Source organism: Scleropages formosus, chromosome 1 (assembly GCF_900964775.1).
Source record: "Scleropages formosus chromosome 1, fSclFor1.1, whole genome shotgun sequence".
NCBI classification, from domain to species: Eukaryota; Metazoa; Chordata; class Actinopteri; order Osteoglossiformes; family Osteoglossidae; genus Scleropages; species Scleropages formosus.
In genome coordinates, this window is record NC_041806.1 from 52,509,644 (window position 1) to 52,630,399 (window position 120,756).

Here is a 120,756-nt window from a genome sequence, read left to right on the forward strand (position 1 = left end):
CGGTAAGTAGCTTAATGCTCTCAGTCACTTGGGACAACAGTGTGAAATAAAAAAAATTGAAATGAGTTGAAATAAATGTAAAGGATATACGAATGAAATATTTAAGCAAAGGGGGTGTGGTGGTGCAGTGGGTTGGACCACAGTCCTGCTCTCTGGTGGGTCTGGGGTTCGAGTCCTGCTTGGGGTGCCTTGTGACAAACTGGTGTCCCGTCCTGGGTGTGTCCCCTCCACCTCTGGCCTTATGCCCTGTGTTACTGGGTTGGCTCTGGTTCCTTGTGACCCTGTATAGGACAAGTGGTTCTGAAAATGTGTGTGTGTGTGTGTGTGTGTGTGTGTGTGTGTGTGTGTGTGTGTGTGTGTGTGTGTGTGTGTGTTTCACACAGAGAAAAAGGACCAGTGCATCTGCTGAAGTGTCTCCCACCCCTCAAATAAGGACTTTGCTCCTTGAGAGGTAAACATTACCGGACCAGCCGGTTATTATAACTGCCTTCTTAACCTTGGTGTGGGAAGAGTGTGTCTGCGCCGCACACGTGGAGCTCTAGGCACCAGCACAATGTACCGGCACGTGCGCCACTGGATTCTCTACTGCACCGGGGACATGGCAGAGTTCCGCAAACTCGTGGATGGTAAACGCGTCTGTGGCAAATTGCACATATACATCATATGCATGCATGTGTGTGTGTGTGTGTGTGTGTGTGTGTGAGATCCATGCTGGTGAGCTGATGAACAAAGAACATGTTGGGGAGTGAGTTTTGCAAACCAAACCAAACCCATGTGCTGCAGATTGCATTTTATTTTAAAGGGTGTTGCTTTATTCTTAAGAAGTGCTGCTTTTTTACTAGAATAAAACCAGATTTATGTGGAGGCCTTTGTCAGCCATGCATCTGATGACAATTTCACATAACATAGTGTATTTAAATAGTGCAATGCAAAAATATTGTTCAGATTCTGAAAATCCTAAATTCATTCCGACCACTAAAACCCAGCAGTGCGGAAAAAAAAAAAAAAAAAAAAAAGATTGAATTCCTGAGTGTAAACGATAAAAGGGATCATTAATTTTTTCTCCACCTGCAACCTCACAAACACTAAATATGACATTGTCACTTTTAATTATTTTCCCTACTTATTGTTACTGCTATTATTTATTTTTATTTTTTGTAGCGATATCTATTGTATCTTGTGTTCTCTACAGTCTGCGGAGAAGCATTCAAGCAAGAATTTCGTAGCACTGTGTACACGGTACTGCACTTATGACAATAAAGCTTGAACTTGAACATTTTAAAAATATGGAAAAAATACACTTAAAACTTATCTTAAAGAAGCAACTGAAGCAAAGTTTCCTATATTGTTGACTTAGTGTTTGCAGAGACAGATTCCCTGTAAATATTTGAACACATCATGGGTTATAATTCCACTGGTTCTCCTGGTAACAAACTGCCTTTTCACTATGCGAGGTAAATCATTTTAAGACATTCATTTAAAACATTAACCATGGAAGCGCAAAATATATTTGAGCACAGTTTTAAGAAGGGACACTCTTAGGCTTCTCCTTACAGTGAAAATACGGTAAATACGTACATATGCTGTAAAAGTGGAATTCCTAAAGTGTTTGAGCTGCTCAACAGCTTTGAAATACAGTGTGAAAGAGAGCAGCTACAGACCCAGTGGGTGGTGTAGTGGTGCGAGTTACTGCCTAGGGGCCCCCAGGCTGCAGGTTCGATCTCTGGCTTCAGTACCTGTAAGCAAGGTACTTCCTGTAAAAGTACTCGGCTGTATAAATGGATAAATAATTGTAAGCTGCCTTGGAGAAAAGTGTCGGCTAAAGGTACAAAAGAGGCCTGGTAAGATCTGAGCTGTTACTCTGGGTTTTAATTGAGCATTTCTGCATGGAGACCGTTTATAGAGAGTTTAAAGAGGAGGCAGCTATTCAAGAAGGTAATTTAGTTAAGTCCACAGTGACATTTAGTAGCACAGAAATGTCATTCTGTAATTCTTAGTAAAATAAAATGACTAAAGAGGACTTTCCTGGAAATAAAATTAAAGCACTCTCTATTTTCCTGTTAGTATTTCCAACGAGCACAACAAAGCATTTCCTGAATTCAATTTTCTCAAATGAACATTCATTGAAATGTTTGTCATTGCCAGACAGGGACTCAGACGGGGGAGTTATGGCAGCTGGGTGTTTTTTTTTTAAGCTTCCTAGGTGTGTCTTGGGATGGCATGGTTACCAGCATGGTAAGCAGGTGCAGGGTTTGGGAGGGGGGTGTGTGTGTGTGTGTGTGTGTGTGTGTGTGTGTGTGTGTGTGTGTGTGTGTGTGTGTGTGTGTGAGGTTCTACGTATGGCAATGGCGATACGTCATGTTCCCTTGTGTTATGTGTCCTGTGTGTGTGTGCGCGCACGCGCACACCCTGTCGTTCCATGTGCCACAATGAAATTCATGGCTGTGTTTCATAATTGTACAAATAGAATTTTAAATCACTTCCAACTGGATATATAATTTGCACCTTGTTTATCAAGGGTTGCAGAAAACATATCGGGTGGTTGTCACTGACAGAACACACACACACACACACACACACACACACACACTGAAACCACTTGTCCCAGGTGGGGTTGTAGCAAGCCAGAGCTTAACCCAGCAACACAGGGCACCAGGACACCAGTCCGTCACAAGCGGGACTCAAACCCCCGACCCACCAGAAAGCAGGACTCAGCCAAACCCGCTGTGCCACCACACCCCCCATCGGCAAAACGAGGTTCTACAAACAGGCCCAGTAATGATTTGAGCGCGCAGCTCTCCGGTAGGTGATGGTGGTACGACTTTGTTTGCCATCTCCGTGTTTGTGTGCGCACCCCTCAGGTCAGCCCTTCTTGGTCCAGTTTGCCGACTGGAGCCTCCGCGGCATGGCCCAGGTCATCATGGTTAACAACCCCATCAGCGGAGCACTGATCCTGGCTGCCCTCATTGTGGAGAGCCCCTGGCAGGCCTTCTTGGGAACCCTGGGCCTACTGGTGTCCACCTTCACCGCCGTCATCATTGGCATGGACAGGTTACCCTCGTGGGCTCGACTCTCATAGCACGACACCGCACCAGCGTACATGAGCAACTGGGAGAAAATGGGTAAATCACTGTAAGTAGCTTAGAATTGCAAGTTGCTTTGGAGAAAAGTGTCGGCTAAATGAATAAATGTGAATCGGCTCTACTGACAGCCTGCAGGGTTCAGGCTGCTCTTCAGCTCAGTCTTGTGACACAGTGAACATTTGAAAAGCATCGAGTTAAACTGAACTCTTCCGAGAGACAGAACGCTGCCTCGCCTATGGCATGTTGTTACTGCATCTTTTTCAATATTAATAGTGGTGTCAGCAGGTGGCGTAGTGGTTAGAGCTGTGACCTTTAGAATTTACAAAGGCCAGGTTTAAATCACACCTCCTGCTGAAGTACTTTTCATCATGGTTCTGACCACCAATTGCTTCAGTAAAAGTTTCCCAGCTCTATCCATCCATCCATCCATCTTCCTCCGCTATATCCGGGGCCGGGTCGCGGGGGCAGCAGTCCGAGCAGAGTCCTCCAGACTTCCCTCTCCCCGCACACCTCCTCCAGTTCCTCTGGGGGAACCCCAAGGCGTTCCCAGGCCAGCCGGGAGACGTAGTCTCTCCAACGTGTCCTGGGTCTGCCCCGAGGCCTCCTCCCAGTGGGACAAGCCCGGAACACCTCCCCTGGGAGGCGTCCAGGAGGCATCCGGAACAGATGCCCGAGCCACCTCAACTGGCTCCTCTCGATGCGGACGAGCAGCCGCTCTACTCCGAGCTCCTCCCGGGTGACCGAGCTCCTCACCCTATCCCTAAGGGTGCGCCCAGCCACTCTGCGGAGGAAACTCATTTCTGCCACTTGTATCTGCGATCTCATTCTTTCGGTCACGATCCAGAGTTCATGACCATAGGTGAGGGTAGGAACGTAGATCGACCGGTAAATTGAGAGCTTCGCCTTACGACTCAGCTCCCTCTTCACCACAACAGACCGGTACAATGACCGCATTACTGCGGACGCCGCACCGATCCATCCGTCAACCTGCCGCTCCATTTTTCCCTCACTCGTGAACAAGACCCCGAGATACTTAAACTCCTCCACTTGAGGGAGCAACTCCCCCCTAACCCGGAGGGAGCAATCCACCTTTTTCCGACTGAGAACCATGGCCTCGGATTTGGAGGTGCTGATTCTCATCCCCGCCGCTTCGCACTCAGCTGCAAACCTCCCCAGTGCACGCTGCAAGTCTTGACTTGATGAAGCCAACAGGACCACATCGTCCGCAAAAAGCAGAGACGAGATCCTGCGGCCACCAAAACAGACACCCTCCGTTCCCTGACTGCGCCTAGAAATTCTGTCCATAAAGATAATGAACAGAATCGGTGACAAAGGGCAGCCCTGGCGGAGTCCAACATGCACCGAGAACAGGTCTGACTTACTGCCGGCAATGCGAACCAAGCTCCTGCTCCGGTCATACAGGGAACGAACAGCCCGTAGCAGCGAGCCACGAACCCCATAATCCCGAAGTACCTCTCACAGGATGCCACAAGGGACACGGTCGAATGCCCTCTCCAGGTCCACAAAACACAGATGGACTGGTTGGGCAAACTCCCACGAACCCTCCAGCACCCTAGTGAGGGTATAGAGCTGGTCCAGTGTTCCACGGCCAGGGCGAAAACCGCATTGCTCCTCCTGAATCCGAGGTTCGACTATCGGTCGGATTCTCCTTTCCAGTACCCTGGCATAGACTTTCCCAGGGAGGCTAAGGAGTGTGATCCCCCTGTAGTTGGAACACAATCTCCGGTCCCCCTTCTTAAAAAGAGGGACCACCACCCCGGTCTGCCAGTCCAGAGGCACCATTCCCGAACTCCACGTGATGCTGCAGAGGCGTGTCAGCCAAGACAGCCCCACAACATCCAGAGACTTGAGAAACTCGGGGCGGATCTCATCCACCCCCGGAGCCTTGCCACCGAGGAGTTTTTTGACTACCTCAGCAACTTCAGCCAGGGTAATGGACGAGTCCCCCTCCAAGTCCCCAGCCTCAGCTTCCTCTACGGAAGGTGTGTCGGAGGGATTGAGGAGATCCTCAAAGTACTCCTTCCACCGCCCGAGAACATCCTCAGCTGAGGTCAGCAGCGCACCACTTCCACTGTAAACAGTGTTCGTGGAACACCGCTTCCCCCCTCTGAGTCGCCGGACGGTTTGCCAGAATCTCTTTGAGGCCGACCGAAAGTCTTCCTCCATGGCCTCACCGAACTCCTCCCAAGCCCGAGTTTTTGCCGCGGCGACTGCCAGAGCCGCGCTCCGTTTGGCCCGTCGGTACCTGTCAGCTGCTTCAGGAGTCCCATGAGCCAGCCAAGCCCGATAGAACTCCTTCTTCAGCTTGACGGCATCCCTTACTTCCGGTGTCCACTACCGTGTTCGGGGATTGCCGCCGCGACAGGCGCCGGAGACCTTATGGCCGCAGCTCCGAACCGCCGCCCCGACAATGGAGGTGTGGAACATAGTCCATTCGGACTCAATGTCCCCCACCTCCCTCGGGACCTGGTTGAAGCTCTGTCGGAGGTGGGAGTTGAAGACCTCTCTGACAGGGGCCTCCGCCAAATGTTCCCAACAGACCCTCACTATGCGTTTGGGCCTGCCAGGTCTGTCCAGCTTTTTCCCCTGCCATCGAATCCAACTCACCACCAGGTGGTGATCAGTTGACAGCTCAGCCCCTCTCTTCACCCGAGTGTCCTAGACATATGGCCGAAGGTCAGAAGAAACGACTACAAAGTCGATCATCGACCTCCGACCTAGGGTGTCCTGGTGCCAAGTGCACTGATGGGCACCCTTATGCATGAACATGGTGTTCGTTATGGATAAACCGTGACTAGCACAGAAATCCAATAACAACTCACCGCTCGGGTTCAGATCAGGGAGGCCGTTCCTCCCAATCACGCCCCTCCAGGTATCACTGTCGCTGCCCACGTGGGCGTTAAAGTCCCCCAGTAGAACGACAGAGTCCCCAGTGGGAGCGCTTTCCAGCACACCCCCCAGGGACTCTAAAAAGGCCGGGTACTCTACACTGCCGCTAGGCGCATAAGTACAAACGACAGTGAGAGACCGTTCCCTGACCCGAAGGCGTAGGGAGACGACCCTCTCATTCACCGGGGTAGACTCCAACACATGGCGGCTGAACTGGGGGGCTATTAATAAGCCCACACCAGCCCGCCGCCTCTCACCTTGGGCAACGCCAGAATAGTGGAGAGTCCACCCTCGATCGAGGAGAGTGGTTCCAGAACCCAAGCTGTGAGTGGAAGTGAGCCCGACTATATCTAGACGGTATCTCTCAACTTCCCGCACCAGCTCAGGCTCCTTCCCCGCCAGTGAGGTGACATTCCAAGTCCCAAAAACCAGAGTTGGCGCCCGAGGTTTGGGTCGGCCGGGCACTCGGCCCCGACCACCGCCCAAATCACAATGCACCGGCCCCTTACGGTTTCTCCGGCAGGTGGTGAGCCCACCGAAGAGCGGCTCCACGTCATGGCTTCGGGCTGAGCCCGGCCAGGCCCTGTGGGCATAGACCTGGCCACCAGGCGCTCGCATGCGAGCCCCCCCCCCAGGCCTGGCTCCAGGGTGGGGCCCCGGTAACCCCATACCGGGCGGGGTAAACGAAAGCCTTGATTTTTCCTTCATAAGGGGTTTTTGAACCGCGCTTTGTCTCGTCTGTCATCCAGGACCTGTCTGCCATGGGAGACCCTACCAGGGGCATATAGCCCCAGACAACATAGCTCCTGGACTCATTCAGGCACTCAAACCCCTCCACCACGGTAAGGTGGCGGTTCACGGAGGAGTTTCCCAGCTCTATAAATGGGTAAATCAGTGTAAGTAGCTTAGCACTGTAAGTCACTTCAGAGAAAAGTGTCAGATAAATAAATAAATGTAATTTAGATGAAAATAGCTGGCATTTTTACTTTAATAAAGTTCTGTACCCAGGGTTATTTGCTGTAAAACCTACTGGCTCAAACCCGTTAAATGACCATGTTTTGAAACAAATACATGCTGTCTCAGCCTCTGCTAAAAGCGCGTATGCTTTGGCTCTCGTCCACTCGGGCAGTGGTTCACGCATCACGTTTGCTCATCAACAGGCCTGGAGGCTGCCGGGAAATTTTAATAACATTAAATTAAGGTGAACTAAATTATAAAGAAAAAATACATAGCAAAGGAGACACAGACAGCATTCATTTTTTTATAATTTAAAAAAAAAAATCACTTGAATACCCACACACAGGGAAACAACACTCTCCATGCAACAACTCCCACAATTTCTCCTTCCCACAGCCAAACACGGTCACTCCATCATTTTGCCTGTAAGCTCCCCCAGTGGTTGCACACCTACTTCACTCATTTTTCCCCATAATGCAACTATTTACATTAAACACATTTCCCGCTAAAACACAGTAACAATACGTATGATTAAAGAGAAGCTAAAATACTGCTTATTAAATCCAAAAATTGCAGAACAGAATTAAAATGCATATTTATATGATGCTTTTCTCCAAGGTGATTTACAGTGTTGGGCTACTTACACTGATTTACCTATGTATATATCTAGGTCATTTTTACTCTCACTGTGTGGTTTTAATGGAGGACACTAGAGCAGGAGGCAGGATTTGGTCCTGGGTCCCTTAAGTCCACAGGTGGTAACGTTAACCACTGCACCACCTGCTGCCTGATATTTCTCTGAATTGTGGTCAAATGTAAACTGAAAAAAGGTCCTAAAGCAGAAGGTCAGATTCACAGTGAAAATGCGTGTGTCCAGTAAGTGAACCCTTTGTCCGTCTTCGATGTGCGGCAGTGCCGAGGTGTCCAACGGCGTCCACGGCTTCAACGGAGTGCTGGTTTCGCTCCTCATCGGCGTCTTCAGCTCCGCAGGGGACTGGTACTGGTGGCTACTGTTCCCCGTGTGCATGGCTGCAGCCACATGGTGAGGAAGGTGCAGGCGGAGACCCACACACACACACACACACACACACACACACACACACACACACACACACACAAAGCCATCGTAGACATCAGCACTGCACACGGTGCCCTCATTGCGTGTTCTCTGCATTCTACCCCCAGTACGTTCGTCTCCAGTGGATTGGCCTCTCTGCTCCACGGCTGGGACCTGCCAGTCAGCGCGTTCCCCTTCAACACGGTCATCATACTGTACCTTTCCTGCACGGGCAGTGCCAACCCCTACTTCCCGCACCGCGTGCCCGTCGCGCCCGAGGCATCCGAGCCCGGCAACAGCACACAGCTGAACACCGGTGAGGTAAAGGCAGGAAGGAAGGGTTGTCTTGGAATTGTTTCTGGTTCCTTAGGGAGTCAATGATGAGGCGCAAGAAAGAAAAGTTTAATTTTTGCACAAAGTTTCTCTCCCGCTTATTCCCATCAGCCGCTGCTCTGTTCTTCTCTGCAAACAAAGACAGCGTCCGCTTCTCTCTCTCGCTCTAAAGCGGGGCTGTCCAACGTGTGGCCTGGCGAACCACGAAATGAGGCCCTCGACATTCGTGGAATTATTCACATATACTATGCCTACTATGAATAGCATGATTTCTATCGAATCACAAGGTAGTACAGATGTAGTTAGACACACACACACACACACACACACACGCACACACACACACACACACACACACACACACACACACACAACTGAATTCACAGCACTGAAATAAAAAACTGTCAAAGAAATAATCACTTCTCAGTTTAGACATGTAAGATAATTCGATATGATACTTAAGGAGAACTGGCTGCTTTTGAAGAGATTTTAATGCAAGGGTTGGAAGCAGGAGATGAATTTCCATCTCATTTTGGCTCTTTGCGTTGCACCGCCATCTCCGGAGAAACGACATTTCGTTCCACCGTATCCAAGCTGTATAGAGGAACGACAATAAAAACAACTTGAACTTGAACTTACACACTCAGCGGCTTCTATGCCGGGTCTCGTGGGGGATGCCGAAGCCAAGCTGAGCGCTCTCGCAGGGCTCAGCTTACATTCACCTAAGAGAAGTAATCCACTCCTTTCAGCTGCGGTGTTGGGGGACACCTTGAAAGACCCCAAGAGCAGACAGGAAAACCAACAGATTGGTGGTGGATCAAATCAAGCCAGAACTATAACTGGAAGCACCAGTGATGTGACAGAGGAGATGATGGACACGTCATGAGAAGGTTGGATTCTCTCAAAAAGATGGTGATGGTTAGAGAAGCGGAAGAAAGACAAAGAGGACAAGCAGCCACCAGACAGATGGACGCGATCACAGTGGCAATGGACCAAACAACCCTTTCACGCTAAGGACACCGGTGGAGGGCAGAGCTTTCTGGAAGCACTCTGCTTAGAGTACGTGATCAACACGAGTCTCCGTTAAGACAATACAAGTAAAGGCGTGTAAGACGCCGAGGAGGGCAGGAAGGGGGGCGGAGTTCGGGGTGAGCCAGCCGCAACTGGGACTAATTGCACCCTCTCTTTCTTCCCCCGGACCCCCCAGTGAGGGGGAGAGAGAGACACGAGCACAACCCCGAAACACCGCCCCGCTCTACCAGTTCCCGGTTCCCCCTTTTCCCCCACTCTTGTCTTCCCCCGCACCGCCCTAAATAAAAGGCGTCGATAGGCGAGCGTCTCAACTGTCCCGCCTCCTCTGTTACAGGACGCATCCGAGCCCAGGACACTGACGCGTTCCACTCTCAGCAGCATCATTCGCAGATCATAAACATCAATCGGCATCCCTTTCATTTGCTCCCGTTCGGCTGCACCGAGATGCAAAAAACGAGCCGTGTGGCGCCTGGATCTCAGAGACCGCAAGCCGTCCGTCCATCCAAACATCGCGCTCTCCCTCAACTTCAGCTCTAGTTCCTAAGCCCAACCCCAGCCCTAACCCTAACCCTAACCCTAACCCACCACTTCATTCCTCCACCCCTTCTCCTCTCGGTACCTGCAACTCGTCTGATGTATTTCCTCTCCTCACTCTCCTTCCATGACAGCCCTCCTCCAGCAAAACGACATGTCAGGACTAGGGTCTTATTTTTATCGTGCGATTCTAACGTAGCGTGTTCTGTGCGTTAACCCTGGTTTGACCCTCTGCACATGTTCAGATTCTGCATGTCATAGGCTGTTATTTGCTGAGAATACGCACCACAGCAGCAGGTGGAAGCCCATCCTTCGGGCACTCAGCATAGAGTCTGCATTTAACCCTTGGAGGAGTCCTGCAGGGGTAGCAGCTGCACTGAAAGCTCACTCCACTAGGTACTTCTGATTTATTTCACTTATTTTCATTATAGGCAACTTTTCTTAGGGCTAAATGTGTTTAATCGAAGTGATGTTCATTGGCGATCGAGTTGTGACAAAGCTATGTAAGACCACGTGGCCTAACGGAGAAGGCGTCTGACTTCGGATCAGAAGATTGAGGGTTCGAGTCCCTTCGTGGTTGTTGTTCTTTGCCCACAGTATTAATTAAGTGTAATTCATTCAGGGGTAGCTGGTAGTGTAGTGGTTGAAACTACTGCCTTGGATCCAAAGGTTGTTGTTCAAATCTCACCTCTAACTATATTGAACTGTACTTGAACAAGGCACAGCCCCTAAATTACCAAGTGCTGTAAATAGTGAAGTAGACTAACATTGTAAGTTGGAGGAAAAAAGCCAGATAAATAAATTAATGTCATGAACAGAAGAATGCACATATTAAGCTTGAAACTTTCATGCATGAATATATGTGTGTTCTACTTTGATGAATGACACTTTTTAAGTCATGTATCTAGTGTGTCACCTTGATGAATTACATTTATTCATTTAGCAGATGCTTTTCTCCAAAGCAACTCACAATCTTAGAAATATTTACCCATTTATACAGCTGGGTAATTTTTTACTGGAACAATTTAGGGTAAGTACCTTACTCAAGGGTACTACAACCAGAGGTAGGAGTCAAATCCAAAACCCTTCAGTCCAAAGTTCTAAACATTGCACAGTCAGCTGCTCCTGAAGGAATCAAACTTACTAAGGAATCAGGGTGAAGAGCACCAACCACAAAGGGACTTGAACCCATACTCTTCTAGGCTGAAGTCAGATACCTTAGCCATTAGGCCAGGGGTCTCACAAGGCTTTGCTGCTGCTCGACTTCCAAAGAATATCACTTTGATTACATACATTTCACACTAAGAAAAGTTGCCTATAATTAAAATAAGTGAAATAAATCTGAACTACCTAGTGGAGTGAGCTTTTACTGCAGTTGCTACCCCTGCAGGACTCCTCCAAGGGTTGAACACAGACTCTGTGCTGAGTTCCTGAAGGATGCCTCCATGGAGACAGAATAAGGTGAATAAAGTATGTGGGCTGATAACACTACGCAAAGTTCATTGGAAGTCGCTTTGGAGAAAAGCATTTGCTAAGTGAATGGATATAAAATGTAACTGTAAGTCAGGCTCATTTGCATTCTCTCATTCTTGCTGGATGTGTCAGCTCCTGCAGGGGGTGCTGCTGGGTATCGGGCAGATCTATGCTTGTGCTGAGCTGTGGCCTTCGGCGATGATTCTGGTGGCTGTGTTCATCTTCTCCCCTCTGCTGTGCACTCATGCCCTGCTGGGCTCGGGGGCAGGTACACTGGCAGGTGAGTGATTTGCCTGTGTAATTCTGGGTTTGGGTTTGCTGGAGAAAGGAAGCAACATCCATCTGCTGAAAGTGGGGGATGAGAAGGTTGGCTGGTGGTAGAGGTGATGTACATGGTTGTCTGGTGGTCCCACACACAACAGGTTCAAAAACCCAGAGATTCTCAGGTTTTCTTCAGATGTGGCTGACTCTGAGCTCCCTCTGCTCTTCGGAGCTGCTGAATCCCTCTCAACATCGGCAAAGGGTCTCAAACACATCTCTTTCAGAGCCACTTCTCTCCTGACTTCCTAACTGCTCCATAAACTCGCCTCACACCATCTGTCACCATCACCTCTGTGTTCGCTATCAGTTCTATATTCAGGTACTGGTGTGAAACAGTGGTGTTGGACACACTGACTGTGCTTCGACAATCTGGCTTCTGTATGTACACCCCTTTGGAGAAAAGTTTCTGCAAAATGAATAAATGTAGATGAGTAAATATTAATAGAGTCATTGTTCCATATCTGGTGGAATGTGGATCATACAATGAACTGAATGCGAAGTATTTTCAATATCTCATATTGAGGAATGAGAGAAACACATAGATCGTATAAAGTTAAATCTAATCTAGCGACTGGAGAGTAATTCAATGTCAAAATCCAGTTCGGTAGAAACAAGTTGGAGAACAAAACACAGTGTTGATGTAAGATCCTGAGGTGCTGGTTGATTGCCATGTGGAGGCAAGTTTTAGACTTGCTAAGTATACTATAGTAAGAAAAAATTCACAGTATACAGTGTCACTGCTAGGAGCAGAACACCTAACTATCATAACAGAGTACTGTATGTGGTAAAGAATATTAAAGTGGGTATTGTGGGACAGGGGGCATGGTGGTGCAGTGGGTGGGACCAGGTCCTGCTCTCTGGTGGGTCTGGGGTTCGAGTCCCGCTGGGGTTGCCTTCCTGGATGTGTCGCCTTCCACCCTGTGTTGCCAGGCTAGGCTCCGGCTCCCCGTATGGGACAAGCGGTTCAGATGGTGTGTGTGTGTGTGTGTGTGTGTGTGTGTGTGTGTGTGTGTGTTGTGGGACACTGACAGTATGAAGCAATAACAGGTGAAACTCCAGGAATTACAGTAGATTCATCTCTTGGAGGCTGAGCCGCCAGAGACGTTCATGGCTGGACTCCTGGCCATCTAAGAGAACGCCAGTCCACATCCTTGTAATTTTTTTCTATGTGTTCACATTTTGGCCAGCCAGATATATCTTTCATAAACTTTCATTTAAGGTCAGAGTTGACTCTCTAATTTACAGGACACGTGGTACAGTTTACAGTATGTGTGTAGAGCATTGCAGGATCTGTTGAATGTGATGAAATTTAAAGCACAGAAACAGATTTGCAGTAAATCTTACCTAACGGTAACACAAAGGGAAATTTTACATTTCGCAAGTGTTTCAGAATAATCTGTATTGCTGCTTTGGAAAGGAACACGTGTAACAGCTTAGAGCGAGTGTGGAGAAAGAGGAAGCGAGGAGGTCCGGTCCCAGCGTCGGCGGCCGACAGGAGCTGTCAGTCTAATGAGGGCACGTCACGTCTGCGGCCCCCCAGCTTCTCTGGGCCGTTTCCCCCGAGGGTCTACGCAGGCGAACGGGGGCTCATCTCCCAGCAGGGTGGGAGGCTGGACTCTAATCCGGAGCCGAATCCAAGGCCATCCTTCCCATCCCGAGCGCCAGCAGCAAGGTGTTTAAAAGGCCTTGGCACAGGCGTGTACTTCTGCCTTTAACCACGGCGATTATCGAGGCTGCATAGTTTCATGACGGAGAGAACGATAACATAACATTCAGAGGTAATTTAACTGCACAAAATAAAGGGTTGTTGTAAAATGTGCAGCTGCGAACGCCTGTAATTTCATTTGGCATTAATTGGGATTAATCAAGTTTCTATCCATCTGTCCTCTACACATAAAGGAAGTCTTTTTCTCGTGGCTATCTAGTTTCTCTTTACAGAGCGTTTCCATTGTGAAGGAAGCTTTTTGGTCGGCGCTGGAAGCCGAAGGGACATTACGGGTAATGAGATAAAAGCTTGTGTAAAAGCTGAGTCATTCCATTTGCATGGTAAATGACGCGTGGCTGCGTGAGTCACTGGGCTCTCGCCGTACTGGAGCAGCATAGTGGAAGAAGCTGCATTGACTAGAACTTCTAATAAAAAGCAGCTTTTATGCAAAGGTGGTGCAATGGGGGGGGGGGGTAGAGTTCAGAATGAGGGGTATTTTACATTCCTATTTTATTCGTCTGGAGGAAAAGCATTTCATTCATTCATGCTAATTAATTGGAGAAAAATTACTATCTGAAAGCCACAACTAGTGTGTTTAAACCCAACTCGTCACAATTATCTTTGGATGATTCTTCACGATGAGCATCCCACTGGAACCAGCAAACGTGAACTGTATGGTTCAGTTCAGAAAACAGGTCTGCTTTGACTTGGAACAGATTTGAGGTGAACTGCTCGTTAGATGCAAACTATTTTTCTACAAACAGTCGTAGAAAACTGCTCATGACATGCAAAGCAGTTTTCCATTAAACTCAAATAAAACAAAAACACGAGCATGTTTTAATGCTTTTAGCATTTCGTTGTAAGCACAGCGCTGACGCAGCTTTTGTTAACATGTTCATGTAAGGTGTCCCACAGGGTTCCGTACTGGGCACCGTAACATTCTTACTCATTTGTCCATCCCTGCTGAAATCTCCTGGCACGTTTTGCAGTTCGTACCAATGAAAGGGGTGAAATCAGTAGGAGATGAACAATTAATGCTGAAAATGTGAAAGAGCACCACAGTTTTCAGAGTATATCAAAGGACGAGAAAAGCAGCTGCAATCTGCTGATACTTTATAAGAATGAGCAATAAAATGCAGTTGTAATAACATAGCTGGAGTAACGTACCGATTAACTGGAGCCCGAGGAGGGCAGGAAAATGTGAATATCCATAAAGCCGACAGCATGAAAGCATACACGTGAGAGAGGTGCGGGACAGTAGTTAACATTCTGAAATCATTAGTGCTGCTAATCACGGGGGGGCGGGTTGGACCAAGTCCTGCTCTCCGGTGGGTCTGGGGTTCGAGTCCCACTTGGGGTGTTTTGTGATGGACTGGCGTCCCGTCCTCGGTGTGTCCCCTCCCCCTCCAGCCTTGCACCCTGTGTTGCTGGGTTAGGCTCCGGCTCCCCGCGACCCCGTATGGGACAAGCGGTTCAGACGATGTGTGCTAACCACAGTTCACCTTCTCAAAGCAGGAGCCCACTGGTCTCCAACTTACCAGCTGTGTCAAGAGCCACATGAAGGTAACTGTAAGCCTACAGCAGGTGTTTAGGTGTCACAATGTGTGTGTGGGCTGGAAAGGGGAAGAGTGTACAATGATTGCTACCCTCTGGGAACCCTGCACTTCAGGAACCGCGGGGCACGGCCGCGAGTGCGTGAGGCACGGCCAGCACGCTGTGTGAGAGTGCAGGATGAGAAGGTGTGATGATGATGATGACATTTTGTGAAAACATCTTCACGGTGCTGCAGGTCTGTCGGTGGCCTCACCGCACACCTTGCTGTACACCGGCTTGTCCGGGTTCAACGGCGCCCTAGGCTGCATGGCTATCGGGGGTCTCTTCTTCACCCTCAACTGGAAGACCCATCTTTTATCCATCGCTAGTGGTGAGACGCCCCCAAAACGAGCCCAGCAATTATGGGCATGTTTTTCCACTTTAAATCTCCAGCGCATGTGATCCCACCCCCAGTCTTTCTCGCGCCTTCTAAGTTCCCCTCTCTCACCTTTTCTCTTTTCCATCATCCCATCACCTTTCCTATTGTTGTTTATTATGTTTATTGTCATTTCACTAAACACAGGTGTGCAGCAGAAACTAAGTAATACGCAGTGTGAGCTCCTTAGCATGAGATACAGATGTAGTGGTTTATGAATAAGAATAAGCAGAAAGTGTCAAATGTAAGCAAAATAATTTTATGAGAGCAGTATTGCTGTCTATCTGATGATGGGGAAGGGGGGGGGGGGGCTTTACTGTCCACTACTCTGCTTTTTCCATTTACCCTCTTACGCGGCACCTTCAGAACTTCTTGTTGCTCAGCGTTTCCTGCAGAGCTCCTGATTCCGAAAACCGGCACATGGCACAAATTTCTTCAGCCCCGCCAGCACTTCCCGCATCTGGGATGTTTAATTACACATCAATTAACCGCATTTTTCTTCACTGATTGCACTGGCTGTCTGTTATCATAACTGAAGCTCATTAGCAGCTCCTAATGTACTCCCGCTATGTAAATGACCCCAGTTACCTTGTCGGTGTGGTGCAGATGTAATAAAAAGACGAATTGGCACCAGCGCCCTGCACTCGCATCAGCAGCGTCATCAGAGCACAGTAAGGGTGTTAAGGAGGGGCAGCGAACCAAACGCGGGTATCGAACAATGCCCCGCGCTCTGCGATTTCTGCACTCATGCAGCAGTTCTGGACTTCTGACAGCAAAGCACGGGGCGCTTGGAGGACGTTGAGCTGGATGTGATCTCAAACAGTCCCCTTTTTGTCACACAGGTTTCCTCTCCTCCTACAGCAACATCGCCCTGAGCAACCTGCTGGGACAAGTAAGTGCGGCAAACGCGCTCGGAGTCAGTGCTGCGATTCCTTCGTGTCATTTTAATGTGCTCTTGCTGTTGAGTCTCGACCAATAATCCGGACTGTGAGATGGACTTGCGTCTTTCCTTCACCGCGACAGCTGTTGCCTTGGCCCTGTGCCCCCCCCCCCCCCACCTATTCAACAGCACCACAAACACAATTCACTGAGCTGTCTGAAGGCTGAGAGATTAGGAGATGAGAAAGTAGAACGAATATATGGAACGGCCGAGTGCCCAAGGGGACGCTTTTACTTGGTTCACAGGCTCTCTCTCAGTCAGTGTACAGCAGAAACAACTGACATGATTATCTGTCCATGCATTTCAACGGCCGCTTCTCCAAAGGAGGGGTCGCGGTGAACTGGAGCCTCTCCGGGAAGCACCGGGCGCAAGGCTGAGGGAAGAGTCCGTCGCAGGCTGGGCGGACGCAGACACACACACACACACACACACACACACACTCGGCCATTCCGACACAACAACGTTTTCGCTCACGTACGTCCTCTGTGTCTTTCTGTAACAGGTGGGTCTCCCAGCATGCAGCTGGGCCGCCACCCTCACGGCATCCCTGGCGCTGCTGCTGTCGGGTCACAATCTGTCCGCCTACCGAATCCCCACCAGCCGGGTCGCGACCCCAGAGAGGAACCGGCGCACGCAAACGCACCGGCCCGGGCCGGGCACGGAAAGCACGGTCTAGAGGATTTTACATAGTGGGACATTAATAAATGTGAGCAATACAAGTGGAACGCAGTTATTCCCGCTGTAATTAGTTACAACTCATTCATTGGAGGCTGAAAAAGATGTGAGGGAGCAGCGAAAATCGTGGCCTTTCCTTTGGCCTCAACTTCACGCAGCTTCTTTTATTATATTATATTTGCGCCGCTCACATTTCCAGACCAGTGCAGTTTGTGAAAGAAAACACGACACCCTGCGGACACGAGCGAGGTAAACGGGGTCCTCGCTCTTTTTACACTGGTAAAAGTGAAAGCCGGACAGCGCAAACTTTACATGTTTATTTTGCCAAGGAGGAAGTCTAAGTGTTTGTCCGCTCCACACACACTGTGACCGTGTCGTCGGTACACGCTCGAGCGCACAGAAAGAGTGTGTGTGTGTGTGTGTGTGTGTGTGTGTGTGTGTGTGTGTGTGTGTGTGCGCGCGCGCGCGTCCCACGTGCTCGTAGAGGAGCGCGTTCCTTTCGGCTCCTCCTTGTCATCGTGGGTGTTCTTTCCTCTTCAGAGGGAACCGCCGCACGCGCCGACTCTGCGCGGATTAATGCGGATCACGGGGAAACAGCCGCGCGCCTCGGCACGAGCACCTGCACCTGCACCCTGGAAACTCAGCCACCAGAGCGCGAATTTTCAAGAAAATGGAGGAAGCGCGTCACGAGCCAATCACTAACCGTGTCCGAGGGAGGGGCGGTGGCGGCAAGAAGCTCTCATTGTGGCAGTGTTGGAGATATCTCTCTCTCTCTCTCTCTCACCCACACACACACACACACACAGAGAGAGAGAGAGAGAAATGCGCACACGCTGTCGTTGAGCGCCTGTCCTGCCGGGCAGGGTCGTCGGGGTCCGGAGCCCATCCCGGAGTCACGGGACGCCACTCCGCCGAGATTCATGAAAGAAAAACGGGAGCACGAGACGCCGGGCCGTGCTCGCTGGACCGGCGGCGGAGATGCGTGTGCGCGCCGACGAAATGGGTAAGTAAGTAAGCGGCTGGGCGCGCGAGCCCGCCCACGATCCCCGCGCGCTTCGGCCGATTCTCGCGCTCCCGGAACGCGACGCTATTTCCGTGTGGCTGGGGGGGGGTCAAACCGGCCGAGAAGCCGTGCCGCGGAAAGGGCGTTTCCTGCTCGCCGGGCGACGAGCGCGTTCACAGCGGGGGCGCCCCTTTGGAAGGACTTTCAGTGACCAGTAGGACTCGGGTAACTTAAGGCCGGGCTCCGGTTCGAGTCGTTTCCCGCCCCGGTGGGCGGAACGAACGTAGAATCTCGAACCGAACAGATACATGTAACTATTATATATAGAGAAATATTAAATATGAAAGTAACGAGCAGCTCCGCTTTTGCCACTTAAAGTTTCAGTGCAGCTACGGAAACGTGGTAAAGCGAAGTATAACACTCACTCAGAGTCGACTCGGCTGCTAGTGTCAGTCAATGAGCGCGCGCTTCCCTTCCGACACTTCAGTTTTTCCACTTTTTCTCACTCCTTGATACTTTGGACGCCTTTTCTCTGCTTAACACGGCTTATTCATTTGCGACTTACAGTGTTAAGGTTACAATTAATTACCCATTTTATGCAGCTGGGTAATTTTACTGGAGCAACTTAGGGAAGTACCTTGCTCATGCATGGGTACTACAGCAGGAGGTGGGGCTTGAACCCGTGACCGTGGGGTCCAAAGGCAGGAGCTCTAACCGCTACCCTACCAGCTTTCCCCGGACCTTATAATTTGCGTCCGACAGAGTGAACAACATACTTCCCTACCAAAATGAAACAATTGAATCATTGTGGCACTGCGGAGATTGGTCCCCATGTGCACTAAGAACATGAACTCGTTTTACATTTATTCATTTATCGCACGCTTTTCTCCAAAGCGACTTCCGACGAACTATGTAGCGTTATCAGCGTGACCATATTAAGAATTGAAACCCTATAGCTTTAAGAAAAACTGTAAAAATGTGACTAAGAAAGAGCCAGAAGTACCCAGGTCTTGTCCTGGAACTCATTTAACACTCCAGTGTTACTCAGTTCTTAAGTATATTGAAACACATAAGTATTCACCCAACACCATAAACACACACAGATTTGTTTATTAAAAAAAGATCATTAAAGACATTAAGCAATTTGAAATCAGCAGTCAATTTTTCCCAGCAAGAAAAAGCAGCTTTTTCCTAAGGGTCATAGAGAGCAGGCAGCCGAGCAGCGAGTGAAACTGGATTGGCCTCAAAATACATATGTGAAGCTCGCCTCATATTTTTAATCCGTGCTCCACGAAGCCGAGCTTGTCGAAGCGGATCGCGTCCCTTTCGGCCCCTCTCGTACATTTTAACTCAGCCGGACTCCGTGGATGTAATTGCGTGATGCGTACAATTTAAATAATAAAATTCCATATTTGAATGCGCGCCAAAAAGCCAAATAATGCCGCACTGTATATTTGAATTGGCCGGTACGATGCCAAGGGCGTCCTGGGCGTGGAAAAAGTCAAACCCTAAGCCTCATTGCACCTCTTTCAGGTGATGTGTCATAATTTCTGTTTTTCCTCAGACGCGCTTGGTGAGGCCAGGATGTGGAATCTCACAGTCGAGTCACCGGAACTGATTTTTCAATCAGCGCAGCTCGGTCTGTTCCCCTTCTCTCTTGAATGTGGGTGGTTTCGGGAGCGATGCCGACACCCGTTTTATTCCATCGGCTGTTCTTCTTTAATATTTTCATTTGCACGTGTTCATTTAGCAGACACTTTTCCTCCAAAGCCACGTGCAGAGCGACTCTTAAGGAAGTCTGTGTGTTGGGAAGAACCTTGAGCAGCAGCTCCCTGTGTGTGTGTGTGTGTGTGTGTGTGTGTGTGTGTGAGGACATGTAGGATAAACATTTGCATTAACTGAGAGTTTTATGGAAGCCCAGGAAGCCGTTTGTCTGTTCTTCGTGATTATGACACGTCTCTTATGGCTCTTCGACTCTCAAGATGAGGGTGGCGCGGTTTATTGTCCCAACTGGTAGCTCGTTCACTCCGTTTACCGAGTGGCCCTGTTGCTCTTTGTCTGATTAATTTAAAAGTGCCCCGTCGAACTCGACAGATGCTGAGTGTTCCTTTGTTACGTTACGTTAACCTCTTGAAAGAGAAATTTGCATTGTTTTCTTTACATGCGCGTGGCGTGACGTGACGTGACGTGCGTTCGACTGTCGGCACAACCCCCCCCCTTTGTGCTGCTTGCCTCCCGGCGTGAGCAGGGTGTCCTCTCCCCTCCTCCTCTCCTCTCCTTTACTCTCCTTTTCTTCTTTCCTTTTCTCTTTTTTTCTCTCCTCTCCTCTCTTTTCTCCTCCTCTCCTCCTTCTCTTCTATGTGGAATATTACTGACACACATCCACCTGCACCTGCACCCGTCCGCTTCCTTTCTAAACTTATACCTTCTGGTGTCACAGCACAGATATCAAAACAAGGACTTACATTTTGAAACATGTCATAATACAAGTGTTATGAGAGAGAGCTAGTGAGAGCTGCTGCCTTTGCTCCCAAAGGTTGTCGGGTCGAATCCCACCTTCAGCCGTTGTTAGTGTTTCCGAATCGTACGTTAAATAGCCGCGCTGTCCTGACCGTCTGATGGTAAAAATACCCGTTGATTCCACTTGAAGGCGAGTTACGCGCGCAGGAGAACGAAGCTTTGCGTCTCTTGGACCGCCGCGCCACGCGGAACGTTCAGTGCAGGACGGCTGCAGAACGCAGACCAGAGTCCGCTCACTGTATTCACACGCAGTAGACAGTAAACACGGTACTAACAAGGTGTACGTCTAACGTACGGTGCAGAAAACAGGGGACTCCTATAGAGGACGTGTCATTTCCACCACTGCAGCAGCAGAGACGATGAAACGCTGGCTGTCGGAGCGGCGATAAATAAAATGGGGCGTCGGCGTGCGCCGTAACAGTCTGAGTAGATTTGGGGGGGGGGGAGGGGTGATGCCCCCAAGGCGCAGAGGATTTGCTTGTTTGCATAGAGTGACTTGTGCAGAAGATGAATGCGCAGGTGCTCCGGGCTTCGTGCTCCCGAGGATTCTCGCGGCCCGGACGAGCTGGGACGGATACTCTGCCGTCTTCTGCCGAACGGCAGGATGACAAAGAAACTGCGGGGCGGGGTCAGGCCCGATGCTGGCGCGCTGCACGCGGCGCGCGTCCCGTACGGAGGGGAGAGGGGCACCCGCCCTGCGGTTCCCAAACCGGGCAGCGATGCAGCCGCTCGCTTCGCTCTCTACGGTTCCTCCGGAGACTGTGCTGAGGAGATCGTCGTTGATTTCAGGAAGGCTCACGGCGCTCGCTCCGCACGGCGGTGCGGTTCGTGGCGAGCGGGGGCGGCGTGAGCCTTTGTGAAATGACACAATGATCTCCTTTGTCACAGCCGCGTTTTGGGAAAGGTCGTTGTCTTTGCATAAATTTCACTTGTTTCGCTTCCTCTCCGTTTGCCGTTTCGCCGCTGCGGCCGTTTAGACCCGGCGCTGTCGTGTCGTGAAGCTCGACCAGGGACGCGTCGCAATGCGGTCGCAGGTCAGCAAGGCGAGCGGGCCGAGCACGCGGCCCCGCGGGGCCCCCGCGTCCGGTACGGCGCCGCCCGAGCTGCGTCCGCCCATCTGGACCGACCGCGGCCTTCCGGACGGGAAGGCTTTCATCGGGTGCCGCGGGATGATGCCGTTAAACGTTGAGCTGAAATCGATGAGCGGCATCTTCGCACGGGAGCCTTTTTCCGCTGGGCGGAGGGAGGGCCGACGTTATTGCGTCCTCGGCGGAGCGAGCGACGCGCTCCGCAAGCCGAAGGGGGTCGGGGGCGGCAGGGCGGTTGGACTCCGTGCGCTGCGCGACTAACCTTGGGCCCTCCTCGCACCGACCGCTCTCACGTGCGCGACCTGGTCGTTCGGGGGCGGAGGGGACTCGCGCGCCCCCGCGTTGTTCTCCTTTCGAAATGCGAGTCAAGAGCCGCCGTCGTGGGTCTCCGTTGGCATCCCGTAGTCTGCGGTGTCCCGGACGCACGTCCCCGTTACCCGCGAAAAGGCCGTTGCCCGCGCGCGCCGCCCGTGGGAGGCTGCTTCTCTCGACGCGCCCGGGCGCCTGTGCTCAAAGCGGTCCCGTAGAGCCGAGGGAAGCCCTTGGGGCCAGAGCCTGCTGTGCGGTCGGTCCGTTTTTCTGACGCTTTTCTCCAAAGCGACTTATTGACACGTTTATACCGCTGGGTAATTTTACTGGAGCAATTCAGGGAAAGTACCCCGTTCGCGGTACTAGAGCCGGAAGTGGGATTCAAACCTGCGACCTTTGGGAAACGGCAGCTCTGGCTGCTTCGCTACCGGTTTAACCGGTTTGGTGAGATTTACTTGTTCCGCCTCGGTGTAAAAGCAGCTCTCGTGCCTTTTGCCCCCTTTTTGCGAAGTTTACGTGCCGGTGGAATTTGGCTAGATCGAAATCCCCGGCGACGTCCACGGATCCGTCAGCGTGACGTTTGCCGCGCGGTTCGCCGAGGGCCCGCGACGCATCGGCGCTCAGAGCTACGGTTGCGACCGACCGCGGAGAGAAGCCCCTCCTGCGGAAGCTGACTCTCGCTTTGCATCGTGCTCTTCGTAGAAATGCACTTTTTTTTTTTTTTTTTAAAACTCCGCAAGCGTTCTGCCGCTTCGGAGGAATGCGTCGAGCACGTGAACTGAAGGAAGTGTAGAAATGCCAGTTGACGTACCGCGATAAATACGTGGGGCCCGCTCACGCTTGAGAAATAGCATCATGCTAGATATGTAGATACTGTGAGCTCTGGCCGCGTACTTCGAAAAGGCTCCATGACGACGAAAACCACATTTTCAGGGCGGGTATCGGTTTTGAGGGACGTTGCTGTGAAAGAGCCTTATTTCTGGTCTTTGACGGATTTTTCGAGAAGACCACGTTCCTCCGACGCAGGCGCGTCCAGAGTGCGGCACGTGGCTCCCCTTAATGTGGCCTTAAGAACATTGTAAGATAAACATTTACTGCCCTGGTGCATAGTACTCGGTGACATGGTAAGAGGCAAACGCTTGAACGCGCTGTTCGGAAATAAAATAGTGATAATTCGAGTGTTGAAGATTCAGATTTTCACCTTGTTTTTTACATGGGCTTTAACGCATCGCAGTCATTCTTGAAGTGATAAGAATTGGGGGGGGGGGGGTGAAATATTTTCTCGAGATTTCTTATCGAAATAAAGTTGTCGCACTGAAGAATGAGGCCGAGTGAGGACGGGCAGGCCGTGCGAGTTTGAGGGCGGAAAGAGGTGACGGCGACGCGGTGCTCGCGCGTCCTCGTCGACGAACGGCGTCCAAAGGCTGCGGTTCGATCGCAAAGCCCCGCTGCCATGCGCTCCGCGCGGGAGTCCGGACGTCCCCGAACTCGGGTGAAACGTTACGTTTTTCTAGCGGCAGACGCGTAGACGCTTTGCTCGTCCGCGCGCGTCGCGCAGAACTTGCGCCGTGAGCCATAACCGTAAAACGCACTTGGCTCCGTCGAGGGTTCCCCCGCGTCGGGCCCGTTGCCGACGTCTCTCCGGGCGTCTCCCGACGCTCGCTGACGAGCTCCTTGTGTCTCCCTGCTGCAGACCAGCTGAGGAAGGCTCTCCCCAGACCGCGGCCCAAGCTGCTGGCTCTCGCCGTGGCCGTGACGACGCTGCTCGTCGTCTTCTACAACCAGCTGCTAACCTTGGAATGGACCTCGGAGCTCCACCGGGCCTTCTTGACCTCGCGCCACATCCACAACTACTCCGTGGTGCTGCGGCCGCGTAGCTGCGAGACCCGCGGCCCCATCACCCTCCTGCTCGCCATCAAGTCCCACAGCTTGCACCTCGACCGGCGGGAAGCCATTCGCAACACGTGGGCGAAGGAGCAGCTTCTGGAGGGGCGGGCGGTGCGCCGGGTGTTCCTGCTCGGCCTTCCCGAGGGCGGCCCGGGCCCCCTGGACGCCCTGGTGAGGGACGAGAGCCGGCGGCACGGCGACATCCTGCAGTGGGCTTTCCAGGAGTCCTTCTTCAACGTGACGCTGAAGGAGCTGCTCTTCTGGCGCTGGTTCCAGGCGGAATGTTCCGGCTCGGCGCTCTACGTGCTGAAGGGGGACGACGACGTGTTCGTGGACGTGAGGCGCGTGCTCGGCTTCCTCGGAAGGCGGCGGGACCCCGGCGAGCCGCTGTACGTGGGCCGCGTTTTCATCCACACGTATCCCGTGCGCACCTGGTGGAACAAGTACTACATCCCGCCGTCCTTGTTCTCCGGGGCCTACCCCCCGTACATGGGGGGCGGCGGGTACCTCATGTCCAGGGAGACCGTCCATCTGCTGCTCGGGGCCTCCGCTGCGGTCCCCCTCTTCCCCATCGACGACGCCTACGTGGGCATGTGCGCCAAGCTGGCCAACGTCAGCGCCAGGCACCATCCGGGCTTCATGCCCTTCGAGTTCGCGTCCTCGCGCCACCCCTGCGCCTACTGGGGCGCGCTGGTGCTGCACCGCCTCAAGCCCGACGAGCAGTACCTGCTCTGGGCTTTCTACAGGACTCGAGGACGCACCTGTCCGGAGGCCCTTCCCGGCCCCTCCTCCGCGGACGCTTGAACCGCCGAAGCGGGATCTTGGGCCAAAGCGGACCGGTGAAGACGCGCGTTTGCCGCGTGTGGCGTGCGGTGTGCCGTGTTCCGTGCGCCTGAAGGCTGCGCTGTGCGCGCGCGTATGTTAGGCAGCACAGCTGAGTAGAGCTTCAGTCGGGCGTTTTGGGTGCCACGCAAGTTACTTGGCCACACGACCGTGTTTACTCCGTGTACCGCGGTGCTGGACGAGCGTTTCGCGGGAGCGAAGATCTGGAGCCGTTCCTCGCAAGTTCAGGGGAACGAAGAGCATCGCGCCGCCCGAACCCGAACCCGAGCTCGAGGTCCACGGTACAGAAAATCAGTGTTACAAAGAGTTTGGTGTTTCTATTTAAATGTTTTAAATTCGTCTACTTTGTTTCAAGCTTTATTTGCCTGCGGTTCCAGGGTAGAAGAAGTGACACGTGATCAATTTTCCTGTCTTTCTTGGGACAGAATGCGAGGCTCTGGTGACGGAAGCGAGCCAACGACGCGTCCGAGGGGTTTCCGCTCGGGCCTCTCGCTTTGCGCTTTTCCCCGCCTGTAATACGTCCGGCTGTTAAACGTGCCCTTTATGTCAATGTATGTGTAATTTTTTTTTTTTTTTATGTACGATTCAAAATACAATTAAAGCAATTGCAAAACATGTAAAACTTCTTTACTTTGATGCATGCAGAGGGACGCCGAGTCTGGACCCAACCCCCACGTGTACCGCTGGCGAAATAAAGAGGAGGAAACCTGCACGAGATGAGGAGCGCCAAAAAAAAAAAAAAAAAAAAAAAAGAAAAACTTGCCGCAACATCTCGGGGACCGAGGCAAAGGGTTTATGCAAGCAATTCGAGGACAAAATACTGCAACCCGTTTCCTTTACACATTAAATGTCCTTCCAGGCACACGTGACCATCGCTGAGCGTGAGGGACCGTTTGGAAATATCCTTATCGCACGTTACCAGAACTGCGTCGTAAAAGAGGGAGAAAAACATTTTAACAGATAAAAAATGTTTAATGGCATTCTAACATAGTGTCATAGGATGGCAAGAGGGGAAGAAACTGCATAAAAGAGATTCCGGAACAATTTCAGCCCTGTTTTTTTTTTATTTCTCGGCTCCTAAAATCGAGATCTCGATGCAATGCGCACCAGACGAGCACAGAAGGAAAACGCATAAAAAGGCACGACAGCTGTTTCGTGAAAGAATTGAGAAATGGGGAGAATAAAGGCCGAGGTACGAGTGGGGTGAAAAACGCCGCATGCGCGAGAGCGGAGCACCGCACACAAAGGTGAAGGAAAACATGCATCGAGTGTTGTGCGGAACCTCGTGAAGAGTCCCGGCGGCGGGTCGTCCCCCCCCAAAAGGGACCCTGGACGGCGTCTCGCTTACGGACTGGCCGAGTAAAGGCCGAGTCACGGGGGCCTCGGGTACCCGCGCGCTACCGTCCTGGCTCGAAGTACTGCTTCTGCACCCGCGGGTCGCAAGTTCAGACCCCACCTCCGGCTGCTGTAGCCTTGAACGAGGTGCTTACCCTAAATTACTCTAGTAAAGTTCCCCCAGCTAAGTAGGTGTAAGTAGCTTGACATTGGAAGTTGCTTTGAGCAAAAGTGTCAGATAAACGTAAATGGGTGTTTGATTTGTGGCTCCTCGTCTCTCTCTCTCTCTATCTTCATCTCTCGTGTCTCTATCTCCCCTCATGTCTCTTGATCGCTCGCCTGCTCTCTCGAGCCTCATTTTGTGTGCTGATCTGTGTGCCACACAGCTCTACAGGAAAGCACATTGAAAGGATGCTGGGCGTACAGGAAGTGTGCGTGGAGGGGGAGGGGGAGGGGAGACGTGCCGTGAGCCGTCGGTGCGCTAGAGCAGGCGGCCGAGCACCAGCGCCTCTCGCAGCCGCGTCTCGCCGCGCGGGATCTCCAGGAAGCCTAGCTTGGCGAGGAACTCGAGGCGCGGGTGGTCGGTGGGAAGAACTTCGCAGAAGACCCCCTGGGAGCCTGTGGAGAGGGCGGCAGAGACGACGGGGTGCAGGGCCGTGAGAGAGAGATAGAGAGAGACGCGCACACACACACGTCATCTCTCCTGCACGGAAACCTCTAGAAGGGAAACCGTATCAAGTACAGGCTCCGCGGCGAGGCCTTCGAACAGCCCTCCGTACAACGTGTTCGTGGGGGTGAACCGCGTGAGCGTTTTCACGCACGTCCCCTGCGACCGGGTCACCGCTACACGACCGAACGCCGAAATGTATCATTTGTCCAGCAAGTCCTTCAAAAGAGAGAGGTGCGAGGAGGTGAAGCGTCGTCGCCCTTGTCAACAACCATACAGGCTACTTGAGCTGAACGGATCATCTTAGCACCTGCTTTCGTTAAACGTTACGCTCCCTTTCATCTCATTCATCTCGTTCGGACTCTTCGCGCCACGGTAAATCCAAAGGTCGGCTGCAATTCCCGTGGTCTGCGGCGAGCTTCGGTTCCGCCGGGGGCCTCGTGTGGGGTTGACCTCGCGTGAACTCGCTGAGCCGGGAAACCTCTACGTGGGGAACGGCCGACCGCGAGCCGGCGGCGGAAAAACCGGTTCGGCGGGAACGCGACACATTCCCATTGCGTGAGCGCGTCAGGGTGTGCGTCCTGCCGACGGCACCGAGAGCCGCCTAACCGGTTTCTCCCAGGGACGAGGGCGCTTTCTGAGCTCGACCGGAGGCGAACGCCGACCTCGCGGTCACTAGGAAGGCCCCGGCGTCGCCGTCTCGGCACCGACGAACGAGGGACGGAGACGCTCCGCCCGCACGGTGCCCGTGAGAAAGGGGCAACTGACCGTTGGCCTTGAGTGCGGTGAGCAGGGCGGTGAGCAGGCTGCGCGTCACGCTGCAGTCCACCAGCTCGGGCAGGGCGTCCAGACACAGCCGGGAAGGGAAGTGGTAGAGCAGGGAATCGGGGTAGTCGGAGAGCTCGTCCTGGAACAGCTGCGCCGCCTCCTGCAGGAGTGGAGGGGAATTACAGCAGGAGCGAGCAAACGAAGCGGGCGGACTGAGACGTGCTACGGAACGCCGGGCCCCACCTGTGACGCGGCGCCACCGTGAGCCCGAGGCCGGTACTTGTCCCTCATGGCGGGCAGCCAGCTGGCCTGGTAGCGCTTGGCGAAGGAGCGCGCGTCCAGGACGCCCAGGGCGCAGCCGCACACGCCCAGCTCGTCCTCGAGCACAAAGCTGTACTCCGGGCACAGGGCCAGGGACGCCCCCACATACCTGCACGGAACGGGGGGCTGCTATTCGGGCTCACGCGTAAGCTCGGGTCGTAACGTCAGACGTACCGCGGCGGAGACCGGCCGTCAGAAGTAGGAAGCGTAGACGGGTCGTAGGCGATGAGTAGAACGAAGTAAAAAGACCTCGTAACCAGGCAGAAGTGTGTGACACTGAATAGCTGGCTCATTGCATGGAAACGTGTAGGGTGTGTGTGTGTGCGTGCGGTAAACAAGTACACGCGTGGGGTTCACCTGTCTCCGATGAGATCGGGGTGGGACACGGCACTGTCGCACTTGCCCTGGGTCTTCAGATGGAGCTGTCTGACCATGCGGTACAGCTCTGCCTGGTGGAGCGACACGGAGCCCGTCAACGTGTGTGTGCGCGCGTGTGTGCGTGTGTGCGCGGGGACCAGGCACCCACCTTGTCTCTGTTTTGGAACGGTCGGATGTTGTAGAGCCGCGATGTGGGGAACAGGGGCGGCGGGTGACTGAAAAGCTCGCCGTTGGCGCCGATCGGCAGCAGCATCTGGTCGACACGATCGTGCGGACGTTACGGTCTTCGCGAGCCTCGGAATCACGAAAGCGCTCCTCGAAAAGCCGCTTCCGCGAGGCGTAACGGTGACGCCATTAAAATATTTCCGCGTTCGCGTCTGCGACTCGGCCACCCGCAGGAGCACCGACCGCCGCGCCCCCCACCGGGGCCGAAGAACGACCGGAAAGGGACTCGTCATACCTGCACTTCTCCTGACAGCCCCCCCTTGAAGACCCAGGGCTCGGACTCGACCCCCAGCACGTCGGCGCCCGCGGTCGTCCCGCACCCTGGAAAGAGAAGGAGCCCGAGGGACGGAGGGTCACGTCGGCGCGTCGCCGGAGCTCCGCGCGCGTTCGCCGGCGGTCCTTCACTCACACTGGAAGCAGTTCCTCCAGGAGCCCGCGGGACAGCTGTCGTTCAGCACCCGTCCGTCTGAGGAGGAGAGAACACGTGCCGCTCAGGGTCAGGGGTCGAGGGTCAGTCGCCTCGACGCACGCCTCTCCCCGCGCGGTAAAACACGGTGCTTCCGCCGACGGTCCGGACGCTTTCTGTCCGTTAACTACTCGCTCTCCAGTTTGCTTCGGGTCAAGTTCAGGTCCTCGAGAAGCCGACCGTGAACTAACCCAGAGAGAGGTTCCTGAGACGAGGCTGAAGGTACAACGTTACTCCAGCAAAAGGACTGCGTTGTAACCGTCCGTGAACGTTTCCTGCGAACCGCGGTGTAACGGAGTGAGTGTTTCTTAAGTGCAGACACGCTGACCCCCCCTCGCCCCCGCTCACCTAGCCAGGTGACGAAGGCCTTGGCCACCAGGGCCGTGTTCCGCAGGTCCCACACGTAAGGGTACAGGTCGTAGAGAAAGGCCCGGTTGACGCTGTTGACCACGCTGCCGTGCAATCGAGCGATTTCCTCACACGCCGCCTGGAAGCTGGAGGCGCGCAGCCGCCACTCCTCCACCTGGGTTGGGGGGGGAAAGGAGCGTCAGGCGAGCCGTGTGTTTCTCAAGGGCAGCCAAAGGCACGAGTTCGGACTCGGGTCGCAGGTTCAAACCGCAGCTGGTGCCGTTGTGCCGTGGGACGCGGGACTTCTCCTAAATTGCCGCGGTAAATATTACCCCGCAGTGTAAGTGGGTACACGACTGTAAGGAGCGTTAACTATTTAAGGCCACTTGAGAATCACTTTAAATGGCTAATGATCATGAAGATGGTGAAGCATTGACCAAGCTTTCCAAATCAAATATGGAAACGTTACTGTTAAAGAGATTTTCTGGAAGGTTGGCCTTCCACTGCAGTTATGCGCTTGAAATAATTTTGAGATGTATATTTACAAAACAACAGTCACACGGGGGGGCGGTCCATGTGTCGATGAACTGCAGTCACGAGACGAATGGAGCCGAGTGAGGTCACCGGTTCAGGAAGTGTGGGTTTGCGGGGACCCGTGCGCGCTCACACACACACACACACACACACACACACACACACACGCTCACACACACACACGGGACACTGACAGCACCCCCTGACATCTGACCTTGTGCGGTTGGCTCTTCTTCCCATTGACGCTGACGTAGTGGCTGTTGGACTTGAGCCAGGTGAGGTCCTTCAGGAGGCGCCGTGCCGCCGGGCCGTGTTCGTGCGGCAGGAAGTAGAGCCCCACGAGCAGGCGCACTTCCTGTTCGCTCAGTGGACCCTTGCCGCCGCACGGCGCCCTGCCCTGACCCTTGACTCGCGCCGAGCCGCTCGGACCGTTCCGCTCGCGGTCGCCCTCCTTTCCTTCCCTTCCTCTCCCTCCGTCGTCCTCCACGGAGGGGGTCTTGCCCTGCCGTCCCACCTTCGGGCCGCCCTCCTTCCCGCGCGACGCAGCGTCGGTCGCCTGCTCCCGCTCCTCCTTCTGCAGGTTCAGGTTGGGACCGAGGGACGCCCCCGAGGGCGAGCGCCGGCCCGGAGGAACCTCCGCGGGCGCTTTGCGGGCGCAGTGGTTGTCGGCGCCCTCCGAATTCCTCGATTTCGACCTGGCCCCCGATGAACCGAGCTCCGCGGGTCTGTTCCGGCGTCCTGCGGGGGAGACGGGAGCCGAGTCGGACGGGGACGCGCCTCGCGGTACGAGGGCGTCTCCGGCCCGCGGCGACGAGGGAGCGGATCCCGCCGCAGGACGTGCGACGGACGGACGCCGAGGCAGGGCACGGCGGGCCTTGCGTCCCAAGGACGTAAGCCAGCGTGGTACTTTACCGCGCTCCCGCAGCTGGATGACCGCACGTGCGCCGACACTTTGCTGGGTAACAGCAGTCCCACCCGCACCCTTGGAGCAGGAGCCACTGCCGCACCTGGTTGCAACGGTTGATTCAGCTCCTCCAGCCAGTCCTGCAGAGCAGCAGACAGCATCTTCTCCGGACAGTACGCCCCTCGGCCGTCTGCGGGGATGGCACCGAGAGTCAGGCCTCGGGACGCCTCATCCGGGCGAAACGGACCGTCCGAGACGAGGTCGTTTCGTAGAAATGCGCGCTATTTTAAGGGGCGCAAACGAACTTAAAATAGCGCACATTTCTATCAGTAATCGGTCACTCAGAATATTAAATTAAATGTCTGTGAGCTCTATACTGAAATACATACATTTCATCGTGTGTATTCTAAGTATTTCAGTTGCCAATTAAATATTTTTCCTCCCAGCACAAATAGGAACGGGGGGGATCAGAGCAGAAGACAATTCCGAAATATCAAGACGCCTCCCGTCGCAGCGGGATCCGACAGCTCGTCGGCCAGTGAAGCGAGACCTTGAGGAAGCGCTGTGAACACGGAGGATGGAGCGGCGTACTTCTGCTGAGATGTACGTCGCTTTGGACAGAAGCGTCTGCTGAATGAACAAATGTAAATGTAAAAACACCCCGCTAGGAAACACTTTGGTCGCCTACATTCAGGTCAGATGTTCCCACCCGCACAATTCGCACTTGGTATCTGTGACGGGGCAATGCATGCTGGGAGTTTCCCTCTCTCACGCAGTCAAACACGGGTGTTCAGGAGCGTGCGAACGGGCCCGCGGCGCCTCGCCCCCCCTCACCCGTCTTCTCCTCGCTCCCGGCTCGGAACCACGCGCCGAGGGTGTGAAGAGGGATGTAGTTGGCTTCGAACTCGCAGTTGGGGTTGAGCAGCAGCCCTCTGATGTGCGCGCGCAGCCCGGGGGGGCGGCCCTTGAAGGGGCCCAGGAAGACCCGCCTCGAGTCGTAGTCGTTGGCGTGGAGATTGTCCCAGACCAGAGGGGGACGCTGCAGCGCAGCCCGGACGTCGGCCAGCGACTCCGCACTCAGCTCCCGGGAGATCACCTTGCTCCCTGCACGGGAAAGACGTCGACTCGTCGCCTGCGGACTCAAAGACGGACGGACGGACGGCGTGGGGCATCTGGCAGCGTACGGACACGGTCTCGTCCGGGGACACGGGGTTACCGCACGGTCCGACGGACGAATCCGATGAGCCGTCCCCCCGACGCCAAGTGTCACGTGCATGGACACAACGCGTTCAAAGGGAACAAACTCCTGCTCTATTGAACTCATTACTGTTTCGCTGCAAAGTTTTCAAGTTCATTATACTTATGTATTTTTGTGAGGTTTCTGTAATATTTGACTCGCATGGCCTTAACTATTTTTTTTTTTTTACCGGAGAAGAGATCCACCTACATGATCTGCCATGTGGTGAATTGGCACCGTAACCAGAAGCGCACGCACACACACACACACACACACACGCACCATCTGAACCGCTTGTCCCATACGGGGTTGCGGGGAACCGGAGCCTAACCCGGTAACACAGGGCGTAAGGCTGGAGGAGGAGGGGACACACCCAGGACGGGACGCCAGTCCGTCACAAGGCACCCCAAGCAGGACTCGAACCCCAGACCCACCGGAGAGCCAGACTGTGGTCCAACCCACTGCACCACCGTGCCCTCTAACCAGAAGCAAGGGATGATGATGATGATGATAATAACAATAACAATAATAATAATAAGAAGAAGAAGAAGAAGAAGAAGAATGGCATCACCAACATAAAAGACAGAAAGTAAACATTGCGGACATACTTGAAGTTTCACAGCACCACTAATGGTAATGGTGAGAATGTAATGTATGTAAATATATGTAAATGTATGCAAATATGTGTAAATATATGCAATGCACTCGTGCTTTTCTGTGAGATGCACTGTACGTTGCTCTGAAGAAAAGCTCCTGCTAAATGACTAAATGTAAATGCGAGAAGGTAGTTTTTCACACGTCTGCTACCTGGAGGGACACCAGGGACGGTCACGTTTCTTGCGGAAAATAATGTCGGCTCGCAAACGACCGTGAGCTCGACGGCTCCGGCGCTTGACGAAGCCTCACCTGCCCCTGAACCTCCCTGGCATCCTCTTTCGCTGCCCTCGTCTCGTGGTTTTACGCGTCACCCCTTTCCGGGTCCGTTTGGCCGCTGGATGGAGCGCGAGATCCCGACCGGGGTGGGTGGGGTTAATAACACTGACTCCGGTCGAATTCAGCGGTGGCTGAGGTGAGCGACCCACGTGTGGGTCAGCGTCCTCACCTGTCCAGATGACGGAGATTCCCGGCAGCAGGTCTTCGCCCACGGTCAGCAGGTAGGGGGACTTGGCCACGCTGGGGGAACACAGGGACCCGCAGTACTCTGCAGGGCCAGGAACTGAGCGTTAAGGCGTCGAAATTCCCGACGCCCAGCAGACCGACTGCGGAACGGAGCTTCGGTCCTGGAAACGGTGTTCATCTGTTCCCTCGGCCCCACCTTTAACACATTATATGCCCAGAAGGGTCGGGCCGCAACTGGTGCTCGCACCCCAGAGGTTTATTTCCCTCCCCTTCCTTCAGACAAGGAGTTATTTTGTTTTCCTCTCCTTAACTGCCAGTCACCTCAATTAGCTGTTTGTTCTCTTCCACCACCTCTCCTTGTTTCACGTTATGGCTCGTGCGTCACTAGCGCCGTTCAGCTCTCGGGGCCGTTCTGTTTGCTTCGTACAAATTAAGCGAATTAACTGCTTGTCGTGTCTCTCTATCTGGCGTCGGCCACCGGACACGGGGACCCCCCAGAGCTGCCGGCGGCTCTTCGGAAGCACCTACCTGTGGGACAGAAAAGGAAGACTGAGGGTTCCCCCAGGAAACGGAAGATTTCGTTGACCACGGAGACCTGGGCGTGGGCGAACGAGGAGAAGGCGTCGCGGTCGGCCTGGCAAAGGGAGTGGTCGATGTCGTCGAAGAGGACGGCAAAGGCCTTGCAGCCCAGATCTGCCACCTGGTGGGAGTTGGAGAGAAGAGGGCTGGGCAGAGCAGAAACGCGTCGCTGAAAACGTCGGGCGTGCGAGAAAGACGGGGCACAACGGGGGCGAAAAGGCCAGAATGTGTAAGGGGGCCCGGGTGAGCGGGGTGAGCGCAAGTGGGCGGGGCTAACTCTACCTGCCTGAGTTTGCGTTTCAGAAGAGTGACATCGCAAGAACTGGAGAAGACGATGTCCTGGCCGGGGGAAAGGGCGTAAACGAATCGCAGCCCCCGCGACTCCGCCTCCGACACCAGCGCCTTCAGCTGGGCTGCGGGGCGACGGCGCAGTGGGGACCGAGCGAGGAGGGTGCGGAGAGCAGGAGGGGCACGAGCGTCGACACGCGGGTGAGGAACACAAGGCAACGATGTTCAAAATTACATAGTGTTCATATTGAAAAATAATACTGGAAAGTCCACCCCCTTGCAGAGCCCCACCCGCCCCAAAGGGGAACCTCCGTGCCGCCACTTTCCAGTTTGCCCATGTTCCCTATTCCTAAACGCAGGGAATATTCTGGAAACACCCCAACGGCCCGGACTTCCCCAGGGGCCTCTTTACTTACAGTGACGTGAAAGAGCGAGCTCATCTTTTCTGGAGCGGAACCCCAAGACCTTTGACCCTTTTTACCTTCCTCCTCGTGGGAATACACCTCTCTCCACAGCAGCCGGTGTTTGAGGTCATCCTTGGGACCGTACAGGTATGTGTTCAGACCCCACTTTTCCATCCTGTTGGGGTAGGAGGAGGTCATGTGCTTCGTATCGGGGACTAGAGCCCATCCCGAGATCGAGTGCAGGAGCAGCACCTTCGCTCCAGGGCCACATATTTACCACAGTTCTTTACTCTCGGTACGGGGCACCAAGGGGCGTAGTGGTTGGAGCTGCTGCCTCTGCACTCAGAGTTTCCGGGTTCAAATCCCGTTTTCTTGCTATAGAACCCTTGATCAAGGTACTTACCCTAAACTGATGCAGTAAAATTATGCTCCTGTGTGAATCATAGTAAGTTGCTTTGAAGAAAAGTGTGAGGTTTAAAAAAAAAAAGTTTGTCCTTCTTGCCCTCTTTTCTACCTCCTGACTTCCTGCTAATCTTTTGTCTCATAAATTATTAACATGTGCGACCTTTGACCGCTCCATATTGCCCTGTCCGTAGATAACCGTCAGAGGGTACCGTACAGGAACCTACCAGGGCGAACTCCTCCGAGCTCCTCTAACAGCTGTGCTCAGAGGGGAGCAAGAAGCGCAGAGGTCAGAGTTACTGTCCTGCCGGTCACCGGTTTGAAGCCCACTTCCTGCTATGGCACACTTGATCGCGGTAATCAATGGAGATCAATATACATACAATAAGAGTTGAGCTGCACCTCAAGCCCTCTGTCTCTGTGGTTTTCGTTTTTGCAACAACGGCAACGCTGGGGCACAGGGACATACAGAGACGAACAGTATAAATTATGGAAATTACAATATTGCAGCAAATTACTGCATTTCTCACAAGTGACTCACTGCCACTGGCCAGAAGTTTGTACCTGTGAGCTGTCAAAATTATAATTTTATCCGACTGGATAAAATTCATCGCTAACAACGTATATAGTAAAATTTGGGTATGGACCACAAACACACACATATACACACACACACACACACACACACACACACACAAAAGTGCTGGTCCCATTCGGGGTCGTGGGGAACTGGAGCCTAACCCAGCAACACAGGGCAAAACACTGGAGGGGGAGGGGACACACCCAGGACGGGACGCCAGTCCATCGCAAGGCACCCCAAGCGGGACTTGAACCCCAGACCCACCGGAGAGCAGGACGAGGTCCAACCCGCTGCGCCGCCACATCCCCTGTATGGACCACAGCTGCAAAATATTATAAAGACTAAAAATAATAAACAAAATAAAACCTACACAGAACTATAAAGGATTTCAATGGAATTACTGGAGAGACTGATTTTCTATTTAATACAATATTTTGACATATTAAGATCCCCCGGCCTATCGTCATATTAACATCCCAGGTCATAATTTTTACTAGAAATTGTTTTACTTTGCAACAGCGGTAACCCCAGATGTCCCACTGTGAAGCAACTGAAGAGCTGTGACCCACTGGGACAGAAGGCAGAGAGAAATGAGGAGCTAAAAGAGGAAAAGACTGAAGAACGGAGGCAGTGACGACACCTCCTACCGGAGTTGGACGGAAGACGAGCGGCACTTTCCTCCTACGATCAATAACTGAAAGCGGAGAGCTACGGGGGGGGTCGTCAGTCACGGCTGGAACCACTCTGACGTTTATTCACTGTATCAGACTCTTCCCCAAAGTGACGTGCAAAAGTACAATTGACCAGACAGACAGACAGACTCAGTGTGTCCAATACCACGGTACAGAGTAGCAGTAGTAGGAAACGCAGAGGTGATGGTGACGGATGGTGTGATGTGAGTTTATGGAGCTGTTAGGAGATCAGGAGAGAAGTGGCCCTGAAACAAAGGAGTTTTTAAAGGGATTCAGCAGCTCCGAGGGACAGCGGGCGCTCACTGCACCACACGGAGACCCTACACACTTCCGCACCCCTGAGAGTGAGACAACCAAGTGTCCAGAGTTGGAGGAGCTCAGCACCCTTTCCGGGCTGTAGGGAGCGATCGGGTCCTGTAGGTACCGCAGCGCAGATCCTTTGACCGTCTTGTAGGCCGTAGCCAGTTTTGATCCTGATGCAGGCAGCTGCAGCCAGGCAGCAGAGAGAGATGAAGAGGGGAGATACATGGGGACGCTGGGGGGTCAAACACAACTCGTCTCCCTCTGGGCGCAGGTAACATCACTAGTCTCGCTTCCCGTGCAGATGGTGGCGCCGTCGCTCCACCCACACAGCCCCCCCCCCCATTTGCACGCACCCACACTACTGCTCTTCGTGGTTCAAGTGACACCAACTATGCGCCAAAAATGAGGAAATGACCAAATTACATTAGAAGAAAGCAAAGGATAATAAACATGTCAATAAAAGTGTAACAGAAGTCTGAAGAGGAAGAACACTATAATAAACAAACAATATGCAAAGTTTCCCTCATGAACATTATAATCCATATCCACCCTGGATGGACATGAATATTCAGCTAGTTGGTCCACGTCAAACGGTGGGACTGTTTCTCCGCTATTTACTGTCACGTTATACTCGTTGTTACTCGAATGTGGTGTGACGTCCGTCACGTGTGTTGCTTGACCGTGTCGGACGTGTCTGAACGAGCTCCGCCGCGTCAAATCCACCGTACGTGCAAACGCGTTCGGCCGGCAAAGTGTCCTCCTATCATATTCGTATCTGTGACACACAAGAGGAACACGGTGAGCACAGCCTCCTTTCCCAGCATGCTGTGTCACATCACCCACAGGGAGATGAGCAGGACTGTGTCCGCAGCCAGGTGCGCGTTTCACCGATTCCCTTCGGTCACGTTATGTCGTACGCCATCACGCGTGTCATAAGTCATATTCGCATCGCTTTGCTTTCTGGCAGCAGCTGCTGATGATGATGATGTTGTTTTGTTCAGCAGGGGACCCGTCTCTCAGCCGCACCTTCACTTCAACGCTCGTTTCATCCACCACGGCCGCCCTGGTTCTGGGTTCGAACGTAGGCTCAAGCCAGGCTCGCGCTGTGTGGAGCCTGCATGATCTCCCCATGTTCGTAAGGGTGCTCTGGTTTCCTCTCACAGTGCCAAGACTTGCAGTTCAGGTGCACTGGCAATGCTAACTTGCATGCAGTGTGTGAATGAGTGAGTGACTGTGCTGGACCAGGGTAAAAACCCAACTGGAGACCATCCTTTATGTTCAATATTATTGACACAGCTGATGCTTCTCTTCAAAGTTACAATGTTAAGCTACTGATTTAAACCTTCACACAACTAGGTAAATGTGTACTGTATCAGTTCAGGGTAAGTACCATATCTAGGGTACTACAGCAGGAGATGGGATTCAAACAGCAGTCCTTTGTGCAGCAGGAAGTAATTTTAGTGGATGTGGCAGAAGCTGCAGAGGAACCATGAGCTCCTGGTCCAAAGCAGTTCCCTCACACTGCAGCACACAGTGACTCCTAGTGGCCACTGGCTGTATTACACACACACACACACACACACACACACACACACACACACACACACACACACACACACACACACACACACACACACACACACCTACCTACCTCTCAGCCCATTTAATACTTTATGTCCAGTCATGTAGCTCATGCATTTCCCTAAACCTACTTACAACCATTTACACAGCTGGGTAGATTTACTGGAGCAACTCAGGATAAATACCTTATTTAAAGGAAGCACAGATGGAGGTGGGATTTGAACCTGCAACCCATGGGTGCAAAGGAAGCTGCTCTAACTACTACAGTACCAGCTGCCCAAAGTCTATCGACAAAGACACTTGTTAGGTTCTTATATCAAACTACTTACAAGTATTTGCATATTTGCAAAACTGGGTATTTTTTTTACGAGAGAATTTATGGGTGAGTATGTGGTTCTCAGGTAATGCAGCAAAAGTGGGATTTGAACCAAAATCCTTGAGCTGCAGGCCAGAAGCTCCAACCACCACACAAGTACAGGCAGTGCAAAGGGCCCTTATGTTTACATGAACCAATACAGCATGTAAAAGGGGACAACATTCAGATGCAGTAAAAAGCAAAGTACAGTTTTAGACGACAGTGTGGAGCAGAGCTTTGCGGAGCCGGTTGCCATGGAAACGGCCAGTGGTACAGTTTGCGCTGGCGAACGCCGAGCCAAACTCTGCATGTTGAATATATAAACCTCTGATGACACTCGACGGGCACACCTGCAGAGCCACACGTGGGCGAACGGTACCAAACACACACACACACCCACAGGTAGGAAGGAGGGAGGTGCAGTGGGGGTGGGGCTCACCAGCGGAACAGGGCCTTCCTCTGCTCCATGGACCAGGGTCTGCCGTAGAATCCTGCAGGACACACGCACACAGACACACACAGAGGCACTCATGATGTCACATTGTTACTCACACAACAGCAGTTCATTCGTGTGATTTCAGCTTTTGTGGATCCAGGGTGAGACGACGCTGCAGTTTTGTACTACGGTACTGTTGGTGTGCGGTGTAGGTGTGCGACGATGAAACGAGCATGGCAGTTACACAAGTAAGCGGAGGAATAATATGTAGCGCTGCAGCTATGAAAGCAGTCCGCACAGATGTTACTGCATTGCTGTGTCTCAGTTACCGCGCTTTACTGTGCAATCAGTGTAGCGCTCACACACCTAAGAGGAGCAAGTGTGTTTCCCAGGGTGCGGTGCAACTCACCGCTCGTGACGTGGATGGATGGCCAGATGGACGGATGCGAGTGTGTATCTGGTTGAGTCCACTGACCGAATGGGACAAAGTGGGTCAGGGGCCAACAGGAGCGGTGGGATGTCTCAATAGCGCCCCCTGTGGAGCTGCGTCACGCAGTGGCTCAGCAGGGGGCCAAGTGCTCCCAGTGGACGGGGGAGGGAGGACTGGGACGTGTGTGTGTGCTGGGGGGGCAGTCAGCACATAAAACAACTTTGTGTCTCTGCTCCGCCAGGTCACTGTACTATGGTATACAGTACAGTACAGTACAAGTACAGTAACCTGTACTGTGCTATGGAGCTCTATGCTGAAGACAGATTACAGGTAAAATCCGAGCCGTCGGGTGTGACACAGAGTATCTGCAGGTACTATACACACACACACGCACAGTGGGACATGAATAGCTATGGCATGATAATAAATGTGAGAAAGACATGATTTTCCATCGAGGACGTTCTTCTCCACTTTACACCAGCATGTGTCCGACCGCAGCTCTCAATACGCGCACAAGAAAAACACGGTAATGTCATTGTGTGGCTGCGTCACGTGACGGAGCAGCGGAGCCGTTTGTGGTGAAGAGCGAGAGCGCGCACCTTCCCACACCTCGGAAGCGCGGTACGGTGCGGTACGGTGCGGTGCGCTAGGTACCGGACAGGGTAAAATCACGCCGGTACCGGCCGGAATGGAGAGCGGCTATTTGAAGGATCCCCGCGCGAAGCCAAACGTTTCGAGGCGCTACATAATAACGCACCGCTGCTACATGAATTATTATTAGACATATTTCATGATCGACATGATCATGTGCTACGGCGCACACACATACCTGGGACAATCATCATGTGCAATGAACGTGGGGGATGCGGGATGGGGGATGGGGGGGGGGTGACAGTGTGACAGTGACTGAGTGACTGGAGCGGCGCGCCCTACCTTCCACGACCCCGCACAGGAACGCGCCTCTCTCCCCCATGGCGATGCGAACGCGCCGCTGCTTGTCCGCTCCGTGCTGTCACGCGCCGCGCGCGCCCATCGCGTTCCCCGCGCGCCGCACACGCGCGACCATCGCGGCGCGCGCCCAATCGATCAGTCCCTCGCGAGCCGCAAGGCGCGATCGGGCACGCGGACGGCCGCCTTCGGGTCGGGGACGCGCTTCGGCAACGTCTTCGGGGCGGATTTTCGGCGTCACGGCAGCGGCTCCCGGCTCATCGGAAAGGCGCGTGCGAGCGACACCTGCGTCGCCGCCGACTCGTCTTTGCCGCCCTGCCCCCCCCTGGCGGCCGCACGTGGCACTGCAACTGGACGGAGCGGCGGCCGCGCGCACCGATCGTGTCCCTTTCGGGCCAGGGGTAGAGGCGCGCGTCCGCGAGAGGCACGGTCAAGTACGTTTAATGATGCTTTTTATCAGCGCAAAAGCAACTGTGCACCCCCTCGTGTGGTGTGCTCTACACCGGTCTGTACCGCGGTACGTCACAAATGGACACTGCGCTCGAGAGTCACGTGTCCGCTTCCAAAACGCTCCTTCTGGTCACGTGATTCACGCTTTATACGCGTGGACGCCTGTCCCGTGGGGTGACATGTCGCGTATCCGCTTCTTGTCCTTCTCGCTGTAAAACGGACCGCTTTCCCTCCTTTTTATCCGCTTTCGCGCGTGTTTCACCCGCGTTTCACGGGTCACGTGACACGGCCGCTGCAGTTACCATGGCGACGGAGGCGTCACGGGCCGCCGGGAGCGCCGCCGGATCCGACCGCGGGAGACCGAGAAGAACCGAGACGAACCGTGAGATAAGGCGACGGGACCCGTTTGTTTACGAGCGGCACAGGTGAGCGCGCGGCCTCGCACCCCTCACTGGGCCAAGGAGCGAGCGCGCGCACGAGCGGAGTAATTCAATTGATTGATTGTTATTGATCGTCCGTTAAATCGACCACAAGTCAACGTTTGAACTTGTGTGAGTGGAACTGCAGGTGGACTGGGATCGGAGAAGCTCCTTCAGCAGCAATAGGTCGAAAGGACCCTTTTGTGGACCACTTTATCAGTGTCGGGGTCACAGCCTGGGGGTCTCGACCCAACACCCCCACGGGCTTGAGGTCCACACTCGGACTAGAATATTTCCGAACCGGCTTGATCATGCATTCAGTCTTAAGGTTATTAGCGCGCTTAGCATCACTGTTCTGGCGTCTGATATATTTAAAATATTATCATTATTATTATTAGTTGTCACACCAGCCCGTATCTAGTGTTAGCGCTTAGTAAGGACTCCAAGAGGGCCAGTCATATCCTGATATCTAATAGGGCAGCAGCATAGCGCAGTGGTTCCAGCCCCACCTGCTGCGGTACCCTTGATGAAGGTACATACCTTGGAATTGACACAGTAAAAATTACCCTGCTGTATACTTGGGTAAATCACTGTAAGAAGCTTAACCTCGGAATGAAACAGATGAGCACATTTAAACGTAACGCGGAAACAGAAGCGAACGAGGCCGCGCTCTCGTCTTCACGCCGCTGTAGTGACAGGTAGTTGTGAGAGCGTTACCCGGTAACCAGGTGCTCAGTTAGAAGACGAACATTGAGCGTGTCACGATAGTCCTTGTGCCCAGCAACACACTTTTGGCAGTAGTTATGCGACTCCAGGGTACAATAACTAAAGTTACACCATTTTAACAATCTCAGAGGTGTAAGTGCTGTAGTAGACCATCTACTGTGTGTGTGAAAAACACCCAGGGTCATCACCTGTCGGTGAGAATGGAGCAGCAGGCGAAAGGGCAGTCGGCGAAGAAGTCTTCGGCTGGGAAAGCGGCAGCGGAGCCGGTGGCGTCGGAGGAAGAGCTCAACCTGCAGAGAGAGTAAACGCACCTTGTCTGGGGACGCACTTTCTCAGTGTGTTGATCGCTTACTGAGAGGAAATCGTACCAGTGTACACTACCGTTGTGTAGTACCACTGTATAGTACATGTCCGTTACATCTATTCCACGCTTTTCTCCAAAGCCACTTACAATCCTAGGGTTACAGTTATCACGAGCTTACAATTATTTACCCATTAATAATTTTTACTGGAGCAAATTAGGGTAAGTACCTTTCTCAAGGGTATTACAGCTGGAGGAGGAGATTGAACCTGCGACCTTTTGAGCCAAACGCAGAAGCTCTAACCACTACCAGCTGTCCAGTGTACATAGTACCGGTGTATAGTGCCAGTGTGTACGAGCCGTATACCAGTACCAGGCGCCTTACATTCATTATTCATTTACCTAATAACACTCTTCTCCAGAGTGACTTACTGTGTGAAGCTACTTACACTGATTTACTCATTCATACAATTTTTCTTGCAATTTTTTAAAATAATGTTTTGCAATTTGATTATTCATACCAGTGTTGAATAGCAGGTAAGATAGCGGTTAGAGCTGCTGCCTTCGGCCTTGAAGGATCTAAGTGCGAACCCCTCTGATCAGGTGCCTTTGAGCAAGTTACTCATCCCAGGTTTACCCTGGTAAAAAATTGCCCGTTTGTATAACTGGGTAAATAATTAATAGGGGGGCACAGAAGGTTTGACTGGTGCCCACTGTGTGGCGGGTCTGGGGTTCGAGCCCCGCTTGGGGTGCCTTGCAGCGGACTGGTGTCCCGTCCTCCCGTCCTGGGTGCGTCCCCTCCCCCCTTGGCCCCGCGCCCTGCGTTGCCGGGTTAGGCTCCGGTTCACCGCGACCCCACTTGGGAGCAGCGGTTGTAGGCATTTGTTGGTTGGTTGGTACCGCAGTGTAATTCTCACTGTTTTAAGTACCTTGTTCAAGGCTACTACAGCAGGTGGGATTGGAACCTGCGTCCCAGTGAGGCAGCTCTGAGCACTACGCCACTTGCTGGTAGTGTGAAACAGAACGTTAATATATTGACAGGTGTGAATGTTTATACACACACACACACACAAGGTGTAACACTGTGTTGTCCTGCAGGTACGACGCACTGACTGACACCCTGAATGACCTTAGGAGGAAAGCAGACACTCTGTATCCGTGACCTTGTACTAAACGCATACACGCACACGCACACGCACACGCACACAGAGGTGCGTGCCACGAACCTGCGGTATAAATGGCACGACGAGCCGCGGTTCCCTTTAATAACCGGTTAAGGAACGTCCGTCACGCTGTTCGAGTGTGCGCGCGCCCCGGTCCGCAGGGGATCGATAAGTGCGTCCTCCACGTGCCCTTAACACCCTGGGCCACAGTCGCCGAGAGAACGAGCTCCTCCAGGAAGAGGCCAACCGGACGCGCACGGAGAGCGTGAGTGGCTCCCGCCGACTTTACCGCGGTAAGAGGCGTGACCCCCGGTGTGTCCGCGGGCCTTTTCTTACGCATCCCACCCACAGCAAGAGTACGCGGACTACATGGCGGGAAAGATGGAGAACCGGCAGCGCGCGGCCGCCGCGCTCGGCCGCCACAACGAGGACGAGCTGCGGAGGCTGCGGAAGGAGGGCGAGGCCACGCTGGAGAGATACACCGAGCAGGCAAACGGTAACGCGCTCCGGGGCACGGACACCCAGCAGTGGCGTGCAGCACGGTACATCTCTTACCGAATTCACCCGGAGCTCCCCCCCCCCCGCAGGGGTAACGTGATCCCGGAAAACCCTTCGTAAGGTGAATTTTCACAGATCGAACAAATATATTTACCGTTTCGAGGGTAAAAGTGTTTGTGCTCTGAGGTGGTGCCACTTACGGTAAAATGTGCCACCGAAACAGTTACTTTAATAGTTTCCATCAGTTACCATCATAACGAGGTAAGAGTGCAGTTTCCCTTCATCGCCTCCTAATACTGTACCCGGGGTAGCTGTTCAGCTGCTATGTACCGTGCACTTCACAACAGCTCACACACACGCACGCACGCACGCAGTGTTTACATGCTAATTCAACCTTTAGAGTAAAGATCAGAGAAGAGTCCACTATTGCTCTTCAGTGTAAAATACGTGACGGTGTATAACTGATAATAATGGCTACGTTCCTAAAGCCCGCGTGCGTTTCAGAGCTCAAGGAGGAGATCCTGCGGAAGGAGGAGGAGCTGCTGTCCCTCAACGCCGAGATCGCCGAGCTCATGGAGTTCAAGGTGCGGCCGAGCAGGATTTACACCGCAGCTCAGCGGGACGGTGCCTCTCGAACGGAGCGCGCTCCTCTTTTTACCCCTCATGCAGCATTTAGGAGGTCAGGAGAGAAGTGGCTCTGAAAGAGATGGGTTTGAGACCCTTCTTGTGTGTCAAGAGGGATTCAGCAGCTCTGAGGGACAGGGGGTTGCACTGCCGGAGACGGTACGACGCTTACAGGAACTCGTGGTGTGTTTGTGTGCTTTGTGAGCGGCAGAACCTGCAGCAGGAGCAGTTGGGTCGCATCGCGGAGCTGCAGAACGAGGTGGTGGCCACACACCTGAGCCACTCGCAGAGCCTGCAGGCCCTCAAGACAGGCTTCCTGAGCGAGAAGGAGAGGTACGAGGCGCAGGCCAAGCAGAAGGTGCACGCCCTGACCCTGGCCGCCAACCGTGTGAGTACCACACCACACTGCACTGACACAGTGGTCACCGTTTCGCGGTAAATTACAGTAAATCCATTTGAAACACCCCAGTCCCCTGGATGTGGACCGCAGAGAAGATTACGGCAATCGCCAGTTACTTAGTAAATAATTACCTACTGTTCAGTGCTCTGCACAGCTCATACAAGGGCCAGCAGGTGGCATGGTGCTTAGTGTAATCCCACCACCTCCTCCTGTAGTACCCATCACAATTGATACGGTAAGGAATACCCTGCTGCATAAAAGGGTACCAAAGTATAAATAATGCAATACTGAAAGTCACCATAATTAATGATAATTACGGCCCCCCTCCCCCCGAGTGCTAAGTCTTCCCGTCACCTGCAGGAGGCGCCGTCCTGCCTGATGTCCCACGCGCAGGAAGTGACCCAGGAGAACCAGCAGCTGCGGGAAGAGCTGCGCCGACTGATCCGGCAGGCGCAGGCGCTGCGTACTCAGCACGGCCGGCTGCAGGAGCAGCGGCAGCAGCTGCTCCTGGACAGAGAGCACACGCACAAACTGCGCATGCTGGTGACCGAGTTGGCGGGGGCGTCGCCCCCCTAGACAAACGCAGGTGCCCGGGCCTGCGGAACCAGGGAACGCTCCCACATTCCCATTCCCAGTGAATAGCAGGAGCCCCGATAGAGACATTGAGGTGAACTCATAAGAGGCAGCAGGGGGCGCAGCTATGCACTCAATTCCAGGTTTGAGTCCCACCTTGTGCTGCAGTTCTCTACATTTAGATAAATCACTGCTAGATGCTTTTCGGAGGAACATAAGCTAAATGTAAATCTGCACTTATGTTTGACATTTTCATAATGAGCCGTTAATTCCCAACTCACGGGCTACTCAAATTTTAGGATTTTTACAGTAAGATCAGGAGTCCAGATACTATTAAATTGCAGCTTTTTTTCCATGTAAAGACTAAAATCAACAAATCATGTAATTTGTTAAAAGGAAGTGAAAACCAAACAAATTGTAAGGAGACCCAAAAAAAAATTAAAAAAAATACTTTCAATGTCTTGCTTAAGCGCACACACACTTTTGACTGCACTGTTACTGTGTTCACATTTGACCAGTCATGTTCCACGTGTCCTTCACACTTTACTCGTTGAGATGTAATAGTTGGATTTAGACTTCCGCTCCTAGTTTCTGCCCTGAGCGGAAGACCCACCAGGGAACTTATTTGACCCATAATTCGGAAAGAGGGCAGCAGACTAGAGGGACACGTGATGGTTTCATATAAGAGGTAGTTTTATTAGTATTTACAACAAGCGTCACGATGCGTCATCCACATATTCACAACTCAAATATAGATACTCAGAACAAATGTACATTTCATTATATATAAATTATAAAAATAAAGTATTACAATTCATGTATTTACACCATTAAACATTTTCTATTTATTCAAATAAATTTAAAAGAGAAGGTAACACTTGAGGGCTATTTTAGATTTTTTCATTATTATGTTCTTTGCTTTAGATGTTAACTGCATTTTCAAAAATAGGCTACTTTATACATTTTATAATAATTTAAGAAATCCATTAAAAATGGTCCCCTGCATATAAAACAAAGGTCTGGGGAGGGGGATTGTGCACAGACACACCTTGCTTTGGGCTTTCAGGGAAACCTTGTGCAGCACTTAGCTCCAGCACCTCCAGGTCCCCTTGAAGAGACCAAGTTGCCTGTCTTGTACAAGTTCCTTTTCATCAGCCAAGATGTTACAGGTGCTTTTTAAAATAACAAAAATAAATTATGAGGGGAAAAACTAGCACTTTTACGGCACCGCTCTCAGATGCCTCATCATCAGCTGAACGGGGACTCGAATGTTTGGAGGAAACAGACTCTTGCAGGACAGGAAGGTGGGACACCTGCGAGACACGAGTAGTGACCCTTCCTGGAAAGCGGAATACACTTTGGAGACCCACGAGAGTACAGTAACTGTGTGTGTGTGTGTTTTCTCCAAACGAGGCCTCCAGGTCAGCTGCGTACCGGTGACACACAGTGCTACAAGGTGCTGAGCAGAAACACCGGCATGACTGTACACACACTTCCCTGCGTTACCTTCTCCTTGCAAAAGACACAAACGCACAAGCAGGAAGGACAAAAAACACTCCGACAACTCGAGACGAATGGCAGTGACATGCATCTTTATCTGGCAAACACAGACGACAAGAGTCACCCGTGGGTTTTATTTACTGCAGTAAAGCAAAGGGCTGCTCTGTTGAACACATTTATATATCAACACAATTTACACAAACGGTGTTTTGTAATCATCCAGTTTTAAACACATTACAAGCATTAGTTCGCCAAAGTGTGATCCTCACCTCTCACCTACAGGGCAGCGTCCAGTGACACCTTGGTGGTAAAAGACCTGCAGCCCACATCATCCGCATACATGTCACCGCACCCGCTTCGCCACGAACACGCACACGTGTCACACCGCACTAACCATCACCACCTCGCTTGCATTTGTCCATCTCGCACGTGTCCCGTAAAGCTCCGCGTGCTCCTTGGCGCAGACCTCAAAGTGCATCCAGTGGGGAGACTGCGGTACCATCCAGTCGCAGCAGCGCCGCTCCCGGCTGTACTGTGCGTTTCGCCACCTTGTTTGGTTTGCTACGTCTGCATAGGTGTGTGTTGCTCTCTCACACAAGTGTGCTCCCCTGCACTTCCAAGTAGGAATAAGCTGCTATAAAATGCGAAAGAAACTTTTACCCTTCATTCACACCACAGGTAGAGCTCTGCAGAGGCGTTCCGAGTCCGAGAGGTGCCGGAACTGCGGTGTCCCGACCCACCCACTACGTCCCTGGCTTTTCGAGATCCTCCAGGTGCCTCCTCCTTGCCACTAGTTTTCGGAAGTGGAGGGCAACCTGCTGTGAGCAGAGAGGCATGTGGGGGGCCAGGCTACGCCACTCAATAAGGGTTTGATACCTTTTCCCTCTTTTGAAAAGGAGCCCAGTTGTCAGAGCCTGGCTGTTCCACCCTGATTTTCTAAAGGACCCAAATGGGACTTTATGTACTGCTCTTCAGCTGCTGGTGTCCGTCGCTCTACGTCGAGCTGTGTGTGTAGTGTGTCACCTTGATGCAGCTATGGGACTCAAGGTAACAAACTGTTACTGTGGGGTGGGGGGTTGCTCTGGCCTGCATTCGCCCTGTAAATGTGCATCATTCTCTTTTTCTGGGAGCAGCCATAGCGACACACTTACTGTGCAGGAAAGGGGTTAGCGGGTCCAGTCTCACCCTCCACAGAGCACAGGTACATAGAAAGCCTCTACTGGACCTCTCACTGAATGGGAGGACAGACCCACACAGGCAGAGGAGGGAGTCTAGAGTTTGCGCACACGTGTGTGTGTGTGTGTGTGTGTGTGTGTGTGTGTGTGTGTGTGCGTGCGTGCGTGCTCTTTTTCTGGCCTGTTCTCTGAGCTACTAGCTGGAGCTCCAGGGGTGTTCCACTGACTGGGCATCATATGGAACTCTCCTCACACTGGGCCAAAGGGGCGCCCCTGGGCACTTTGACCTCGGGGAATTCCTCGAGCCCTGACGCTATCTCCTCCTCCAGCTGCTCAGCCATCTCCTCCGGACTCGTCTTCTCCTTGGCGTCGAGCTCCACGGCGAGGTTCACCACCGGCTCCTGCATCCTTGCGCCGCTACAGTTGGCGTAGATGGCTCCGTGCCCATTGAGCGTCCCGTTCCTCTTCTCTGTGAGGGGGACGCCCTCAGAGAGCAGACTCGCGCTGCTGGGGGTCTGGGGCGTGTCAGAGGACGGCAGGAAGTCGCGACGCTTCTCGGACGAGCGGCCGGCACCGGAACGGCCCTTCCGGAGGAGCACGCAGAGCAGGAAGCCCAAGATGACCCCGACGAACAAGCTCAAGAGGTAGGCGGCCACGATATGTCGCCCTCCGGACAGGGCCGCGACGCTGCTCGTACTGGGGTCCTGCAGGGTGAGCACGTACGCGGCCCTTCGGCACGGAGCCTGCTCACGCCCACCGTCCTCGCAGTAGCACGCGTAGCGGCCCACGTTGTCCCTCGACACGGTGACCTCCAAGTCCGAGTGGTGCTGCCGCGTGTGTCGGTCCTCGGGGTAATCCCAGGAGCAGGGTCGCGTGGAGATCTGGACGCAGGGCAGCAGGATGCGCAGCCCCTCACTCACACGGAGTTCCTTCTCTGCTGGTGCGCAGCGGCCTGGGGGGAGGGGGATGGGACACCTGCTTGTCAGCACCAGGTAATCGAAGTGAATTGTACCGCATCGCTATGTTTTTACAGTAGAGAGAGCAGGCTGAGCTCATGGAGGCTCATCGCTGCTGCCTGGCAATCGTGAGACCCAGGTTTGCACCTCCTGTTGCGGTACCTTTGAGCTGCAGTAAAAATTACACAGCTTTATAAATGGTAGATATCTATAAACAGCTTCATACGGTCCGAGTTGGTGCGGCGGAACAGAGAAAACAAAAAAATTGTCTCTAGAACAAAAAAAAAACCACAGAAAAAAAAAAAAAAAAAAAAAAAAAAGACGTTTTTGATCCCAAAATGTTGTGTCCTCCTTTCTAGTCCGTTCTACAGCTTTTCCGCTCGTATGGAAGGTCTTGCAGGGTCAGCAGGGCAACAACGGTTATGATAAATAAGCTGCTAATACAGATCATACAGAGAGCGGCTGCTATTCACACAATTTCTAATCGAACTCTGATCTCAGTGAAACACATGACCAGACTAATGGAGGAGGAGGAGGGTCCGGTCAATCCAGTGTCTGACATTTTTTAAAAAATCATTTTGACATGACAGTGATCTTATACATGACAAAAATTTTAACAATGCATAAATAATAAAGACAATAAAATAGAGGTTATTGCAAAAGATGCTGCAGTCTTCACTACTTTTAATGACCAGATCTGAATTAAAAAGTAAATATTTGTGTTATTAGAAGTCATAGCCAATAGTTCAATTATTGAAATATAACAATTTGTTCATCTGTGTTCCAATTTGCTCATTTATTCCTTTACTTTAACACTTCTAAAAAAAATATAGAAAAATAATATTGTGATGCATCGGACTGTCTGGTCATTCCAACATCGGGTCACTCACCTTCTCTACTGTCACACCTCCGAAGAGCATCATCAGACTCCGTCTGGATGGTTCTGGAGCACACGGGGGGAAAGAGTCAAATGCCAATTGGAACGGCGGTCGCAAGAAACGCAGAAGACGGTCAATTGTCAGTGATGGCAGGCGACACACGGAGCAACGCACACTTACTCTGCCAACTCCGGAGCACATGCCCCTTCCTTAGGTCGCCACACACAGCCGAGGCGCCGCGCTCGTGCACACACCTCACAGCTTGGGTACAGGGCGCACCCTTCGGCCGGGATGTTCACCAGGGTGCGAGGAGAGCCCACCAGCGCTTGGTCCTGCGGGTGGAGAGAAACGGACCTTGTGAAAACACCTTTTCAGAGCCTGTTCTACACTTATGTTCCACTTTTTCTGTTTTGCTTGGTTTATATGTAACTTGCATTCATTTATGGCAGTTAGGTGAGAGTTGTTGTGAAGCCTTTATGTAGTTAACACCCCCCCCCATTTGTTTACCCTGTGCAAAAGGATGTTGTTGACGGGCTCCTGGGCTGAGAAGACGGGGGTCTCCAGGAGCAGCGTGGTGTTCTGTCCCACCACAGAAACTCTGTGCAGTTCCCCACGATCTGTGTCACAACATTCACACCCTTACAGCAGTGCCAAAACACACTACACACTATTGAAACTCTTTCAAAGACAAGTGTACTGCACCGCAGTGCTGCTGGTACTGCAGGAGGGCCAAAGTCTAAACAACGAGGTCTTTCAATTCCTGAAATCAGCTCTGCCTTAAATCCTCTCCCCCAATTTCCTTTGATATGTGCCCTTTGCCTACCTGTGCCCAGGAGCAGGACGGCTGCGCTGCTCAGACCGTCCTGTGACACAGGTGGCGGCGCGATTGCGATCTTGGTGTAGGTTATTCCTCGTCTCACCAGCAGGGGCGCTGCGACCACACTGTTCTCCATCAGGGGGTGGTCACGCACAAACGTCAACACCTTGTCTGGCAGCTTCAGGGAGGACTCGAACCCCTCTGCCTTCAGGGCGCTCGTGATGCACTGGTGGGAAGACGAGCCCAGCATGACAGTCAAACATCACAGCTACAAGACCCCCCACTGATGATTACGTGTGGTCACTTTCTCTTTTACCGTTATTTTTACCCAGTTACAAACCTATTACCATTTACCCTAATATGTACTTTGCTTTTAGTATCTTTTTATTATTTACTTGTTGTGCGTACTGCTCTTCTACATGACTGTGCACCACACTGTAGAAAGTTCCAGAAGCTCCAGAACAAAACACCCTTGTTACTTGTAATTTTCCACAACTGAAGGCGTGTGAGTGTAGAAGACCTTGAGCAGGTTTGACTAGGATGTTTTGGGAGTATCGCTGATCTCTGTGTGTGTGTGTGTGTGTGTGTTGGAGGCATTCAGGTGCAGAGGTAAAGAACTGAGAAGCTGCTGTTGGGAAACATCTGGAGAGAAACTTTACACAAATATCTCAGAGCTTTGCTGTGCCTCGTGCTCCAACGCCACTTGAATCTCCTCACCACCCTAACACTGCAGTGACAGTGTTACACAGTTTTTATAACGAAACTGCATTCTGCAGCAGGGGGTGCAGTGGTTACCACTGCCATGTTTGGACTTCCAAGGTCCTGGGTTTGAATCCTACCACCAGCTGTAGTACCCTTGATCAATGTGTTTACCCTGATCTGATACAGAAATAATTACCCTGCACTGATATAAATGGGTATATCGTGGTACATAAATAAATGTAAAATGCAAATATGCTGAGACCTTAAAGAAGTGGACAGACTCCTGCAGTGCGCTGGGGCTCCGTTACCATACAGCATGAGGTACAGTGCAGCAGTTTGGTGCTAAATTTAGCATGGAGCACAGGGGTACCTGTCCTGGTCTAGGGCTGGGGACGGGCTCTGGGTTGATCCAGTTTTCACAGTTCTTCTTCAGCTCTTTGAAAGGCCCATCCATCACCTTCTTGATGTCCTCCAGGCTGTAGACACAAACGGCGGAGAGAGGCTCCTTCTCCCTAAGGGAGCAAGACCACAAACACAGAGGGCTGAGGGAGAAGGTGCAAAGGAGCAACGCCAGTATCTCTGACTGCTGATTAGAAAAGGCTTTCAAGGGGAGTATGAGGGGAACTGGTAGCATAGTGGTTAGAGCTACTGCCTTTGAATCCAAAGGTCGCAGGTTCGATCCCCACCTTCAGCTGTAGTACCCTTGAGTAAAGCACTTACCCTAAATTACTCCAGTAAAATTACCCAGCTGTCTAAATGGGTAAATAATTGTAACCTTAACATTGCAAGTCACTTTGGAGAAAAACGTCAGCTAAATGAATAAATGTATAGTAGTGCTGGTGCCTCGGAGTGCCTACGCTTCCAACAGGATGTGTTTTCGATCCCTGTCCAGTCTCTGCGAAGTTTGAATGTTCTCTGTTCACAAGCTTCCTCTAATCGTCCAAGCAAATGAGGTGTTTCAGGTGAACTGGTGATTCTATATTGCCTTTAGTATGTGAGCTAAGAGTACCCGTCCACCTGTGTCTGACACTGACCACTGTGAGGTGAAAATGCCATAGAAATGGGTGCTGCTGGGATCCCCTGGTCGGTGCTCCACGGTGTAGACGTCTGTCAGGATGCTGTAACGCTGGCCGCCAACACGGTCCTCACACACCAGCTGCGCCTTCAGGAAGGTTGTCCAGCGTTTCTGGAGGGTCTTCATACCCCCCACATCCCCCTAACGAGAAAATGGAGAAATGGAAGGGAAATTAAAAGGACGCAAAAGCACACAGAGCCACGAAAGACGGCGGGTCAGCGGTGTAAAGTGAGGTGGCCAGTCCAGTGAGAGACAGACTGTGTGGCCAGGCTCACAGCGCGCACGCACGCACACACACACCGACTGGCTCACCTTGCACACACGAGCCACCCTGGGCACTTTGACCTTTGTGTAGAGATCATACTCTTTGGCGACCTCTGTGAAGAAGAAGTAGATCTTGTCATCCTCTCCTTTGGGATTGTCGGGGCTTTCCTGGATGAAGGCAGAGCTCACAAACTCTGGGTCTGCGGGAACACACACAGAGTGAAGTGACATCGCAGCAGAGGTGTTTTTTCTACATAAATTCCCGTGTGTTTACATCCATGAAATTAAACTGAAATACATAACAAAAACACCGTTTATTAAACAACACGTAACAAAATAGTTTTCTTGGAAATACAGAACTGGAAAGAAAGGCCGTGCTCTTTGCGCCAGCATCTCCCCTTCAAGAACATTTTTTTCTGTAGTGGTAAGATATTGGGTGAAATTAATTTAATAAAAAATTTCAGTATTTATGTGATTTGAAAACATACAGCCAAATACTCAACACAAAGGATTTTTTTAAATCATAAAAACTTGAAATATAAAAAATAAGATTACCATCATATCAAAATGATTTAAAAGAAATTTATATGTATTCTGACACATAAAAATCACCAGTCAATCAAATGACTTTCATATAGTCATGTGCAGATTAGAAGCATTTTTTAATGTCTCTTACAAATATATATGCGATTTACCATTTCTATTTTCTGTAACCTTGTCAAAGTACATTGATTGTGACATATAGTAATTATGTAACAATGCTGCACAAGAGCTCTGGCCCCGCCCACTCACCGCTGAGCCAGTTGATGGACTGGTGGGTGCGGATTCGCTCCGCCTCGTTCCCCGTGGCCCTGGAGATATCAAACAGGGTGCCCAGGAAGTTGCTGGTGGCAGCAGTGTACAGGACTCCATCTGGTAGAAGAGACCGCTGTTAGACTGAGGAGTATGGAGCACACAACATCAATATAAAGAGTGTGTGTGTGTGTGTGTGTGTGTGTGTGTGTGTGCGCGCAGCCTTGCCTGCCATGACAGCGGTATAGTGCTGGCTGGGCTCAAAGGGACACTTCCCCTTCCCTGTCTCCATCTTCACACCACCATCCTCTGCCTTCTCCAGGGAGAAATCCAGGACATTCTTGGATGGAGAGACGAACAGAGAGGGACACACGTGACTATGTGCTGTGTCTGTCCATAGGTGATGTTCTTTCTCAAGACCACCTGAGCATCACCTCACAATTTCAGTATGTTAGTCTCACTTTCACCCCACATGGAGTACAGTATAGTGTACTGCACCGGAATCTGTTCATAAACCTGGTAGTTCTGAGACATGTTGACAACAAATCACTTTCAACATCCAAGAAGGGTCTCAAACCCATCTCCGTCAGAGTCACTTCTCATAACTGCTCCATGAACTCAAATCACACCATCTGTCACCATCACCTCTGTTTCTCCCATCACTTGTATATATAGTTACTGTGTACCATGGTACTGGACATGCTGTACTGTCTGTATCTACAGCTCTTCACTTTTGTTTCTTCCGACTTAAGCGTCACTTTGGAGAAAAGTATCTGCTAAATGAATAAATGTAATATAAAAGCTTTTGCTAAACGAATAAATGTGGATGGAAAAAAGAATGAATAAACATGGCGCAGCTCATCATATCGCACATCTGCTCGGGCCACAGGTATGAGGTGTACCGAGGTCTTGCTTCGTACGCAGGAGGGGAAAAAAAAAAAAAAAAAGAAAAAAAAAAAGCAGAACATAAGTGTGAGCCTGTTCAGTTCACTTCCCGCTTCAGTGCTGAAGGGTGTTTGTGTTCGTCTCTGTCCACAAACCTCTATGTCATGTGTCACACAAACCAATTTAACTGGCATCGGTGCCTGTGAGCATCATCTCTCGGAGGTGTTTGTTTCTGTCAGCTCATCGCACCGGAGACATGAGCACGACCCCCCCCGAGGGCACCACCGAGTGTAAAAGGCAAGAGGACTCAGCAGAGCTGTCACTCACAACTGTGGCACACTGGGGGTCAAAGGCGTAGGTGCCGCAGACGTAGATCCTGCCGTCGCTCAGGAACTCCAGCAGCCGGATGTAGTTGCGACAATCCTCCTGCGGAGGGCACCACAGACAGCAGACGGGTGTCAAGGTTGGCACGCAGTTCACGTTAGGAGCAAAAGCACAAAACAGCAGAGGTGAGCACACACTGAGCCAGTGGCTGAAGAAAAGTTCAGTGTCGCTTCACACCTGGATGATGGGACCGGACCCAAAAACCATCTGGTGCATCACGTTTTGGGCATGGGTTTGAGTCAGGCTCAAGGTGGGTGGAGTTTGCACGTCCTCCCAGTGAAGACGGCAAAGATACACCCACTAATGTATCCCCCCTTACCATGAAAAGCACACAAGTGTTGGAGCTGAGAGCAGTAACCCCACCTACCTTGCAAACCATGAATATCTACAGTATATCTTGAATATATCAGTCACCTCCATGCAGCAGGGACCATAGTGGTTACAATCACTGCCTTTACACTTAGAGGACCCAGGTTCAAATGACAGAGTACTTTCTACCTGCTCTAGAAAAATGACCCTGTTGCATTAATGGTAAATCACTGTAAAGTAACAATCGGCGGCACAGCGAGTAGTGCTGCGGTCTCACAGCTCTTGGGTGGCGCGAGAGAACGTAGGTTCGATCCCCACTCAGTCTGTGTGGAGTGTGCATGTTCTCCCTGTGTCTGTGTGGGCTTCCTCCAGGTGCTCTGGTTTCCTCCCACACTCCAAAGACATGCTGTTCAGGTTCACCCATAGTGTGTGAGTGAGTGTGTGTGTTCCACTGATGTATGGATGAGTGACCCATTGTAAGTAGTGTATCTAGCAGTGTAAATCACCGTGGTGAATAAGGTGTGTGGGCTGATTACACTACATAGTTTGTTGGAAGTCGCTTTGGACAAAAGTGTCTGCTAAATAAACATAACTGTGTATTATAGGTGGTTTTGGAGTACAACTGTTTGTGTAAATTTCTCATTCAGGTTTATTTTTTTCCCCATTTTCTTTTTCAGTATATTAACTGAAATATGCAATGCAGGATATGGAGGAGCTCCAGGGGGGTCCCAACACACATGGCGAGTGTGTCAGGAGGTGTGCCACGACTGTGCAGCTGTGTGTACACTAGAAAGGTCATGGAAAGCGAGCGTGTGTTCAAACACAGGTGCTGGTGGAAAAACGTCTGCGGACACAGAAGGAAACCGTGGTGTGTCGCGTTTAGATGAGGTGTGCGTTCAGTGGAGACCACAGTTCTCTGCCTGAGTTCGCACAGAACTGCGGGTCACAAAACGATGCCAGTTCTTCGGGGTTAAATTATTAATGGGCTCTCGTTCCCAGACCGCTGAGTGAGCGGTCAGTCGAAGAGATGGTGTGAGAAAGCTCTTAAACACAGCTCTACATTTGTGGCACATGACATTTCTTACATAAAACCACATCAGCGTTCGGGCAGACAGACCGTTCTGTGCGATTATTGCTAAAAATAAATGAAAGAACCGCAACACCCAACGCTGGCGCCCTGGGGGTGTGTGGGGTGGGGGTCAAGGACAATTGGACGCGACCGTGAAGACCAGTGCAGAGTGACAGAGTAGAAAAGAGCGAAAGCACAGTGTAAAAGGCGACGTTCACATAAAGAACACACAGAACTGGGAACATTTACCACAACTGGTACTCTGATCAGAGTTTCACACACAATATGTGCTACTGTTCATCATCCAGGTCACCCACACGTGAGCTGGCCAGCCAGTCCAGTGCCTCTCAATATTATTTTTTAAATACATCTCCAGAATGATCATTTTAAAATAGCAAAGTGGAACACAAAGCACTGGGGAAAAAAAATCTCAACACCTGAATTAATTTACTTGTAGAAAACTTTTAGCAATAAAACACACTTTAGTATAAACGTAGATTTCCTATGGAAGTGGATGGTTAACTGGCAAAATGAAACCCAAATTGTTCATTAAATATTTAAATTTGGTCTTTTTTTTTTAAAAGTTATTTTCAAGCATAAATTGTAACACTTGAAAAAATGTTTCATTCACATGTAACAATGTTATCACGTGGAAAATTTAAAGAAATGAGGCACGAGACACCAGTGGTCATGTGAGGATCAAGTGGCACCTCACACACACCGTGACACCGCGTTTGCGCTCAAGTGGCTGTCCTCACACATGCCGACATGCTTTGGCCTTCAGCATCCGCTTTGCGGTGCGGCAGACACATTGCGACAAGCCGAGAGACCGGAAGGTCAGACTTCACATAAAGGACGCAACGCCGAATAAGCGTAAGTGAGAGATAAAAACCACACGATGGTGTTTGTCTGTGTTCAGGAAGCGGGGCTGAGGGCAAATGAACCAGAACGAACACAGATCCCACACAGATGCAGGGGCTGCTGGGAAACTGGTTGTTTGGTTGAGGAACAAACATCTGAGAAGCGAGAGCGGACCGCCAACACAGTGCGGGTCACGGGCCCACCGAGAGGTCGCCTTGGCAACGAAGCTCTCGGCCAGCGTCAGCCGCGCTCGGACCAAGCGGGGGTCTGCGAGCTTCTGCCGCGACACCACAGCGTGAAGTGGCAAGACAAAGACGGTCGTCTCTGCCCAAAGATGGGCCTGCTGCGCGAGACCGGACCTCATCAGGTACAGCGTGCCGACCGAGACCTTCAGTCGCAGCTCGCCGACGCTTCCCGGGACGACCGTGCATTGGGACGAGCGCGCCTGGACACCTGTCCCCTTGTCTACAATGAGGACGCACACCGGCTTCTTTACCGTGCCTCAACACAAACGGCACCTGCAGTGCCACAGCTGCCATGGAAACTGCAAAGGGAGCCAACATCCCAGTGCCCTGCAGCGCTCTGCATGTGCACGCGCGCTCCGATTTCATTGTAGCCACTCACTCACGTGGTACAACTAATGTCTATTTCTGATAGGATGTGGTATTCAACTACGGTACACACTGCCTCGTCTGAACTTTCAAACCACATTTTTGATATTGTTTTATTGCATTTTCTCCATTGATCCATTTTCTAGAAGCTTCCTTCTGCTTTGGAGCAAACGTGCCCTCTTTTTCGGCCCCGGGCCGTTAGCCAGCAGTAAAACACACAACGCGAGAGACTGGCAGCGCAGGACCCCTTTCGTTCAACTCCCTTCCACAGTGTTCACAGCTCGCGTCTGGTATTCATCCGCAAGATGATCAATTTGCTCATTTTTATGGGATGGACTGGAAGCAATCAACACTTAAAGGAGTTACTGCTAATGTACTTGCAAGTTACAGGACTGAAGAGGTTCATAAATAAAATGCTTGATATTTATTATTAACAATAATAATAATAGACTAGCGTTCCTTGTCCCTTATCCTCTTTTACTCCGTCTCCTCTCCTGCCCCCTCTCACCCCACTGTCCAACATGACATCTCTTTCGTGCAGTTAATCACAATGTCTCCGCTGTGCACCATTAAGTCGCCCGTCACTGTCAGCCCCCCCCACCTCCCCAGAACTCCAGCGCCGTAGTGAATGCTGGGAAAAGGCTAATGAAGTTCAAAACACTGCGAAACCATATGCAAACAGCTGTGCTCAAAAAGCCCCATGAGCTCAGAAGTGATGGAGGAAAGGCTCTTGCTCGTCTCACCGTGACCAATAAACATTTCACGATGAAGAATCGACGTTCTGACGTCGTCCGTATGCAAACGAGACAAGAGCCTGTTCAGCGGAACTTCGCCGGAACAAGGAAACCCTTTCAAAGGGGTTCATCCTCAATTCCAGCACGTGTACGAAAGAAACGTACTTTTGCGGTCTGTTGACTACAAACCGGTGCACAGCAGAAACAAAACACACTTTGTTCAACTTCAGGTGTGATTATACATAAACATACACACAAACACAGGTCTGGTGTCACAGCAAACTCAGAGAGAGCTGACAACGCAAGGAAGTACGTCTGGGGTACAGCAAGCTTACACTCACCTGGTCACACCATACAGTGTGAGGTCCTGGGATAAAGTAAATAGTGTTTAATCAAGATGTCGTGTAAATAGGCATTGGTGTAATGTGATTGCAGAGGAAGTTGTCAAATTGGAGCAAAGTAACACTGTTCTGTCTGCGAGGGGTGCTGCGATCATTTACTCTTCAATACTGGGATTGCTTGAGGAATAAACCTTCACATACTAAAGCAGTAAAAACAGAGTAGATGGTGAATACTCTGAACTGTAGAGCAGAGTGAAACTGACAGAGAACACAAGCTACTCACGCCTGCAGCAGCACATTAGGCCATGCATTCCGCTGCTCGGGCAGTTTTCCAAAAGATCCAAAGCGTGGAGTCATTTTCAAGGAAATCTTTACCGTAGTTTAGGCTGCTTTAGCTACTAGGACAGGGATGCGGACACAGCTGTCGTCCTCAAGAGGAAGCCGTGTGATGGCAGACCAAACAACCACCCTGATAGAGGACAGCAGGAAGCTCTGGGGGAAAAAAAAAGCACTGAAGCCTGCAGGTGTGTGTGGGGAAGAGAGCGGACGGGGCAGCGCTGGGCTCGGCCACAACGGGCACCTGGGTGTCTAGAAAAGTGAACGGCTCGCTGACCACGGCTGGCGAACATCATTAGATGAGTGGAGGTCCTCTCACCTTTGTCTTTCCCTTGGCTACACAAGCGCTCCGCTTTTCTTCAGGGACGTCCCAGATGATCTGCAGGAGCAGAGACAGGTGTCAGCGCTGTGCTCGCCCCCCTTCACATTCCCTGAGCTCATTAGGAAAACGCACATTATGCCAAACGTTCAAACTCCTGAGTTGAGAGAGTTAAGAGGGTGGGTGATGGGGCACCGAAAAATGACAAGTGAGAGCAAACAACCAGGCTGCACTACACTTTCGTAGCCCGTGGCCAAATGGACTGTGTCACGTCCCTTATTTTACCTTCAACGAGTCCCCGGCTATAGCCGCCGCTCCTAAAGGCAGTAATTTGACCGCTCCCAATACCGTGTTTTCACTGCGATGGCTCTGCTCTTACAGTGTGTTCAAGTGAAAGGCCTGGATGTGCAACCCAGAGAAGTTCAAGTCTCGCAGGACAGCTGGCTTTTTCATTATTAAGGAAGAGCTTCCCTTCCTTCACAGACACAGAATGAGTACTTTCACGGCACTAAATAATACGGTGCTAAGAGAAGGTGCCTCCACGATGAACTTGTTTCAACCCGTCCTTGTGCATGTTCAGTTCACAACAAACCTAATATATTACACAGTGGAGGTACTGAGTTTCATGCAACTGGTACTTTTTATGGACTTTAAACAGAAAAATAGAGGGAAAAATCCTCCTCAAACCCAAACCAAATGTGGCCAATTCTTCCCTTCTGCCATTTGCAATTCTTTTAAGGCCTTTATGAAACGATAAAGACTCATTGTTCTGCATTGTCCTGAGAGTAACAATGGGACACAGACAATATTAGTGAGCAGGAGGACGAGGAGCGCAGGACATGAGGGAGACACAGACAGGACTATTGTCACCGAGGCAATAACCATACAAATGGTCCATGACACAATGGCAGCAGCTCCTTCTCAGGGCTTCCTTGGTACCTGTCAACTGAAGAAAGAGCGCTAACACACGTAAATAAGCCGTTGCACCAGTCCCACCAGCTTCACGAACGCACCTCCTGCTCTCTCTCACTTTCCCACTCTTAGTGGCACGACAAAGCACCCAGGCCGAAAAGCTCTTCATTTACACGTTTGCTTCCTGAAAAAGACGACTATCCAGTCCAGTGGGTTCTGCCCCTAAAGAGCTCGTGATGGTGTCTTGAGCACACGACTCCCACTCCAAGGGCGCTTGGGAGCGGTCGCTCACACTTTGGGCTCCTTTACTCTTCTTGCAGAGACGAAATGAATAAAGTTTATTTTAAATGTGCTGCTTTTGCAACTTTTTATCTGCAGTTTTATGGTGAATGGGGTGAGAGAGGACTGACAGAGCAAAAAAAGTGCCAGGAAATAAGAGAACGATTCAAATGTCAGTAGCTGAGTTGGCGGGTTTCCATAAATTCTGCTCAATTCTCAGAAGTTGTAATGTAACATTATACTCAAAAATAAATGTTTCGCCACTCTGGGCTTTACACTGCTTGGGAGATGTGTCTGTAAATGTAAACTGTATTCTAAGTGTTGATCATGTGTCGTATTATACGTCTTAAAAAAAACTATGAAAAATTAGAAAACACGGGTGGGAATTTCTGGGTCTTTACTGAAGGATCAAGGCAGAATAAGTACAAGTGAACAGCTTTGGCTTAAATGTACAGAAGCTCCTTGATTAACAACGGGTTAGATCCGATAAACCCATCGTAAGTGGAAAAACTAAGTCGAAAAAGAATACAGTACCGCACATCATAGCATAGCCTGGCCTACCTTACAAGTGCTCAGAACACTTACCATAACCTACAGCTGGGCAAATGTAAGCAGGAGACACGCATGGGAGTTTAGCAATCATGATGGGAAAACACAAAATCAAAAATGCTTTCAACATAATATTTGTTGTTTACGTGTGTTTGCCTGAGCGCTACAGAGACTGCGAGTGCGGTTGAGCGGATGCTGCGACTCGCTGCCATCACCCAGCATCGCGACAGAGCATCGTACGGCATATCGCAAGCGTGGGAACAGATCGAAATTCAAAATTTGAAGTACTGATGCTACAGAATGCGTATGGCTATCGCACCATCATAACTTTGAGAACCGGAAGTCTAACCATTGTAAGTAGAGGATAATCTGTACAGATTCGCATGAGCAAAATTTGAAGGCGGGAAAAGTACACGCTTCCCCCAGTTTGGTTTTTTCCAATGACTAGCTACAAAATTGCAGGTTAAATTCCATTTATGAGCTACTCGCCCAACATTTACAAAAAGTGATAAAAATGTTAATGCCGGAAGTGGAAAATCCTTCAGGAGATGAGCAGGAGAGTGACTTTCTAGTGCCTAATGTCCTGTGCACTCGCGTGACCCTGCATAAGTCTCTAAGGGAAAGATGCGTCTCGTGCATTTATTTTATTTGCCGGGATCACAGATGCAAGCGTTTTTTTGCAGGTTCACTGAGCTCACAGCATGCGAGGAGCTCAGCGGTCCAGGGGAGCTCTGCACAAGAGCTGTTGCTGCTGTAGGTCAAGAGAAGTCAGTTGAGGTGCTCTGCTCACATGGTGAGGATGGTCCTTGGTCGCCTCCCGCTGGGCTTCGACTGGACACACTCCAAAAAGATGAGACCCAAGACAGACCAGGGACATACTGCACAGAGTATATACAATAGCTGGCCTGGGAACATGTGGAGATACCCCAGGAGGAGGAGCTGCAAAATGTGTCTGTCCAAAGGAAGGGTTGGGCCTGCTCTTCAGCCTGATAGCATGACAGCCCTCAGCAGGACGAGCTAGAGGAAACTAAACCGAAATGAACCACCGTGGTAAAACTCGAGAGAAGAGCTGCGGCCGCCACACCTTCAGTGAGCTCATATCATCACCCAGTCCAGTGCTGTGGGGCTCAGCTCTGGGACACACTGCAGCGAGGGCCACTCACCTTCTTGGGATTCTTCATGGTTTTCTTGATGTTGTTGGTGTCCACAGCCAGGATGGCATCACAGGCTCCCAGGTACAGAATCCCAGAGGCTGTATCCATCAGGAAGGTGCTGATGTTGGACACATTGTGGACTTGGGCATCCAACCCTGAGAGAGAGTTCAAATGTTAGGTCCATGTTGGGGGGAAAACTGTAGCTGAGCAGTATTTTATGGAGATGAGTACAAATGACATTTAAAGTACAAGTACACACGAGTACAAGGACAAGTACATGAGCACAAGGCCACCCATGTCAGCACCCTTCTGATTCTTCAAATGCCAGTGACATCAGTCCAATATAGAAATTTAACCAAGTTCAGTTTGACACAATTAAATAATTTTTATATAGTGCAAATACAATGTGTTGACATATTACAATACAACAAATGGAAAAACTAAAAAAAAAAGAGCACAAATGTGTAAACCTTAAAATACACTTAATAGTTAAACAGTCAAGAGTGATAAAGGGGATGCAGTGATGACTGACCATTCACGGAGTAGCAGTTTAACCGCATTTTAGTCACACGTGAGATGAAGCTTCAACTGCCTCCGTCAAATACAAGGAAATTTCAGCAAAGCCACAACACACTCAGTGTTATTGACAAACGGAAGACAGGACAAGAGAACAAGACTGGGACTTGAAGCTTAAAATGTAAAGCGACAGTGGAAAAACGACAAAAAACGAAAAGGTCACTTTTGAACATGGGTGCACACATGGCAATAAAAATGCTCGACTTCTGAAAGGACAATTATTCAACACAGGTAACACCAACGAGATCCGCCACACTGCACATAAAAACAAACATCCACAGACTTCACTTGGGGTAAATCTCACTCCTATTGGGCAAAGGAGCTCAAACCGAGTTCCTTCAGCACCTCAAGGGTTAAGGTCAGTGGCTTCAATGTCTTTTGTAAACTTTGCAGTTTTTTTCAATTATTTCTTCAAATGAGGAATTACACAAATACTGCAGTTAAAGCACCGTAACGAAGATTCTTTTGTACCGTTGAACAACCGTAATTGAATATGATTTTTAAAAAATTTAGTAGATGCTTTTCTCAAAGGGGACTTACAGCATTAAGCTACTTACACCGATTTACCTGCTTATACAGCTAAAGAAAATTGACTGCATCGATTCAGGGCAAGCACCTTGATCACGGCATTACACAGCAGGAGACGGGTTTCCCCCGCTACCCAGAATATAACCAGCGCAGCACACATTTTACTGAGAGCGAACACTCGGTGATCTCCGTGAGCCGCAGAAAGAGATTTAAATGAAATGAGAAACTTTAGGGCCTGCAGGGACTGGCCGCAGAAACAAATTCCCACCTCATCATCGAAAACCAAACATGGTGAACGGAGACGCCCGACGACAACGCACAAATCCAACAAGCGGGATGTTCCGTAGCACGGGTCGGCAAACAAAGGGAAAGATCAGGAAGGAGCTCAAAGCAGAGCAGCGGTTAACGCATTTTAGCAGAGGAACAGGCCACTTACCCTGAACTACTAAAGCAAACACACAGTCGGCACCTGGAAGGCAATCCAGGGAAAGCACATGCTAGTCAAATTACTAAGAGTAAAAGAATGTGCTAAGCAAATAAATCCTATAAAGTAATAAATAGAAATGCATTATTTAAAAGCCCCAACACACTCGCCATGTAAATTATGTTGATGCCCTGCTGTGTGGAGCACAGACCAATAGTCAACTATCTCTGCATCGGCTCATTTACCGAAGCCCGACACCAACTGAAGGCTCCATTCATGTTGGAACGCCAAGGTAACAAATGGTGAGTTAAATACACACACACACACACCACTGTAATATTTAATATTCTCTGCATTTGTGCCACTCGACTAACTAGACCCTTGAGGTCTGGGGACTGAACAGATCACACAAGAGGACCAGACAGGTGTTGGTGTCGAGACGACAAACACAAGTGGGTGTCAGTATGGAATCCAGAAGGGTAGTTTGGGATGTCTGGCTCTGTGACCCCCATGGAGTGTATTCATATTGTTTTTATTATTTGCCCAACTTCACACCTTCTCTTATTTACCCTGCTGTATACTTTGCTTTTTGTATCGTTTTATTATTTACTTGTGCATACTATTGTTCTATGTGACTGTGCACCAAAGTGCAGAAAGTTCTAGATGCTCCAGAACAAAGCACCTTTGCTACTTGTAATTTTCCACGAGTGGAGGCGTGTAAGTGTGGAAGACCTTGAGCAGGTTTGACTAAGATGTTTTGGGAGTATTGCTGATCTGTGTGTGTTGTGGGGGGGTTCAGGTGCAGAGATAAAGAACTGAGCAGCTGCTATTGGGAAACATCTGGAGAGAAACTTTGCATAAATCTCAGAACTTCACTGTGCCTCGTCATTGAGTGTCCAAAGAAATAATGCGGAAACAACGTGAAGCCCAGCTCCTACAGTTTGTGGCACCGTCGCTGCCGGGTTCTTGCTTGAGACAAGGAGTAGACTTACTGAGCATGGATGAGCTGTGCCGTGACGCACACCTACACCAGGGTCACGCCGCACACTCAGACATCGGCGCAGACGCCAGCTGGGGCCAATCTGTCAGCCAGCTGCCCACCGACAACCAGACGATCGGCACACGTGACGCCGAGTACTGGCGCACCCTTCTTCGTCACCACATGACGCCTAACAGCACAGCTGCCCGATCTGTAGCACGGACACGTGCGCAAGTCATATGCAAGTGATCGCGATTTAAAAAAAAAAAACCTGTAAATGCCAAGCTCTGTACATTAACACCATAAATGAGGAACAGTGGGTAGCACTGGTGCCTCACAAATTTTAGGCTCTGTATTCAGATGTGAGTTTGAACCTGACTCTTATACGTAGTTTGCAGGTTCTGTGTGTGTGTGTTCCGGTAAATTGCCTGGGCATGTCGGACACACGGACACACAGTGTGGAAGGGGAGAAGCCAGTTCTCCATGCGAAGACACCTCCACGCAAGACCACAGTGTGTGAACTCTGCCCTCCCGCCTCTGCACGTCTGCTCCACGCGACCAGATTAACGACACACGTTATCACCGGGTCACGACCCTCTGCACGGCTTCACTCAAACATGAGGGTGGGGGCATCTAGAAAGCAGCCATTTACGCATCACGGCCGCACCCCCCCCACCACCAAGATCCCGCCTGCGGAAGATGCCATAGAGGATGTGTACGTCACAGCTGCTCCCTGGAAGGTGGGCAGCTGTAGGCAGAATTTGCAGCCGGGGCCTGACCCCAACACAACTGGAGTCATTGTTCACCCCGGGTGTCCAATATGCCTCCCTTCTGTCAATCATGCCAAACGCGCACACGCACGCACACGCACGCACACACGCAGCCCCCAAATGCCCACATCATCTCAGACAGGACAGCAAGTGGAGAACAAGAACAAGGGAATAAAGGGAGGCTTCCAGGGATCTGAGCAACTCATGTAGGTTCTTAAAGGTCTACTGTTCTCTTCCATCAATAGCCCTGTTGTGTGAAGGACACCTTTCATTGTACCTTTCATTGTTTCACACTTCCACTATTTTACACGGCCAGACTAACAGATGCACACGGTGGTAAAGAACTAGCCTTTTTGGGTGTCGACCCAGCTACACACTGGTGAGCAACAAGTTCAACAGAAAGACTCCCCAATCGCCCTTAAATTATTCTCGCTAAAGCAGGTTGCAAAGCTGGTATTTCCTTATACTGTATATCCTTTACACAGTATTGACAACCTGTTTTCATTTTCAGAAACAGCCAAACTGGCCAAGTTGCAAAGGGTGATGGGAAGAGGGGGGGCACACCTATCCCGCACTCGTTTACTGTGGTTTCTTCTGCCTGCAACTGCATTTCCAGACTTCGAACCTGCCTCACCACACAGAGCAGAGAACAGACATCACACACACACACACACACACACACACACACACAGGCTCTTGTTGCAACAAGTTAAACGTTTCTGCGATTCGTAGGGGGGATGTTTGGAAGAAGCTGTTTAGACTGAACAAAAAGTGAAATGTGAAAAAGTGCACTGGAAAGAATGTTTCTTGCTTTGTGTGCAGACTGACCTGTGGATGAGGAGCTCAAAAAGCCCTCAGATGTGGACTCATCCAACGTCCTGCAGCGTACCACACACCGTAAAATCAAAGGACAGCCACGGCACACAAAGAAGCAGCTGGAAACATACCGCAACACATGACAGTCATACCATGAGTCACCAGTGAGCCGGTTACACCCTTTACTCCGGTGAACCGTGCAAGAGCAGCAGAAGCAACATCGGCTCCTCGGGTGACGGACCGCTTTCCACCTGTGCCAAAGTCACGTGTCTGCAGCTCCCTCCCTACAGCATCGAGAAGCGATGAGCATCTTCTGCCGAACCTGCCGGGCCACAGCGGCCTTCACAGGACGCTCCCCGGAACATCTCAGCTCCACTATACATGCAAAGCCATCAGTATACTCACCGGGGCAAAGTGATTACATAGAAAGTCTGCGGACTGTAACAGAATCCCGAGCAAATGGTGCGATTCATCTCACTCCGCATCCTTCCCAACACAAGGCATGTTTCTGATGAACCAGAACAAGTCTGTTTGGCAACGAAACTTTTTCCGCTGTTCTGGTGTCCTGACTCAGCTCTGCTTCGTTGATCATCAATAAAATAAAAACCGACAACATGAGGAACTGACAGGTCTGTAAAGAGTAAAAACTACATTCCATCCGTACGGAACACCTGGGCAACGGAGTGCGCGGACATCAGAAAGCAAGGACGACTGAGGAGCAAGCGCAAATGCGTGTGTCTGCCTGAGACCCCTTTCAGTTTCTGTGATGCTTCCCAAATGCTTCTTGAGTGTGGCTACAGTGCCAGAGCGCAGCCTTCCGGGCCGTCGATGACCAGCGACAGCCAGCTTAGTCGGGAAAGGAGCACAGGGTCCCCTGCAGGTGACATTAAATGCCCTGTGAACAACCCTTTAACAAATTCATGTGAGATATTACAGGACGCCCGAGGATTTAAGGCTTAAACCCCACTGTTCTGGCACAGCGCCCATAAAGTAAGCGCCAAGGGGACGACGCGCACAACTCCGCTCCCCATTCCGGTGCAGAGAAGCGCGCGCGCACACACACACACACACACACACACCCCATCTGTGCAGCAGACGTCGATGTAAGTGCAGCAGTGGCCACCGGCGGCAGTTGCTCGTGGCTGCCGATGGACAACTGCATTCTCGACAGCAAGCACTTGGTCCAACTCGTCCAAAGATAAACAGTGGGACCCATCCGCCGGGTGAGTCCCTGGCCCAGGCTCGAGCAGGCAACCAACGCGAGGTAGCTGGGAGCTGGAATGCGGCACACCCCGGGACACAGCAAAAGAGCCACGAACCAAAGTTGGCCGTCTAAGGAATGGAAACTGCTAGAAAACAAGTGTTCTCTGTCCCTCATCTCTGCATTGCCTAGGTCAAGAAATTCTGTAAAGATGATGCACAAATGTGTACATTTATTTTCTGAAGATGACAGCAAACAAAAAGAATCAGAATCCCACATGGAAGGTGTTCTTTCACAAACCACCTCATTTATTTACTACAAATGTACTTACTGTTAAACACCCAGTTGCCATGCCTTCCCCATTTAATGCCAATAAGAAGGACTTTCCCTGGAGTAAGAAATAAGAGAAAAATAAGTGATGCACCAGACTGTGCAGTCATCCCAATATTGGGTCATACGAGGTCACATCATGTACAGACTCTTTTGTCTTAAACTTATGGTGAAGAGTAACACTGGAACCAGTTGTATTCTTGTAGAGACCAAACTAAACCAAGAACAAAGAAGTCCACAACTCCAGTCTTGAGGACGTTCCTCCCAATCAATTTCAACAAATGTCAGCCAAACTGATGGGCGTCACACTGCAACAGCCCAGAGATGCTGATACTGGATGTGGGGGCGGTGGTTTCTTTCGCTCCCTGTTCTATCAATGCTCTTCCATTTTCACACAGCATCCATCCTTGTTTCCCCCCTCTGGTTGCCAGTGTGTGACACCCTTGCCACTCTGGACCCAGATGAGAAGCGACAGCAGCCAGGAGGCGAGGACTGGGGACACGTCCTTGCGCCCGTTCCCCTCCTGCAGGAACTAGACTGTGCCTGAAATGTCATGTGCCCCGTGGTTATACCATCTGCGGTGTTCAGTAGACGGGCACCAACACCACACCACAGGGAGACAGCCTGGAAGAGAGAGGGACGGGCGAGCATCTCCTTCAACCTTCTTCAATTTGTTCGACAAATTCTGACAGCAGGGGAGTCCCTCTAGACTTAAGCAAAAACATCTGGTTTCCAACAAGGAGATACAGAACATTTAATTACATTTTCAGATTGTGTCATAAAGGAAAATGACATTTTGTAAAAAAAAAAAAAAAAATTCCGTCTCCCCATGCAACCCCTAGTCCCCCCGCTCGCCAGCCAGGCGTTTGACCGCGACCACGAGATCGCCGAGCCGCCCCAACGAGACAGACCTCTCAAGGCACCCTCCGCAAAACAGGAGGGCTGCCAAAACGGGCCCGTTCACCTTATTAAACATGCATTAAACATTCATCCAAAAACCATGAATCTTTAATGAGGTGTGGGCAGGGCCTGGGGCCGACAGAAAAGAGGAGAGAAGAGGCTGTGGGAAAGCAGAGCCAGGCACAGTGAGGGAGATGGGCACGGTTCCACCTCCCTCGGTCTCGCTGACCATCCCCCCCACCCCACCCCACCCCACCCCACCCCTGTGTCTCCCCAGTGACCCCACAGGCTGCCAGCGAAGCCATCACACAGGAAGCTCCCGGTACTGATATTTGCACCGGTGCTGGTACCGCAGTGCTGCGTGTGCACTGTGCGGTGGGGACTCTGACTGTTCGAACCCTGAATAAATAACTCCTAAATAATGCAGAGCCGTCCTGCGCCTGCCTATCCGTCACAGCTGTCTGCCAGCACCGAGACAAGAGGGACTTGACTAGTGCGCTTCCACCGCTCATTAGCACCCCTGCATGGGTTTTGCCCAGGTTTACTACTACATTTGCGGTAAATACCCTCTATTTTAATTCTTTGTAGCCAATGCACCCCGTTGTGACGCTTGCCATCCTGTCTTAATAAAGTGTGTATTTTCTGTAGCGTAGCAGTGCTCGCTGTTCTGTTCTCACACTGCAATAAATTATACATCGTGTGGTATAAGGCAAAGCGTAACATCCTATGAATTCTCGTTTTTGCGAAGATGCTGCTTCAGCAACACGGAAGGGAGTGGAGCGTGGAGGTTAAAGACACGCAAAAGGTCAAAAACCAAAGTCCCACAAGGGACACTGCGGTCGTGTCCTTCAATATAGAATCGTTACTTTCAGCAGAAAATGAATGCGTTTTGATAAAATCTGAAATTAAAATCCAGCCTTAAAAAATGAATAAAGCGTAAAACTAATCTCCTAATATATTCCTTACAATATCGTGAGTCTTGTAAAAATTGGACAGAAAGCCCAGAAGAACTAGTACTCACTAATGCAGCGATTGTCCTCTTTTCAAGGGAGCAAGAATAATTTCCTTTCGTTTTACAGCGTTTCGGTCACAAGCCCAGTTTCTGAACTGCTATATCACGTCAGCAGGACTCCCTTTACCCCAGAGTCACCGTGTTATTCCCTCTGGCTCTCAGAGCTGCTGAACCCCTTTGAACATGCAAGAAGGGTCTCAAACCCATCTCCTTCATAGCTACTTCTTTCCTGACCCAACTGCTCCATGAACTCACATCATGCCATCTGTCACCATCGCCTCTGTTTTTCCTGTCACTTCTATATACAGTCACTGTGTACCGCGGTACAACATCCGCCTGTGCGTGTCTGTAGCGCTTCACTTGTTCATGCACTTCTGTTCACTTGGAGTTGTATGTGACTTTGTAAATTTAACAGAAATGCAGCTGATGGACCGTCAGCTGCTGATGTTTGGATTAATAATGTTGTCAAGGAATCAGCCAATGGTGGAACAGAGAGCAGGAACAACACTGCTCTTCAGCCTCCTTGCAGTAGCATTCTTTGCTCTGCAGTACGTTCACTCCACTGCGACCACGTTCGGACCACGAGCTCGGCGCTCAGAGGACGAGACGAGGGCAGCCCGAGTGTGCGTGCGTGCACTAAGAAGGGAAAGAGGGATACTGTCGAGCGTGTGGAGGTTCAGGTGACATCTGATACACTCGGTGTGACTTCCTGCCTGTTCACCTCCTCGGTAAAGAAGCGGAATCATGGAAACCTGGTAGAGTCACTACTACAGCAGCCCCTTGAAAATAAGGTCTGCAATAATACAGAGCAGGAAAGTCCTCTAGCATCACACCCATCGTGTGCATGTGTTGCTGTGTCTCGGTGTATAGCGGCGCTGGGTGAAACACCGCAGGCGGAGCAGCACAAGTGGCTTCAAACTCAGCTCAGACTGTAGAGCCTGCATGTTCTCCTTGTGTCTCTGTGGATTTTTTCTGGCTGCTCTGGTTTCCACCCACAGCCCTAAGGCATGAGTTTCAGGTCAACCGCTGACTCTTAAGTGCCTTACATTTACATTTATTCATTTAGCAGACGCTTTTGTCCAAAGCGACGTGCATCTCAGAAAAAGTCTCTTAATGTAATCCATAAATTGTAAAGAGACACAGCTGCAGAGATGTGACTCAAGTTAAGCCTTAAGTGTTTATGTGTGAGTGAGAGGGTGTTACAGATGTTGCTGTATACATAAGGGACAGCTGGCAGAGTAGTGGTTAGAGCTGCTGCCTTTGGACCCAAAGGTCACACGTTCAATGCCCACCTTTGGCCGTAAAACCCTCGAACAAGGTACTTATCCTAAACTGCCCTAGTAAAAATTACCCAGCTGTGTAAATGGGTAAATAATTGTAAGTAGATTAACACTAAGTGGCTTTAAAAAAAAAGCACCAGCTAAATGAATAAATGTAAAGGTAAGTGCGGGGAGTTTACCGTAGTGTTTCCAACACTGGAAGTCACCTTGGACAAAGATGTCAGTCAAATACTCGTTCATAATCACTGCATATTGCTGAGGAGAAAAGTGTCTGTTGAAGCAATAAATGTTAAACACTCAGTGAACAAAGTGGGAAGCTGTGTCCCTGCACCCCGCACCCCCAGACTGTTATCCACTGCAGCTGCCCACTGCTCTCGTTGCCCGTCGACACACACGTTCCCTCGTTCTCCACCTCGCTCCGAGGGTCGGGATACAGCTGGGAAGCAGCTGAAGGCCGGAGGAGACCCGTGGCTCGTCGTCTCTGCAAACGGAGCCCTTCCTCCCCTCTTGCCCCTGCTGTGTGCGCCGGGCTGGTCCTGAGGAGTGTGTCGGCATTGTGTCCCCTCACAATGGGATGGGATGGGATGGGGGGGGGGGGGGTCAGCAAACAATGGAGGTCAAGGAGGCCTTATTCCAGCCTATCACTGCAGTAAAGCTATGTATTCTCCCACCAGAGTCACACAGAGCTGTAGCATCAGAAGAGGTCTACAAGTCTCTCTGGTTCGCATGTTGCAGGAAGGTGAAGATGGGGCCAGGAGGGGGCATAGTGGTTAATGAATGCTGCCACCTTGCCCTGGACGGACCTGGGTTTGAATCCCACCAGCTGCTGTAGCGCCCTTGAAGGAGGGACTTGCTCTGAACCGGTACCGAAATTACCCTGCTGTATCAATGGACAAATTGCCATAAGCAGCTGAATATTATGTTAGAAAAACGTCACAAAACTGAATTAATGCAAATGTTTAGAATAAAAGTCTCGCAGCACAAAGGAAGCCGCAGGTTCCATTTAACAGACACGTGTCATGTTTATACACTCTAGTTAGTCATTGTCCTTTAACCATCTTACTGCTGGAGATCACATGACACTTACTTGCCAGACTGGTACACACATCTTTCTGCAAACACCTCTGTAAAGCGCACGCGCGCACACACACGCCCTCCTGTGTGCTCTTTGAAAAGCCATTCAAGGGCTGACACACACAAACACACACACACACACACACACACACACACACACACACACACACACACACACACACACACAAGCAGACACTGTCTTGCGGCCACGACTCACACTTAACGCACCCTAAGAGCGGACAGCTGGGCCGTCGCTCAGGGGGCACGTTGGGCTACGGACCCAAATTATAACTGCTCCTTGACCCCACGCAACATCAAGGCGTCCCAGCAAGTGAAGACATCAAAAGTACATAACGGTGACATGATGTCAGTTTCCTGTAAGTCTCCCACTACGGGGCCATTGGCGCAGCCCACCCCCCACGAGGAGAGATTATAGCGCCAGGCGGAGGCAGGGCGTCCAAGGACGAGGGGCAGGGGATCGAGACAAAGGGGGTTAAGGAGGCGCTTGGAACTGGGAGCACCGGGTTCAGAGGTAAACCCTGTGACAGACTCTCTGTGGGGCCCCACCGCACCCCCGTGGATTCCCACACTGCATTGCACACCCCTGCTGCCCGATAAGGACGTGCGGCACTAATCGGGATTGCCCTAAATTCGTCCGTGCCCGCGAGGATTAGGCTGTGCAGGGGGGGGTGCTGCCGCTTTGCCTCGACATTGCATCTACCAGTAGGGGCAAAACCAACAAAAACATCGCAATCGCACTCTGTGTGTGTGCGTGCGAAGATTGGCATGTTTACATCCTTGTGCTTCTGGATGTGTTCATACATGTGGCTACATCGGAATCATTCTATCTATTTTCGTAGTGGTCTAACACACACACACACACACACACACACACGTGTGTTTACTATACAACAGAAGCCCATATCATATTAATGGCGGCGGGAAAGACAGTAGGGAAACTCTTCGACAGTGGGAGTCCCTTCCAGTGTCATCAATGCTGATGATGTACACATTTCTCCAGGAGCCAAAGGAAGAAAGGCTGAGAAGAGGGTTTCACACACATCACTCTGTACCCGTCAGAGCTCCTCAGTCATGTTTTACCACAATTACGCCCATTAATCCAGGTCTGCAAGTTGTACTGTCAGAGGTCAAGGTAATATCGTCTATCCACATGACTGTACCTCAGGTGACTGGACACTGGATTGGGCAGTTCAGTGCATTACAATAGTACTTTTATAAAAACATTTTCCAAAATTAACAGAGAAATGAAATCCATGTTGGATACAACTCTGAAGAGACAATATTAAAATTTTATATTAAATTTTATTGATGTATAATACCATGATGTCAAAGGGATTACATAAAAAAGATCACATGACATATTGGAATGAGTCAGTCAGATAACCAGGTCCCCCTCCCATTAGTGAGGCGATGAGAGGATGAACAGCACCCCCTATGCTGCCCTCCCCAAACCCCACCGACGGCAGAAGGCCCGTCTTTCATTTCACACGGCCAACAAACTAAACAAGCATTGCATGATGACACCCAAGTGCAAGAGCCACTTCTGCACATTTAAAGGATAGTTAGCTGGTGCCCCCCCCCCCACACACACACACACACACACACACACACACACACACACACACACACACACACAGCGCTCTGGCATTGCCTTTTCAGCACTAGCCACAGAAAACCCATGTAAAGTCTCCCCCAAAGGTCTCGAGACTTATCGGACCTCTTTCAAGCGCCTTTAATCTCTATCGTGCGATTTGGGATCCAGGACTGAGGATTAAGTTTCAAGAAGCTGCACATACTAGGCAAGCACTCCCTCTTACTGTAGTAAGACCACACCTGCATTACCTTCCTGTGGTAAACATCGTTGACGGTAAATGAACGGGAAGCGGCGGAACAGCACTCACTGGGTGCTGCCTGTGGACACACAAAGGACGGTGCACATTACACTCCAGCTCGCTCCCCCGCAGCCCGGGGCAAAGGGTTATGATGGGATTACTGGAGCCTTGATGGTCTACAGAGGGCGGATGCTTTCAAGGGTTCAGCCTCCACTACAGGAAATGCATCCACCAACATCCTCTATTACTAGGAGTATAGTAGAGAACAGCAGCACCATTATTATATTTAGAGAGATGATCAGAGAGATGATTCCCACTCATGCAGTGACTGCAGACCATCAGCTTTAACATACTCCCAATGGCGGGGGGGGGGGGGGGGGGGGGGGGGGGGGCTAAAAAATACTGAATAATTTTAAAAAACTTGTTCAAAGGGTTTTGGAGTCAGGATTTCGGAGTCAGGATTTCCCCTCGGGCCGATCAAAGCAGAGTGCGGTGTCACCGCAGCCCACGTATGAATCCGTGAAGGCGGTACGAGTTGCAGTAAGACACTCACAGGTGACCTTTAGCACGCAGCACACACAGAGGCCCTGGCAAACACAGCCGCGCAGTTAGATGCACAGAAACCCACTGAGAACAAACTCATCTAAGGTCACGTGTGCCAAAGAAGATCTGTCACTACTGGTATGATTACCACAGGTACATCATCACCATGGTACAAATCCCACAGCCCCTTATTCCCACTCCATATCATCATCTGGGGGGGAACACTACCCTGACAAGGCAGGTGACTGGATCTCTCACGACTTCTTCATGAGCACTGGGGACAGATGATGCAAGATGAGTCAGTGACCTTTATTTCGCTCAGTCTGCTTCCTGCACCGGAGGGATTTCCCTAAAGACCCCGAGGTGCTCAAGTGTGGTTGTCACTGAGAGTAACACAGCACTGCCTACACAAATGCATCTGGACATCTGACATCATCCTGAACGGAATGGAAAAAAACGACCCTATACTGCGTGTGCAAGTGTGTAAAAGCACTTTGTCCTTCTTGGCATTTCTTTTTCTACCTCCTGACTTCCTGCTAATCTTTTGTCTCATAAATTATTAACATGTGCGACCTTTGACCGCTCCATATTGCCCTGTCCGTAGATAACCGTCAGAGGGTACCGTACAGGAACCTACCAGGGCGAACTCCTCCGAGCTCCTCTAACAGCTGTGCTCAGAGGGGAGCAAGAAGCGCAGAGGTCAGAGTTACTGTCCTGCCGGTCACCGGTTTGAAGCCCACTTCCCGCTATGGCACACTTGATCATGGTACCTACCCTGAACTGATACAGTAAAGATTACCCTATTGCATTAATGGGTAAATAGTTTAGCATTGAACGTTGCTTTGAAGAAAAATGCCATATACATCCATCCATTTTCAATATCCCCTAAACCGACAGAGTAAAAAAAGGACAGGTGTATAAAAGGGGTAAATCACTGCTAGAGGAACAGTATACAAACCTAACACTAAGTCATTTTGAGAGGAAAAGGCTGCCTAAATGAATAAATATCATCATAAAAACATTAAGAGACCTTGAGAGGGTACTTTCCAGGGACAAAGGAATAAGATCTAGTTAATCGGCAATTTCTATAGAAATAAGATAATGGTGTTGGAGAATGTCCATCTCTTTGGAAAGGTGAAAAATAACTGCTCACAACCATCACAAGGCCCTTGCCATTCCATGTTCATGAGAAACAACACGACACGAAGTCTCGGTGTCCAGCGCTGCGTTCACTGAGCAGCATCAGACGCCGAGTGATACGGTCACCCGAATTTCCACACCACTGCTCAATTCTACTACAGGAAGTCACAGATCGGTTCCAGCTGTCCAGACTGAGATGGACTCGCTCTCAAAACGCCAGTTCTGAGCCCACAGCTCCCAGCGCATACTTTCAGGCACAGAGGCGGAAGCTATCAGACTCATCAATTATTGACTGCCAAAGCTTTTATTCTATTAGCATCTCTTATGGTCCTCAACTAATGGATCAATCACAGCAACCCCCACTGGGAAGTTTACTCTCCGCAGGCCCCACGAGGTCACATGACCCCTGCCTGCGTCCTTGAGTTTCTCCCACCCATTTGAGACAGCAGAACAAGTCCCTAAATATACACAAATACACATCATTGTACATAAATACAAATCATTTACTACAACAAGCAAGTGGTTGCGTACAATACATGTATGATCTACATGGCGAACGTATTAGTAATGACAGCATGTACAGAGTAAACACCATCTGTGACATCACTGCACACGTTTCCCATGTTCATATTCAGGCAGTTTAAAAAGAGAAGGATTTCCGCTCGTATGCGTGTGTGTGGGGTACAAAAGCGCTGCCCCCTTGTACGACGTCAACCTGCACTTTCCATTGACTGGATCGGCACCACGACATGAGCGCTGACACAGTACAACAGCCCTCGCAGGAAAGTGTGGCACAGGACGCCATCATTAAATATCCACCAGTGTGCCCCCCCACGTCTAGAAAACACTGGCACGATACCCATTGTGCCTCTTCATTTCTCATTATGAATCATTCATCACAACATGTACAGGGTGGTTGGAAGCACAAGTGCTGCTCTCATTTCAGCTTTCTGCTTTCCATATTCTGAGTGCGTGCGCACACACACAGGACAACTACAGGAAATCTAACGGACTGCAAGGCTACTAAAGTACAGAACACTTATTTGGTGACACTGTTGGGATACAACCACACATGCTCAATGCACTGTGCTCCACCTTGAACACCTGAAGGCCCATGTCTACACTGGTAGGAGAGACACTCACCAAAACGCCTTGGTAACCATGTAAACCAAGGGTAAAGCCACTGTCTGAAGTAGTTCTGGCATTCTGTGCTGGAAGAAACGGCACGCAGCTGTGACACAGCATCTGTTCATAAACGTGACTGGATTTCCCTCCACAGTGAGTATCACAAGATGAATCCAGCTGCTATTTTGATGACCTACAGTAATGTGTTTCCTTGCTAAGAGAAACTTTTTGCATTCATGCAAATTTACACTGAAAAAAACCATCTGAGGATGGCCAGCATTTACTGCAACGTGTAAAACCGTCGCAGCTTCACACCTGTCCTGCTTCAAAAACCTTGCTTGCAAGCAGCCCTTCATCTTTCCCTCGGTTCTCGAATAGTCCAACGAACTGGACTTTCGCCAAAATCGTCCCGTTCAACAAAACTTTAGTATTTCTCATGTACTTGAGAAGGTAGTTTAAAGTGGTCACAGGGGTCACAAGAGGGGAGTGAAAGAAGCTCAAAGGAAGGGACTCGGGAATTACCACGCGGAGTGGAATCGCACACAATCTGCGTCATTCACACCGAGCTCCTCGAAGCCCATCTGACCAAAAGAGCCACGTGCACAAGGGTGTAGAGCCCCACCCTAATCCTGAAGACCACACTGATACCACAGCTGCTCACGCTTTCCCACTGCGCTGGACTGCATCGATCCTGCACCGCAAGCTCAAGGCCCGCAGAGCTGACAGGTTCCAAGATGAATCCTCCACCGCAGGAACTCCACCGGCTGCCTCGCGTCTTCTGCAGGCCCTTGGACCTCCTCCAGCACCCTGTTTGTCGGGCTCTGCATTCCTGATTTTCCAAACCCGGCGCCGCTCAACAGCTCCTTTATGAGGGCCTGCTTTCGCGATGGGAAGCCTCTACTAGGCTGAGCTTATTGCTGTTATTTATTCATATTTCCCAACAAAGAGCCCACTGTAGCTGTTTGGATTTAGGCATCTGTGCCATGCCCCTGCACCGAATCTCTGCTCTACACTTTTGTTTCAACCTTTCAAAGGGCAGCGCTTTCGCCATTCAAGGACTTCAGAGCACAGCAATGCTGCAGACCTTTACGAAAAGAAGTCAAGTGGGGCCAGAGATGGGAATCAAGGTGTGAGGGAAAATCGGCTTTGTAGAGAAAGGCAGGAAACAGCAGGGGTGCGCGTTTCAAACCTTTATTCAGCAGAAAGGATTCAGTCGAGAAAAATGAAAACAGAGACAGCAGAATAAAAGCACTTACTGGTTTCCAAGTATTTCGTATACAAGTTATTGATTGCTTTTCAAAATGTTTTGAGAGCTTCAGTGTCCTACAGCTCAGAGCGCTGCTGTTGAGCTCCTGTGCAAGTCCTCAAGAAAGGATGCCAAAAGCTAGAGGGAAAAATGGGTCTTCATATGAAGATGGGTCCCAGTTTACCCAAAATGCGCCATTTACTGGATGCAAACACCACTGTAACTCTCTGAGATTTAAGGGCATAAGAGGCAAAAAAAAAAAAAAAAAAAAAAGGCTGCATAAGAGATAAGGACAGCAACGTGACCCTTCATGGGGACACGTGGCCGGCAACAAATGCAAAGCAGCTGTCTGATCAAACACACACCTTACACACCTGTCTGAGCAGAGCATCTGCTACCTGTTTCAGGCTCTGAACACCTGTGTGGCGATGAACTTTAACGTCAAAGGAAAGAGTGCGACCAGCAAAAGACAAATCACAAAACGGACTGGGGCTGAACACAAAGTTCTTTCCCACAAGGATCTGAAAGAAAGAAATGCACTCATTTTTAAGCACATATCTTAATGCATTAATTTTTGTGAACTCAGAACTGGAAGGAATCACTACATTCTCTGCATCATCCTCCTCCCTCTAAGATTCTTGGCATTTTTTCTTGACAGGATACTGAGTGAAATGAAACAGTTTGAGTAAAAATAACTTTCAATATTTCAAGTGATTTGCAAACATAAATTTCCATAAAATGCATAATTTGTAAGAAACTTGCATTTGATAAGCAAGATGCTTTGTCCAGTGACACTCATACTTCCTCTCATATGTCCAAAAAAAGTATGATACACTGATACATCGGAATGAGTGGTCAGTCACATGACTGGACTGCCCTCCTGCCATCAGTCTGGCCACATGAAGATAAGCTACTGTAATCAATACATGAAAATGTATTAAAGTGCACAGTTTGCTCTAAAGTATCTGAAACCACACAAAGTACAATCTGTGTACATGAGCTGATGGGATATGTCCCTTTCAGAGGGATATTTGCTATTCCTCCCCAAAACCCACTAGTCTAGATTGTCTCGTCGCTGCTGGTTTGTGGGACATTTGGCGCTCTTCCCCTTCACTGAAGCCCCCGATGGCACTTCTGGGACCGGCTGCATGACAAGGCTTTGGTTTTATGCAAGTCGGCTTTGCCTCGGCTGTCTCATGCAGCATTATTCGTACAACGGACAATGTTACACCACACACACAGGTCTCTGGTCACTGCAGACTTCACCCATCCAAGAGTCATGCGCTTTTTCACACACAGCAGCTCTTATCATACAGTACAGCCATAAAACATTCTTGGCAGAAAAACAGAAGCATCTTTGTGCAGCGCAGAGGAAAACTTCAAAAGCTGCTGTCTCTATGGCTTCTTGTCTTTTGCCTTATTCTAGATCGTGGGCCTCATATCCCTTCTCTCCTCCTCCTCATCATCTCCTAAATCCGAGGGAATCGGGCAGACCTCACCGTTCTCACGCCAAGCCGTCGTTTCGTAAATAACCCAAAGCAGATCTGTAGAGATTTCCAGCAAAAGCCCATATCATTAAGCCGGTGAGTGGATTCTAATTAGAGATGCGTGTGTTCCCACTCGCCATCTCTCTCACGGCCCCACGAAGACACCCAGATGACACAGCTTTGGTTGATGCCGTGAGTTTTCCCACTGCGGTACCTGGCCTGTTCTTCAAAGGCCCCACATCTCAGTGGCTGTTTACAGTACACATATTTTACCACTGTACTTTATTATCCATTATTTAGTACCCATGGGAAGGCGAGTCTGGGTGAAACTCGTGATCAGTCTTTCGCAGCAACACGAATGCTGTCTCTAGAACCCCCCCAGTTAAGACAGATAAGGTGATACCACACTTTGACACCGCACACTGGAGTAAGGAGAGCCTGGCTAGGGAAATTCACCCAATGGGTTTCGACAAAAGCCCAACCACTCCGCTGTTATCGTAACCAGCGTTGTAATGTGCAGTAACTCTAACCGGAACGCTTGCTTCAAATCTCTTCTTCCACAACACATAGAAATGTCATGTGTAATCCCAAACACCACAATTATGTCATTATGGGATGGACATAAGTAGTGTATTCTTCTCTCCCCTTCTGCTTTTGAACAATGCTCTCCAAGATGTGGAAGATCTTACGTCGTAGCACTCCAAGATCCCATTTAAACATCACAGAAGGATTTTGCCCTCAGTGGTTGTGTGAAGTGATGAAGATTCCCAGAATGCCAGACTGAAACCAGCAAGTCTTGGGAAAACAAGAGCTCTTACTCTCTGCACTTGAGCTCACAGTCTAAACATGCTGCACCAAAGCAGGACAAAACCAGTGCTCCAAAACACATTAACATGTATCCTTTGAGCAAATGCTTTTCTCCAAATAGACAATTCCAAGTAAACGAAAGTGCATTTCAACAAGAGACAAAGACATGATTGCTGAGCATTTTACCAGCACACAGTACCGAGGAGCTGTAGACAGAACTGATAGGAAACACAGTTGTGGTGGTGACACAGGGTGTGACGTGAGTTTATAGAGCAGACAGAAGTTTGTCCAAAAAAAAGATGCATTATGAGACTCTTCTTGAATGTTGAGGAGGATTCATCACCTCTGAGGGATGGAGGGAGCTCATTCCAGCACACTGGAGCCAAAACGGACAACTTACATACTCTGGATTTTGGACTCTTGCAAGTGGGACCACACACTTCTCTGAATGTAGACCCTGTGTTTTTATGCCAACATCACTGTGTCCCACCACTCAGACCGTCAGCAGTGGGATAATGTGCATACAAAGTTCTGTCAACTCCATGCTGCCTTAGCCAGATGGAAAGGACTGGCGGTGACAACAAGAAAGGGACTCAGGGGTCCAGGAAACGCAGTAAGAACAGAACTAAGTGTCCATGACAGCAGGTGGATGACTGACGGATCAAACACAGGTAGCGAGAGCAAAAGAAACACTGCAGTGGTCCCACCTGCCATTATTCAGAAAGCGGTCACTCCTGTTGACCGGTGTCAATCACACAAAGCTGGCAATGCCCTGCAATGTATTATGACCCCAGCAACACTTACTGGCAGTGGAAAGAAACATGTGCATAACAAACAAGCCAACTGGGTCACTGCCAAGAGACACACCTCCACAGACCAAAGGGTCATAGAATACTGAGACATGGGAAGCGCAGCTGGATTTGACACCGAGGGCCCATGTAAAGCAGAAAGGAAAAGGAATTCTTGCATGCCTTACGCAAAGCAGGGGTAACCCCTGACACGGAACCTTATTAAACACATACTCTAAAAAAGGGGATGGACAGCAGATGGCATATTGGTTAGAGCTGCTGTCGTTCGCTTGAAGGACCCAGGTTTGAAACCCAGCTCCTGCTGTAGTGTCCACGAGCAAGGTACCTGTGCAGAATCGGTAGAGTAAAAGTTAAGCAGGTGTATAAATGGGTAAATCACTGCAAACAGCTTGGAGAGAAACATCTGGTAAATGAATAAATACAAGTTTTAAAGTAAATGAAGAAAAACGTTATGCTCAAAGTTTTGGCTTTCCCTTTAGTTTGCACTTGAAATACAGAGCAAGTTTTGTTTCAGGTGTGTACCCAGCAAGCATTAGCATAAACTGTATGCAGAGAGTTGGATCAACAGCATCGCAGCTGGTGCTGCGTACAGAAGCGCTCCATAACTTTTCATGCCGGTCAGGCGATTAAAAACACTCACTGAGCTCAGTCTAATTCCTATCAAAATTACAGTGAGTTGCCCTTGTGTGTGACCGGGAAGTGGTAACTGGTACACAAAGCCCTTTGATAGCTTGACACAAACCCTCCTTTCAAGAGCAAGGAGAATTAATGATAGGACGCCATGAAAAGCGCCTTTGTCTTTGGGAAGTTAAACAAAACAGGCGGAGAGAACTGAGGGCTTCTCACAGGTATGTCGGGAGTCGCCACCTTGCCGTCTGCTCACATTACGGCACAGGGAGCGATGCTTCATCAGCATCATTCACTGAGGAACACGTTCTGAGGCTGTGTGTCAAATGTGATGGAAAAAGCACAGCCCCGCGCCAAACTGGAGCACAACCAATGAGTTAGAAAGGAAGCGAGTGTGTAGAACTACTTTTTTTTAGGTGAGAAGCATGAAAAGAGTAGCAGAGCTGTCAATGCCACAGGAGGGAGCCCCACAGACACACTGAGGTTCGAGCAGTACAGTGCACGTTTTGACGGGTGTTTAAATGCACACCTGGTCATACATGTACTGCAGCACAAGTATTGTTGTACACACTGCAAAAGGTTGAGCGCCTCACCGAAACATTCATTTTCAAAAGGGATTGACAATCTAGCGAACTAGAACTTTTTCTTTTGTTTCGCTACAAACATGTAACCAGCACACTTTTCAGATATTTATAGAAACGCAAAACTCAGTGGCAACTCAAGCGTTTTGCTCCTCCGTTCTCCCATATTTCCATACTTTATCTATAGGGTAGAGATGTATATGGACTGGAGAAAACTTTGTTTCTTTAAGAAACAATTGAGCTAATGAAAATCAGTGTTATTTTTGCAGCTGGGAAAATAGTTTCTATTCTGTGACAAATTAACGTGATGAATTTGACAAAAATGTGATGTCCTCTTTCATGCACGAAACCTAAATAAAAACCTCCAAATGAGAATATAGTATAAATATAAATAAAAACAAAATGATCACTGCACTTAAATGCAAAAATACCAGACCATCTAACTCCAGGGGAATAATGAAGTAAAATAAATAAAATTTAACATTTATATATATATTTATATATTCAGGGAGGAATGCTCCGTTTCCTCCCTTTCATCAACTCAATATGGGATGCAGCTCATTTTTGTCTTCAGTTCAGTAGAAGGTGGAATCAATCATTGAGATATGTTTGCGTTTTGTTCCACGCTACAGAGAATTAACAGCATTATAAAAACACAAGTGATGAAACAATAGACCAATAAACAAAACACACACTACTCTTATTATGCCAAGAAAAACAGACATTAAAATGGGTGTGTTCTGGATGTGGTCAGTGTGGAAAAGCAGCCTCTTCAGTGTGCAGACTCCCCAGAGAGACACTGTGACCCTAGGCTTGGCTCGGTGACAGATGTCTCTGCGCAGTTTACTGCATGTGTGTCCTTTAAAAAGCCCTTCAACAGCCCAGCCTCAGCCTCTCGAGCACTCTGTGTGTGTGTGTGTGTGTGTGTGTTCCAACAGTTTAAAAAGCAGTGACAATAACTGCACCCTTCTCATCTGCAGCTAAAACGCACGACGGCAAAGAGTACTTGATGTTTTCATGTTGTGTATCTGCCCCTGGGGAAATGCCTACAATCCACCTGACTCCAGGCTGGTGTTACCCAGAGGAACATGGCAATTATAAGAGCAGTAGCTCTCAGGGGTGTGTTGTGTAGAACGCTCCAGTCAGAGAGCTAATTGAACACTTGTACGTTCACTCATGCATGCGCAGAAACACACATGCAAATGTGAATTTCCAAGTGGAAAGACGTTAAAAAAAAAAAAAAAAAAAAAAACACACACACAAAGTGCACTAAAGCTAAATTATGAGATGTACAATTTTAAAAGAAAAAAGTCTGTAGGTTCTTGGTTTTGGCTCTGCTGTGGTGCCCCTTGTGTTCCTCAGAGTTGCTGAATCCCTGTCAACACTCAAGAAGTGTCTCCAACCCATCTGCTTCAGAGCAACTTCTCTACTGATCTCCTAACTGCTCCATAAACTCACATCACACCATCTGTCCCCATCACCTCTGTGTTTCCTATCAGCTCAATATACAGCTACTCTGTACCATGGTATTAGACACACTGTGCTTTGATGATCAGGTGCATCTAAACAGACTAAGTGCGTGTCTACATCACTGCTGTCAAATGCACTTGTGTTTACTCTGAATTGTGCATCACTTTGGAGAAGAGCATCTGCCGAATGAACAAATGTATTACGCACTGTAGGAAAGGGTGAGAAAGCGGCCACAGCCCTCCCACCTACACACTGGAGCTGAGGGGAAGAGCTGAATGGCACACGTAGAATTAAAAACAAACAAACCGAGTAGCCAGCGTGTGTCCACCTCCACTACAGCACTGCTCAGGAAGAACAAGGACGAGCGCTGACCGCTCAGGCACCATGACCTACTTTCATGGCACTGACCTGACACACAATGCTGTGAATCACACACAAATGCCCCCTTGGGGGGGGGGGGGGGCGGCAGTGGGTGGGAAAACTAAAAACATTGTGAAAAACAGTCGCTGCCACCTCAACACCTCTGCACCTGAGCTCACTGACAGTTTACACCCTGGAATCCAAAATAAAGTTTTTTCTTGTATAAAATTTAATAACCAATATATTACTTTCTAATCTAAAAATTTGCATTTGTGTGATAAATGCTGTTAAATGCTGTGCCACCTTCCACCACACCATCATGACCATTGGTCATTTCTCTCAAGTAGTTTGCTAATTTGAGAAATAAAATCTAAAATATTTAGAGAGATTTCCAGGCATACTCAGCACATACTAAATTAAAAATACCTATATTTATGACAAGATTACCATCAAGTCAGAATTATTATTTATTTTAATCACACGTATGATACATTGGACTGGCCGCTCAATTGCACGATTAATGAGGGGAAGGGGATTCAGTCTGGTCATGCAAGGATGAGTTGTATTCATTTCCCTACTTAGAGGATCTCAGTCCAGGGATAAACTGGAACAAGGAGCATGCGTGCAAACACACACACACACACACACACACACACACACACACACACACACACACAGAGGCCTACTGGGTGAATTGGGGCACCTGCCTCTCAGAGAGCAGAGCATCATAGCAACAATTCCCACCGTGACCAAGCGGGACCTTGCCAGCCTGTGACATCATCAACACCCTGACCGGGGGAAGGGGGGTGGTGTGCTTCCTTCCTGACTCCCCCCCCCGAATCCTTCACAATGGCCACTTCCCGATGGAGGGCTCGCACAGGACGCATGCTGCAGAGGGGAGGGGTCTCTATTTCACTCCACTTTATTTGCTACACGTCCAGCTCATTTCCTCCAGGGCTGCGGCGAACTGCCAGACGAGAAAAAACCCTGGAAACACACGCATGTGCAATTCAGGCCAAAGAGTTCATCAAATTATGGAAGACAACATTCCTCAAGCCTCATGTCGACTTTGTTGCGTTCGCCTACAGTAATACCACCTTTCCTGCTTACTGAGTAAACAGAAAGTTAACATACGTGCCAAGTACCCTGAGGACAAGGAAGGACATTATCCACCGGAGTCGGTTACAGTTCCTCCTCGCATGAACGGGCAGGTGGGGGTCTGCACATGCAATCGACCACTTATTCCGGTATATTGTAACAACCCAACAACAGTATCATTTCCTTACACACACTGCAGACAAGAAAGCCACATCTTTGTCAGGCAGCAGGCACACGGTGACATTACAGTGGTCCTGGTCCCTTGCTGCCCCGCATGCAGATAGGCAACATGTGTATCCTGCACAAATGGCCACATTCTCAGTCCAACATAAGGTACAGAAGTGTTGTGGGCAGGAAATGGGGCGGGATGTGTTTCTCAAGTGCCGGCTACACCTGACCCGAGGCAGGCGCATGGCCCTCGCCATCCTGCTCGCTCCTAGGAGTCTCTCGCTGACCTCCCGCCGCACTCATTGTACCATTGTATGCCTGCTTGCCTTTACTGCTGTTCCCACACTGTTTAAGCACACAGGGTACTCTGGGCTACACACACACTCTCACACACACACTCAGAGATACGGGGTTAGGTAAATGCTACAGTGATGGGGTCATCTTAACTTCCCAAAACATTTCAATCAGTCCCAGTGGGCAGCCAGTAGTGTGGTGGTTAGCGCAGCCTCCTTCCACTGAAAGGACCCAGGATGGAATCCCACTTCCTGCTGTATTACTGCTCAGCCAGGCACTTACTGTAAATTGAGACAGTAAAAATTACCCTGCTCTATAAAAGGGTACATCACCAAGTAGCTTTACACTGTAAATTGTCTTGGAGAAGATGGTGAGCTCAGTGAATAAACGTACCCTACAGGATTGCCTGAATGGAATTGCTTTTTGAACTCACAGTAAATTTATCTGGAAGCTGAAATCACACTCAGTGTTACGGTAAACAGCGAACAATAAAAACTTGCCCATTAAAGGCACCAGCAGCAAACAGTGAACAGAGCTGTACCACGGTGTGTTCTTCCACCGCGCTGCCCGTCTGCGCTCCTTCTGTGCAGCCTGCAGGGCCTGGTGCCATGTGAGTTCAGCTGGAAGAACCTGCTCCCGTTCTGCAGCTTCCCCCACACATCCATCCATAAACCAACTCCCCACCCAGCGCAGCAGCTCTGACATGTGTGTATTCAAAATCTTTTTCAAACAGGAGGAACTGGTATTCCAAAAGCAGCCTGCAACATTATACACATTTCAAAGATGCACTGCAGTGAAGGGCAACGGTAATTCATAACAATACTAAAATGCACAAAGCAGCTGCGGTGGAAGCACAGATAGCTACTTGAAGACACATTTACAATGCACTGAAGGCCCAAAGGAAATCAAGTTTTATCTTTATGAGTGACATCCAAATATGGACATTGGCAATGAGCCAAATTGGACACTGAGGAACCTGGGAGGTTAGTGGAGAATATAGGCAAGAACATCCATGCAAATATTGCAAAACGATATGTTCAGTAATTTACATTTATACAGATAATATTTTTATCCAAAGCAACTGACACTGATTTACCCTTTTAAGCAGCTGGGTATTTTGTCCTGTAATCAGTTCAGGGTAATTACCTTTGACCAGTAATTAGAGTAATAATTTTAATAAAAAAAAAAAAAAAAAAAATTGCCAGTAGTTCTCACGATCCATAAGAAATTAATTTTTTTTCTTCTGGGACATCCTTAATTTTGAATTCACCTTTACACTTTTAATACATTGAAAAGGTCTGATGACTTATTGAGGGTTTACTTCGGAACCCCAAGGGCCCTGCTATAATCATCCGTTCGAGAAGCCCAGGCTGTATTAGTAGCCAATCGGTAAACATGACGGTGTTGACTAAGAGACCATTACTTCATAAAGGCAAAAATATTTACACATCAATACTGAATCAGGCTTCCGATCATCTAGTCACAGGGAAATGCCAGTTACACTCTATACTCACAGTAAATTCATTCTACACTTGAAATGCTCACACAGAATGTCCCCTGGGCACTGCTCTGTCCAGAGTGGACAGGTGGGTTCGCATCCCCTCAGCTGGGGAAACACCTCTTTGTGTAACACATCATATAGGTTCCCTCCTCTCTTTCTGGGCAAACTGAGCCAAGGGGCAAATTTATAACATAATTTTTGACACAAAATTTCCACTCTGAGCTCTTACAAACACCAAACCAGAATTCCTGTAAAGCAGCACTACAGGTAAATAAAAACAGAGGTAGAAATCTAAGCAAAGAACGCGTGGGAGGGGCTGCTCTTTCTCACGACTCCATGTCCCGAAGGCTTAGCGCACTAGAGCTGTCAGTCCTGTCCAATGCTATCTGTCACTTAATCTCTCACATGTGGGGACACAGTCCTAAAACATACTGCACTTCAACACCATGGTAATGTAAGCCTGAAACTTCATTCTACAGTCAGGGGAGAAATAAAAAAGGACTCAACCAAAGAAGACACTAAGTTCCACAAAAGCCATCTGTGGGAGCATCAAAAGGCAGTGGGACCATCAGAGAAAAGGACATTTTACAGCATACTACAGTAAACTTGTGAAGCATGCCTTCTGCTTTGTGTGGGCTGAGCCTGTGTTCCATCCCATATGTCAATTGTTTTCACCATATGTAACAAGCTAGAAACTGCGATATCACAAATCAAATGTAATAAGTTACATGAGAAGGGTCAGAAGAGAAGGGGGAAAAAAAAAAAAAAAAAAAAAACATTCAAAAAGACAAGAAGCAGGAAATTGCCGAGAGAGAGCTGATAAAGTAAAACAACAGAATGCCATCACGGACTGGGAGCAGGGATTGGGTCTTATGTGAACTGGAGTGGCCTGGCAGGAATTCACCACTAAACTATCCAAACAATGATGAACTCTCTAAATAATAAGTGGAGCAACAATCAGACACCAGACCTCATATTAAGCCAAATTTTGCTTAGACTCAATGTAAACCATAGTAGATGGCTGAAGGAAAAAACTTTTCCAATTAGCAACCAATAGGGCACCTGGACTGCAACCGCTTCACGAGAAAACCAGCTTGTGGTGAACATATTCACCAGGTAACCATAGCTCTCCTTTGAATTGGGACCTTCTGAAAAGCAAACCAGCATCCAAATTGTGACCGGGATTCAACCTGAGACGAGCTTGTGACACAGCTCAAGTTTCACATTTCCCTCTGCTCTGCAGTCGTAACCATGAAACACAAAACACCCGCAGCACTTGCTCAGCCTCCTCACTTCAGCATAATGGCTCAGGGAGAAGAAGGAGGGGGGAGAGGAAAAAAAAAAAAAAAAAAAAAAAAAAAAAAAAAAAAAAACACACCTGACTCTGGGCCACACCTCAACAGGAGATGTATCATGTTAACAGAGACACTGGCACTTGAGGACTCAAGGAAACCCAAGAGTAAATGTGAGATATATAATATTTTAAAAAAAAAAAAAAAAAAAAAAAAAGATTTTAGAGATTACTGAGGTTAACAAAGACCTGCTGCCACTCAGGTGATCTTGTGTCACCTTTATTTTATCAGATCGTTCATTGTCAACTTGAGGCAACTGTGTGCCAACCACCCGGTCCAGGTGGAGAGAGAGAGAGATCGAGAACCTGAGCTTTGAACAGTAGAGATCAAAGATATGGACACGTAGCAGGGCAAGAGGGAAAGAGCAGAGGATGTGAGAAAAGATGGAATTAGCTGTTCCCCAGCACCCTTGTCCATCCTCAGCACTTATGGCCAGGCCAAGATGGTGACGTCCAGCAAAGCTGCAGCCCTTCAACAGGGAGATTAATAGCAGTGAGCTCAGTTTCTGGCACCTAGTGTGTCACTTGGCTTGGAGAGCAACACAGCCAGACCTCATCCCTTCCCTTAAAGGCGCCCAAAGGAGATGAGCACAAACAAGTTGAGCATGTTGAGCGTGCCTCCCGACCGCAGAAGGGAGGTGTGCTGTGTGTGCGCTCGAGAGAACGGGGCCGAGCCTCATCACCTCTTCACAATGTTTCACTTTCGCAGCGTAAGCACCACGTTGTTTGTGCCTGTCACAGAGCTCCGATAGTGCCGGGTCACTTGCATGGTGGCTGCACTGCAGATGGAGAGTGTCTGGAGGCGAGAGAATGCACGAGCACACACACGGAAACACGGTAGTTGCTCAAGCTATGTGCAATCAGAGCAAGTGTCACATTCCTAGACCGAATAACTGACTTTTTCTCCACCCTACGCACTGACCAGCTCTGTGATCACATTCCTCCTCTGGGTGATTCGTGTGTATTGTTCTGTGCCATCAAAAAACAGGGGGAGAAGAAAAACCAATAGATGAAATAGTCAAGAAGAATGATGCTCCTTTTGTGAACCCACACTTCAAAGGGAATAAATCCATTGCATATATGTGTGTAAATAAAATTACTTATCTCCTGTTCTTGTGACTCAGCCAGCTGCTTTCCACACCACTCACACCTCTAGCAAACCACATAAAACAAATGAGGACCAAAGTGTCCAAGCACCGAGACATACACACGGAAACGCACATTCACGCAGATGCAGCGATACTACACCCACATTCTTACAAAAGTGTGCTTTGGAACGACACCTTTTCAGGAAAGGGTATTTCTGCAGCCACGTACATTCACATAGAGCATACGTCTCTGAGACGAATGTGTCATCACATGCTCTGGTGGTCCCTGAGGACTGGGGTGACAGCGCTCTCAATCCAGCTTCGTTCCACCAGTAACCCTGAAAGGCAGAGAAACCGCACAGTACAGAGCTGCTGAAAGAGCACAGAGGAAACGGCCACAGCAACAGCACCTGCAGAGGAAAGTCACTGTTGATGTAGGAAGTTACCGCGTGGTCAGATCGCTAGAATACAAGAACAGAGAATGGCAAAAAGGGTGAACAACACCCCCAGGCACAAGAGATTACCGTGAAAGATAATCATTGCCCACAAAAATCAAACCCTAAACACTGTGTGAACCTGTTGGAGCAGATCCCATTGAAGCAGCACCCTGCGATGAGACATTTGAAAAATGAAACAAGGCAAAATAAACACTTGTTCATGTTCTAAACCCTTCTCATTATTAGGAAAATCATGAATAGGCCATAAGAAAATGGTTTAAGGGGGTCAGAGATACTAACAGCTGTTTCAATAATTAAGCAACTCATCTTCACATGCTTTAAAACATTGAATCATTTTGATTAAATGCTTAATATTAATATTGCAGCAATTGGTTACAAAGAAAATTAATGCATCACAACCTGTAAAATAAGTCCAAATTAAACCAGAAGTCTAGTTATAGTTAAGAGCTCAAATGGAAAAAGAACCACAGACTTCAGAAACTCTGCTTTGAACCTTTTTCCATCTGCATGAACTCTTGTTCCAATATGCCCATTTTGAGAAACTACACTGAGGTTAATGGTAATGGGTCAATATACTTTTAATCAATAAAAGTGAAAAAAGACACTTTAAAGGACATACGCAATTGCTGCACAGTCTATACACCTTTTCACATTATTTTTACCTTAGATCGCAGGCACATTTACTTGATGTTGCTTGTGTGAATCAAAAATATTTGAAACTCCACAGAAACATAAGATCATCATGGATCTGTTTCTCAAAAGGCACTCTGAGCGAAAAATTAAAACAACAAAAGGGCTAGAATCACCACGCGATGGCACCTGTTATGCAGTGAAGTGGGAATATTAACCTTATTATCTCTGTGTTCTCATTACATTGCACTTTTTAATCTGTGAAAGGTTATTGATGAGAATGCTCTTATCACACATTAATAATTATGTATTAATGTAGGCTGACACATTTCTGGTTAATTCCATCGAGGCTAGAAGTTCCTTAGAAGCAGTGAGAAGATGTCAGGTAGAGCGATACCACTTATGAGTTTGTACTGTAATTACACAGGGGTGTGACACATGACCTCAAAAGTGTGATCCAAAAACAAACTAGAAACCATTTCCAACAGGAAAAAACTGAGCTCAATGTTTCTTCTCTACGGGTCTCTTACAATAACACAACTGCACTGATCGTTTTAGTAAAACAAGGTGCCTGGTTAAACAAAGGGCAGAGCAGGGAGCATGTGGGAATAAAGGCCCCTTTGGCACGCACGCACACACACAGCTGGCCCTTCTTCCTCCTGGGAATATGGACAAGACCCACTGATCAGCCCCCACATCACCACTGAGCATATGACCAAAGAGGGTGACAAAGAGCATGCCAAAGCAACAGCGACTTTGGTTCAAGAACCCAGGGTAACTCAGGGTAAATGTACACCCAGCAGATCCAAACATCATACACCCAGTCCACAACCACAGTAATGATCTGGCAGATGGACAAAACAGTTAAAGAGACAGCTTGTGAAACATGGGTCATGATGGGGGGGGCGTGTTTTGTTTACACTTGTATGATGACGAGAGGAGCTGTCCATGTGACTTCCTGTAGTACAGAAGAGTCACTGAGCAGCACATCCTGCCTACAAAGGACATAACTAAACAACAGAGGGGAAATTTAAATTTAAAAATAAAAAATTAAAAAAAATAAAACCAGTCTGTAAAACTGGGGTCATCAACCACACTCTGTGTGTCCTGGCAGGAAGAATGAAAAGAGTCTCACCTGCAGTGCTGCTGATTCTGTTATTTGTCCTAAAGCTCAAAATCTCACACACACATCAACTTAAACCGCTTGTCCCAAGCGGGGTCACGGAGCCTAACCCAGCAACACAGAGTGCAAGGCTGGAGGGGAAAGGGACACACCCAGGACAGGACACCAGTCCATCGCAAGGCACCCCAAGTGGGACTCGAACCCAAGATCCACCCGAGGGCAGGCACAGCCCAAGCCCACCGCGTTCCCCCCCCGCCTGCTTAGTTCTAAATCAATAACTCCTATTTAAAAAAAAAAAAAAAAAAAAAAAACACTGCCTATGACATGGATTGCAAGCTAAGGCTGACGCAGGACAATAAATTCCTGTGCAAAAGCATACAGTATGTCTGTGTCTGTCACGTGCAACTCATGCTCATCACCTGCTTGGCGTGATCAGGAACACACCCTGTGAGCAGCACTAAGCAAACTTGAGACAATCTAACTCCTCCCACTGGATCACACACAGTGAAAAACCACCAGGATGCAGACACTCTGTATGCAACAAATGACCAACCAGAGTGGTATATCATCCGTTAAAAAAAAGTGGCAGCAGTGTAGTTAAGTATGTCTTAGGTATTAAAGGCATTCTTCAAAAATATTAATTGCTTGCATTCTCTCATAATTTGCAAGGAAGTTTGATGTCAGATGTGGCACAAACATTCAGATATGGAAAGCACCAAACAAGCTAACATGATGATCTAGTGAAGAGGTTCTTGGCATGACAATGTGAGCTGTCCCGCGCCTCCCCAAAGAGGATGGCAGAAAATCAAAAATTTTGTCCGAATTACATATTTGTGCTCCAGTCTTCCAGCTGAATTAATTTTTCTGGTACGTAATGTAGCTGATCTCACTGATGCCACCACTGCTCATAAAGGGGATTTTTACCACTAAGTGTTTTGTTGATAGGAGCAGCGCAAGAAGCTGAGCGCAAGATCAAAGCAAAGCAGCTGCTTCTCGAGATGAGCTTTGGTGAGGATCCATCATCAATGGAACAGGCTGCCCCACTTTGCTTGGCTCAACAGTCCAATTATGATAATATGCTCCGATGATAATGCATTTACAAGGTCCCACTAACGAAACCAGACGGCCTGAATCATAATTGGATCCCTTGTCGCTCCTTAAAGGAGAAGTTACCAGAAAAAATACTGGGTTTGATATTTCAGCATGTAATAACAGTGGCTTTATTAATCTCAGTTCATATTCACACTGACATTTAAGCTTGTAATGTAATGTTAGTACCTGATGCCCAGCAATGTCCTCAGTCAGCTGTGTTGAGCAAAAGGAAACTGTGCTGTATGATCACAGGAAAAAGGGATCAGCTTTCCCATTACTGGGCAAGATAGGTCTCATTGCAGTGATTAGAAAATTACAATGGCAGGTAGGAACTGGTTTAATAATGCTGTTTAGTCAATACAACCAGAGTTTCTTCTAAATAAGTGTGTTTGTTTATAAATTAAAATGCTTATTTCCTGTTTTCCAGCTAGGCTTTGCAGATTCGGCAAATATGGGTTACAATAACAAGTTTCACTGACAATGTTTTAATCAGTCATTTAATGCTTAGTTATGAAATTAAATGGAAGGACTGATGATTTTGTGAATGGTAAAAAGGCTTCAATGGAATGAAGCAGGTGCCTCCAGCATAAATGGTGTAAAAGACAAGGCCTAATGTAGTATGTCAGGTTTAAATTGTAAAATTATTTGCAAGCAGTCTGATGCAATGAGCAATGTGCTTACTTGTTGCATTTTACCTTGCTAATTTCAGAGTGGTAAGGTGAAGCAGTCCTGCCCAGCCACAGCGCTGTGTCACATTCTTAGAACAGCTCTTCACGCAGAAGCCAATGATGCCTCCATCTACTCTGCTCCCACCATTTCACAAGAATATTGATTTAATTACCACCTTCAGCCTCCAATTAGACACCCTCAATAAAACTGGGATGAAAGCAGCGCAGAAACTGAACAAGGATCTTATTTCCTCCATCCATATCCAGTTAGCAAACATTTTTTTGATTACTCAGGCATTCTACCGTGTAACTGGAAAGGCTGTGGGTCGCAGGCGTGCTGAGCAAAACCCTTTGTTCTCCTGGGACGTTTCCTGCCATGAAGAGCGGTGCGTAGTTTACAACTCTGCTCCGTTTCCTTGCTGAAGCGCCACACACAGGAATGCTGTGCAGGCAGATTGACCATGCAGAGCCCTGGAAAACATATTCACCGCGTGCAACCTTTCCATCCCTCGAAAGTAGCCTTCGGCACACGCTGGTCAGCATGCTGTACAGAGAAATACAATAAACACTTTCATATCAAATATGGAACTGTGTTTTGCATAGAACAAATGCAGAAGTGATGCACTGATGGCTGCTCATGAGCACAAAGGCAATAAGAGGCCGAACAGTGTCTCCATTCAGCTTGGAGAAAACAGTGCCTTCATCCCACCATGTCAACAACCTCGCTGACAGATGATGATGAGCTGCAGACGCAGAGTCCTGCTGCTTCTGCTTCGAGTCAGTCGTTAACACGTGGGGCGGGGGTGTCCATTTAATCCAAAGCCGTCTTGCTGGGCGCCCACATCCCTGCTATCCAATTCAGGTTTTCAGTCCAGCACCTGTCACTGCAAGGCACTGTGGATGGAGAAAAATCTTTGCTTCTCTTTCCACATGGATCCCTCTTTTCCTTCAGAGGCAGAGTACAAAGCAGCTCTGAGCTGTGCGAAGCAAAGACTTGGCTCTGCAGCTGCCATATGTTTGAAGAAAAAATCTACACAATTCATACAATAAACAGATGTGGGCCCAATTGTATGTCAGAATCATGCAACTAGCATTTTGTGGATGACTGATTTACCTGGAGCGCTGAGAAAAGGCTGAGCATGAGGAATTATGACACTGCACACATTTCCAGAGGGACCATCTAATGGGGGGGGGAAATCACAACACCAGCAATACCTAATGCATGTATTGCTTGCCAGGAAAGCACTTTGACTTGAATTGAACTGAACTGAGAGAGAGCAGGAGGGAGACTAGGAGGCTTCCATTAAACATACTCGCAGTAAAATAGCACAGGCTACAGACAGATCTGCAGCTGGGTTCCTGTTCCAACACAGGTTTGACCAGAAGAGCTTGACCTTTTCAACAGAACTTCAGTCTCCAATGCAGGGGTGCAAATGCAGATCCGCATATCTGCCCAAGTTAAACCAGCCCCTGCAATGCCTTAGCCAGCAACCTTTCCTCCTCCTCCGAACAACTGAAGATGGTATTTTTTGCCTTAAGGTCAGCACTACTGTTTTGTTTGCAAATCAAGTGTGTGTAATAAAACAACTGTCCAGAGGCCAAGAGTGCAAATCAATACATTTACTGCAGAGCAACACACTTTTACAGCAAAGTCTTTTCACATTTACCTGTGTGGAAGACCACGTGCGACGAAACATACATGACAACTCATAACTGGTTGAGCCCAACATACCATTTTATGTAGCTGCTGCCCCACATCCTAAAACTTGAATTCCGTTTTAGAACCAAGAATTGTTTGTTGCTACTAACAGTGAATAAGGGGTTTCATTTTGAAAAATATGAACACGCCAGCAAACCTTTAGACCTACGTGGGCTGGATGGAATCCTTTCGATTCAGTCAACATCGGAAGGAATGCCGAGTGTTGACCCTGACGAAGCTCACCTCCAGTCCTCTAGTGGGGGCAGAACCATTATTTTGCAAATGCGACCCTTTTCACACCACTCACCCTCCTGGTTCCTTGGGGGAGCAGGAAATCTCAGAAAGAGCATGTAGGCAGTTCCCTCTGGAATTCAGGGAGTGTATTTCAGCAACGCTGCTGTCCCTACTAGTATGCCATCACTGCACCTTGTGTTAGCATGGTGGGAGCAGCTGCATTAACGCATTCGAAGCCAAACATCACGATAATTCAACACGGTTGGTTAAACTACCTTTAACGTAACTATGGATCCAAGAGCTGACACATAGCTGCCGTGCACTAGGTATATACTAGCACTAGTGTATATATTATTGTTCCATCCATCCATTCTCAGTGATGGATCTAAGTGTCTTAAGAGATATCATTCTATGCTTTCAATGTGCATGCTCCCTTTACAAAAAACAACATTTTGATTAAAAACAGTCAAAATGTTTGTTTAAAACATAACTATCAAAGCACTTTTTGTAGAAATTCATAGCTGTCTGTATGCGAACTGTCTAAATGTCAGAAGTGATGCCAGACTGGAGAATCTAAAGCCGCCATCACCTGCCTTTGGGAACAAGTGAAAAACGTCTCAGCCGTCACCTTCTCCACCTTAACTGCAAACAACAGGCAGATGAGCTGATTCTTGAGAAAGTAAACATAACGCAAAGCTCTGGCTCTGACAACTACAAAAGCGAGGAGTACTTTGGCAGCATCCACTCAATCAATAGTGATGCAGTAAACATCCCAGATGTATCATACCCAGAAGTGGAAATATTCACCCCAACCACTGCCTTGGACTTCCTACGATATCAGGGGTGATGTTTCCATGTGCCAAAAGCGCTTAGCCCTTGGAGAGATGAGCCTCCGCACACCTCATGTCAGAGTACTCACACTGCCCTTCCCTCGACTGAACCGAGACACCGTCTTCAAGCTGCAGCTGGAACAGAAAACTGCGATCCTCACCTAAGCACTTCTAGCATAACTGTACTATTTTTATTGTGATTGTTAATTTGTAAGCTGACGCCTTGACACAGACTAACTTGCAATTGTGTACAGCCAGGTACTTTAATAGATTAATTTAGGGCAAACACTCCCAAGTTGAAGCACCAACATGACATGTCCTTTATCGATATACAATCAACTGCCCTGCATTTTTTCCTCAGACAGTGCTGGAGCTGGACAGCCTACCTGGGGACACAGCTGAACCGCACGAGAAAGCCGCGTGCGGCTTCTGCGATCCCGTCTCTCCGGTTCTACATTTCTGAAGTCCGCGTGGAGGTATCGTCCACATTTTTGTATTATTACTCATTTGCCTTTATGCCTCTTCCAAACCCTTTCGTCAGCTCGCAGCAAACAAAAGTGCATCAATAACAGACGGCGGGTTTAGACACAAGCCCGCCATTACTGAAGCACAGCTTATTTGTTCCGTGCAGCCGTTGTCATGGTGCTCACGGTGCAGCAGCTACCTGTTGAGGTTAACACGCGATCAGAAAATGCCATGGTGCTTTGCTTGTGCCCTTTGTTTGTAAGGGGCCCATAATCTAGAGCCCATCCGTTTTTCGGTTTTGGCCCCGGTATGGAATGAACCCGTCCCTCGGCGCTGCTGCGTCCCTTCCAGCATTCAGGAAAGGCCACAAAACCATCTTTCAGTCCCTCTTCTCAGTTCTCTCCTGATCTCTATAACTATAAGTTGGTTCCACACAATCTCTTCTACTTTTCACCTACCTTAGGTTCGACAGGCGAGTGAAACCAATAGAGTAGAGAGAGAATCAGGATGTCTGACCACACTGACTGACAATGAATGAACGGACGGTTTTCATTGCTATTTCGTAGCCACGGGTCAGTGCTAGTAGTGGTGGTCTGAGCTGCTGCCATGATTCGCCCAGAGCACGGGTTCAAATTCCACCTCCTGCTAGTAGTCGATCAAGGCGCTCACTGACCCTCGATGGAACTGAAACAGCAAGTTAAAAAAAAAAAAAAAAAAAAAAAAAGAAAAAAAAGCTAGTTATCGTCCCGCTTACCTGCGGCGCTGCTGACCGACGACGGTGCCGCGAAGCACGAGGGCAAGAAGAAGCAGCAGCAGCAGCACCACCACACGAGACATGCGCGCGCGATCCAGTCCGCAGCTGCCGTCATGATCCGAAGACGAGGAAGCGCCGCAGGTGTCCGAGGAAGAGAGTCCAGGTGGCCGCGGTCCCCTCTCACTCGCGGTCACTGCGACTGCTGGTCCGTCATCGCGCTCGTGCGCTATAGTATACTATAGTATAGCTGAGTGCGAGTGTGAGCGCGCGAGTATGGCAAGCGAAGCGGCACCGCGCGCAGCCCGACAACTTCGCAGGACGACGCGAAGAAGTGTCTGGTACGTCTGGAGTGGATGTGGTCCGAATTCGGTCCAATTTGGTCAACTAACGGGTGTGTGCGGTGTTAAAATGCGGAGCGACACACACTAACACTCCCTCTCTGTGCCGGTAAGTAACCCGGCGTCGCTGGTCCGAGAGTCGCCTCCTCTTCGTATTACGGCTCGATTTGAATCAATAACGACTTGTTTTGGGGGAAAAATAAAAAGACGCGGCCGCCACTACACAAGTAATACACGTTAAAAGTTGTCCCGAGTTCAGTCGGCTACGTCAGAAGCACGACGACTCTGATCTGCGCTTCTGAAGAGAAAAGCGCGTCAGCGTGGAATAAAAAAAGAGTCCGCAAACAGCGTTTGGGGCGTTTTGTTGAAACACTTCCTCGCGACTCGGGGGGGAAGAAGAAAAAAAAAAAAAAACGATTAAAATATGCAACAAAAAAAAATTGCCGCTACTGCAAAGGTGAAGCGAACCGCGAGCGCGACTGCCTACGCGAGCTGAGGGCACTGAGAGAGCGCGCGCGACAGAGCTGTGGGGTGAGCTGGGGGGCGGGAGGGGCAGGCTGGGGGCGGGGCTACGGCACAGGTACAATTCGTAGCCGCTCACTACTATAGCAGCTGCTGCTGCTGATGATGATGATCGCCTTCATCATTGCCATGACGACATTTGCTGCCCTAATCATTCAAGATTACAGCTACTAGTACTAGCGATGCCGACATTTTGTTTGATTATGGTACGTTTGTTTCCATTTGTATTCGCTGTAAACATTCAGGATCGCTACTGCCGATTGTGCACATTTATTTGTTTGTATTTTACTGTTCTTGCTCTCTCAGCACTATTACTACTAGAAATGATGACGAGGATGATGATTATGATGACATCATGTATTCAGTCAGTCATCCTATCATACAACACAAATTTCCCAAATGTTTCAAAGCATCACATAACACATTTGCAGGAGACGTCATATATAGTCTATATAGAAATGCAAACTAAGAGAAAGACAAAAGCAGTCACATAGCTGAAGAGTTAAATAAATGTACGAAATACAGTCACCAGCGATGATGAATGATGATTTATTCCCAAAGGAGCTCGCTCATTCATTCATCCATTCATTCACCCATTCATTCATCCATGCATTCATTCAGTTTGTTCCCATAAAATCAGGCTGCAGGCAATTCACCTGTAATGTGAGCACAGTGCATGAGGTTCCGTTTGTTGTGTTTGTTTCCTGTAATTCAACGATTTAATCCTTAAATGCGGCACGTTGGTGATGTTTAATTAAGAGCCCGGAGCAGAGAATTTGTGCGTTAAAATAAAAGCTATTTAATGAGGGAATTGGTGCCCTTGGCACACAGTGGGCTGGACGCGTCCTGTTTTCGGACAAAAGCAGGGAAACAAAGAGGCGGATCAGGGGGGACTGGGTGCCGCACAGCGGGGGGTCCCGATAAATACATCGGGGGCGGATTTACACGGATTTACACTGCCGGGCTCGCCTTCCATCTGGCCTTGGTCGCTCATGTCTCGTGTGCGTGTGGACGACACGACAGCGCGTAAGATCTCATTCGTCCCCGACACGTGGGGGTGGGGGGTGAGTGTATCGTATGTGTTTTCAAAAACACCGCCGCCGGTTTCCTTCCTTCAAAAAGCTCTTCTCATAAATGCAGGAACTGGGGATTATTATGCTTTAACCAGAGTGACACACACAGTTTCAGTGGCTGGCCACACAACTCCGCTCCTCAGACATAACTGCGCGAGGACAACGGAGCCGTGACGTTAGAGTGACATCACTCAAAGTTTAAACCACCTGAAACATGATGTTGGGAGAGAATACAAGAAGGCCCCCCCCCCCCCCCCCCCCCCCCCGCTACAGGTGCTTTCCTATGAGCCACTTATATTTCCAGCGCAATAACCGAAAGGGAAAACACAGAATACAAGAGTAGAGACGTACAGTTTAATTTACCTGACTAATTAATTAATGAAAGAAGCTGATGATTCCTTTTAAAAGTGCAGAAAAAAACACTGATTTGACAGGACTTTGACACGGCTCCATGGAGTTTTCTCAGAGTGAGGATGTAAGTAAGTAAGGCTCCGGAAGGCCAGTGTGAAACCCCAGAAGATGCCCGCACAGCACAGAGGAGATCATGGGAAATATTCCTGAAGCCCAGTCTTTTCACATGGAACATACTTCAGGTTCCCTGCAACATTTGTTTCATGCTGTATGTACATTGGAATAAGGCGCCCCCCGCAGGCAGGGCAGGGTGCACACATTCATAATGCAAAAGCCACGTTTCTATAGTAAATACTTTGTTATACATTTGTGATCCTACACGCACCCAACACTGTCATCACACATCAAAATAAAAATGAGGGCACAGCAGAGAGAATTTCTGCTGTAAAAATTAAAGATTAATTTGAAGGAGTATTTTATTATGCATGGCCAAGGAGAGACGCTCTAGTGAGTGCAATTGGGATAAACCGCCTGCAGTGTTTCTCCGTAATATGAGTGCTACTTTTGGTTATGCATTAATATTATTTTACCCTGTTCAAACATTGAAAATAGGGGTGAAAAATGCACGTTCTTCCTTTTTGTGTGGTCCCTCTGTAAACCAACAAGTGTCGGGCACTTCAGGACACCTCTTGTTAAGGCTCCGTCGGCAGCCTGCTGTGGCGACTCGCTGTGTTTCGCCAAACAAAGCTTCAAACTCTCAGATGAGACACAAGCCGCTGGGGATCCTGAGGGAAAGGCGGGTGGGCGAGGTGACCTTGTCCACATCTCAGCATGCGGGAAGCAGGGAGGGTAATGGGATTAGATGGCGTAATCGGTGCGCCGTGTGTCTGTCACTGCTGGGCAGCGCTCTGTCTTGTGTGCGGCCTTGCGGTCCGTGCCCTCTGCGCAGCGGGGCGAGGAGTCCCTCTTTGGAGCTCGAGGTGCTTCATGAGTCGCTACTCGGAGGAGGAAGCCAGTCGGCCCTCCTACCGACGCTCATTAGGCCTGCAGCATCTCCGCTAATGGAAAAGCTGGTTGGCGCCTGGGGGGTGAACAGCCACCGGCTGCCCTGTAACTGGTCTCTCAGAGCCATTGCATGATGAAGTCCAGGGAAAAAAAATGCTTCTTACGTGCACTTAATAAACAACATCTCCACACATTTACAGTGAGAGCTTTACTTCTTTCCAGAGGTTCACTGTCCCCATCAGTACCATGTCTTTATTTACATTTACCTTTACAGTACATTTATTTCGCAGACAAACAACTAGGAGTGACCAGAAGTGCATCACCGACAGACAAAGAGCTACAGACACACACAGGTGATTGTTGTAGCACAGTCAGTATGTCCAGTACCACGGTACAGAGTAGCTGTATACAGAAGTGATAGGAAACACAGAGGTGATGGTGACAGATGGTATGATGTGAGTTTATGGAGCAGTTAAGAGAGCAGGAGAGAAGTGCCTCTGAAAGACATGGGTTTGAGACCCATCAAATCCGTTTCTTGATTTTTTTTCAGAGAATTCAGCAGCTCCCAGGGACAGAGGAAGCTCATTGTATCACATTCAAGTCAAATACAAGATCTTACAAACTTTGGATTTTGGACCCCTTACAGTGGGACCACCAAGTGTCCCCCCATCCCAGGTGGAGAAACTCAGCAGTCCTGCTGGACTGTAGGAAGCGATCGGGTCCTGTAGGTGTTGGAGTGAAGATCCTTTGACTTTCTTGTAGACCATAACCAGAGTGTTGATCTTGATACAGGCATCTACAGGACGCCAGTGGAGAGACGAGGAGTGGAGACACCTGGGACAAATTAAACTGCACAGTGGACTTCACCTGTCATGTTGCTTCAGAAAGAATCAGCAGAACAGTGTGTGAGTGGAGTGGGAGCAGCCACATGGTCTGAAAAGGGACTCTCAGATGCCTTTGTCTTTGTGAGTCTGTGGGAGGCTGTATTCAGTGGAAAGGTGCGGGCGGGAGGTTCATGTCCTTCACGTCAACTGCAACACGGGGACATTTCTGTGGGGAACCGAGATGGACTCCTTGCAGGTCGGAAGGTATGACGCTATTGTCTCTCTTCCATTTGCACACCACAAATTTAGGTCAGTTCTACAATTTGTGCAAAGACTGAGAATCAGATGCGATTCAGATCTCCAGCGACACCAATCCTTCGGTGGTCCACCACAAACGTTTTGCGCCTGACACTGCAGCGTGTGATTATGACACACAAAGTATAGTATAATCAGATCAGCAGTAATATCCACAAGTCCACACAATTCGCCCACCCTCCCCATGTCTGCCACTTCTGCACATAAGCTTATTGCATCTCCAGTTAGGATCTGTGTGAAGCTCTGTGTTTGCTCCCCACCCCCCACTCAAGAGTACATAAATAGGCTAATATGCTCTCAAACACGTGTCCCCCCCGCCACTGAGTTTCAGCACACAGTTGGACATGGAGCATCTTCCCTGGACTAGTATGGTTGTCTAAACGCTGTGAACATTTTGAATTATAGATAACAATTTAAATTAAATATTTACATTATGTAAATAATATATCCCAAATATGAAGCTGCCATTTGAGAGCACATTTTGGGATATTCCCTGTGACACCATACGAGGCACTCTAACACTCCGCACTCTGACACTTTCCTTGCTGTCTCTCTGATTCATTTTATCTGCAGCCCCTCAGCCAGCGTTAATAAATGCAATCTTACATCTGACCCAAATACACTGTTCCCCCGTTTCAGACCTGAGCCCATGCAAATTCTCAATAATCCAATTATCCACTTTAATTAATGGATAAAGCGTGTGCATACTGGCGCCGCAGACACACGCTCCCTCTTTTCACCAGTGGCACCGCAGTAAATGCTGTCTGTCATTAAGTGTTCCAATCAGCCTTGTCTCTGAGGTGCTTTTTGTGGGATGGCTGGAGTTGCTGCTGTTCGCAGTGAAGAGGAATCACCTGAAAGTGGCGTCCCCTCACAATCCTGGATATTACGTAAATCAGTAAATTCCTTTCTTAGCTACATGGCAAATGTAACAGAATGAGGTACGCAGGTCCTTTACACAACTGGCTTTAATATGAGGGTTCTTAGCAGTGCTTCCACAGATATTATTTAACACGTTTAACAGTTTTAATGTCTACCTGGTTTCTCTGTTCTTTTTTGGTGACATGTTTCTTCAAAGTGACTTTCAATAATTTATTTATTTAGTTATACAGCAGGGTAATTGTTACCTGTATCAGTTCAGTGTAAGTACCTTATTCAGGGGTCACAAAGCACGAGGTGGGATTTGAACCCTGCCCCTTTAAAAGCAAGGCAGCAGCTCTAATCGCTATGCCACCTACTGCCCAAGGTAAAAGACACCACATCCCATCCAAAATTGTTTCATTTTGGGCAAACAGGAGAGACTGACAGGTCTGCAAAAAACTGGGACAGAGTGCTCAGAGAGACACTGTCACTAAGTCTAATATACATATGGATGTATTGAATACAATGGATGAAAGGGAATTAAGTGGAAGATGGGAATTCGGTCTGCTCAAGGACCCATTTTTGCCTGCGGTAACAGCTGTTTGCTGTCATATTTGTTTATTTTTTTTGGAAGCACTGAGCTGGATGATTCAGAAGAGCACTTCTGTTCTCTATTTGATGAGCCTTCCTGAAGATTAAGGCTCTGCAAAGACGGGAGGTATAAACCATACGGGGCTTAAATATATAATTATGTGACATTAAAAATATCATTTTCAGAATGTTTTGCCCACAGGACCAGATCAGAACAGATGGCTAGATTTTGGAATATATTTCCACAGATAAATGTCCTCTGCTAAATATGAAGTCTCAGTTGTGTCAAAAACTTTTTTGGACATTCACTAAAAAAATCCCTAAAATATTCATGAGACTTATCACATCAGCCAGCACTGGTCACAGAAGAGAACCGAAAAAGGCCAACGACCGAGCAGAGACTCTGGCATAAAGCACATATCGTATAAATAGCAGAGTTGCACGCTGTGAGTATATATCTTGCCTATTTAAATATGTATGAATGTGTCATTCAGTATGATTTAATACACATTTGCATGTTTGAAAATGCACAGTATCTGTCTCATTTAGTTTGGTTTTGTCCTAATTCCAGCACCACTATGCTTGCATGTGCACAACCATACAATGATTACCGGGCAGTGTTTAGCTCACACCTTTGTCCAAGGTCACTTACAGTGTTAGTGACACTGCAGGGAACCAATCTATACAGCACTGCAATGTAAAGCAATCACACACACATTAAATTATGACATTAAACACATATCTTACTTTGTTTATACACACACACACACACAGAGTAAGGGCAAGTTTCAAGTCATCAGTCTACTTGGAACACACATCTTTGGACTGTGGGCGGAATGCCATGCGAATATAGGGAGACAGGTTTGAATCCAATGGCACAGCCCAGGTGTCGTGAGACACCAGCGCTACCTGCCGCACCAGCCTGTCTTGTCGGGAGGCCCATTGCTCCCTGGTCCAGCAGCCCCACCGAAGAGGTGAAAACATCCAGAAAAGTTGTATCCTTTGAAAGTGCTGCCCATGGTGCCATCCAAGTCCTTGGGAAGGGGTCCAGTTCCCATCCCGCCCCAGGATTTAATTGAAGTAATTATATTTGTATTAGAGAGGCCAACCCAGATCACAAATGATTTCCCTCAGTTTTAATCTGCTGCTAATTTGAATCCTCACAGAGAACTGCCCTTAAACAGTTGGGGCTTTTGCTCCCTGCTAAAAGGAGGAGCCACAACTCCTAGTTTGCTACCACGATCAATGGAGCAACAAAGTAAATTGATGAGTGACATTAAACACATATCTTACTTTGTTTACATAGAAAAAAGCCTTTTTTTAACCTATTGAGTGAAAAACAAAACTACAACACACTTTGTGTCACTGTGTACTCTTGCATGGCAAGGGTAATGTAGTCTTTACCATTGGCATAGAAACTGAATGTACACATTCCCACCTTTAGTTGTTCTACCAAGACTGGCATGTCTACAGTAATGGGGCTTTAGGACCCCGGGGTAGTATCAGACTATCCATCTGCCATCGTGGCTCGGAGCCAGCGGCATGTTTTAGAGCCAAGATGGCAGCAAGTAGAACACATGGGGGGACATCAGGTGTTTTATGGATGTGTGACGTGCATCAGTCCAAGCAAGTAGAGAAAGAGGCCTGAAAAAGAGTCACACAAATCCAGTCTGAAAAGGTGAAACGGCCAAGAGGACGAGCAGGACGGCAACTCTAGCAATGGCCTTGGAGATGCAATGAACCATGGACACTTAGAGCACCAGCAAATGCACATGTTCAGTAATGTTTTCCCTCACAAAAGCAGATCAGTACAACTTTGTCTAATTGGGGGAGAGCAATGACCCACAGACATTCAGGCTCCCAGACCAACTTACCAGTTGCACCCAGGACACTAGCTGAGTGCAGCCGTGTGCAGGTGGCCGAGGGCCAAATTTAGGCACGTTAGACAAAACAACTTCCGAAAACCCATGACTGGAGAGACCTCAACAGCTAGAACTGAAAACCCCGGTGTATCAGATACAGGAGAACAGACATATACAGTTATGGACATTTTTTACACTGTCTGTACCAGTACCTCTGGTAAGCTATTCTTGTGGCATTTTAGAGAACTGAGATGACCTACAGAAATAATCCATTAAGAAGAAGTGTTTTCACAAGTTCCTGTCTGTCTGCATGCACATACAGAGGTCTAGATGGAGTTCCGTGACATTCAGCAGCCAAATGCCATGTAGGGAAATGGGGATATGAGTCAATACCCTGCCCTGCTCCACTACATGTTGATGACTCAATATTCTTTGGAGCTCCCTGGGAAGTACTCATCGAGAAAGCACCCAATGTTTCATTGCACTGTACTAAGTCCTCGGCTCACATCCCTTCCTGTGCGCTGTTTGAGTCCTTCCGCTGTGTTAACGAACAAGAATTTCTCACACTAACACCAAATGTACATCTTGCCCTTTGGGTCCCACTCCCTCCTCCATTAGCTCTGTCGGTGAGCGACTGATAAACGTGGATTTGATTTTAAAGCTTTCCAGAGGAATTCAGAAACTTGCGCAAAATTGTGACAGACATCAGTGCATAAAACACCTTTTATGGGCGTCAGCAGTAGGACATTTAGTTAGTTATCGGTCATTTTCATCCAGTCATCCATCCATTTGAACTTCTGGTGGCTGTATAACTGGTCGCTTATATTTGTCGATAGTGGAAAGTGTCCTCTGTTTCTGTGGCCACGAATTACCATAAAGACTCAGGTTCAATCCCACCTCCTGCACTCTGTTCTGATTGTCTGAAAATGGACAGTGACCGTGAACAGAGCTTCAGTCATCCAGAGACTTGGTGATGATTACAGTGAATTCACTGGATGGTGTTCTGGGACTTCGTGGTGAAATTTCCATGACTGCTGAATGATCACAGTGACATAGTTTTCTTGCTGTAAACTCTTTAAGGGATCTTTTTAAAAACAATTCCAGTGATTCCTCAGTGGCTAGCGGGTCCTTCCCAGAAGTGAATCACCATTAGAATCAGCTCATGTTCAAGTCCCTCACCTAACCTAATCTTTCCCATGTGTCTGATGCCTAATACATCTATCTATCTATCTATCTATCTATCTATCTATCTATCTATCTAGCTGTGTCATGTAACAACTGTTGTGTGTGTGTGAGCTACCATAACAAACATAACTTGTTAAATGAATGAAAAATCTGCTCCTAAAGTGAATTCTTGTAAAAAGGACTTTTCATTAGCATGAAACCAACCATAAGCAACACAATTTTGTGCACATTTCCTATATGTTTCCATCTTATTTGCCTTATTTTGTTGTTTTGTTCAGGTTTTTTTTGTAAGTTGTTAAATGTTAACATTTCTTAAAAATGACTTTAGACTTCCAACCCACATATCTTTCTTCTTTAAAATGCACTATATAAAATATGATTACTATTATTAAAACACAACGTAATGAGACCATTCTTGTAATATAATTATCGTAACCTCTTGTAGAGCTAATAACCCCTTTCTTCTGTATTATTCATAAAGTATTATTTGCAAAAGAATACAAAGAAAAACTTCAGTCATTTGGAAGATGATGAAAGGAATTTCTCAGCTAAAGAATGGGCATTTAACCAAGTTACGTATTCTTCCGAAAAGCGCTACTCTTACGATCATAGTGAGTCAGGAACAAGGCTTAGCATGTCACCTGAAGGACGAAGCCCTCTACAGCGTCCTCTTTCATTTCTTTGTGGCATTAATATTTCATTTTCATCAGTGAAGAGAATTACCTCTAATCCTAGCATCTTTCAGCCTAATACTTCGGGCAGCAGGTGGTGTAGTGGTTAAATCAGAAGGTCCTGGGTTTGGATCCCCATTTCTGCTATGGCGCCCTTGACCAAAATACTTACTGTGAACTGGAACAGAAAATAAAATACAAACAGCTGCACAGAAACATCTTATTACTCAAACCTAACATTACAAGTTGGCAGCGAGTAGCGCTTCTGTCTCACAGCACCTGGGGGGTGCGAGAGGACAGGGTTTCGAACCCCGCTCACTCTGTGTGGAGTTTGCATGTTCTCCTTGTGTCTGCATGGGTTTTCTCCGGGTGCTCTGGTTTCCTCCCACACTCCAAAGACATGCTGTCCATAGTGTGTGTGTGAGTGACAGAGAGAGTGTGTCTTGCACTGATGTATGGATGAGTGACCCAGTGGAAGTAGTGTATCTAGCAGTGTAAGTCACCGCGGTAAATAAGGTGTGTGGGCTGATAACACTACATAGAGTTCATTGGAAGTTGCTTTGGAGAAAAGCGTCTACTAAATAAATAAATGTATATGTAAGTTGAACAAAAATATCAGGTCATTAAAAAGTGATGCATTTTGAAACATTCATTTTATACACCATGTAAAGTGAAATAAATAAAATATAGACACTGCTCTGTTTCATAAAATTTCTTAACTTGATCTAAAACTGTGGTTTTAATGGGTCAACTGTTCATTTGCTTTACCTCTTTTAATTTTTAAAAATGTTTATGTTTTAGAGGGGGTGTGGGGGTGCGGTGGTGCGGTGGGTTGGACCACAGTCCTGCTCTCCGGTGGGTCTGGGGTTCAAGTCCTGCTTGGGGTGCCTTGCGACAGACTGGTGTCCCGTCCTGGGTGTGTCCCCTCCCCCTCCGGCCTTACGCCCTGTGTTACAGGGTAGGCTCCGGTTCCCCGTGACCCCGTATGGGACAAGCGGTTCTGAAAATGTGTGTGTGTGTTTATGTTTTAAAATAAGTTTTAAAAATGTTTCGCAGTACTGTACCAGTTCTCAGTTTTCTTTTGCTGCATCAGTTTTTGGGATACAGTATATTTAATTACCAGAAAAACTATAGGAACTGTGGGGTAATAAACCTGCTTCTACAGACAAAGAATCCTTGAATGTGGCTCAAAAAAAACTCAAGATGACTTATGTAAACAATGAACTCCTCGTACAGATTAATGCGCTTTTCCCCACTAATGCCAGTATTTGCAAAAAAGAGAGACAGAGGGGCATCAGCCTGGCAAATGGAATCATTTAATAGGTTTTTGTAAGGAAATAAGCTCCTGAAAAGAGGGGCAACAACCATCAGTTCACATTGGGAGGATCCTTCACGCTTCAGTGCTAAACCATTAGCTGAACTCATTTCTAGAAGCTTAAAATGTGTGCTTCAAAAACCTAGTTTGCATTTATTTCGTATTATTTGGTTACTCTGTGAAGATGGTCTGACAAACATGATTCAGTATGTAAATATTTAACAGAATATTTAGGTGGAACTAAATATTTAACTAAATCTCGACAATCAGAAAGATTTTGAGGCATTGCCTCACCCCCCAATGTGTGGCAGTGATTTTACTGAGAACGAAGCCCTGGGTTTCAAGAGTCACTTTTATATCACCAAGTAAATCAGATCGAAATGAAACACAAGGGTCATTATTTGGTTTCTCACTTTCCAGCTTGGCCTGCTTAGGGACAGTCTCAAGGATGTAGAGCATGCGTACACATAATTAGACACACACACACACACACACACACACACACACACACACACACACACACACAAAACAGTAGGGCTAAGTATCTGTTGAGTGCCAGAACTCAGATGGAAGACTGAGGTCCCTTCAGTGAGACACGTCACGTCGCTGGGACACCACTAACAGACGGCACATCGTCTGCGCCCTTCACCATCTCTCAGCCAAAGGTCATTTATTTATAGTGTCACTGAGACACATGAATAACGCTGCAGTTCTGCTCTAAGGCACTTCTAAGATGTTCGCCTATTTCCCTTCTTTGCATGTGATTAAATACTTTAAAACGGTACCGCACATGCCACACCCCACGATCAAGGTGAGGATTCCAGTGAATACCTAACTTTCAGTTAGAAGCATCTTTGTATCATTGAGGTGGAGGTCAAGGAGGTACAGAAGCGCTGAAAGCCGCCCTTTTCTCTCTCATGTGCCGAAGACGCTAAGATGCTCTCTCACAGCACCCTGGAGTCTCGGCTTTTGTTCTCCCACAATAGGATTTATGGCCTAAAGTATTTTTTTTTCCACTGGGCTGGAGACCAATCCAATTACTCCAGTGGGCAGCGCAAAGGGCCGCCAGCCGCTTGTTGTTCATCAGAGGAAACAAACACTTAATCATCTAATTGGGATGTGCCCTAGTGCTGTCCTGAAAATGTCCCTCCTGCTGTGGAACATCACTGGAGAATATCTAACACATGCTCTGTCACGTCAGAACCTGGTCATGGCACTCCAGGTAGGATGTGTGAGAGGATGACAGCAAGCAGGCCTGCTCTGCACCATGCTCCTGTGCGGTAAAAGAGCCTGTCCCCAAGGTAACCAAGGCACCAGTCTCTGGGGGAGACAGTGACAGCACAGCCTGCGCTGGTGCAGATACAGCAGAGCCCTGCTGTGATTCACACAATGATGTCATGCTTCCTCTCTCAATGCTCACTTATCACTCTAAAGCTTTTTAAGGTTTTTGTTTTGAAAATGGGCTTTGCTTAGGGTTACTGTCTTCTTTCCATTCATGGAGTTTTGAGTTTAATATGAAAACTTTTCCAGATTAAAAAAAAAAACACCATCCACATTTTTCTTCCATTTATTCAGATGATGCTTTTCTTGAAAGCAACATTATGTACAGTGATTTACCAGTTTATACAGCAGGGTAACTGTCCCTGTATCAATTCAGGGTAAGCACTTTGATCTCGAAGGGGACTACAGCTACGTTACGTACAATGAAGCACCAGTTTATACATGTTTATACATACCCTGATACCCTGTATCCTTTCAGAGCTAGTACCTTGGCCTTGCAGTACCTTGAAAGGTACTAGAGCAGGAGGTGGGACTTGAACCTGAGTCCTTCAAGTGGAAGGCAGTGACGCTAACAACTGCGCCACCTGCTGTATGAACAGCAACAAACTGTACGTTTACAACAAATTGCATGGTCTGTATGTTTAAGACTTTGGCCTGAGGTTCCTGCAGTCTGCAGCCAGGAAAGGGTGTTTACTTGGCACATGAATAATGCAGTAGTCTGCTGGGTGATTTGATGCCTTTTTCTCAACTCGATTCTGCTCCCGAGACCAACAAGACGAGCCAGAGACGTCCGAGGCTGTTCTTTCTGCGTGACCATAAGGCCTCACAGCATGGAGCAGAGTGGTGCGATCTCACAATGCGTGAGAATGCTGGAAGGCAGTGGCTTCACTTGGAAAGCGTTCAAAATTCTGTACACCAAGGAGAGAATGTATTTTTTGTTTTTTACTTATTCCAGACACTTTCTTTTTTTTCCACTCTTACACTCAGAAGCCATCTGGTTTTATCTTGGGTGACCTCCGTGGGGAAGGAAAATAGATTTACAGGATAATGCAAAACAACCCTATAAAAATAGTATGCATCAAATTCTCTAGATTCAATGGCGTTAACGTTCAGTGGTGCTGAGAATGTTCAGGGTACGACGGTGGAGCCCAACTCATAACCAGGTTTTCTACAACCCAACAACTATTTTCAAAGTCTGCCTGCTGTCTCTCAGCCACAGTAACATGTTCCTCCGGCAACAGGAAAAGCAGAACTCAAGGTATCAAAAGGTCTCCTGGAAGCTAGAGAACAAAACAGTGTGCGCTAAAGAACGGTACTTTGGGCCCACAGCTGCATGTTCATCTCACTGCAGACTTCAGTGACCGGGTACACAACTCTACACTGTTTTACACCCTTTGTGCTTATCATTGTACTTACATAGAGCTTTAAAGAAGAAACTCACATTGCAGTGGAGGTCTGTTTCAGCTATGCAGATTTGGCAGAATTTATGCCTTCTGCCACCCATGACCAGATCACTGGATGTTGGAATGAGCAGACAGTCCAGCACCTGTCCAATATCACTCCACACAGTCCGATATTACTTTAATACACTATAAAATTTCAAAAAAGGAAAAAAATATTTCAGTCCAGCAGCCTCCTCCTCTCATCAACATCACAGTAATTTTTCTACAAATGGGCAAAATGACCGTTGAGAAACAACTAACACAAGCATACAACTGTAAAGACACAACACAAAAATATTTAATTAAATTGTAAAACATTTTATTTACATATAACATGGTTACTATTGAGCCAAAATCATTTTTTTAAAAATCATGCCCATGATACATTGGAAAGAGCGGTCAAACACATAACCAGGTCCCACCCATTAGTCCAGTCATGTGAAGGTTCATGAGTGTTGTCAATGTATTTGACACTGACTGTTGAAAGAGAACTATTCTATAAAGCACAAAGTTTGCGAGTAAATTGATTAATCATACATGTGTTGTGCGGGATGCTGTCGTGTGCCCGGACTGTCGAGTTCTGTTGTGTGTCTGACACTTCGTGGAGAGAAGAGAGCTGAGAAATATCACACCACATCTCCAACAGCTCAGGAGTCTAACAGTTCCAACCTGAGAGACTGCACTGAAATGTTGGACACATGAGTTCTTCCATTTTCATATATATTTTTATCTTCTGGGAGTCAAATAATCATAATGGATCTTAGCACCAGCTGTGCATTTTTAACGGTTCCACATGAGAAGTTCTGCATAAAATATACTTGGGACACACTGTCACCAGATGATAAATGATTCAGTAAAAACTAGAGTCCCCACAAAGATAAACATGTGGATATAAAACACACCACGGCACACAGCATACATTTATTGAGCCACAGTGAAAAATAAACTCTCCAATAGTCCTACAAGAAGAAATATTTTAAATGGCATTTTGTTGAATAAAAGAGCTCAAAGCCAGTTTGGTGACTCAAGCTCATAAGACAGCGACAAGAAAAAAGTGTAGCTGAAAGTGTCAGAAAAAGCTTTGCTGTCTACCTGCTTCTTATGAGCTGTCAGGGTAAAGCTGAGTCACAGCTCAGCTGAGTCACAATCTTACACTGGCAAGGATCGCGACGTGTGTTAGATTAATCCGGGTTCGAAAGGCGACACCTTGAAGAAAGACTTGCGTGTTGGATCCCATCTCCTACTGAATTGAATTACCCTCAAGGTACTTGCCCTGAACTGATGGAGTAAAAATTACCCAGCTGCATCAATGTGTAAATTAAGAACTTCAGCACTAACTTGCAATAAATGGTAGTTATCTTACACTACATGTAAATATCTGTGAATCTATTGGATGGGTTGAAATATATAAGAGAGGGTGCGGTGGTGCAGCGGGTTTGGCCAGGTCCTGCTCTCTGGCGGGTCTGGGGTTTGAGTCCTGCTTGGGGTGCCTTGTGACAAACTGGCGTCCCGTCCTGGGTGTGTCCTCTCCCCCTCCGGCCTTACACCTTACGTTGCTGGGTTAGGCTCTAGCTTGCCGCGACCCCGCTTGGGACCAGCGGCTTCAGCCAGTGTGTGTTTGAAATATATAAGATTGAAAACAGATGTAGTTTAAAAACAGTGAATGAGTTTTGACAAAATGAATCAATGTAAGTATGTATTGGAGTAAAAAAAATCTTTTTCCAGGTAATTTAGGATATACTTCGTTTTGACTGTCATGGCCCAGGAATACCTGACTTAAATCAGGTTTCCGCCTAAGACAAAATTACCCTGCTCTAAACGGCAAATCACCGTAAGCAGCTTAACATTAACTTTGTACAAATCTAGCGTTTCCTGTAAACTTCTGTTATTAAGCGGAGTTCCTTAAGCTGTGTAAAACTTTCAGGAATTAAGCTATAAAACACGAAGGGTGAACATGCTTTGTGGTTCAGTCACATCTGGGGATCACAGAGGCTCAGTGTCATGGCGTATTCGCTGGCTATTCCGTCATGAGCGTCTGACTTGAGAGAAAGTGGATTAGCAGCCCTGCCCGATTCTACACTGGTAAAATTATTGCAAAATAACTTTCGGAACTCATTGTTCCAGGGGTCATCCTCTCCATCCTGAGAGCTATACTTCCTTTTCCAGTGACCGTGTCACTTCCTGTTGCAGTGGCTGTGTTTATGTTGTGAGAGAGGGAGACCCACCCTTTTCCACGCCTGATCTCAAAGCCCGGGCTGTGTGCCCATTATAAAATTCATACAACACTAATATACTATGAAAATTACGTACAGTATCATTTGTTTTTTTTCTTACAAATGCACCTGCACCAAGGCTACTGGCTACAGTACATTACAGGCAGACCTCATAGGATTTACGATAAAAACAGACCATGTTCTGAGATCAAGAGAAGTAAAAACATGCATTTGCCAACTTATTGCTTGTAAACTTGTAGCAGATTATATTTAAATTCAAAAAACAAAAAACAAAAAACAAAAGTGAAACAAAAAACACACAAGACATACACAGGTGACAATTGTACAGAAGTCAGTGTGTCCAATACTGCGGTACAGAGTAGCTGTATATAGAAGTGATAGGGAACACAGAGGTGATGGTGACAGATGGTGTGATGTGAGTTTATGGAGCAGTCAGGAGATCAGGAGGGAAGTGGCTCTGAAGGAGATGGGTTTGAGATCCTTCTTGGATCTTCGAAGGGAATTTATTTTTACTCAAAATGAACAAAGTGATTCTGCTTTCAGGAAGACTTGTCATCTGCATCCATTACTGACTAACAATTATTTTCAAGCTTCAGACTCCTGATCACTAGGACACATTAAAAGAATGTGTAAAGCACCTCTCACGGTACTTCTCTCAACCCCACCCCTCCCCCATCCACCAACCCCCCCAGACAGCCCCGTTTCAAATGCCCATCATCCAAGATCATCACAAAGCACTGGCAACCACAGTTGCTACAGAACGCAAACACAGGCAACCTGTGTGAGGTTGCAGTCCAAATCAGCTGGTGCCAAATACGCACAAGAACAAAAAAAAGGATTAGCATGTGGAGCGACACACACAGTGATGATGTGTGCAGAGGGGGGGAAATCACATGGTCCTCCTCATGTGAAAACAAATGACAGGTCAAACGACAGGGAATAGTGAGGTAATAACCAGGAAAGAAGGCTTTGGCTAAAAATACGAAGCGTACCGGAGTGCAGAGGCACAAGGCCTTGTTCAGATAAGTCCTCAGTGAGCTGCCTGGCCCTCCCTCTGCCTTGGCCTGGCACATAAAAGTAAGTTTATGTATATTTGATAAGTGCAATCTCTGTACTCTCCAGTTGCAGATACACAGGTGGGCTGATGTTACAGATAAGCGTGGCATTGCGGGACACCATGGTATCTAGGAAGAGCTGTGACCTCTGAATGCATCAGTTCCTCGTTAAAATGCACGTAAAGCTGCGAGCTTTTGTTGTCATGGTATGACATGGTAGAACTTTTACAGGTTTTGTTTGACTGAAGTACTGTAACAATGTTCAAAAATACTAGATGTATGCCTGTGTTAGCTGATTGTCGAAGGGTTTCGGACCTTTCCTGAGTGCTGAAAGGGATTCAGCAGCTCCGAGGAACAGAGGGAGCTTGTTCCACTGCAGTAATTTTGGACTCAAGTCTTGAGTGGGACAAAGCTGCCAGAGGTGGAGGAGGTAAACCACATTCAGTCAGAGGACCAAACCTGTTGTTTACAGTTATTCGTTTAAATGAACTACCATTTGTCAAAGGTGACTTACCATGTTCGATACACTATATTAAACGACGTACACTCATTCACACATCTACACAGCAGAGCACTGTAACAATCATTCATTCAACACTAAAGGGGCCGTTGGTAGCCTAGTTATTAGAACTGCTGCCTTTCAAATCTCACCTCCAGCTGTAGTACCCTTCAGTAAGGTAGTTACTCTCTATTGCTCCGGTAAAAATTACCCAGCTGTATAAATGGGTACATAATTGTACGTAGCTTACATTGTAAGCTGTGTTGGCGGAAAGCATCAGCTAAATGAAAGGGCTTTCAGTCATCGGTTCATCTGAAACAGACGTCTTTGGACTGTGGGAGGAAACCAGAGCAGCCAGAGGAAACCCCTATGAACCTGGGGAGAACGTACACACAGAACACCACACAGACTGGGCCTGGATCAAGCCCACATTTGAAACAGTGCTACCTGCTACGCCACCATGCCATCCCCCCTTGTTACCCCTCATCCTTCCGCTGTGCCACGTGCCTGTCAAGTGCACTATTATATCTGTTCCAGACCAACACCAACACCTCGATCAGGCGAGGGTTCCACACAAGGGCAGGCGGTACATTCTCGTCAACATGTCCGCCGCTGTGAGTAAAGTACAAAGCTGTTAGTGCCCTAGGAAATCTGAACACTTTGCAAGTAGTGACTAAAACAGATAAACGCCTGTGCTTTGAAGTGGGCCTGTGGCAGTGTAGCGCCACACAAGCCATGCGAATTCACTGCCTTTCCCTCTCTTTTCGTGTGGGGGGAGATTATTACTAAAATCCAGCCCCCTCAGATACATCTTTCATGCAAGACTTTTCAACATCCCCATTTGAAAAGCAGATTTCCATGACAACGGAGCAGGATTAGGTAAAAACATTCATTCCACTGCAATTGTGAGGCTGCTTGATTCAGAACCACTCAAGATTACTTTTAGGAGACAAGAGCAGTGTGTGACTGCTTTAGCGAGGAAATGGGGCAGCCTAGAAAACATGATAAGCTATAGAAAAAAATTCCTATTAAATTCCAACATTTTAATGACTTCCGGTGCTTTTTTGTAGCACTGCCCACGTTCGAAATGAGCCTTTCTGAAAGGTGCGAGATAGACTTCTGTATGCTCCCACGACAAGGATCTCTCACCTTCGTCTCAGTCAGCGCTTCATGAATAGCTAATGAGCACACTTGTAAGATCATTACCCTTTTCACGTTACACAAATGCACGTTTTACATAAGCTGTCTCCTAATCCTCAGAAGATCATGTCATATAATGCGAAAACACATAAAAAGGTACAAGGTCTGGACAATACCACACTGCAATGACCTCAAGCTGCCTGGAACTTCTTACATGATAGGGTAATAGGAGTAATTCTGAAAAGAACTGATCAACGGAAGCGTGGTAAACAGCAGCCTAAGTAAAAGCCTGTGGTGTGCAGGTTCGTGGCCATGCCCACCTCCTGGATTATTGGTCTCACCTCATTAAGAGACGAGGGTTAGGTGAGGCTAAAGTATTTTAGTGACCTGGTGGATGAGAATAGTGGTGCTGCAGAGCTGGAAATGGACTGAGTGTTCCTGTGCCTTTATGTGCTTAAGTGTTTTTGCTGCACTGTTTGTTTGATGTCTTTAATAAAATGCCCTAAGTCCACTGTGAACTGCTGCATGTGTGGTCACTCCTCAAACCCTGTTTGTCCCGGCAGGCTGCAAAACCCTTTCAGCTGCAGAGGTTTTGACAGCATGATATAAGTTTATGTGGTCATTTGTCATCTTTAATCATCTAATGTTGAGTTCGATTATTGAATTGGAAGCATATGAATGAAAGTTGAGTGAAAGACTGAAATTGAAACGCACGCACGCACAACTGAAACATCTAGGGAGGACAGCAGCAGGTAGTGTAGTAGTTAGCACCACTATCTCTGGACTCAAAGGGGACAGGTTCAAATCCCATCTCCAGGTATGTAGTGTACATTTACATTTATTCATTTAGCAGACATTTTTCTCCAAAGCGACGTACATATCAGCAAAAATACAATTTCTACATTACACTAATAGAAAGAGACATGGCTGCAGACATGTGATTCTTAAGTAAAGCCAGTCTGTTACTTTCCACTTCATGCACCGATCTTCATCGCTTGAGTAGGTGCATAAAACACAGGATAGATGAATCCTGATAACCTCCTACAAAACTTTTTTTTTTTTAAATAATAAGGTACACAAACAAACATTCTCATACAATGCCAGAGTAGTGGCTGTGTAAAGGCTTATCTGGGGATGATCATGAAGTTACGGTGCATGAACATTTACACCTTACATGAGCTGGAGAGATCTTGGGCGAAGTGAGTCTGAAAAAAGGTGAGATTTCAGACCCTCCTTGAATGTAGACAGAGTTTCAGCAGTTCTGAGTGAGAGGGGGAGGTCATTCCACCACAACGGAGCCAGAACCAAGAATGTCCACGCTTTACTTTTTTGTGCGCCGGACCACCAAGCGAGCAGAAGTAGATGAGCGAAAGGGTCTGGCTGGGGTGTAGTGGTTGATCAAGTCTTGGAAATAGCTGGGAGCAGTTGTATTGATATATTTGTATACAATAATCAGGGTTTTGAATTTGATCCAGGCAGCTATAGGAAGAGAGTGCAGAGAAATGAGTAGAGGAGATACATGGGAACGCTTTGGCAAATCAAACACAACCCGTGTAGCAGCAGCGTTCTGTATCAGCTGCAGAGGTTTGACGGCAGTAGCGGGAAGGCCACACAGGAGAGAGTTGCGGTATCCAGACAGGAAGTCACCATGGCCTGAACAAGTGGATGGGCAGAGTCAGTTGTGAGGTAAAGACAGATCCTAGAGATATTATGCAAGATGTATCTGCAGGACAGGGTTGTGGGTTTGAAGTGATGAGGGAAAGATAGACTCAAGTCAATTGTCACTCCCAGACTCTTAGCCGAGGAGGTATGAAAATGAGTGAGTTGTCCAGTTTGATCGATAGATCATGACAAGAGGACAGGCCAGCCGGGAGGTAAAGAATCTCTGTTTTGGAGAGGTTGAGTTGGAGGTGGTGATCAGACATCCACGAAGAGATGACCGTCAGGCAGGCAGCAATACACGTGGAAATGTCTGACGCACCAGGTGGAAAGGAGAGGAAGAGCTGGGTATCATCAGCATAGCAGTGGTATTTGAATCCATGGGAGGCTATGACCGGGCCGAGGGAGGAGGTGTAGATTGAGAAGAGAAGAGGACCCAATACCGAGCCCTGCAGGAAGTAGTATGTAGTATGTAGTAGTATGTAGTGTACCCTTAAGTAAGGTACTTAGCCTACATTACCCAGCTATATAAATGAGTAAATCATTGTAAATTGCTTTGGAGAAAAGCATGAGCTAAATAAAGTGTAAGAGTAATAGTTAGAGCCCAAGAGACTGTCAGCCCCAAAGCACAGCGAGCTGCTGTTAAGCACTATTTGTGGGCTTCTGTAGTAATTATAATTAATTCTCTTTACTGGACACAGTTAAAGCTTTATTAATTTACCTCACTCATTCTACCCTAAAAACAAGAGATCCTTAAGGATGTTTTCAGGGTTCGTCTTTTACAGCTGGAATCGCAGCACCACACATTTTGAGCAGAGAAGCTGAAAATGGTCCAGGATCAGTGCAAGAGGGAAATATGCACCCATGCGGAATCCAGCACTATGGCCTCAGCCACATAAAGAACGCTGGGAAGTGGATGACCTTCAGAAGAACTGGTTCGAGTCTGACTTCTGCGGGACCTTGATGATGAGGTAATCGCTCCAGCATCTTGGACAGCTGTGCTGGGGAACACTGTACAGAGGAATTGAAGGACTGAAAGAGCATTCCTCCATCACACTGAAAGTGAATAATGTCCGAGTCTATTTTTCCTCAGCTTCCATCCATTGTTGTGAGCAAGAGCCCCAGGACTTGTTTACGGTGAACACAAATCCAGTACAGTTACATTGTCACTTAGTCACTGGAGCTTCGAGGTACCAAAAATCCTGCTAAACTGCCTACTAACCCTAACACCTCTCCACATGCTGCCAAACAAACTAAAGGTACAGTTTTTTAAATCCATGGGAGGCATATTTAAGAGAGCTCTTGTAGGGTGTGAAGCACAGAAGATGAAATATGAGCAATATGAAACAGTACTAAGCTTTGTCTTTCTTGTATAATGAGAAACATGATTATCCTTTCCACAGTAACGACTTCATGCTTTTAGTTCAGGTGTGATTTTTTACCCAGTTATATAATGCAGACCCTATTTGCAGCAACACAGACCTCTGTTTAAAATTAGGCATAATTTGTGACAGCACTAGTGAATTTTTTTTTGCCCAATGGACATGAATTGTACATAAAAGTCTGAGCAGTCTGTAATCACTGTGAAAAGCCACCAGCACTTTTACTTATTGTAGAAAATAAACAGTGTCTTTTATAGATGCTGTGTTTGGAATAACACTCTTGCACGGTACATAGTGCATTGTTTATAAAGCTGGGCTGATGACTAGAGGGTTGTACGGGATACTGGACCCTAAATTTATGTTTTTATCTTTTTTCACCAGCAACCTTAACAGAAATGCATTTTGATGCTAATTGCTGTTGCTCTATATTTAGGCAAAAAACATTGTTCCAAATAATACACCAAACAGGCATACGTCGGAACGAGGCCTTCAGAGCACAGTACGTTGTCAGGTCGCACATCCAAGGAATCGCAGTAAAGATTAGTCAGTGGGGAGGCTGCCGATTCAGAGCTCCTATTGAAGCGCTGCTGGCCATGCAGGGATGACGCGAGAGGTGTGCAAAGTGGAACAGGCGCTCCACGTCTCCGCTTATCTCCCAGGACCAGGCGAGCATGTTTGCCGCCAGTCCCGGCGCTCTGGTGAAGGGATGTGTCAGTGTGCGCCTCGTCTAATTTCACAACGCAGCAACCTCCTAAGCCTCTTACAAGTGCGACCGCCAACGCTCTTAATTGTCAGCATTACGTGAAATGTGCGCTGCCGGGGCTTTTTGGTGATTCCTCTACAACCTCAAAGTTGTAGTACGGACTTCTTCATGACTGAGACTTCCTCCAGTCAGACATCACAAGCCATCTTGACTCATATTTTGATTTCAGACGACTGGTTTCTCCACCGCCCCCGTGTTCACTTTTGTTTACTTTGCTGGCTGCTTCACATGTGTTATTCCATGTTTGTTCACTCTATTTGGGTACTATGGTAAGAAGGAATGAAAAAAGATAAAAAACCTTCACACCTCTGCTTCCCACTTGGTCTCTCCCTGAACCTGGCATGTCCATGACGTTCCACATCCAGGTTGAATCCCAAACCCAACTGTATAAAAATACCCAATTTTATAAATAAGTAAATGATTGTAAGTACCTGAATAGCTGAAGTCACTTTGGAGAAGTGTCAGACAAGTACATGTAAATCAAATGTGAGAGCAGGTGTAGGTAACTCTGGTCCAGGAGTTCTGTACACATACAGTACCTTTTCAGTTCAGCTCTTCATTCACCAGCCTTCACTGGGTTTTACACTGAATGTAGTAAAGAATCTCCTTCGTCTTCACTCATGTTGCAGTGAGTTTTGTGGTAGGAATCGAGGAGTTAATGGAGGCCCACATCTCAGAACTGGTGCTCTAAAAAGACAAGGTGATTTAGAAATGTTTTTTCTTCCTCAAACTGAATGGGTCTAATGTCCATTTTTAGCCTAACCAATTACTGCTTAATTTTTTTAGCCCTTGAACAACTGAGTTACTAAAAGATCTGTTCATATAAAACCTCATACCAACAACAAACTGAAATACTTTTTCTGGTGTACATTTATTGTGCTTTAGCTGCCTAGATAAAAAATACCTGATAAAATATGAGCACACTTGGTCAGAAATGTTATTGAGAAGCCTCTTCTCTTGCAATCGGAAGGTGCTGAGTTCAGATTCCATACTACTACTAGT

The 120,756-nt window shown here is 48.6% G+C and overlaps 5 protein-coding genes, 1 long non-coding RNA gene and 1 other non-coding gene across 8 annotated transcripts; 5 read left to right on the forward strand and 2 right to left on the reverse strand.

The window, feature by feature from the left end:
• Nucleotides 1-553: 553 nt before the first annotated feature.
• Nucleotides 554-16,990, forward strand: LOC108920614 (urea transporter 1). The gene is made up of 8 exons (XM_018729504.1): nt 554-626; nt 2,862-3,051; nt 7,864-7,992; nt 8,136-8,328; nt 11,512-11,659; nt 15,195-15,329; nt 16,217-16,266; nt 16,817-16,990. Exons 1-8 carry the CDS (start codon nt 554-556, stop codon nt 16,988-16,990), a joined length of 1,092 nt encoding a protein of 363 aa, XP_018585020.1.
• Nucleotides 10,414-10,486, forward strand: trnar-ucg (transfer RNA arginine (anticodon UCG)). Its single transcript has one exon. It is a non-coding gene; the product is annotated as a tRNA-Arg (tRNA).
• A 547-nt stretch (nt 16,991-17,537) lies between the features above and the next one.
• LOC108921069 (N-acetyllactosaminide beta-1,3-N-acetylglucosaminyltransferase 4-like) lies at nt 17,538-25,683 on the forward strand. Its single transcript, XM_018730325.2, has 4 exons — nt 17,538-17,992; nt 23,603-24,920; nt 25,065-25,190; nt 25,285-25,683. The coding sequence occupies exons 1-2, from the start codon at nt 17,968-17,970 to the stop codon at nt 24,598-24,600; spliced, it is 1,023 nt and encodes a 340-aa protein (XP_018585841.2). The 5' UTR covers nt 17,538-17,967; the 3' UTR covers nt 24,601-24,920; nt 25,065-25,190; nt 25,285-25,683.
• A 92-nt stretch (nt 25,684-25,775) lies between these two features.
• On the reverse strand, nt 25,776-40,459 carry LOC108920620 (protein O-GlcNAcase). The gene is made up of 17 exons (XM_029250439.1): nt 39,925-40,459; nt 38,565-38,616; nt 34,290-34,387; nt 33,803-33,933; nt 33,470-33,641; nt 32,925-33,023; nt 31,420-31,689; nt 30,689-30,775; nt 29,896-30,419; nt 29,148-29,322; nt 28,743-28,799; nt 28,569-28,654; nt 28,257-28,361; nt 28,088-28,179; nt 27,653-27,839; nt 27,410-27,569; nt 25,776-26,592 (listed from the first exon to the last, which is right to left on the reverse strand). Exons 1-17 carry the CDS (start codon nt 39,962-39,964, stop codon nt 26,456-26,458), a joined length of 2,472 nt encoding a protein of 823 aa, XP_029106272.1. The 5' UTR covers nt 39,965-40,459; the 3' UTR covers nt 25,776-26,455.
• Nucleotides 33,927-36,689, forward strand: LOC114910239 (uncharacterized). The gene is made up of 3 exons (XR_003797554.1): nt 33,927-34,359; nt 34,809-34,903; nt 35,714-36,689. It is a non-coding gene; the product is annotated as an uncharacterized LOC114910239 (long non-coding RNA).
• Nucleotides 39,171-97,538, reverse strand: sema4f (sema domain, immunoglobulin domain (Ig), transmembrane domain (TM) and short cytoplasmic domain, (semaphorin) 4F). Of its 2 annotated transcripts, XR_001965030.2 has the most exons (15): nt 97,387-97,538; nt 62,005-62,150; nt 59,102-59,161; nt 54,465-54,563; nt 53,481-53,592; nt 53,253-53,372; nt 52,509-52,660; nt 52,156-52,337; nt 51,492-51,633; nt 50,426-50,645; nt 50,110-50,219; nt 49,783-49,934; nt 49,615-49,667; nt 46,478-48,720; nt 39,171-39,182 (listed from the first exon to the last, which is right to left on the reverse strand). XR_001965030.2 is itself a non-coding variant. In XM_018730370.2 (14 exons), exons 1-14 carry the CDS (start codon nt 97,499-97,501, stop codon nt 48,002-48,004), a joined length of 2,382 nt encoding a protein of 793 aa, XP_018585886.2. In that variant the 5' UTR covers nt 97,502-97,538; the 3' UTR covers nt 46,186-48,001. The 2 variants fall into 2 exon arrangements, 1 of the variants encoding a protein (XP_018585886.2); XM_018730370.2 differs by lacking the exon at nt 39,171-39,182 and having other exon boundaries at nt 46,186-48,720.
• ccdc166 (coiled-coil domain containing 166) lies at nt 40,595-45,787 on the forward strand. Its single transcript, XM_029250479.1, has 8 exons — nt 40,595-40,814; nt 41,714-41,835; nt 42,934-42,987; nt 43,209-43,263; nt 43,350-43,494; nt 44,001-44,080; nt 44,332-44,508; nt 44,881-45,787. The coding sequence occupies exons 2-8, from the start codon at nt 41,735-41,737 to the stop codon at nt 45,094-45,096; spliced, it is 828 nt and encodes a 275-aa protein (XP_029106312.1). The 5' UTR covers nt 40,595-40,814; nt 41,714-41,734; the 3' UTR covers nt 45,097-45,787.
• Nucleotides 97,539-120,756: the final 23,218 nt, after the last annotated feature.

What these genes read in the sequence shown, in the direction of transcription:
- sema4f (XM_018730370.2), bottom strand. Translation starts at nt 97,501, where the DNA reads ATGACGGCAGCTGCGGACTGGATCGCGCGCGCATGTCTCGTGTGGTGG. An exon ending in CTATACCGCTGTCATGGCAG is followed by an intron (nt 53,373 to 53,480) that starts GCAAGGCTGCGC and finishes CTCTTCTACCAG; the next exon opens with ATGGAGTCCTGTACACTGCT. An exon ending in GTCCATCAACTGGCTCAGCG is followed by an intron (nt 52,661 to 53,252) that starts GTGAGTGGGCGG and finishes GTGTTCCCGCAG; the next exon opens with ACCCAGAGTTTGTGAGCTCT.
- ccdc166 (XM_029250479.1), top strand. Translation starts at nt 41,735, where the DNA reads ATGGAGCAGCAGGCGAAAGGGCAGTCGGCGAAGAAGTCTTCGGCTGGG. An exon ending in AGGAGGAAAGCAGACACTCT is followed by an intron (nt 42,988 to 43,208) that starts GTATCCGTGACC and finishes CCTGGGCCACAG; the next exon opens with TCGCCGAGAGAACGAGCTCC. An exon ending in ACCGGACGCGCACGGAGAGC is followed by an intron (nt 43,264 to 43,349) that starts GTGAGTGGCTCC and finishes TCCCACCCACAG; the next exon opens with CAAGAGTACGCGGACTACAT.
- LOC108921069 (XM_018730325.2), top strand. Translation starts at nt 17,968, where the DNA reads ATGCGTGTGCGCGCCGACGAAATGG. An exon ending in TGTGCGCGCCGACGAAATGG is followed by an intron (nt 17,993 to 23,602) that starts GTAAGTAAGTAA and finishes TCCCTGCTGCAG; the next exon opens with ACCAGCTGAGGAAGGCTCTC.
- LOC108920620 (XM_029250439.1), bottom strand. Translation starts at nt 39,964, where the DNA reads ATGGGGGAGAGAGGCGCGTTCCTGTGCGGGGTCGTGGAAG. An exon ending in CTTCCTTTTCTGTCCCACAG is followed by an intron (nt 33,024 to 33,469) that starts GTAGGTGCTTCC and finishes CTGGCCCTGCAG; the next exon opens with AGTACTGCGGGTCCCTGTGT. An exon ending in CCCGATCTCATCGGAGACAG is followed by an intron (nt 27,840 to 28,087) that starts GTGAACCCCACG and finishes CGTTCCGTGCAG; the next exon opens with GTATGTGGGGGCGTCCCTGG.
- LOC108920614 (XM_018729504.1), top strand. Translation starts at nt 554, where the DNA reads ATGTACCGGCACGTGCGCCACTGGATTCTCTACTGCACCGGGGACATG. An exon ending in GTCATCATTGGCATGGACAG is followed by an intron (nt 3,052 to 7,863) that starts GTTACCCTCGTG and finishes GATGTGCGGCAG; the next exon opens with TGCCGAGGTGTCCAACGGCG. An exon ending in GGGGGCAGGTACACTGGCAG is followed by an intron (nt 11,660 to 15,194) that starts GTGAGTGATTTG and finishes ACGGTGCTGCAG; the next exon opens with GTCTGTCGGTGGCCTCACCG.